The following is a 144179-nucleotide window of genomic DNA, read 5'->3' on the forward strand; positions in this document are numbered from 1 at the left end:
CATAGAAGTTTTATTGTGGCTACGTGAAAAAAATAAAAAAATAAAAAAATAAAATATAAATAAATAATATATATATATATATATATATATATATAATATAAAATAAATATATAAATAAATAAATAAAATAAAATAAAATAATAGTTCCTATAGAAGGCAAGCTTTTGAATGCTTCACGGGTTGGATTATGCAAGGTTGTTGGGAAATCTTGTGAAAGGCAATTGTTTTATTTCTTTGTAGTTTGTAATTGAGCTACAAGATATTGGAAAAGGTCACCGAGCTCCCCCATTATATATTATAGCATTAATATACATAATAATAAGGGTGCTAGGCACTTGGATTGGGTGCCACTAGTCCACATGTGTTGTGTAATCTGGATGCTCTATGTATTTGAATGTTACCATTCCTTGCATGTTTTTGTATTAGATAAGTATTGCATTGTAAAATACTTTGTGATTGTGGTTGGATGCATGCCTAATATTGCTTGTTGGATGAACTAAATGAATTAGACTTGGAAAAGCATCTAACTTGTTCTAGCCTAAGGTGAAGTTATGGAAAAACCTTAGGTGAAGAGGCACAACCTAGTTGTAGTAAGTGCAAGTTGGCCAAACCACTATAGCCAAGCCAAGGGAATGTTACATAGTCGTATTTTTTAAATTATTTGGCCAGTCATAGAAAAAAATCTCGATGGACTACAAGCCCATGACAATGGTATCAAAGCACATTCGTATCTATAGGATTGACTTCATAATATATTGGATTCTTCATTGAGCAAGTAAAGCACTTAGAATAATCCAGTAGGTCCCTAGGTGAGTTTCTAGGAACTTAAGTGAGTGACAATGTCTAGTTTTCATGTAAAAAGAAATCATGGTGAACATGATTCAAAGACACTTACGATGATGAATTGGCTTGCAAAATTGCAAAAGGTTATCAAGAAGATAATAACCTGTATTTGCAAGCAGAATGAGAAGGATGAATATTTGGAAGCAAGAATGGCATGAAAGCACTAAACCTTTAATATTTCTATGAATGAATGTCAAAAGACTACATACTTGATAAATGCTTTCATGATGGCAGATATTGTAGACCAGTTGAAGGTAGTAGAGGATGTGTTGAAATTTGTCCTAGAATGAGTCGAAGATCAAGAGAAAACCATAAACATATTGAGACAAGCCATTTCCAATGTGAAAAAATCATCCACGATGCCCATATGGATAAATATCAAATAAATAGAATCGTATGATGACACTCATAACGTTAAGCTACTTGGTAACTTATGTTGGGTCATTGAGTAGTATGATAGAAGTTCAAGTAAAGTCAAGGTGAAATTTATTGCAATGTTCTTAGCAGGTGCCATGAAGCTTAGGTGGAGAAATAAAGCAAAGAACTCAGATGTTGTTCAGTCTACATGGAATATTAAAACTAGGTGTAAATGAAGGTTGCCTTGAAGGCTCAACTTGGGCCAGGGAACCAGTCTTAAATCACACAAAATCAATTGTTAGCTCTTAAGCACATGGAATGGGTTCAAGCATATATCAAGGATTTTTCAATCCTTACTTTGGAAATCAAAGACATGTCAACAAAAGAAAAACGTTTCATTTTTTTAACATGATGAAACTTTTGATGTAGATTGACCTACAATGCCAAAACATATAGACCCTTTTGACAATCATCACCATAGAAAACAAGTTGTTGGACTACAAACCAAAGGTAAAAGGTGGTCCAAAGAATATCGAGGATGCTAAGCTTGAGAAGTAGAATAATAAGAATAATAATAAAGATAAGGGAAAGTAAAAGTCATTCAGGAAGATAGACGAGAACAAGGCCATGCATATAGACACTCCTAAGGAAAAAGGTGAGCCCATCTCATGTTGGATTTTAAGAAGGACCATTATTCAAAGAAGTGTCTAATGAAATAGTAGTTTCCTGCCATGGAGTAGGTCTACAAGTCATTCCTTGTTGTTTTACAAAATTTTGGTGCTATTCTATAACAGAATAGATAGCCAAGTGCAATATGTTACAAGGCTTTGCTCTGTTTTGGTAGTTCTAAATGGAATATTAGAAATTATGATGATTGATAGTTGGAACCCCACAATTTCATGAAGGAAGATGTTGCACTTGGGTTGCAATTTGAGGTATCAGAGACTTCTGATGAGCCCCAAAAATGTACAATTATTTGGGCTCATTCAACCTCCTAATTTGACTTAATCCACCATTCTCATTAGTTTATTGCATGTTTTTTATTATATTTATGTTAATAGAGTGAATTTGGTTAGTCATTATGCCAACAAGTCTAATGGGTGCTTTGTGTAGCCTTTTTGGTCAACTTGGAGACAAAATTGAAGGTCTTAATGAGCACTTGGCAGCCAAATTCGTGGGAGAACAAGCTAGAGGATTTGTAGGAAGGTGTTCCCTTCATTTATGGGCCCTTACCTCGAATTCTCCACCATCAGCTCGGAGTTCAAGGGCCACCAAATCAATCAACACAAGGGCAGCCAAGCAAGTCAAGTAGGACTGCTGTTAACTCCAAGTTTTGGGCAGCCGAGTCCCTAAATTCTAGGAGGACTGTTGGGTCCTCAAATTGTATAAATAAGAGGGCTTAAGACCTCATTTCAGTTAGTCAATTTGGGTTTTTGCTCTTTGTAAGCCAGTTTTGGCATGATGTTAGACTCATGATTATTTAATAAAGGCAGGCAGCTTTGGATTCAATTCTGAGTTTTTAAGGGAGCTATAGCTCTCAGGTTAGGGCCCAACCTGAGAGCAATAGACCTCCTCTTCCTTGTATTGTTATTTAACTTTCCTTTCAGCACTTTATTCCTCTGTTTTGACATGCATTTAGAATTTACAGTCTGCTGATTTGATTTCTTTTATGTGATTGAGTAGGATTAGTTTACAGTTCAAGTGCTTTTAGTTGCTTAGATTAGAGTAGGAGGATTGTAATCCATTAGAGCTCCAAAAAAGGTTGATAGTGCACTCGCTGCCATCTCTGTTTAGAGATTGGGGGTGTGGGCTGTACCAACCACCAAAAAACGCAGTCTTATGCTTTCATGCAAGCTGCCACATAGTCATTTCAATTGTAGATCCGTCCATGCATTCTGCTCTTGAGCACTACTGCTTCGTTCCAACACCATGCACGATTTTTCTCCACACTTTACATTGCTGTTCATTGGTTTAATAACACAGTTAGAATAGGTTGATGGAATTCTCGGTTTTGTGAAAGATATAGAGGATTTGTTTCTTTTACACTGCATAGCATCACTTTATCATGTTCTTTTTCTTCTCCACCACACCTGAAGCCACTTGCTCGACCTCTGTTCAGCTCATTAGCCTTCCAACCCATCTACTTCTCACGTAGCTCCATCTTTTCAACTTTTCCTTGCTTCCACCCTTCTATTCACCAACCAATTGTACCTACTCTTTCCTCATCTCATATCTCTGTCCCTGAGCCACCACAAACTCCTCCTTCACCTTACCCATCCACCCATACCACTCCATCACTTCACCATCACCCAAAACTCCCACGGTAGAACATCCTGTAGAAGTTAGCAGACTTCCTGTAGAATTCCTGAGTTTCATGTAGGATCCCCTGCAGACATCCTGTAGAAGCCTGCAAACTCGGTTGCCGAGCACCTGAACGTTGTGGACTTCTGTGGACTGATGCTAGGGATCCCCTGGGACCTCTCCTAGCCCTCCTAACCTTTCCCAAGCTTTCTCCCCCTTCGCACCACCTCTGCACAGCCAAACCCTAATAAGAAACAAAATCATAATCACTCCAATCACTCAAGCAAAAATACAAAAACAATGTTCTTTTCAATGGAAGTAGTTTAATTTCATGCATTTCATATCACTAGCAGTAATGGCATCATTCTTAGACATTTGCACTCCCACCATTGCATCGTAGAGATTAAGCTAGTCAGATTAGGGTTTACTAGGGTTTCCATGTTTTGGTTGTCTTTCAGTTCATTTTTGCAAAGTAGATTAATTTCCTTTGAGATAGCCTTCGTTCATCATTTAGAAAGCTTCTTCTGAGAGCATATAGAAGTTGGCTTGAGCCCTAGCGGACTTGTGCCAGCTGACCAAGTGACAGCTGCGACAAGAGCTAGTACTTGTGCATACAGCACCGTCGCTTCCAAGTTTGTACGAACTACCGGGTTGATAAAATTAGAGATAGGAAGCCCCAAGAGTTGTAGCATTATTGCTACAATACTGGAGCCCACCATCTTCCTTCAAAGTAGTAAACTTAGATGTGGAAAAAGCGATTGATGTGGCAAGTGAAGTCACCTTGAAGCTTAGAGATTGGAGTGGAAGTGAAACTTACACCATTGTGCCTATGAAATATTTTTTGAGGAGGTTGAAGGAAATGTCCATGCCTACTTAGAGTGTTTGGTCATATTTTTATTCCAAGACCCATGTGTTGTCCCCACTAAAAGAATAAGTTTGGAGAAGTTGGTTGAATGACCTCGTTTAACATCATTGTTACAACTATTCAAGGACCCAAGTAGTCTTGTCATAGAAAACATGGATGAGATGGTCTTAATGAATGGAGAGATGAGACTTTGGAAGGGGATCTTGTATGTATGGTGAAGATATTGGAGTAAGGGCTCACTAAAATTGAAGCCATAATGGACACCATGGTGACAATAATAGAGACATTGATAGATGTCTATGTGAGTAGGAGAGTTTGGATTTAAATGAATAATTGAAGATAATGAAGATTCAATCAAGGAAGTTTGTTATATATTCAACCTGGATGGATCGAGCCTAATTGCTAACCAAGAAAACAAGGTGGAGAAGCAAAAATTTTGGTATGAAAGAACAAAGTAACATATTGAACTATCTTGGGCACATTTAGATGAGTTGTGTACCTAGATGACTTAAAAAATGAATGGTTGTTGTAAAAAGGGGACAACAATATGGTTCAAGCATGCCTCTATTGACGTTTTTGACATGAAAGTATGGTGACCTTCTAGGCAATTTGTAGGACTTGGCAATTTTTGAGTGTATTATTGACATTGGTGTTCGCTTCGGTAGCCACTTTCTATTTATTTTTCATTGAGTAGTAGCAGGTTGGCTCACTACCTACAAGTATGAAATGGATCCAAACTTGCCTTTAAGAAGGTGCCTTAAGAAAATATTGTATTTAAAGTTGACTTGATAAAACAATACGAATGCAAGATTTGTGACCTTTTGTTGATTTGTAAAGAGTTTTGTAGAGTTACTAAATTGTAGAAGGAAAATATTATTTAAACATGAGGAAGTGCTTCCTCATGAATTGGACATGATTGTTGTAATAACCAACCAACCAATTCAACGATTGAATGGATATAGTGTATAGAATCATGACAAATGGGTTGAAATATAAATGCATAAGGAGGTCCCGGGGGCACAAAACTTGTGTATTTTTTACAATATTCTTAATAAGGGTTGATTTGTGTAATTACATAATGCAGTAGAATGAGTGATGGATTGGATTTCATTCTCTACAACATGGGTGTTGATTGTGGATGGGTGCATGGATTTAGTTGGAATTTAGGATAGGAGGTTCTTGAAGAAGTTTCCAAGGATGACACGCATTTTTAAAATGGAAAGATGTAAGACCCTCGACTAGAGTGGAATCAGGCACCTCCACTAGACCAATGTAAATTGACATGTTGGAAATATCATATGGTTAAGCTATGTTAGGGTCCCACCCTAACCCCCTTATTTATGTAATGGGATCACGTCATAGTCAAGAGTCAATAAAACCCATATTAATAATTATAAGTGGTTAATCCGCAATTAATGACGGAACCACAATTAGTTGCAAATGGGCCGTAGTATTAGATAGATGGTATTAATAAAACCCACGGTATTGGCCCGTGGTATTGCATGTATGAGTCATATATAAAGGATAGAGACTCCCTGAGAGGAGCATCGTGTCTTATTTTGTAATCGAGCTCTGCTCTATTGGAGGTTGCCCCCTCGAAGAGGCAAGTGAACATTACTCTCTGAATAATAAAATCATTGTTATTCTGTGTTCTGGGTATCTTTTCTTCGCATATTCTGTATTTGGGTATCATTTTGCAGGTTAAGAGCATAACAAGTGGTATCAGAGCACTTTCTAGGGCCGTTGGGATCTCCATTTCTTAACAAAATTTTTTTTTGGCTAGAGACGTGTTCTGGCGTCTTTAAACCACGGGATCTGTCATTGAGCGCATAAACCTGTGGATTTGGGGAGGCATGCACGCAGGAAATACAAGAGGTGGTCACGTCTGTTGGACTCCCTTGCAACCCCTGTGGGTACCCCTTCGAGTAGTAGCACATTAGACAGAACCGTGCACGGACTGTCTTCCACGTACCCTCTGGGTATATCGGAAGCCCCCTAGGCTCCCTTGAAACCTCGCCATAGATAAACCGTCGGCCATCTTGTGGCTACAGTACACCGAGAATAACACTCGGAGAGATTACTCGCCCGTACGATAAGGTAGTTGGGTTGTACGGCTAAGGGTACGGTCGATCCTCCTTAGTTAGAGCCCTGAAACATTGGGCCGAGTACTACTGCCAAACCCTTATGTATATTGTGATCTATAGCACCTGACACTCCTCAAGACCATAGTTCCCTTTTCTATCGAGGGATCACACATCATCTCTTCCAGATCCGCTTGTGCAAAGGGGTGCAGCAACAGCAGACATCAGTCCCGCAGTCTCAAGTTCGCAGATCCATCAGATCCGCAGAAGCAGTCCGTTCTGCCGCCCAGAGCTATCAGATCCGTCATTCAGATCTCTCAGATCCACCAGATCGGAGTCATTGTGAAGGGTTCCTATACCGGTGTATAATTTTCGCAGGACTTTTGGCCGCATTGACATTTTGAGGATTTGGCCACTGCAGTATTGATAAGGAAGGAGTAAAACTCCGTTCGGAGTTTTCAGGAAAAAAAAAGGTCTGAGATCTTTCGGGGCGCTTATTGGTGATCTAGCCCATCAGAATCAAGATGACGAGCTGAGCACGGTGGTACCATTCACTTCTTAGTGAATTTTTTTTTAGGCGGTCCCAATTTTCACAAAAAAAAAATCAGGTTGGTGTATGGTAGAAACTAGAGCTCAAGCGATGGCCAATGAAAGGATGGACAAACTTGAAGAATCAATGCAATCCCTCCACATTCAGCTTAGCGGACTATGTAGCATGGTCGAGAAAATAGTCCCGAAGGGCAAGGAGCAAGCCCACGAGGAGGCGTATAATGGCAATGAACACAATGAGGGTGAGTCTAGCCACTCTCCTCACGTCTGGCACACCCACCAACAACCCAGTCAGCGACCTCCCAAGTTGGATATGCATAAATTTGACGGTTCTCACCCGTCGGAATGGATAGCACAAATGGAGCAGTATTTCAAACTGAATCACATCTTCGATGATGAGACTCAGCTTATGTTGGGGAGCATGTAGTTGGACAATGAAAGGTGGCAATGGTGGGAATGGCATCAACGTTGCACTGGACCCTTTAGGACTTGGACCAAATTCACCAAAGCTCTTCAAGACCACTTTGACCAGGAATCATCTTTTTTGGGTCGTCTTACTAAGCTCCGACAGACTGGTACAGTGGATGAATATATTACAGCTTTTGAAGCCTTAGCCTTCCGCACTTGGGGTCTCTCAGATGTGTTCTACACAGAATGTTTTATCAGCGGTCTTAAAGAAGCTATCAAAGCCCAAGTCCTACTGCACCACCCTCCCACATGGACGGAGGCTTGCAAGGTAGCTCGTAACGTGGAACGTGCATTAGCAGCCCAATACAGTCGCCCAAATTTCTCCGCTAAAGGTCGCCCCCCACAGGCTCACAACACGACTCAAACACTTAAGGTCCAAAAGGTGTCACTTGTGGAAATGGCCGAAAGAAGAAAGAAAGGCTTATGTTGCTACTGTGATGAAAAATACTCCCCATGTCATAAATGCAAGGAGCCCAAATTTTTTCAAATTGATGCCACTGACTACAGCTCAACAGAGGAAGATCCACCACTAGAGGAACATGAGTCGATAGAAGAAGACAACCAAAAGGACAATGTCGCTGACGAACCAGTTATTTCGTTGCATGCTTTGGCAGGAATTTCTTCCCCTCAAACTCTCAAAATCATAGGTTTTATTAAACATCGCCCAGTAGTAGTCTTGATTGATAGTGGAAGTACACATAATTTCATCCATCAAAAAGTCGCAGAAGCAGTGCATTGTTTTGTACAAGCAGTTTCTAACTTCCAAGTTCAAATTGCGGATGGAGGCACAATGAAATGTGAAGGCCGCTGTGAAAATGTCAAACTTCAAAGGGGGGATTATCAGTTGAAAACCCACATGTTTGCCATACACATGGGGGGTTGCGACATTGTCCTCGGCGCTGATGGCTCCGCACTCTTGGGCCAATCACAATGGATTTCCAGGAGTTATATATGAGTTTTAAGCAGAACAACTACACACATACCCTCCGTGGACTCCAGGCAGGATCCCCCTCTATCATCAGCTCGCATAGGATGGACAAATTGTTAAAAAAGGGCAATCATGGAGTTGTAGCTCAATTTAATGCCATCCAGGCAGTCGAAACCAAGCCTCTGCCAATTCATCCTAAGATGCAACAGATTTTAAATAACCATCTGCCGGTCTTTGACAAGCCTCATGAGCTTCCACCCTCGCGAGGGGAACATGATCATAGCATCACCTTGGTTCCAGGGGCCCAACCCCCAAATGTGTGCCCGTACAGATATCTGTTCACCCAAAAGAATGAAATAGAAAAAATCATCAAGGAACTTTTGGAAGCAGGTGTCATTCGTCCCAGCATTAGTCCTTATTCATCCCCAGTGGTCATGGTGCTCAAGAAATATGGGGAGTGGCGGATGTGTCCCGACTTTAGGGCCCTCAATAAGTTGACAGTCAAAGATAAATTTCCCATCCCGGTGGTTGATGATTTGCTAGATGAACTCAATGGGGCTCAATTCTTCACTAAGCTGGATCTTCGCTCAGGCTACCACCAAATTCGCATGAAGGAAGTCGACATTCCCAAGACTGCTTTTAGAACTCATGAAAGCCATTATGAATTCCTGGTCATGCCATTTGGTCTTTGTAATGCCCCCTCTACTTTTCAGAGCCTTATGAACCACATTCTCATACCATATCTCAGGAAATTTGTCCTTGTCTTCTTCGATGACATCCTCATCTATAGTTGCACTTGGGCCGCACATCTTCAACATGTAGATCTACTCTTGCAATTGCTCCGCAAGCATAAATTATTTGTCAAGATGTCCAAGTGTTCATTTGGCATGGCATAAGTAGAGTATTTGGGCCACATTGTGGGGCGTGAAGGTGTCAAGGTGGACCCCAAAAATATCCAGGCAATGCAGGAATGGCCTCAACCTAAGACCTTGAAGAGCTTGAGAGGATTTTTGGGTCTCACAGGCTATTATCGTAAATTTGTCCGCAACTATGGTCGCATAGCGAAACCCCTCACCCAACTCCTAAAGAAAAATTCATTCTTCTGGAATGAGGAAGCACAACAGGCCTTTACAGCTCTAAAAAATGCCATGTGTTCCACTCTAGTCCTAGCACTACCTGACTTCACCAAATATTTTTTCATTGCATGTGATGCTTTGGGTACAGGTATTGGGGCGGTCTTAATGCAGGAAGGGCGACCGTTGGCCTTCACAAGCCAACAACTCAGTGGGAGGAATCTGGGCCAATCTACCTACGAGAAGGAAATGATGGCCATCTTACATGCCGTCGAGACCTGGCGACCTTACTTATTGGGGCGACGTTTCCAAATCTGCACAGATCATCACAGTCTTAAATATTTTTTGGAGCAACGCCTATCCTCCCCACAACAAAATAAATGGCTCGCCAAAATGTTGGGATATGATTATGAGATCATTTACAAGAAAGGGAAAGACAATAGTGTAGCAGATGCATTATCTCGCCAATTTGAGGAGGAAACTACTCTGCTAGCAATTTCCCTCCCCATTCCAGAATGGATTGAAGAGGCTCGCAGGGAATGGTTTTCACACCCCGGGCTCTCCCAACTCATTTCTCAATTGCAGGTAGATCCAAATTCCACCAAGGGCTACTTGTGGCAGGATGATATTCTTCGCTACAAGGACAGAGTCGTAATATCACCAACATCCACCCTCAAAAGTCGCATTTTGGCAAAATTGCACTCATCTCCCATTGCAGGACATTCGGGCTTTCAGAAGATGTATGCTCGCACTAGAAGATCATTTTTTTGGACAGGCATGAAAAAGGACATCCTTACTTTCATAGCAGAATGCGATGTCTGTCAACGCCACAAAGGGGAAACCGTCAACACACCAGGCACATTACAACCATTGCCCATTCCAGCATCAATTTGGACAGAGGTTTCTATGGATTTCATTACAGGTCTTCCAAAGTCAGGGAACAAGTCAGTCATCATGGTGGTCGTGGACCGACTGTCGAAGTATGCTCATTTCTGCGCCCTACCCCACCTGTCTACACCAACTTTGGTTGCTCAATCTTTCATGGATCAGATCTTCAAATTGCATGGCATGCCCACTTCTATTGTGTCCGACCGCGACCCGATCTTCACCAATAATTTTTGGCATGAACTCTTCAGAATACAAGGCACTCAACTAAAACTCAGTACTTCCTATCATCCACAAACAAATGGTCAAACCGAAGCCGTCAAAAAATGTCTAGAAACCTACCTTAGGTGTTTCACTTCAGAAAAGCAACACCTTTGGGTACAGTGGTTACCTCTGGCTGAATGGTGGTATAACACCAACTATCATGTCACCACCAAAATGACTCCCTATGAAGCAGTATATGGTCAACTCCCGCCTTCACCTACTTCGTATCTCAAGGGATGCTCAAAAGTACAAGAAGTGGATCAACTCCTACAACACCGCGCAACCATGCTCGCCCATCTTCGAGAGAATCTTCATCAAGCTCAGAACCGCATGAAGCAACAGGTAGACTAGCATTGCTCAGAGCGCCAATTTCAAGAAGGGGATCAGGTCTTTTTACGGCTACAACCATATAAGCAAACATCACTCAAAGACAAGGGGTGTCAGAAACTCTCTCCCAAATTCTACGGACCATATCAAGTACTTCAACGCATTGGAGAAGTGGCCTACAAGTTGGCCTTGCCACCTACTGCAAAAATCCATCCAGTTTTCCATGTCTCATGCCTCAAGAAAGTGATTGGGAACAATTGCAGAATTCAGACCAGTCTACCTGAATTGGACGAAGAAGGGTCCATCTGGCTTCAACCCGAACAGGTCCTAGACACATGAGACAAGAAACTGCGTGGCCGCATGATTAAGGAAGTCCTCGTCAAATGGAAAGACACCTCTCCGGAAGATGCAACTTGGGAACCAACCACTATTCTTCAGCAGTTTCCGCAGCTTCAGCCTTAAGGATAAGGCTAGTCTTAAGGGGGAGGGCATGTTAGGGTCCCACCCTAACCCCCTTATTTATGTAATGGGATCACGTCATAGTCAAGAGTCAATAAAGCCCATATTAATAATTGTAAGTGGTTAATCCGCAATTAATGACGGAACCACATTTAGTTGCAAATGGGCCGTAGTATTAGATAGATGGTATTAATAAAACCCACGGTATTGGCCCGTGGTATTGCATGTATGAGTCATATATAAAGGATAGAAACTCCCTGCGAGGAGCATCGTGTCTTATTTTGTAATTGAGCTCTGCTCTATTGGAGGTTGCCCCCTCGAAGAGGCAAGTGAACATTACTCTCTGAATAATAAAATCATTGCTATTATGTGTTCTAGGTATCTTTTCTTCGCATATTCTGTATTTGGGTATCATTTTGCAGGTTAAGAGCATAACAAGCTATATTAGTTGATTAGGAAGGTGAACTTTGGATAATCAACTTGTCCCATGGAAATGTACATTTCATATAGATAGATGTATTGTTCCATTAGCAATACAAATTATAGATGGAACTGAGTGCACTTATGGATATATTGGGAACATCGTAGAACTTGGGTATGGAAACTGTAATGATCAAATGACTTGAGCATGAAATGAGATATCTTAGAGGTTATGATTACCTAGGTGAATGGAAAACTAGGGGGGAACATGAGGACTTAGGAAAACCTAACATTATATGGAATAATTTGGTGGAATGAGTTGGACTTGGTCCCCTTGATAGGATATTACTTACTAAGTGCATGGTGAGGCTTGTATAAGCATGCAAACATCTCATTCTATTAAAGTAATCAATCAAAGAAGAGGATGTAAGAAGACCAATGTTTTAATATCTTGTGCCAAGTTCAAGGTTTGGGAACCCTAGAAGTCTTATTGTGACTAAGTGACAAGGAGACAGAAATAGGACCAATAGAAGGTAGGCCTATAAATACTTCATGCATTGGCTTGCACACGATTATTGGATAAGTTTATGAGAGGAAATTGAATTAGTTCTTTGTAATATGTTATTGAGCTATATGTTATTGGTTGAGCTACCATATTGTATCTTGTAACATTCTTATACACAATAATAAGGGTGTTACTTGGCTTTGGTGTCATCCATCCACATATGTTGTGCACTACACTTTTCCTATACGTTTGAATGTTAATGTTCCTTAGATGTTTTTGTATTGGCTATGCAATATTGGCTAAGCGTTGTATTTGGGAATGCTTTAGGGTTGTGGTTGGACATATGCTTAATTTTACTTTTTGGATGAACTAAGAAAGTTAGACTTAACTAAGCATATAACTTGTTGTAGCCTAAGCTAAAGTTAAAGGGAAAACTAAGGTGAAGAGGTGTAGTCTAGTTGTAGTGAACACAGGTTGGCCAAGCCATTGTGGCTTAGTAAAATAGTGTGGCATGACTGTAAATGTTGGAATGACTTCGGTGCATCGAAGCCATAGAAGAAAAATCTAGGGAGATTGCAAGTTCATGACAATATATCTCTTGAATTAGTTGGGAATACTTACCTTTAGGTTTATTCAACTATGATTTATTGGGTCAAACAAAAATACTTTTATATCACTCAAGATAATTGTTGGTATCATATCTTATATTTTTGTATGAAATTTATAAGAATATTTACTTTGTTCATATGAAATGACCTATGTATATAACATGGAATGGGTGCATGTTTATGGGAACCTAATATCTGAAGAAATAGCTCTAAATTTGTAGCCGCTGATGAATTCAGACTAGAAAAAATAGACACAAATTTCTTCTACTCAATCTGCAGAAGGGAAAACATATAATAGAAACACATGCAATAACATGCAACCATTCAATCACAATGAACACAATATTTTTACTAGATAACTCAACTGGGAAAAACCCCTCCGTTTATTTTGCATTAAACTAGATGAGAATATGGATCTATTACAATGACAACTTCAATCCTTGAAGCACCACTTACACTGCAACACTGATCTCTTACTCTCTGACCTGCTCTGGCCAACACTTAGCCAAAATAGGCCTTAACCTTCCTCCTATTTCCTTATGTAATCCTTGAGGAAATTAGCCCCTAAAAATAGGATAATTCCCTATTTCCTTGTGCAAATATTGAAGGAATTGATCACCTTATCTAATGCAAAACTTGTACACTCAACTAGTATAAAATTGACAATTACAATGTGCCTTTTCCTCCACCTCAGCTAGGTAATTCAAATTCCATGCATGACTAGGGCTATTTTTAGTAAATTGATGAGTTAACTGAGAGATCAGTGAGTCAACAATTGTTACTACTACTCAACTGAACTCTTATTGACTCTATTCTAGACTAGAGCTCATATAATTGAGTTTAACTAACTATAAATCCATTATATTGCTATATTTTAGCAATAAACTCACGCATAAATCTACTTCTATCCTAAAAACTTGAATTGACTAATTTAACTGAGTGATTTGGCCATGTCACTCGTGCTAATTGCAACTCAAGTCATTTTGTTGATGTGGAAAATCAAATTTCTCCATTTGACTAAGGCACAAGTCAAATGAAGCTTTTTCTTGCTACAATTTAACAAGATCCTCCTACAAATCCTCCTCCTAAAGGACCACCCCAAATCCTTTCATAAAGAGCCATGTATACAATTCATTTACTTGTAGTTAACAAGAAATTGTTTATTCATGTTATGTTTGATTATGTTATTTATTAATTCCAAATTATATAATAACACAATGACATAAAATTTGATAATATTGCCTTTCATTTGTGAAATGTTGTAGCAACTAAAGGTCCCATTATATTTATTGGTACATGAGAGCATATAATGAGTTTGAGGGTTTTAATGATGTGAATCCACGTGCTAGAGAACCCATTCCTTTTTATTTTTGTTTAATATCCCACTTTTTTAGTGTTAGTTCTATTTCCCCAAAATATTACACTTTTGATGGTGTCTTAACATGTGTTTTATTGATAATGTTGCTGGAAAAAATACACATCCTTTGCTATCTAGACTTAATCTTTATACTAAATCATAGCCAATTGGTCGAGTTTTACGGAAAAAAAATTCATGAAATTGTTCTTATGCTTACTACAAGACTTGATATTATTGAGTTTATGGTATCTAGTTTTATGTATAGTGCTAACCTTAATAAATATCAATTTTCTTATTAGTCAATTTTATGTTTGGGGTACATGATTGGTGGAGGGGAACCTAAGATAGATCTCACAAAGGTGGAGGGTATCATTAAGTGGCTAGTTCCTACAATTGTCACTATAGGAATTTTTTTTTTATGCAATGCAATACATATAGAAGTTGATAGCATCCTTTACTCCATGTCATACAACCAATAGTTGAGCTTCTAATGGGGAAATAATTAGTAGAAATATTTCAACATGTTGAATGAAAGATTCATCGAGAACTAAGCCTTACATTTCTTAACTTGTATAATCCTTTCAAATTGGAGATATATGCAAGTGGATATGATATGGGAATGGTTTTAATGCGAGTAGGTAAGATGACAGGCTATCATTTTGACATGTTTCATGGTGGGAGTCCTAAACTACCCTACATATGATAAGGAACTCTATGCTCTAGTTCAAGCTATTAATAAGTACAAGCACTATTTAATAGGCAAGGAAACCATTATCCATGTCGATCAACAACCACTACAATATTTGCAAGCCCGTAGTAGGCTTCCATAAACTAGACACTATAAGTGGATGGGGTTTTGCGGCTATTCATCTAGTCATTTGATGTAAGAATGGAAACACTAATAATTTGGAAAACATGCTTTCAAGGCCATCCATATTCAATATTACAACTTTGGAAACTCTTATGCACATGAAGCAATTTACCCATGATGCATACAAAGACGTATGCATAGAACATGGACTTTAAAGAGGTGTTTCAATAGCTACAATGTCAAATTCATGTAAAAGAAGGTAGCGATAAGGTTGAATATCATACCTATAATGGGGTGATGTACAAGTTAGGAAAGCTTTGTGTTCTTAAAGGTGAAATATTGTAGCTTATCAAAGAGGCTCACACCTCTAAGGTTTCAAGACCTTTGGTGTTGGGAAGATAGTTGCCAACTTACAAAGGTATGTGTATTGGCCCAAAATGCAACAAGTTGTAGCTTGATATATTAAAGGATGCATACATTGTTGTACTAGCGAGCCCAATAATGAAATGCAAGGTTTGTACCATTAATTACATATACCCACTTGAACTTGGGAAAACATTTTGATGGAATCTATGGGTGGTTTTCCAACAACAAGGAAGGGACACAACTATCTATTTGTGGTAGTTGACATGAATTCCTTGTAGAAAGTTCACCAAAGGATAAGAAGAACCAAAATGTTCTTTGAACAGGTTTGGGTGCACTTGAGGATAGAAAGGAGCATCATCTAAGATAAGGATACAAAATTTCTTAGTGCCTTTTGGACTATGCTTTTGGAAAATATGGACACCAAGTTGAATAGATCTACAACTTTTGATCCATAGACATACGGGTAGATAGAAGTAGTCAATATGACTTCAGTTAAGTTTTGAGAGTCTAAAATTAGAAGTATTTGAAGAATTAGGATGAAAATGTGTTCTAGATTTAACAGTCTTATAATAGAGTGATCCACACATCTTCTGGTAAGTCCCCTTTTGAAATTTGCTTTGGGTATTTGCTACCTTTTCCCTTGTATGTTTTCTGTAGAAAACAAGAAGGATGAGGAAAGACATTACAAGAGAAGTCTTGAAATTTAAGAAATTTGTTAAAAATATTAGGTAGATCCCTTTGCAATTATAGGAGATACTGAAGAAGTCATGGGAAAAGTATAAGGCCTAACATGAACAACACAAAACTAAGAAAACATTATAGGTGGGGGATAGAGTTTGATTACATCTGAACAAGGAAAGACTACAAGGTCTTGGTAAGAATATTAATGCTCTACAATATGGTCCTTTTGAAGTATAGAAGAAGGCAGATGATGATGCCCATAGACTTATCCTACACCCATATATGTGAATTTAATGAGTAGTGAGTGTGGAAATCTAAAACTATATGAGCCTTCCATGTTGGATTAGGAAACTGAGGAGCAATTCCTATCTACCATAAAGGATATATCACCAAAAACTTAGTTATAGTTGGTAGAAGATACCATTTTGTAGAAGAATTGCTTCACTATATTCAAGGGTAGCATGACTTCTACAAGATTAGTTTGAAAGGACAACTTCTAGGAAAAGGAAAATGTACTCCAATGAGAATGTAGGGGAATATTTGTCTCACTTCATTTATCAAAAGATTTTAGGGACCAAAAGCCTCCCTAAATGGAGAGGTATGATCAAGAATGGATCATTATCTAATTTTTCTTATGTCTTGGTACTTACTACTTTCTAGGTGGGAAATTCAAGAAACTTGGCTTATAGGGCCCAATTTGCAGGTCCCAATTTGAAAAATTGTGGCCTAGAACCTTCCAGGGGTAGTTTGAGGTACCAAATGACACTTTTTGGTGTCAAAAATTTGTGAGCATAGCTCAACATCACATCAAAAGCTTTACAATGGTTTGAAAATCACCTCAATTAAAGTTCATACATATATAGAAGTTATGACTACCACAAGTTAGCATACATGACTAACCACCATGGTATTAAGTGGATGTTACATTACCCCCCATTATTCACAAATGTGGGGCTAGTCATATTGAATTCAAGAAAATTATAGAGGGTCTAAAACTCTAACATTAATCGAGGGTTGAGACATGGAAAAACCCTTAACTTAGATGACTATTAAGCTATGTTAAATATGGGGTTGTTAGAAAAAATAAGGGTTCCATTCTTTTAGCATTTTACTTGTTCCATGGTTGTGCAGAGCATATAGAGGTGGTATTTGAGAGCAGGACAAAGGTGGAAGAATATTTTGTGCAATCCATTCAAGCCACAATGTCAAAGGGAACTCCATAGAGGGTTCCCCTTTATTTGTACTTACATTTTATCACTGAATAAAGGAGAGTAGAGCATATGTCTCAATTTTAATTAGGTTTTCTTCCATATAAGTTTTTCTAGGTGAGATCTTATGTTTATTTGCTCGTTCTTTCATTTTAAATTTCAATTGTTTCCAAAAATTTGAGCAATAAGTTAGCATTAATAAATCTAAGATCCAAGGAAATAAATTGCTTAATAAAACATTCTAGAATATTGCAAAGTCTATTGTGATGAACTATTCTAGCGTAATATCCACAAAAATTAATAGATCATATTGACATTAGAAAAAATTTCTTTAGGGTTTTTGTGGGAAGTTGTAGGATCCAACTATTGGCTTGAGAAGGAATTCACTTGATCATAATTATACACTACATAAAAAAAACATAAATAATATTAAATTACTGTTCTTATGTATTTTTTACAATGTTAAAAATTAACCAACTCGTTGATAGTTGGAAATATTCCTCCATCAACAACAAGGGAAATTGCCCAATGGTAAGTCCTAATTAGACCTACTCTCATTTGGTATAGCGGTATCTACGAGTATGGTTGCCGCCCAAAGTTTTGGAATTGATTTAATATTAATCCACTTTGAAAAATAAATGTTAAAACTTTTAAAATCTAACCATCTATATGTGTTCTTTCTAAGAAATATTATTTCTAATTATTTATCCTAGCTAGAAGTGTGTTTGTTGACACTATACATAAGAAAAATCTTTAATTATTGAATTAATGAAAGAATCAACAGGTATTAAGTGTAATACATATACAAATATTTTTCAAGTAACAAATTATTTGGAAATCACAAGCGTACTTTTATATCCAATATAGCATATTAATTAAAGTGTAGATTTTTACTTGTAGATTCAACAACTCATGTGCTATACTAAAACACAATACAATAATCTACTCTGCTCTTTAGCGGAAACCAAAATTTATCAATGAAAACAATAAGCAGAAAGAGGAAGAATATCAATCACACATAACATAATATTTCTCTGGGGAAATCTGTTGCTCAAAACCCAAACTATCTGTATTGCATTGACTAGAAGTTCTAAGAAGAAAATACAGTGCCTATTCACACTAGAATAATACGTGCCCCAAGTATGATCTAAATCTTTGCCTCTCGAGCCAGCTCAAGCCAACACTTAGCCAATTTTTCTGCCTGTCAAGCCCCTACTTCCTTGCGCAATTCCTGAGAGAATCAACCCATATTTAATTGGGAAATCCTTCCTCCATAATTGCACAATCCAAACATAGGTCCTCAACTGATTGCATGCACCATCTGTACAACTTGGAAAATTAAATAGCTGATAGTACAATGTCCCTGCACTCTAATCTCAACTAGGTCTTCCTCTGAACTGACATGCATGAGTTATTTATGAGTGACTCTTCAGTTAATTGGTGTGGTACCGGTGATGCACTGGTGCACTACTCCACTACTAGACCTCTACTAGTTCCTCCAACAGTTAGAACTAGTTTAACTCACTATAACTCAGTTAGAATGAGTTACCTAATCGCAGATCAAAAGAACTCAACCTGGGCCCCTAAAATGTAGGGATTACTCTGCATGACTCTAGATAGACTTCCAACTTGAATTTTCTAAGTCGATTAAGTCAATTTAACTTAATTAACTATTACAAGTTGCTATGAGAATAGAATTACAATTTAATTCACAATTTAATTCAAGGACAAAATAAATTGGAATTTCTAGTTGCTAATTTTAAGATTTCTTGTTTCGATTTTCATCACCCCCTCTCAACAAGAAAGGAATTCAAGTCTATCCCAATCCGATACCTTTGGAATGTTCTGCATGCAACACTTCTCTCTAGTGTTGTTGCTGCTGCAACTTATGAAACTAAAAAGCATCCAAACTGAATCAGTATGATGCATCTGTCACCAGAGTCTTTGACTGCTACTAGCTCTTGCACTGTCTACTAAAAACTTTGTGCTTTTGCTAACTCTGCCTCTATGCCATCTGCACTGTTGTCAACTCTGCTTTGCACTCTCCAGTATCTGATTGTTGCTAGCCTTTGCCTCTGTCACTCTGATATCTGACTGCATCAACCGCCACTGATCCATCCTGCTACTGTGTATTGTGGGCTCTCGTAGCAAGGTAATGATCCATGAGACAAAACCTCTCAATGGACCCTACCCAAATTTTTGCACTCTTGGGACTAATACTTCACATTGCCCCACCTCTCACTTGGAGGTATGGCTGCATGTGCTCCCTCTGCCCACTTGGCTCAAAATTTCCCCCTACTAGAGGTCTCTGCTTGAGTGGATGTCTCCACTCAGTCTCCTCTCTACTTCTCCAATTGTGGTTGCTCCACAACTTTCTGAGGCTTCTGCTGGGGCTGCATGTTGAGAGGTAATTTAAGCTCCCTCTCAACCACCAAGTCTCTAACCTTTGCCTTGCTCCTCAAGGCTTTTCATGCATCTTGTACCTCAAGTGCATACAAGTTCTTGACTCGTACATCTGCCGACACAAAATTTTCTAAAAAAAGAGCTGATTTTAAATTGGTGATATCTCCACCATCCGAACTCCAATTCAGCCGATTGTTTTTTTGGGTATTTTTCGCAAGAAATCCAAATCTGCTATTTGTTTTTGAAAAATTTCAACAAAATTTTTCATATCTTCTCTACAAAATCGCCGCCCAACAAATTCCTGCTCCTTAATCTGCCAATATCAATTATCACAACTCCTTTTGTGTCACTAAACATTGGCTCATTGATCTGCCCACTAGCAATCTTCTAGTGCCATTAAGAAGTTTGCACATAGGGTCTTATGGATCTGCCCCAGACAAGAGCTCCATAATTCTTCTCTTCTATAATGTCTTCAGCTCCGATACCATTTAGATTTTTACTTGTAGATTCAACAGCTTATGTGATATACTAAAACATAAGACAAGAATCTACTCTACTTTCAGCGAAAACCAAAATTGATCAATGAAAACAATAAGCAGAAAAAGGAAGAATATCAATTGCACATAACACAATATTTCTCTGGGGAAAGCCACTGCTCAAAACCCCAACTATCTATATTGCATTAACCATAAAACTTGAGAAGAAAATACAATGTTTTTTCACACAAAACAATCCATGCACAAGTATGATCTAACTCTCTGCCTCACAAGTCAACTCAATCCAACACTTAGCCAATTCTAATGCCTGCCAAGCCCATACTTCCTTGCGTAATTCTTGAGAGAATCAACCCATATTTAATTAGGAAATCCTTCCTCCATAACTACGCAATCCAAACATAGGTCCTCAACTGATTGCATGCACCATTTGTACAACTCAGAAAATTACACAACTGATAGTACATTGTCCCTGCACTCTAATCTCAACTAGGTCTTCCTCTAAACTGACATGCATGAGTTATTTATGAGTGAATCTTCAATTAACTGGTGTGGTACTGGTGACACACTAGTGCACTACTCCACTACTAGACCTCTACTAGTTCCTCCAATAGTTAGAACTAGTTTAACTAACTATAACTCAGTTAGGCTGAGTTATCTAATTACAACTCAAAAGAACTCAACCTGGGCCCCTAATATTTAGGGATCACTCTACATGACTCTAGATAGACTTCCAACTTGAATTTCCTAAGTCAATTAAGTCAATTTAACTTAATTAACTATCACAAGTTGCCACGAGAATATAATTACAATTTAATTCGCAATTTAATTCAAGGACAAATTAAATTGGAATTTCTAGATGCTATTTTTTACATTTTTTGTTGCTATTTTCAACAAAAGAAAATCATGAAATATAAAATTTGCACAACTTATAGGAATGTAGACTATGCAGCAATACATTCATACAAAAGACTTTTCCAACAATGTCAACCTTCAATTTTTCATTAAAAGATTGATAAAAATATACAAACTTCAGAAGTCTAAATCTCCCATCCCTTTCTTTATAAAAGAACTTCCTTTTAAACCTTTCAATGATCACAATGCATTCAATATCCTCTTCCTTTTATTATGTCAATTTTTCTTTTCCAATTCATATTTAGATGTTACTTATGAAAAATCATTGGATAAAATAATGTGATTATTCCTTTCAAGCAATGATGTTGATATACGTTTTCTATCTTCCAATTCAAGGAATTCTCATTGTATAAAAATGTAATTTGTTATACGTGTGACTTTGTTTAATTTATGATCTTGAATGTGCATTATATTTATTTGTTTGCAAGTACATTTTTTAATCCTTGTTTGTCCATTCTTTCCTTTATTCTCTCATTTTCCTCACTCTCATGGTCATTAGGATTATTCTTCTTTCTTGAAGATATGTGAAATGTACAGAAAATGATAATTAGTATACTTATAGATAAACAAATTTACACAACAATCATAAACAACAAATGTCTTTCAATTGTTTATCTATTTTAATTTTTGTTTCATTTCCTTGAAACTTAGGATCAATTCAACGGAAATATGGGAAATATGACTTTCAATTCATTTTACTATTTAATAGAATGAAATATTAATCCTACATTCACCAGATGAAATCGTTAAGAGGGGTCTATAAGTTAACCTTTACTTAATGTAACTTTTGTGCTCAAAAGCATATAGTTTGAACTATGGAGTATTCTTGTATTCACATTTATATATTAATATGATATACAAAAATTTAAAATCTAGATATTACAAGGAATATAAAAATTTGAAGAATCTAGACCAAGATTACACAACATATAGATCACATCAACGTTGAGCAGATGCCACATAGGATCATCCTTAACAACCCAAAGGTTGATCCTTGAATTGATGAGTCGTTTGATATGACATGAAGAGGAACTCACAACAATTTAGATATGAAAAATAGAGTCAAATATCTAGATATTCAGAAGGCTGGGATAAGACCTATTAAAATTAACTTGGATCCACATTATCAGTGTCTAGATACAAATATGAAACCCTTGATCTGGATACTTGAGTGAGAAATGAAATAATCAAGAGTTGGGAAGAATGAGGTGAGGTAGAAGTAATCTAAATTTGGATACCATGTTAAAGAAAATTCAGAAGAAAAATGCTCAAGACATGAAAGAAAATATAGAATCCAGAACACTACGATAATTTCCATCAAATCATTGCCCAGATCTGGATACAATGAAGACAAGATATTTGATATTTAGGAGCATATATGAAAATTTTCACATTGGTATACACATAATCATACCAAGTCAACTGCCACATAAACCATCACTTCTATATGGTTAATAAGTTAAATAACCAACGACCACATGGCATGACATGTAATATGACATATTAACATGACATGTCATATTACATGTCATCGTAAACACACTCCTAAATTTGTTAAATTCATCCCGTTATCAATCAAGTGTGATTTCAAAGCCACGAAGGATTACGTGAAAGAAAGCTTCATATCCAGATATATGGAATCCAAGATCTAGAAGTTTTCAACAATGATATATTAAGTTTCATCTAGAACTGGATATCCATAATCTAGAATTAGAAAGCTTTGTATAAAATAACTTATCTTGATCCAGTTTGGATACAAACAAGCTACAAATGACTTCCTCTAAATCTAGAATTCATAATGATATGTATACATGATTTAGAACTAGATTAATTACATTTGAATATCTATAATTTTGAAAAACACACATATGGTTAATCACTTTGAATTCTTTGATCCAAATTTTCATGACTAAGACCTTTTCTATGAATTTTTAACATTATGTAAAACAAAAAGAAAACAAATTAGATCAAAAGATATCAAAACTCATTCATAGTGAAATAGTGGAAATCTAATTGATTGAAAACTATTCAAAATTGTAACATCCCCTGGTTGAATTTCCATGTAAAAAAATAAGACCAAGGTCATGGGACACGTATTCCAAGCTGAATGGTGGGAAAAGCATCCTAGTAGGTTTCACTTTTAGATTATTAATGACTATGGAAATTGGCAAAGGCAAAGAGGCATTAATTGACATTTTATGTATGAAAATAATGGAAATGGGAGAAAAGGAAGGTGAAAGGTCACAGGTTCGCATGAGAAGGAAATTGAAGGAAAAATTAAGGAAAATGAAGAAAATAGAGGTCTTAATAATAAAAAGGCTTCCGAGGATCAGTTCAAGGCCTTTTGATATTTTTTGGGTGGAGCTATCTTCTATTCACTCTCTCTCATACTCCTGCACACTTAGAGTATTCTTGGAGCACTTTGGCATACATTGGATTTGGAGAAAGAAGGAAAATGAAAGGTAGGAGAGCGCAAGGGAATAGGTGAATCAATGACTACAACTAGATTTCTTTGTAGGTATCAAGTTGCATGTATGGTTTCCTTGCTAGTTTTGGCATGCATGGTACATGCATGCGATTATTTGGTTATGATCTATCATTGGTATGGAGGATTGCTTGGATTGACAACGGTTTTGCATAGCCTTGACATTTCCTGGATAGCCATGGTGTTGTGGGTTTTCCCATTTGTTTTCTGATTGGTGGTCATTTTCCTTATGGTTGTGGGTTGAGTTACTAGTTCCTAGAGCCCTGGTTGGAAAAATGATCTGGAATTCCTGGAGCAACTTGGGTTGAGTTACTAGTTTTGGAAACCTTGGTTGGACAAAGACTCTAGAGCTCTTGGTGTGTTGAGTTACCATTCATGGATCCTTGGTTGGGAAAATGTTCTGGAGCCCTATGGTAGTTGTGGGTTGAGTTACTAGTCCTGGAGCTGGGTTGGAACAAACGGTCTAGAGCCCTAGACAGGTTGATTAGAGGTTGATATGTTGATGGTTAGTGATGTTTGACTGTGAGGTGGAATCATTGGTTGAGGGTTGAGGTGGTTTGGCCTCTAGAAGGTTTGGTTTGGTTTTGGTTTGTTAATTCCATGATATCTCACATTCATGCTTGGAATATGGCATCGAGGTGATTGGATGAAAGAGAGATTTGGTTCATCCCAATCTATGGTCAGGTGGTACGTTGAAGTCCCTAACTTGGTTGGATTTTGCATATGTTAATAAGAGCTCATTTTCCCTTGTATTTCATGAGTAAATGTATTTGTTTGATGTGGCTTTGATGGTTGTTCTATCATTGTTATGATTATGGTTATATGTTGGTTATAAGCATGGGTTTATGACATACTCGAGTTATGGCTCTCATCATGTTTTGGTTAGTAAATGAAATGTTAATGAATGCATGACCTAATAGATGATATTGCAACTATTGTGAGAGCGCATCAAACCTTCTTGATAATTCTCAGATAAGTATAAGACACCTATGTTTAGATGTGTAATTATGCCTTGTAGATTACATGTTCATGATGTGTTTGACGAAATGTATGTCATGGTTGGGATGGGTCAGGTTAAGTCCTTGTTCAAGTTTTGCATTAGAGGCATTTCCTATTTATTATTTATCAATTTTTAGAGTTTCATTAAGTTATGGGTAGAGGCCTGGGTCCTAGCCTTGAAAAGTGGCTCAGATATGGGGCTTGTTGGCACATAACTAAGTGAAAAAATCTATAGTTGCTAGGATGCAGGCTCATGAGAGTGATAGAAGGGTCTCAACCACTGGATTTCCTTGTCATGGGAGTGACTGAGAGCCCAAGTCAGTGAAAAGATAAGTTAACTCAATGGTTGGGCACCTAGAGTGGTTGGTTAGCTCCTGGGGGTCCTGTAGCACTTAAGAGAGGTCAGTAAAGTTTTGGTTCATTAGTTCCACTTCCTTAATTATACTTAGGGAGTTGAGTCATATCATAATAACTCTTCATCACATATTTACCCTAATGGACTGGTAAGCTTGGGTAAGTGTGGAAGGAGGGTGTTACAAAGTGGTATCGAAGCCAAGTTCAACACTTGGACTAGATGGGCATATTGTGTTTGTCATGCATGCATGTTAGTAGTCTATGTGATTGTAGGCATTCGTTTTGATAGTCATTATTGCATTTTGTGTCATCATGATGCTAATGTGTTGGTTGAGATAGAGAAGGAGAAACATGTTATTAGAGAGAGGTTGCAGCATTGGACTGAAGGGTGAGAGTAGATTGTCATATAGGTTTGTATGTTGGGCATGCAGGTATGTTGGTTAATGGTTGTTATAACATTATGGTTATGTATATGCATGTCATTCCATTGTTGTTGTGGTTACATGCATGATAGATGCTAGTTGATTAGTGTGGTCATGTACACGTGTGTCATCTTGTCATGCATTGTAGTTGATTTATTGTTATATGCATCGCAGTCATACACATGATGATTATGTTCATTGTAGTTAAGATATTGATGTTATATGTATTGTGTTAATCTATATTGGCCTATGCAGATGGTTATGGTTATGATACTCAGGTTTGAGCCGATATATTTATGATATTGTGTCGTACTAATTTGGATTGACTTGTGCAGATGTGATAGCGTCCCCTAAGATACATTGAGGTATGCATTGATTATTTTGTCTATTTAGTTTATCTAACATGGTATGTTTACAAGTTGTTTGAATGTTTGATTAATTGCATGATATGCGTATGTGTTTTTAATTTTGTATGAAGGAATGATCTTTTTTTAAGATGGTTGTACTAACAGAATATGTATTGAGACAACTATTATGTACTTGAGTGCAAGTAGGTGCTAGTTGTAGTATTATGACTACTGACTGTGAGTTGATTATGACATGGTTGTTAGTCTTTGTAAAAGTTGATTTCAAATTTATAGACATGATTTTTGATCTTTGGAACATGTGGCTGACATGTGTGAATAGTTGTAGCGAAACATGCTTGGTATTAGCTTGAAAAGGTAGCAATTAATTTGTTTACATAACTAAAAATTGGGTGATGTGATAACACATAGTAAGACTCAATTGCAACAAGGTAAAAGGTAAAAGAAAATAATTGGGTGAGAATTACTTTGGTGGCATTTGGAAATGACAATTCTAAACAAATGAGTGTTTTGCATAAATACATGATGTCTTCTTAACCTTGACTTTGTCTGACATTATGTAGATATGTGCTATATTCATGAACATCTATTTGACATATATATTATCTAGTTTCTAGTTATAGCTAGATCCGTCAAGGGAATTCTTAAGAGATGGTGTGGATTTGTTTCGTTGCAAGCAACGTGCTTGACAAAACAAGGTAAGGTAACCAATATGTTGTTATATTTATCTATGCACTAAAAATTATCAATCCACTCATGACATGTTGTTGGACATTGGATAAACCAACGCTCCCCATGTGTTTCATGACATGGACTAACCGCCTCTTATGGTCCTTATCTCTAGTGATGCGATCATTGACTAACACCTACAGGTTTTGGTTTAACGACAATCGTGATTCTCAACAAGTGGTATCAGAGCATAGGTCACAAGTTCGATACACATCTGGCTTGCGTTGGGGGGGAGAGTTTTGGACATTGGATAAACCAATGCTCCCTGTGTGTTTCGCAACATGGACTAACCGCCTCTCGTGGATCCTTATCTCTGGCGATGCGATCATTGACTAACACCTACAATTTTTGGTCTAACGACAATCGTGATTCCCAACACATGATACATACTCCATAAGTCCCATCATTGTCAAATGTACACTAGCCATCAACTCAAATCATTATAAAATCATTTAGCACTTTGCAAAGAGGGTGGTGATTAGGGGACATGCACATGCTACATGACATTAGAGGATCAAATCAAAATTCTACGAGACAATTCATAGAAGAGGAAGAAAGTGGGAATGATGGTGTACAAAATTCACAGGATAATTCATCAAAATGTACTTAGTAGGATGACACTTAGAGTCCACAATGAATAGACTCAGCATATGATGATTGTGCCACAAAACAGGAACAAACATTAATGACTAATTTTCCATGAAATAATCCATCAGTCACTTAGCTTACTTCGACTGGTACAATGTCATCTAAGCTGACTTCAACAAATACACTGGGAACTCAAGTTAAAAAAGAGCTTATTGACATTCGTAGCAAGTATGTTGACTTGAATCTTGCTAGTGATAAGCAATTTTTTGAAGTTTTAGAGCATTTTGTACAAGCAGACAAATTGTAGATGAAAAAGAGGAAAAAAGGCACCAACAAGCTTCAATACAGATAGGAATGAGAAAGGGATATTAGGCTTGATTGTCAACACTGGGCAACATAAAAACTTAATTTCGACATTCCAGCCGAAGTTGGTGAAAATCTCGTTGCCTTCTAATAGTTGGTGTACCAATTGATTGACAAGAATGAGCAACTTAGTGCATAAATAATAGAGTTATAGTCCATACCAACAGTGGCAGGAAGTGAACAACTAACAAAAATATTCCAAAAGGCTCATCATGAATTTCAGGTAGTCAAACAAACATTGGAGCACACACTTGATAGAGGAGTTGCATTAACGACCATGCTTAATAATTTGCCCATTTATTTGGCATCAACCCATAGTCACATCAGAGCACAATACATGGTTATTCATGACCTATCCTCGAGGGAAGTTGAAAATCAAAGAGCTAAACAGGCATTGGGCAATAAGCTAGAATGGGGGGGGGAATCTATGCGCAATTGATGCAAAATGAGTGCCAATGGCTCAGAGAAGGAAACAAAGCACAGTTGGATGCTAATAATGCTTCAGAATTTCGACAGGGAATACTTGATTAGGTCCAGTAACTAGAACAAACCAAGCCTTTCAACCAAAGGGTATTAGAGGAGACCTTTTTGGAAGAAAGAGCTCAATCTTCGATGAACACCTTCAAATTTTCACACCAGTCATTTATCAGAATGCTTTTCTGAACATGCCACCACCACCGCTAGTTCATTCTTCATTGCCATAGCCGCCATGACCCACTCGTCAGTTTTATGCACCTAGTGTTTCAACATGTGTTGCAACCTTAAGAACAACAATCACATGAAGTCGAAGTGGATGAAGTAATACATTAGTCGAGAAAACCAGTTCATCAAGCTCTGACAGAGCCTTCAAAAGGACCAGAAGTTATGTCTTAATTTACCTTTGATTTCTCACTGTAATTTATTTTGTATTAAAATTTTTGTAAAATTTTCAGCTCTCAAAGAGCTAGCGAAACAATTGTATAATTCATAATGACTTTGCTACACCAAACTCTGTAATTTTTTTATCACTCAAAATCTCCCCTTCTTCGGTTAAAAGAAGGCTTTGAGGGTGGGGAAGATGTTAGAGGGGCTAGTCGATTTAGTTGACTAGCCTAGTCGAGTTAGAAAGAATACATATAAAGATGATTGTTAAGCTTGTTAACATGATAACTAAAGTCGAATTAAGTTAGAGTCTGGTTAGACAATTAGATTGTCGTAATTATCCCAACGTGATATAAATATATGTCTATGCATCAATGTATCAATTATGATTGGCTTTTAAGAGATATAATATAAAGTATGCTTCCGCTAGTTCTCCACTACTTGTATCTCTTCTCTTTCTCTTTACTTATGTGCTTTGCTATGTGAATGCTTGATGTCCTTGCTATTGGCAACCGTGTATACTTTTCCCTAGATTACAACATATCTATTGAAATAACGGGTTTTCCAAGAAGTACGTACTAAATGATCAAGAGGATAGATGATGTGCTTAGGTACTAATCCAATACTAAACACCAACGCCATAACCATGATATATTGATCACACATCAAATCACAATATTACCAATAGAACAAAATAGCTATGGATCGACATGCTAGATATATTTAGATAGATTGAATAGTGAACACGGAGAAAGAGAAATAACACTTTTGCTTTAGGTTTGCTTGATGTTTGTTGTCTTCCCTTTAAAATTGTTGTTCAACCACCTATTTGTAGTAAAATTTGCTAATAAATTTCCAAATCCATTACAATTTACACTTGTAGGAATAACTAATTGTTTCGGGGTTTCATGTCTATCCAACACGTTAAGTATGGACAATAAAGGAGAGATTATGGCAAAGTGAGGGAGCTCTAACACATTAAGTATGGACAATGAATCATATTCCAATCATCAAATAAAAAAGTATTAACACCACTTATAACATATGAATTCAAGAAGTGACTTTGGAAAAAATATTTAAGCTTCCCTAGGAAGCATTCATAAAGTGACATTTAAAATGGTGGATACACTAATACAATGGTAGCATAATGTGGGCATGAGCTATGTGATACATTTCATGCTATGAAATAACACATCTTATAAATGAAAATATAAGAGCCAACATAAATATAGATGAATTTAGTAATTAGATGCTATATGCAAGTAATGAGTGTTGAATAATGATTCACATATATCTTTATTTAATGATGTTGACGATGATCATTATAGTTTACTGATATCGACTTTGGTTAGTATGACCTTAATAAAAATGATAAGGAATTAATTAGTTTACTTGAGAGTTTTATTTCTAAGAGTAAAAAGTTTGGAGATGAGTTTATTTAACTCTCCGTAATTATGTTGAGTTAAGAACTTAGGAATGTTGGTTTTGTTATAAATATTTTAAAATTGAGATATAATGTGGGTATACCCATGATATTTTAAAAGAAAGTGCTTTTCATTTTCCACCACCTTATCCTTAGTAACACAAAGATAACAAACTTTTTCAAGCCGCGATGTTCTAGGAATTCATACATGTTTATTCTTATATTAAATCAATGTTCAATGAGGGCTACCTATAATAAAATGATACTTTTGATATTTAGATTTAGGTTAATGGCTTATTTTTAGTATCTTAATTTTCTCTTATTATCTATTTCTTTCTCACAACACAATTTATCCTTTAATTTAGATGTGATAGTGTTTTTAATGATATTAATATTTTGTAAAGTGAGATCGTCCTCTATTCTAGCTATAGTCTAAGTATGCTAAGTTTGGTCTTTTTCCAAGCACTTTTTCTAGTCAATTTTACTTGAAAATCTGAGAGATTTGTTGGAATGACAAGTTTGAGCTGTGAAATTTGCATAATCCAAGTGCATCAAGAGTTTTCATGACATTAAATGCATTTATGCATTCAAAACACATTTTAAATAATATAAAAAAACAATTTGGCCAAAAATTATATTACCAAATTTTAACACCAATTACCAAAATATAAACTAGTTAAATTACACTTTCCATAATAATTCAACAAAGTTTAAACTCTTCATGACAACTTTTCTTAAATTACATATCACTTTCATTAAAATTTAAAATAATCTTCCAATTTATTTATTTTTCCTTAATTAATTAAGCATGAGATCTATACCATTATTATATATATTAAATATACAATATACTTAAACATAATCTCTATAATTATAATTATGAAAATAAAACCACCATTACAAATTTTATCATATTTATTATACTTTGATAATGACTAATGAATTAAGAATTCCATTATTCTGAAAATTGAATTTTAAATGTGAGGGCAAGCATAAGTTTGGATCCCTAGGGGACAATAAAAAGAGTTCAATGCAAATCATTGAAAATTGGAAACGTAATCATGGCAACCTATCATGACCACCACCACACGACTAAATTAAAATAAAATAGCTCTAAACCATAAGATTGAAAGGGATTGAATTACAGTTTTGGATGCGTTTAAACTCCTCACAAAGACCAAATAGAGTTAGTTCACAGATTCTGAGCATGACCATGAGCATGACCATGGCCATGGCCATAAGCCTAAAATGGATGTGAATCCCAAGTTTGAAGAGGATGATGGACTTCACATGACACAGTAAAACGAATTCACGTAGGACAATATGATAATAATATGTAGATTAATTTGATAATTTATAAATGTAATGAAATTTTGTATAAAGAAAAGAAGAGAGTTTTAAGGTGGGGAGAGAAAATGCTCTAATTTAATATGAATGCCAATTGTTATTACGGGAGTGAAGGGTTGTCCCGGTGTGTGTGGGGCCTGTGGAAAGTATTGCAATCAAGAAAACGAATACGAATATATTAATTTAGAGAAGTGAATGCTGTTCTCATTAATGAGTGCCTCTCAACGGCTAGCCTGATTGATAAATAGGAGCCAAAAATTTGCCGGTTCAACAAAGATTTCGAGGAGCTTGGGCTGTTGTGCTGTATATTGCGAACAAATACCCTACATTGATCCCTGCTCTCAGACTTCATCAATAATGGCATATTTCAATCTCAAGCTCCTGCTTTTGGGTATCTACATTTGTTCTTGGATCTTCACTCCAACAATGTCTGATGGTAAGTATATCTTCCTTCCTGCATTATATTCTGCTTTTGGATATATGCATTTGTTCTTGGGTATTGACTTCAACAATGGCTAATGGTAAGTATCTCTTCCTTCCTCCAATTTATTCTGTGGATTTTGCATACAACGCTGGTACATTGATATATCTATTTATGAATTAAGACTGTTGCATGATCTTTGAATGTTATTGTTGAACATGCTGGCGCTGAATACGGTAGAGAGCAGATAGATCCCATCTAATTTCTTATTGGAATTTCTTTATGCAAGAGATTTGGGTACGTTTCAGTGCCTTGGCTAAATCAAATGTTGTTCGCTGGAGCAGCTCTTGGGTTTGATTTGATTGGCTAGAGCTTTAGGCGAGGCCGTTCTTACAGATTCTTTGCTGACATTCCGGATCCCTGTTATTTGTAACTAAAAATAGGTTATTACAATGAATCCCTGCACATGGAGCGAATCGTAAGGGTGGAATACCTGGTCTTACGTTATGCTAGTTACAAACGGCAACCGTTTCAATTATGAATTTTCTGTAGAAGAATCGTCTGAATCTATTTAAAGTAACAAAGATCAGTGGCTCTAACGTTGTCTCTTGTCAGAGAACCTAGATCTATTTGAGGTTTTAAATTTATAATTATCGGTTCTGGTTCGAGGGGCTGTTCAAACCAGAAGTTGTTTTTTTTTTCGTGGGATACAATCTGCCTGATTTTGATTTTGAGCTGGCCAAGCTCAGGTTAAAATGCAATTCCATGCGATTAGGCACCCACATTCTCACGGGTGCTTAGGAGGCTAGGCTTTTCAACTTAGGAATTTCCAATTATCACGGTCTATCTGTTTATGATTTCGCCTATAGTGGTTGCTGTTACCCAGAGCACGCTTCGAATCACCCTTTTCAACAGGATCAAACAAAATTGCTCGAAGTCGGGGGAAGTTGGGTGGTGGATGGGCGGGGGGGTTAATGACTCCTGTAAAGAAGGTGTGGAACGAACTGTGTAGTTTGCTCTGAGACATCAAACCTGTCACCATGAGCTCTCGGCTATGCTGTGTGAAATGATCCAAGTTCCAAGATTGAACCTACTGGGAATACCTGGGACGGCCAAGGTCTCCGAAATTTTATCCGCGCAAGACTAATTAGTTTTGTGGCTTATTTTATGCCTAAGTGGGCCTTTATAAATTTTCATTGCCAATGTACGCCTATTGCAGAGCTGGGCCCCTGTTTTATAATTATCACATAGACTAATTATGAGTACCATGTTTGAAGGCCACGCCTTAAAACTTTTGCTGATCACCTAATTGCTTCTTTGTAGATATAGCACGTGCCTTAACACTCCTTGGTTAATTTCCATTACTGGCTCCTATATTTTGGTCTTAATGAATGCATCATTTCCACATTACTGGAAATTGCTTTTAAGTCCATGACATTGTGGGTTTAGAACTGGTATTGCATCATAGGGGCATGGTTACTTTGGGTTATGAATGTCTCCACTGGTTTTCTACCACGAAAACAACTCGTTGTTTTCATTAAAATTTGAGATTATAGTACTCCTCATATGTCTATCTTCATGTGCCCATCGGACAAAGCCAATATGAGTTCTATAGCTAAGGATTCTAGTCTCGCAAAGGCATTCAGACCATACTCTTGATGAAGACCTTTACACAAATGTGCTTGGGAATGGTGTGAATCTTGACACAGATTTCATTCCGATGTTGATATAGAAAGGGTGATCTATACATGATGACAGTTGAATATCTTTAGTCTTTCAAATAATCTTTAGTTTCTGATTATGTTGAAGTTGGGATTATTTAACAAATAGATCGCGTTGGACCTCTAACATGGAAATTAGTTTCCTTGCAAATTCATTGCTCTTTTCCAAAGTTCATATCCCATGATTTTATCATTTTTGCTGTGCCGATGTCTCATAAAACTTTGAATCCAAATTCAATAAAGTTTCCCTATAAGATGTCAACATTTGTACTCTCCAGCCTTCTGAAAATTCAGCTCCTATTATGTTTTGTATGAATAAGAAGTTCATAAGCCATGATTTTTTCAGTGCCTATATCTCATAAACTCTAAACGCAAATTTAATAAAGTTTTCGTATTGGAAGTCAACATCTGTACTCTCCACTCCAAAAATTTACCTCCTACTATATTTTGTATGAGATTGAGCTATGTTGCGGAGCATAGCTATTTTATGCAATTTCTTGAGACCTATGCATGTATAAATTTTCTGCAACTTGTACTTTGGAAAGATGACAAATTAAGCCTTCTGTATATGCTTTAAATTTAAATTTCAAGCATTCTTAACCGTAGAGTGTACAGTGGATCTCATTTTCAACTTGTTTCCTGACTGTGTCTCTAATAGATCCCCATACCTTCCTTAAACTTATCCATTTTCTGTTGGCATGTCTGTTTTATATTAAACTGCAACAGTCACCCTAGTTGCTAGAGGGTAATTGCCATCAACATTCTGTGGCGTGCCCCAACTAAGTAGCTGGTCATTGTGTTCTAACTTCTGAGACCTCAATTTCCCACCTAAGTTACTCCTATGGCAGCTGTCTAACACTTTATATATATATATATATGTATGTATTGTGGAAATCATCTTCTCTCTCAGCACGAGGGCGAGAGTGAGGGTCAATATAACAAAATTCAGAGGCTCAAATCCATTGCATCAATATTTCTCATCATCATGTCACTCATAGGGAATTGAACATGGATGGGGGAGATAACATCCATTTTGCCTAATCACTAGAGGTAACTCCAATTGACACACACGCTCGCGCGCACACAAACACACACACATATATGGTGACACACTTTGCCACATCCCCATGCCTTTGATTAAAAAGTGGCATCACTTTATGTCCATCCACATTCACACCCATACCTGTACTCATATTCACAACAACACTTATGACCACGAACCCTAGCAGCCTTGCTAGAACGGTCAAGGAAGTTCACAAGGGCTAGATTTGATTAGCTTAAAGTGAAAATAATCTCGTGGATATATTTCAAGCCTTTGTGGAAAACAAAGACCACAGGGCATATCTCAGCCTTCAAGGGGTTCCAGGGATCAATTATATCATAATAAACGTTGTTAAAGATTTCACTTGTTTAATAAATTTTAAGATCCTTTAATATCTATTACTGATCAAATCAACACTGTTGCTAAGGTCTTGGCAACTTACTGGATGGGAACACATAGAGCAGGGTCCCACTATCACCTCGACCGGAGCCCTTGCTATTTAAGCCGAAAACCCCCCTAAATGGCCAAGGGAGGAGTCCTTAATATAACCCCAAGTAATTCCAAAATAAGAACAATGCCTTATATGGAGTCCCTAGAGTGGAGACGTTCGCTTATATGAGCTGGCTAGTTGTAAAATGTGTCACTGCAACAATTGAAAACTAAACAACAAATATTAGTAGCCAAAAATCATTGAAAGTATGTCATGCAACCTATAATTTTTGGTCTACACTAGAAATCCTAACCAGAAATGTGATTATCTTATGATTTGGGCCACTGATTAAGGAAATATGACTCATAACAACTTGCTATCCTATGTAGCAGACTGCTAAATCTGTGAAAAACTGAGGGACAACAATCTGACTTGTTTATAACTTATGACAACCCCTACAGGTGCCTTAGTACGTCTAGATGATTAGTCTAGGTGTGAAGAAGGTATGAGGGCCCCTCCCCTCAACCAAAAATACGATTGAAAGGTGAATTACTTTTCAAAAATATGGATGAAAACCTTCTTGGTTTATACACCCAAAATTTCTAGATTTGATTTTAACCCTTAAGTATGGCTGGAAACGATAAAAGTTTACTCGAAATATAGAAAACAATGATTATTGAGTACTATAGCGTAAATGGAGAAGTTTTATGATGGATGTACTCACTTGAAGGGTTGAAGTTACAGATCTTGCTGGAAACCCTGGAAACTTTGGATCTGCAGTGCCAAAGAACTAGATACAAGTGTCAAAATAATTTGAAATAAACCTTATACCTTTTTCTGGTTAGATCTAGCTATTAACTCTATTTTTCCCAAGATATAAGCTTGCTAATAAGATAAATAAGTAGAAATCAGCAAGCAAAAAAACCTAAACTAATTGCAGAAATTTAAAAAAAAAGTGTTTTTTATTGAAATAAGAATGGTACAGCCTTGGAAAGTTCGGATTTGCAGTGCCAAACAACTAGATACAAGTGTCAAAATAACTTGAAATAAACCTTGTACCTTTTCTTGGTTAGATCGACCAATTAACTCTATTGTCCTCAAAATATAAGCTTCCTAATAAGATAAATAAATAAAAAACAGCAAGCAAAAAAACCTAAACTAATTGCAGAAAATAAAAAAAAGTTGTATTTTTTTTTTTGAAATAATAGTGATTGTATGCCTCACCTTTGCTAGAATGCAAAGTCAATATCCCTTAGGTCAATATAGCTGGTTTATTTCAAGGGAGTGAGTTTGGTCCAAGATAGATATTGCTTCCTGTAAAGTTTTGTAGATGTTCTATGCTAAGAGCAATTTCACTTTTCTCACAACAATCATACAAGTAGATAAGCAAAATGCAGATAGAACATATAAGCAGATCTTACAGAAGACAAATCAGAAACAAGAAAAATGAATGTGTTCGTTTCGGCGGTCAACAGGATGCTTCAACCAGCAAAGTTTCCTTTGGTCAGCCAGCCCAGCATGTGTCACAACAACCCTCCTGGTAGCTCGTACTTTTAGGATGAGAGAGGAAGATGTGAGTTGAGTTGTGTTCAAATTCTCTCCAACTTTTCCTGTATATATATCCATCAATGAGGGTGTGTGACACATCTGTTGGGCATGTGAGCCTACATTACAAAACAGGCTGACCTTGCACATATAATTTATTAAAAATAATAAATTCAAAATATAAGTTCTGCTCATCGGATTAAGACTATTTTTATATGGATTTTACACCTCTCAGAAAGAGGAATCCAACAAAAATATTAGCCTCTTAATCTGAGCATCAGAACATGGAGTTTGGACCTAGTTGTCCAATTTTAACACTCCCTCTCAACTAGGGAGAACTCCATCTATTAGTGCAATTAACATCGTGAGTCATCCCGCTGAAACTTGCTTTGCTGGCTTCTTTACTTCAGAACAGAAGTGGGTCAGTCACAAAGACATCATTCCCCGACTGACATAATCAGTCCAGAGGTCCCAGACCTCACAAACCTTGATCCCAGATCAAGTGGTTGGACCATGCCATCCTAGATAGAGAGTACGGCAATCTCTGATGCGTCCATCAGTCTTTGCTAATAGTCTCTAGCTTTTCCACACCTCATTGGCCAAATGAGAGGTACTTCCCATGAGCCCTGAACTCAATGGGTAGGATGCATACGGGGCACAGATTAAATGAGTGGCGAACCAGCTCAATAATCACAAGGGTGGGGCAGAAGCATTATGAGTGCTTATAGCTCCGAGAAGCTATCCCCAAAGCCCCCCAGAGCTCCCAGAGCTCATCGTCCAACAGGACCCATATCATAGGGTCTTTCCACGACACCAAGACTCTCACGGAAGGTTAGGAACTTGACCTTCCCCAGGGGCTTAGTGAGAATATCCGCGACCTGCTCATCAGTTCCTCTATGATCGAGCCTTACGGCGCCTCGCTGTACCATATCCCGAATAAAGTGGTACCTGATATCAATATGCTTGGATCGGTCGTGGAACACAGGATTCTCAGTCATACGAATCCCACTCTGATTATCACAGAGTATTACAGTGGTATCTAGCACATGTTGGAACAGCTCACTAAAGAGCTTCCTCAACCAAACTGCTTCACAACAGGCCATACTAGCAGCAATGTATTCGGCCTCCGCGGTGCTCAAAGCCACCGACTTCTGCGTCCTGCTCATCCATGAGATCGAAGCAGAACCAAGATTGAAACAGCATCCAGATGTGCTCTTACGATCCACCACACTGCCAGCCCAATCGGCATCAATATATCCCCGGAGTATCACACTCCCGGCAGTGTATCTCAGCCCATGGTTTATCGTGCCCCGAAGATATCTCAAAAGATTCTTGGCACCAACCCAGTGAAAATGATGAGGCTCAACCATCTGTTGACTCAAAGTATTCACTGCAAAACATATGTCCGGACGGGTGTTCACTAAGAACATCAAAGCTCCTATGAGTTGACGATACTCAGTAGGATTGGCCAAGATAGGCCCTGCAGCGCTGCCACTCAACTTCTTAAAGTTGAGTTCCATTGGTGTCGACACGGACTTACAGTCCACCATCCCAAATTTTTCCAGAAGCTTCACAATATACTTTCCTTGAGAAAGGAGAATCTCTCCAGGTCTCTGTCAGACCTCCAGGCCTAGGAAATAGTGCATTAGTCCTAGGTCTTTCATCTCGAACTCAGCAGCAAGCTCCCTCTTACATTGATGAATGAGAGGGTCATCACCTGTCAGGAAGAGGTCGTCCACATACAGCACTAGAATGAGAGGCTTTCCTTCCTCAACCTTAAAGTAAAGGTTTGGATCAGCATTGCTTCGAGTGAAGCCCAGCTTCATCAAGTAACTATCCATCCTCTCATACCAAGCTCTGGGTGCTTGCTTTAACCCATAGAGGGCTTTCTTCATGGTTTTCTTCAGATCTAGGAAGATCTACTACTTTCTTCAGGGAAGCATCTTCGTCAAAAGTGACATCATGGCTTATCTCTACTTCCCTTTGACCAGGTACATAGACTCTATATGCCTTAGAAGTCTCACTGTAGCCCACAAACATTCCTTTCTTCCCAGTAGCATCCAGCTTACTTCTGTTTTCTTTCGGCACATGAAAATAGACAGGACATCCAAAAATTCTAAAATGTGAGACATCAGGTTTCTTACCAGAGAAAACCTCTTCGGGAGTTTTGGAGTCCAAAGCGGAATGAGGGCATCGGTTTTGAATGTACACAGCAGTATTTGCAGCTTCTCCCCACAGAAACTTTGGAAGACCCTGGACACATAGCATGGCACGGGCAGCTTCCACAATAGTCCTATTCTTGCGTTCAGCAACACCATTCTGCTCAGGAGTATATGCAGTGGTAGTTTCCTTCTTAATGCCAGCTTCTCTGCAAAAGTCTTTGAACTCATTTGACTCATATTCAGTGCCATTGTCAGTCCTCAAAATCTTGATTTTCTTTCCGGTCATATTTTCCACCAAGGCTTTGAAGGTACGAAACCACATGAAAGCCTCATCCTTCTTCTTCAAGAAGTATATCCAGGTTTTGCGAGAGAAGTCATCAATAAATGTCATATAGTAAGAACATCCCCCCCAGGGATGTTACAGGCAACATACCGGAAAGATCAGAATGGACCAGTTGCAATATCTCAGATGTCTTTGTGACACTTGAGGGGAAAGGTCCCCTTGTATGTTTTCCTTCAGCACAACCCTTACATACACCTTTATGATTATTTCCAAAATCAGGCATCCCTGTCACCACCTTCCTTGCTTCGGGAAGGAAGGTGACTCCTTCACCTATCATCGTGCTGCATATGAATGGCAAGTGTTCACAAGTCATAGCTCGGTTTGACGGATAGTATCACAAGTCATAGCTCCCAACGGACTCCTTCCAACCTGGTAGAGTGTACCAACTCTAAAACCAATTGAGATAGCTTCCTTGAAGCTCTTCTTCCACATGAGTACCTTTCCATCAGAAAAAGTTACATTGAATCCTTTGTCTTCCATGGCAGATACAGACGCAAGGTTCTTCTTCAATTTGGGTACATAGAGTACATCTTGTAGATGGAGGACTTGTCCTTGAGACAAGTGGAGGGTCACAGTCCCGGTCCCTTTCACAGGATAAGTGGCATTATCCCCAAGGATAATTTCTAGATTAGTATCCCTTTCAACCATGTCAGAAAGTGCTTCAGAAAGATTAGTATCTAAGGTGACTCCTTCACTGTGGCTAACTTTGCGTGGTATATTATATATAACTGCGTTCCAATATATATATATATATGACAGCATAGCATATACATAATTTCCTGCATGATGTATCATGAAGTGCGTATATACTTCCTGCGTGACTGTATGCTGTGCATAATTAAGGTGTCGTATATATCGTGAATGTTGTGCTTCCTCTATGACTGTATCATACGTAATGACCTCTTCATAATTGCAGCTTGATCACTGTGGCACCCAAGACTGCGTATGAGTCTTCATGACCAGCGTATAGGGTTTCATATTGCTGTGGCTACCCTTCATAGTACTGTAGATACTTAACTCAATGCGGATACTCGAGTTATGCTTGGACTGTGCCTTACGTTTAGACTGCGGCTAGAAACCTTTGTCATGTTCTACCATACCAGCGTATAGGGTTTCATATTGCTGAGATTTAGAGCTAGGGCATCATGGGCCAGCATCTTATTCTTGATGTCTCACTCCTTCTCCAAAAACCCAAGACGTGGAGAGGAGGAGATTACCTCAAGAATGTGTTTTCTTCGATGATGATTGCTATAGATAGAGTTTGTCTTCACCTCAGCTCTGATACCATGTAAAGTTTTGTAGATGTTCTATGCTAAGAGCAATTTCACTTTTCTCACAGCAATCATACAAGTAGATAAGCAAAATGCAGATAGAACATATAAGCAGATCTTACAGAAGACAAATCAGAAACAAGAAAAATGAATGTGTTCGTTTCGGCGGTCAACAGGATGCTTCAACCAGCAAAGTCTCCTTTGGTCAGCCAGCCCAGCATGTGTCACAACAACCCTCCTGGTAGCTCGTACTTTTAGGATGAGAGAGGAAGATGTGAGTTGAGTTGTGTTCAAATTCTCTCCAACTTTTCCTGTATATATATCCATCAATGAGGGTGTGTGACACATCTGTTGGGCATGTGAGCCTACATTACAAAACAGGCTGACCTTGCACATATAATTTATTAAAAATAATAAATTCAAAATATAAGTTCTGCTCATCGGATTAAGACTATTTTTATATGGATTTTACACCTCTCAGAAAGAGGAATCCAACAAAAATATTAGCCTCTTAATCTGAGCATCAGAACATGGAGTTTGGACCTAGTTGTCCAATTTTAACACTTCCACTATTACTTAACCCTCTTGATGACTTTCAAACCCACTTAGCAGTGGCCTTTCTGCAAAGTGGCATCTCCAACCTTCGATCTTTGTGTGTGAAAATACAAAATCTGGAAAGAAGTTGAAGCTCCCTCAAGAGATGGTTCAAATGCTTGGATCGATTTACTTGCAAAACCAAGAAAATTCAAGTGGGGTTGCCCTCTAATTGGCTCTCTCCAAGTGAGTAAGTAGTCCTTCAATGGAATTAATAGTTAGTCTTACCATAACTTTATTTATCATCATGAAATATTATATTTAATTAGCCCTAAAACAATATATCAAGAAAGGAAGTAAGGACAATAATCATTCCACATAATGCACAAATAGCAATTTACAAGAATTTGCAAAATGTGAGCTCTTTGTTATGATAACACTTTCAATTGACAACAACAACATTACGAATGAGGGGAGGCTAGCTTTCATAGGAAAAATTATAATGGCTAGTTGACGGCTAGTTCGACTCTCCCTTAATAAAATATTTACTAGTCATCTATAAGTTAGACTTAGTAATTTAATTCATAAAATATTACAAAAACAATTTTAATTTGCACATAAGGGGGTCGACTTGGACAAAATTCCACAATTTGGTCAAGAATTACCCTTTGTTAATTGTCACCAATGGTCAAGAGTCAAAATAGTAGCTTCTTCTTGTCCAACATTCCACTCCTCCAGCCCATGAATAATTTTACTTGCACTAAAAGGTGGTATGACTTCATTGAGAACTTGACTTGATCATTTTGATGAAGAATTATGGTTGTAATTACTATTTCCTTGGTCCATTCCTTAACTTCTCTCAATGGCTAGTTGGCTCATCCCCAACAACTAGTTTGACCTCCAACAACTAGTTCGACTTGACTTTCACTTGACTTTATCTTTACTAACTCCACTTGGTGACCTTGCTATTAGATCTCCAATTCCCTTACTTACTTGTCAATTCCTAAACCTAGGTTTTACTTTGGTGGTCTTGACCTATACTAAGCATCCCTTAGATTTTCCACATCACCTAGGACATTGATACATCATCACCCTCTATGCCACGCCATCACTTCTCGAATTATGGTTGTAATTACTATTTCCTTGGTCCATTCCTTAACTTCTCTCAATGGCTAGTTGATTCATCCCTAACAACTAGTTTGACCTCCAACGACTAGTTCGACTTGACTTTCACTTGACTTTTTCTTTACGAACTCCACTGTTGACCTTGCTTACTTGTCAAATCCTGAACCTAGGATTTACTTTGGCAGTCTTGATCAATACTAAGCATCCCTCAGATTTTCCACATCGCCTAGGACATTGCTACATCATCACCCTCTATGCCACGCCATCACTTCCTTATGTTGGTTCTATAATGCCTTAACTAATATATGAAACATGGGTTTTGTTCGTATCTTCATGTTGATCACGTTTGATGTAATGCATGTTTAATTTTGCCCAACACTCTGCCTATTTTACCCCCTTGAAACTTTCTATGACTTGTTGACCAACTTGTAACTAGCCACTGGATGCTTGGATCTGAAAAATTTCATGTGGCATGAATCCTCTCATCAAACTCTACAGTTTGAGATGGGTTGGCTTTTTGATCATCGAGATGAATTTGCATTGGGAATCATGAATTTCCTTAACAAATGTGAAATGTTGTCAAGAGAGACTGCTATGCTTTGTCATGAGGAATACTGCACCAAGGCCAAGGTCACCTACATTCTTGATAGACTCTAACCATGTGGAATGACATAGGTGCACCTTGTGCGGGCTGGACTTGCCCAAACATTGATAATCACCCCTACAAATGCAAGCTCCCATAAAACCGAGTCCACAAGAATGTTTACCTGAGGCTCTCCAATCCTATATATGACAAGAGTAACCTAAAGTGAAACTGAATACAAACTCAATGACAAATTGTTAATTTTAGGTATGTTCTATGCTTAGAGCAATTTATTTTAATTTTCACAGGGAGCTCAATATCTTTTCCAGATTAGCAATCACATCAACGTTAAAGTGAACTGTAGATAGAACATAAACATAAATCGCAGAAGACAAGCCAAGACAAAAGGACACAAGATGTGGCGCTAGCCAGGGACAAACCCCAATGTGGGGAAACCCTTGATCAATTCTTCTTATATGTTCTTCAATAGTTCAGCAGAGAGAGAGAGAGATAGTACGTTTACAACATAAGTCACCACTTTGACTAATCTAGATAAGAGCATAGATCATCTCTAAGAAGATGATACATGAGATCAGTTGAAGACATGCTGCTTCAATTGATTCTCCAAGGTGACTCCTTCACCTATCGTTGTGCTGCATTTTGTCATCACACTGCACCTCATCGCGCTGCACCATGCTGCGCCCGTCATCACTATGCTGCATTTCATCACGCTTCATTAATCATGACTGTATGCATCACTATAGTGCATTATGTGCCATTGCTACACCATGTTGCCGTACTGACCTATGCTCTGGCTGCACCTTGCTTGCTTGTTGTCCCTAGCATGCTTGTTGTCCTTAGCATGCTAGCTGTCCCTTGCATGCTAGCTATAACATTGCATGCTTGGTGTATTTACTGCTAAGTACCATACAACTGTCCCAATGTTAGTTAGCTGTCCCTTGCGTGCTGCTCTCCTTTGGAGACAGATGTTCCGACAGTTCCGACTGTTCCGGGTAGTTCCGACAGTTTCCAGCAGCTCCGACTGTTCCGGCAGTTTCGGCAGTTCCGACAGTTCCGACAGTTTCGGTAGTTCCGGCAGTTCTCGCTAGTTCCAACAGCTCCGACAGTTCTCGATAGTTCCAACGTCTGCGCTCTAGATTAGGGCAGCATTATCCCTTAGGATCTCTCCTCCTACTAAAACCCAAAGACAGGTGGAGAGGAAGAGATCCCAAGTGTGTTGAAAATGACTTGAAGGCCACCTATATTTATACTAAAATGTTGAGCACAAGTGGGGTTTATTTGGTTGCTGGCCGACCTTGACGAATTGTCCCATAACACAAATAAATTCATATCACCATCTGACTCATAGACCTCCGGTGCTGTGTGTCAATGGATGTGGTCACCAGTGGACTTCCTGCAACTTGATACAACCTTGAACTCAAAAACATCTTTGAAAATTCTATTTTTTTAACACGTACCTTTCCATTGATGAATGCCACCCTGAAACCTTTGACTTCCATTTTCGAGATGGACACCAGGTTCTTCTTGCGATTAGGTACATAAAAGAGATTCTTGTAAATGAATAGAGTTACCCTGATTCAATTGAGGGGTAACATTCCCTACACCCTTTCCGGGATAGGTGGCATCGACTCCAAGTATAATCCCATGGTTGTTTCCGTCTCTACCAAATTCGAGAGAGCACCCTTCTGTCCGACGAGGTGCCTTGAAGCACGACGATCAATAAGCCAGATTCCCAAAGAATCTGAAGGAGAGGGCCAATACAAGATAACACTTCTTTATCTTATTAGAAACAACATTTGATTCTTCATACCTGGGGTTCCTTGCTTTCTCTGAAGAGTCGATCGTTTCCTTGATGACCTGCATTACCTATCATTCCTCTGATCATTGAAGATGTCCCTAGAATGATTGTTATCATCATCAAGTGATGTGTCCCTACCTCAGACACTCCTTCGCATAATGGCCGAACTTATTACAACCAAGGCATTTGCCTTTCCTTCCACCCTTAGATCCGGACTTCCCATTGAAGTGATCTTTAGGTAGGCCATCAAAAACTTTTGTTGCGCCATTTTGATAATATCCTCTGCTTCAACTTCACCCTTGGTGAATTTGAAGAGGGATGAGGAATCCATTGATCCTTTTTTTCCTTTCCCAACGGTCTTCGGTGATTGCTTTTTCACTCTTGCTTGGGCATTGCCTTCACCTTAGCTCCGATACCATGTTAATTTTAGGTATGTTCTATGCTTAGAGCAAAATTTCAATTTTCACAGTTAGCTCAATATCTTTTCCAGATTAGCAATCACATCAGTATTAAAGTAAACTGCAGATAGAACATAAACATAAATTGCAAAAGACAAGCCAAGACAAGAGGACACAAGATGTGGCGCTAGCTAGGGACAAACCCCAATGTGGGGAAACCCTTGATCAATTCTTCTTATATGTTCTTCAATAGTTCAAGAGAGAGAGAGAGATAGTACGTTTACAACAGAAGTAAACACTTTGACTTATCTAGATAAGAGCATAGATCATCTCTAAGAAGATGATACATGAGATCCGTTGAAGACATGCTGCACCTCACCGTGCTGCACCATGCTGCGTCCATCATTAGTATGCTACATCTCATCACGCTTCATTAATCATGACTGTACGCATCACTGTAGTGCATTATGTGCCATTGCTACACCATGTTGCCGTACTGACCTATTCTCTCTCTGCACCTTGCTTGCTTGTTGTCCCTTGTTTGCTTGTTGTCCCTTAGCATGCTTGATGTTGCATGCTAGCTGTCCCTTGCATGCTAGCTGTAACATTGCATGCTAGCTGTCCCTTGCATGCTAGCTGTAACATTGCATGCTTGGTGTATTTACTGCGAAGTACCATACAACTGTCCCAATGTTAGTTAGCTGTCCCTTGCATGCTGCTCTCCTTCGGAGACAGATGTTCTGGCAGTTCCCGGTAGTTTCGGCAGTTTCGGGTAGTTCGGACAGTTCCTGGCAGTTCCAACAGTTTTGGCAGTTCCTGGCAGTTTCGTCTGTTCTGGCAGTTTCGACAATTCCGACAGTTCCCAGCAGTTTTGGCTTCTGCCCTCTAGATTAGGGTAGCGTTATCCTTTAGGATCTCTCCTCCTACTAAAGCCTAAAGACAAGTAGAGAGGAAGAGATCCCAAGTGTGTTGAAAATGACTTGAAGGCCACCTCTATTTATACTAAAACATTGAGCACAAGTGGGGTTTATTTGGTTGCTGGCCGATCTTGACGAATGGTCCCATAACACAAATAAATTCATATCTCCATGAATAGTTATCGGAATCGGATGATCTTTTTTAGATCAATCCTACACCTCTCAATGAGAGGGATCCAAGAAAAATATCAGTTTCCATTAATAAGATGACCCACATGGAGTTTGGCCCTAGTTGCCAATTTTAACACAAACATAGGTCTAGGATGCCTAATATAGGGCCTCACATGGTTTTTGCATGGCTTTTAACTTGTGACCTTGGGCTTACAATGGTGGTGGATGCTACATTGATAAGTATATGTAGCCTTGTTGACATGTGGGGTAATAATGTCAAGGGAATTCATATCTCACTACATGGCCGTAATTTTGTAAAGTTGTGGTACGATGTGAAGTTGAAAATTGAAAAAGTGAAAGCTTGTCATGCATCTGTATTGGGCCAGGAAAATTATCCTTACACGAAATCGTTAACGAAAATTTCTAGCCTTCATTGTTTTTGGTGTGGAAATCGAAGGAGTTTAATAGTGTTCTAGACTTGATTAGTTTAAAGTAAGAATAAATAGAATGGGTATTTCTACCCTTGTGGTAAAAACTAATCGTTGGCTTGGCCTTATGTAAATTTTAGCTAACAATGGTATGTTCTATGCTTAGCACAATTACTTCAATGTTCCTTTAGCAGTCCAATGGCAATATCAATTTAATTTTCTAATAGCAATCTCATTAACCATAAATCACATTGATAGTAACTGTCGATAGAACATAAAATAAAATGCAGAAGACAAGCCAAGACAAGAGGACACCAGATTTGGCGGATGCCAGGGAAAATCCCCAATGTGGGGGAAACCCTTTGATCAATTCTTCTTATTATTATATCAAAATGTTCAGTAGAAAGAGAGAGTACAAAAGGTCAAAGTTGACTTGCCAAATCTGTTAATTTTGGTATGTTCTATGCTTAAGAGCAATTTACTTCAAATTTGTTATTAGCCCAATCTCAATTTCCAGATTATCAATCACATTAGCATGATAATAAAATGCATAAACATAAACATCAGAAGACAAGCTAGGACAAGAGGACACAAGATGTGGCACCAACCAGGGACAAACCCCAATGTGGGGAAACCCTTGATCAATTCTTCTTATAATCTTCAATAGTTCAACAGAGAGAGAGAGATAGTACAAATATACAAAACTGATATTTTATGATAGCAACAACAAACCCTAACCAGCAAAGTCAAAGCTGGTCAAACAGGTCAGATTTGACCTCCAATCAGCTCGGTCAATAGCCCAGTCAACTCGGCCTCCAACAGCAAGAAGCAGCCCAAAACAGTCCGAAAATCCCAGTCAAACTTTGGTCAACAACAGTCAAGCCTGCAGCCAGCCCTAGCACAGTCAACGCTGGTCAACGCAGGGTCAAAGAGAGGTCAAAGAGGTTGTCCAGAACTGCGGCCTGCCAAGGAGAGGCAGCCTAACCCAATCCGCACTCAAGAAGAGTCAATGCTGGTCAAAACGTTGTCAAATAACCTTCCTGCAACTTCGGTCAAACTCAGTCAACGCTGCCCTAAACAGAAAACAGACTTCCTTCTTCGCACGTGTGAGAGATTCTGCTCCAGCTATGCGTACCCAAACAAGAGAGGAGAGAGAAGGATGAGAGGATGAGATGGTGAAATAATGCCATGAGGTCTCCTCCTTTTATATGCAACGTTGAGGTTAAGTTGGGGGTAAAAATGACTGTTTTGCTTGCTGGCCGACCTTGACAAATTGTCAATAATATAAATAAATTCATATCTCCATAAATACAAGTCAGAATCGGATGATCTTTAAATCGATCCTACACCTCTCAGAGAGATGAATCCAAGAAAAATATCAGCTGCCATAAATAAGGTGACCCATATGGATTTTGGCCCTAGTTGCCAATTTTAACACTCCCTCTCAACTAGGGAGAACTCCATCTGCTAATCCATCTGTCAGTGGGTACTATCTCTGCCATCAATGCACTGCTCTGCATTGCTCTATTGAACTATGAAGAAGAAGAAGTGATCGAGAATGTATCATACCATTCTCTACTAACTCGAAGTCAGTCCCAGATAAAAGAGAGTGTCTCATACCACTCTTACTGACCCGAAGTCAGTTCCAATAAAGAGAGTGTGTCATACCACTCTTACTGACCCGAAGTCAGTTCCAATTGATCCCAGATCAATATCATCCTAGCATAGGGAGTACGGTAGTACACGATGCGTCTATTGGTAGTACTATGCTCCCTTTCCTCATTTCCCTACTCATTGGCCAAATGAGAAGTACTTCCCATGAGTCCCAGACTGCATGGGTAGGATGTCTTAACAGGAGAAGGATGAACCACTCATCCTGCCTACATGTCGCCATGGGGTATCACAGGGGAAGGCTGAACCACTCACCCTGTACACAGCAAACCACTAGGGGAAGGCTGAACCACTCACCCTATGGTTTCTCATCGCTCCAAGAAGTACCCCAAGCCCCCCAGAGCTCCCAAAGCTCAATGTCCATATCATACAGGACCCTCATAAGAGGGTCTCTCCACGATTCCTATTTGTTCTCGAAAAGTCAAGAATTTGACCTTTCCCAGGGGCTTCGTCAGAATGTCGGCGACCTGCTCATCAGTCCCAATGTGATGGAGCCTTATTGCTCCTCGTTGTACCATATCCCGGATAAAGTGGTACCTAATATCGATGTGCTTGGAGCGATCATGAAATACAGGATTCTCTGATAATCGAATCCCACTTTGGTTGTCGTAGAGGATCACAGTGGTATCTAGCACATGTCCAAACAAATCATTGAAGAGCTTCCTCAACTAGACAGCTTCACAGGAGGCCATACTCGCATTTATGTATTCAGCCTCAGTGGTGCTTAAAGCAACCGATTTCTGCTTCTTTCTCATCCAGGATATCGAAGCAGAACCGAAAGAGAAGCAACACCCAAAAGTGCTCTTGCGATCCACAATCCACCACACTGCCTGTCCAATCAACATTAGAATAACCACGCAGCCTCACATCTCCGGTAGTGTATCTCAGTCCATGAGTGATTGTGCCTCGAAGATATCTCAGAAGATTCTTGGCACGTGTGATGAGGCTCAACCATATATTGGCTCAATGTGTTAACTGCAAAACATATATCCGGATGGGAGTTCACCAAGAACTTTAGTGTTCCTATGAGTTGATGACACTCAGAAGCATTTCCCAATTCAGGTCCGGCAGCACTACCGCATAACTTCTTAAAGCTAAGTGCCATCGAGGTAGTCACGGGCTTGCAGTCCACCATCCCAAATCTTTCCAATATCTTCACAACATATTTTCCTTGAGGTAGGAAAATTTCTCCTGGCTTTTGCTAGACCTCCAACCCTAGGAAGTAGTGCATCAGTACTAGGTCCTTCATCTCAAATTTGGAAGCTAACTCCCTCTTACATTTGTGAATGAGAGGGTCCGCACCTGTCAGAAAGAGGTCATCCACATAAAGCACCAGTATGAGAGGTCTATCATCTTCAACCTTAAATTAAAGGTTTGGATCGATTTCACTCCTAGTGAATCCCAACTTCATCAAATAGCTATCGATCCTTTCATACCAAGCTCGGGGTGCTTGCTTCAACCCATAGAAAGCTTTCTTCAATCTGCATACATGAGATTCCCGATCGTGAATCTCAAACCCCTCGGGTTGTTCCACATAGAATTCCTCTTTAATCGAACCATGCAAGAAGGCAGTCTTGACATCCATGTGATGTAGGTTCCATCCTTGTGAAGCGGCAAGGGCTATGATCGAGCGGATGGTGGTGTATCAGGCAACAAGTGCAAATATCTCATCGTAATCTACACTTTCCTTTGAGAGAAGCCTCGAGCAATAAAGTGAGCGTTGTACTTTTCTGCACTCCCATCAGCTCCATGCTTGATTTTGTAAAGCCATTTAGAGGTGACAACCGATTTGTCCTAGGGTTTAGGGACCACATCCCAGACATCATTCTTCATATTGGACTCGTATTCTTCATTCATAACATCCTTACATACTTGATGCTTCATGAATTCTTCGAATGATGTAGGCTCGTTTTGAATGATAGTGCTCATAATGGTCAGGTATCCCTGATACCTGGTTGACTTCTTGCTTTCATGGAAAGTCCCCCTTGGTGCAATATGTCTCTCGGCATCTTCGAGAGTCTCCCTAAGTCATGAGGGCCTCTTCTTGGAGGAGAGGGCTCTTGAGGAGGAGGATCAATAGGATCCATAGGTTCATCAACATCTGACATCGTTTCATCTTCTTTTTCATCCTGCTTTCCAGTGTCAGCTTCTTTATCCTTCCTTGGTATAGGAAGGTTGTCAACCTTGCTAAGAGCCATATCTTTGTCAAAGGTGACATCATGACTTATCTCAACTTCCCTTTGACCAGCCACATAAATTCTATAGCCCTTAGAATTTTCGCTATAGCCCACAAAGATTCCTTTCTTTCTAGATGCACCCAATTTGCTTCTTTTCTCTTTTGGCACATGAAAGTATACGGGACTTCCAAAAATTCTAAAATGAGAGACATCGGGTTTCTTACCAGTGAACATTTCTTCAGGAGTCTTGGAGTCCAATGCTTGATGAGGGCATTGGTTTTGAACATACACGACGGTATTCACAGCTTCGACCCATAGAAACTTTGGAAGCCTTTGATCATGAAGCATGGCACAAACAACTTCCATAATAGTATGGTTCTTCCTTTCAACCACACCATTCTGCTCAGGAGTGTATGGTATAGTGGTCTCCCTCTTAATGCTAGCTTCTCTGCAATAGTCATGGAATTCATTGGATTCATATCCGGTCCCATTATTAGTACTCAATATCTTGATTCTCTTCTCGGATTGATTTTCGATCATGGCTTTGAAGTGACGGAACCAGGTGAACACTTCATCCTTATTTTTCAAGAAGTAGATCCAAGTCTTGCGAGAATAATCATCTGTAAAAGTGAGATAATATAAATATCATCCCAAAGAGTTTACGGCCATCATACCAGATATGTTAGAGTGGACCAACTGCAATACATCTATGGTCTTGCTATTAGTTGAGGGGAATGGTCCCCTTTTAAGTTTTCCTTCGGCACATCTCGGACATACACCTTCATGCTCTACTTTGAACTCAGGCATCCCTGTCATCATCTGTCTCACATCGGGTAGGGAAACCTCTGGTGCCATAGTTCAGATTGTAGAGATGTGTCGCAAGACATGGCCCCCAATGGACTTCCTCTAACTTGATACAAAGAGTCAACCTGAAACCCAAGAGTAAAAGCATCTTTAAAATTCCTTTTCCAAACATGTACCTTTCCATTGATGAATGCCACCTTGTAGCCTTTGTCTTCCATTTCTGAAATGGACACCAGGTTCTTCTTGAGATCAGGTACATATAAAACTTCTTGTAAATGGTTCGTGTTACCCTGATTCAATTGAAGGGTGACATTCCCTACACCCTTTACAGGATAGGTGGCATTGTCTCCAATCATATCTCCAAGTTTGTCTCCTTCTCTATCAAATTAGAGAGAGCTTCCTTGTATCCAGTGAAGTGCCTTGAGGCACCACTATCAATAAGCCAATTCCCCAAAGTGTCCGGAGGAGAGGTAGTGGAGAGGGCCGATATAAGATAATACTCATTTTGCTTATTGTTAACAACATTTGATTCTTCATACCTGGAGTTCCTTGCTTTCTTGGAGGGTTGACCATTTCCATGATTTCCCACATTCCTTTTTCCTTTGCCATTGAACCTGCCATTCCTTTGATTGTTGTTGTTGAAGTTGCCCTTGGAGTGATTGTGATCATCATCATGTGATGTGTCCTTTCTATTTGGACACTCCCTCGCATAGTGGCCAAACTTATTGCAAACAAAGCATCTGCCCTTCCTTCCACCCTTAGATCCGAGCTTACCTTTGAAATGTCCTTTAGACCCAGAATTATTTCTCCTTTTGGCATGAGCGGAGAAAGCAGTGGGGTTGCCTCTATTTGAAGGCATTTCTTGCTCCACCATTCTTGTCTCTTCTTGAATGCATCTTGACATCAATTCTTCAAACCCCGGAATTCGATCATTATTGAGAATAGTGGTTCTAAATATATACCACTCGAGTGGGAGCCCTCCAAGGGTAGTGATAGTAAGTTCCCTATCAGGAATGACTTCTCCAATCGATAGAAGATCATTCTTGATCTCAGTGATCCTTAAGAAGTAGGATTGAATATCCTCGTCCTTGCCCTTCTTAATATCCTTCAACTTATTTTTGAGGAACAAAACTTGATTTGCATCACTAACCTTGAACATGCTTACCAATCTGTCGTAGATCTCCTTGGAGGTGTTCAAGTCGGAGATGTAGGCCACCAGATGCTTGTCAATGGAATCTCTGATAATCTTCTTCGCTTTGACTTCACCCTTAGTGTACTTGTTCTTTGTAGCAACCAGTGCATTTGATGGAGGCTCAGGGATTTTACCCTTCACATAGTCCAACACTTCTTGTTCTTCCAATGTCAGATCAAGAGACATCTTCCATTCGTGATAGTCAGACTTTTCACGGAGCTTGTCTTCAGTCGGAAGTGGGATGAGGAACCCATGGAACTTTTTGTCCTTTCCAATTGTCTTCGGTGATTGCTCTTTCACTCTTGCTTGGGCTTTGTCTTCACCTCAGCTTTGATACCATGTTAATTTGGTATGTTCTATGCTTAAGAGAAATTTACTTCAAATTTCTTATTAGCCCAATATCAATTTCCATATTAGCAATCACATCAGCATGATAGTAAAATGTAGATAGAACATAAACATAAACAGTAGAAGACAAGCCAAGACAAGAGGACACAAGATGTGGCACCAGCCAGGGACAAACCCCAATGTGGGGAAACCCCTTGATCAATTCTTCTTGTAATCTTCAATAGTTCAACAGAGAGAGAGAGAGAGAGAGAGAGAGAGAGATAGTACAAATATACAAAACTGATATTTTATGACAGCAACAACAAACCCTAACCATCAAAGTCAAAGCTGGTCAAACAGGTCAGATTTGACCTCCAATCAGCTCGGTCAATAGCCCAGTCAACTCGACCTCCAACAACAAGAAGAAGCAGCCCAAAATAGTGCGAAAATCCCAGTCAAACTTCAGTCAACAACACTCAAGCCTGTGGCCAGGCCTAGCATTGTCAACGCTGGTCAACGCAGGGTCAAAGAGAGGTCAAAGAGGCTGTCTAGAACTACGACCTGCCAAGGAGAGGCAACGAATTTTAACAAAATCCAAGTCAAAACAACCCTGTCAAATTTGCAGTCAACTGCAGTCAAATTCAACCCTAACCAGAAAGTCAAAGATGTTCAACGCAACAACAAATCTTCGTCTTTGGAGCTTGGTCATACCCAGTCAAAGTCAGCCTGATAAGGTGATCAAAGTCAGCCCAAAACAATCCTAAAAACTGCGGTCATACTTGGTCAACTTTGTGGTCATGTCTACGGTCAACCCTGCGGTCAAAGCGTATAGAAATTCTCGGTTCTTGTGCCAAACCATTCGACTTGCCAAAAAACGAAAATTTCCCACAAAAATCACAGTCAAAGGATGAGTCAAAGTGCTTGGTCAACGTTGGTCAAACTCTTGCAACAATCTTGAAATTCGGCCCTGTAATTTGCCCAAAAAATTCGTTCTTCTACCACATAAGTGAGAGAGAGAAGATCTGCCCAATAGCTATACGAACCAATGAGAGGAGAGAGAAGAAATGTGTGTGATGATGATGCCAAATGAGGTGAGAGGGAACTTGTATTTATACAAGTCGTTGAGGGTGAAGAGTCACATCCATTGGGCTTCATGAGCCTACATGATGATGTGGTCAACTTGAACAATTTGCACATGTGTGGGCATAAATCTAAAAACACACTTCTGCTTGTCCAAATTGGATGGTATTTATATCAATTTTGGTCCTCTTGAAAAGAGGAATTTAATGCAATCATCATTTCCATCAAATACGCTGTCCCAAGGTGGAATTTGCCCTAGTTGCCAATTTTAACACTCCCTCTCAACTAGGGAGAATTCCACTTGCTAAACCATCCATCATCATCGATCATCATGCCACCCTGTCATCATGTACCATCTCTAAATCTTATTTCATCTCTGCTCTATTGAACATTGATATGAATAATGAAGAAGAATCGATCGAGAGTGAGTCACAAGACCTTACCACTTTCCATTGACAAAAGTCATTCCAGAGGTAGAACCTTAATTAGACTTGATCCCAGATCAAGTCGTTGAACACCATGCATTCTAGATATAGGGAGTACGACAGTACACAATGCGTCCATCAGTAGTGCTATGGTCCCTATTAACTTTTCCCAACTCATTGGCCATATGAGAGGTACTTCCCATGAGTCCCAGACTACATGGGTAGGATGTATGCTGGGGCATCAGCAGGAGAAGGTGAACCACTCATCCTGCTCATATGACATAAGAGAAGGTGAACCACTCATTCTATGCATATGTCAATCACAGGGGAAGGTGAACCACCCACCCCACACACGTGTCATCAATTGTAGGGGAAGGTGAACCACTCACCCTGTACATAGCGCACCAATAGGGGAAGGTGAACCGCTCACCCTACACACATGTCAACCATCATGGGGTACACAGGGGAAGGTGAACCACTCACCCTGTACATCGTGCACCAATAGGGGAAGGTGAACCACTCACCCTGTGGTTGCGCATAGCTCCAAGAAGTACCCCAAGCCCCCAGAGCTTCCAGAGTTCAATGTCCAACTCAATTGGGACCCTCATGGGAGGGTCTTTCCAGGACTCCAAGTCTCTCTCTGAATGCTAAGAATTTGACCTTCCTTAAGGGCTTTGTGAGGATTTCTGCGACCTGCTCATCAGTCCTGATGTGTTGGTGGCTTATTGTTCCCTATTGTACCATATCCCAGATAAAGTGGTACCTGATATCAATATGCTTGGAGCGGTTATGGAACACGAGATTCTCTGAAAGGCGAATCCCATTCTGGTTGTCATAGTAGATCACGGCGGTATCCAACACATGTTCAAATAGATCACTAAAGAGCTTCCTCAACCAAACAACTTCACAACAGGCCATACTAGCAACAATGTATTCGGCCTCGACGTTGCTTAAAGTGACCGATTTTTGTCCGGCTCATCCAAGAAATTGACGTAAACTCTAATGAGAAGCAACATCCATACGTGCTTTTACGATCCACTACACTGCCAGTCCAGTCAGCATCAGTATATCCATGTAGCCTCAAATTCCCGGCAGTGTATCCTAGTCCATACTTGATTGTGCCACACAAATATCTCAAGAGATTCTTAGCAGCAATCCAATGTATTTGATGAGGCTCAACAATAAATTGACTCAATGTATTTACAGCGAAGCATATGTCTGGACGAGAGTTTATCAAGAACATCAGGGCCCTCACAAGTTGTTGATACTTAGAAGGGTTTGCCAATTTGTGCCCAACAACACTTCCACATAGCTTCTTGAAGTTGATTTCCATTGGAGTAGACACAGACTTGCAATCCACCATCCCACATCTCTTGAGCAACTTCACAATGTATTTTCCTTGAGAAAGGAAAATCTCACCTGGCTTTTGCCAGACCTCCAGGCCTAGGAAGTAATGCATCAAACCTAGGTCCTTCATTTCGAATTCGGAAGCCAACTCCCTCTTGCATTGATAAATGAGAGGGTTTGCACCTGTTAGAAAGAGATCATCTACATAAAGGACCAAAATGAGAGGCATGTCCTTTTCAACCTTGAAGTATAGGTTAGGATCAACATCGCTCCTTGTAAATCCCAGCTTCATAAGATAGCTATTAATCCTCTCATACCAAGACCTAGGGGTTTTCTTTAACCCATAGAGGGCTTTCTTCAACCTGCATACGTGTGTCCTTCGATCTTGTACTTTGAACCCTCGAGGTTGTTGCAAGTAGACTTCCTCCTTAAGTGAGCCATGCAAGAAAGCATTCTTAACATCCATTTGATGTAGGCTCCATCCTTGAGAGGTAGCAAGAGCAATGATCGATCAGATATTGGTATATCGGGCAACTGGTGCAAATATCTCGTCATAGTAGCCTCGAGCAACAAACTTGGCCTTATATTTTCAACACTCCCATCAACTTGTGTTTAATTTTGTACAGCCATTTTGAGGTGACTATGGACTTGTCCTTTGGTCTAGGCACCACATCCCAGACATCGTTTTTGATGATAGATTCATATTCCTCATTCATCGACTACTTCGAATGTACATGGCTAAGATTGAACAATACTACTCATAGCAACTAAGTACCCCTGATACATGTTCGGCTTCTTACTTTCACAGAATGTCCCTCTTGGAGCAATATGTCTTTTAGCATCTTCAAGAGTATATTTGAGCCACAAAGGTCTTTTTCTTGAGGTAGAGGGATCACTAGGAGGTGGATCATTGGGATCCATCGGGCCTTCAACATCGGCCATAGGCTCATATGTCGGAGGTTCATCTTGCTTTTTTGCAACATCATCATTATCCTTTCGTAGAATGGGGAGATCTCAGGCCTTCCCAAGGGCAGTGTCTTCATCTAAGGTGACATCATGGCTAACTTCTACATCTCTTTCTGTAGACACATAGATTCTATACGCCTTTGAATTTTCACTTTAGCCCGCAAATATACCTTTCTTCCCAGATGCTTCTAACTTGTTTCTTTTCTCTTTAGGCACATGAAAACACACGAGACAACCAAATATTCTAAAATGAGAAACATTAGGTTTCTTACCGGTGAAAACTTCTTTCGGTGTCTTGAAATCCAGTGCTTGATGCAGGCTCCTATTTTGAACATACACGACAATGTTGGCAACTTCTCCCCATAAGAACTTCGGTAGACCTTGATCATGGAGCATGGCGCGAGTGGCTTCCATGTTTGTTCGATTCTTTTCAGCAACTCCATTTTGCTCAGAAATGTATGGAACGATTGTCTCCATCTTAATGCCAACCTCTTTGCAAAAGTCATTGAATTCATTTGATTCATATTCGGTTCCATTGTCGTTCCTCAATATTTTGATCTTCTTCCCTGTTTGATTTTCCACCAAGGCTTTGAAAGAACAGAACTATTTGAACACTTCATCCTTCTTCTTCAAGAAATAGATCCATGTTTTGCGAGAGAAGTCATCGACAAAAAATGCATAGTATAAGTGTTGGTGCATTAAGATGACTATTTAAAAGCAACCTTAATACCTACATTAGTTATCAAACCAGGGCAAGTTTGTTTATTTCAAGAGCATTCAACATTGTCTATGCAAGTGAATTCAAAGGCTAATTCATAATGAAATGATTTAGAATCGTTGCAATGGTTAATATCTAATTCTCGAAGTTCAATTCAAAACAATCCTGAAAGAAATCTTTAAAGCATTTTCAAATCTACTTTAATCTATTATGCAGAGAACTGAATTGGAATGCAAGTAAAATGAATCACTCTTAGCAAATCTAATTGGTATAGACAATAATTCGTTCAACATGTAGGAAAGCTACAACAAATTAACAAGTAACTATTCAAACATCTCACGGAAAGCAATCAACTGTAAGCTTAAGATCTCTGGTAACACTACTTCAGAATGAACAACAATCAAATACTTAAACTAACTTGATCAATTCAGTAAAGATTAACACATAGATGTAAAACACAACAAGATCTAGAATCTAGTTTGAACAACAAAAGCAAATTGTAATAATCAATACTCACAACAATCAGAATAATTCTAATTTCATGAACTAACAGTAATAAACAATTGTAAGAATAAGCAGAAATAAATATGACAATTAAAGCAGTAAATCTCCTATCGACCGGGCCCAAAGTCTCCAGAAGTCACTGCCGAAAGACACTCAGAATGCGATTATAGGTAAAACACAGTATTCTTCATTAAACTTGATAATAGAGTTACAACATCACAGTAATGAAAGTACTCTGTGTCAAAAATGAATAATTACAATCTTGAATTTTCTAACTAGCTGTTCATTTCGCCTGGTGGCTTCATATAAGCTAGGAAAGGCAAACAGATAAAAAGCGAATCCTCAGGATCTATTTCTTGAAGAAGAAGGATGAATTGGTTCTCTTAGTCTATCGTTGTCCTTCGTAATCGAGACATTGTCCTTTTCCTTTCTTGGTCGCCGCTGTTCTGTCATTTGAACATCAATCATTCAATTCATGTTCCTGCATATAAAGATAGCGAAAGTTAGTTTTTTATGCCCAGATTTACCCAATTCGTTAATGATCGATTTTATCCAGCTTTTGTAATTGTTTCTCCTATATTTATTCCTAAAACGAAGATAAACACATAAAGACAAATGATTAATTAAGCTAATACGAGGATAAACCATACATTTTCCACGACTCAACAATAAGTATCCTCCCAATGATGTTGCGGGCAACATTCTAGATCATAATGGACCAATTGAAGAATATTAGTAGTTTGGCTTTCACTTGAAGGGAATGGTCCCCTAGTTGCACAACCTTGACAAACTCCTTCATGATTCATGTTTGGGCATACCTGTGACCATTTTCCTTACCCCAAGTAAGGCTTGGTAATGAAGGTGAGCAAATCTCCAGTGCCATAATTCAGATTGAAGAGAAGTATCGCAAGTCAAGGTTCCCAAAGGACTTCCTCCAACTTGATAGAGACCTTCAACCCTAAATCCAAGTGTAAATGCATCTTTAGGGTTTCTTTGCCAAATACGCATCAATGAATGCTACCTTGAAGCCTTTATCTTCCATCGCAAAAATAGACACCGGGGTCTTCTTCAAATCGGGTACATGCAATACTTCTTGTAGATGAATGGTTTGACCTTAATTTAAGTGAAGAGTGACAATAGCTATCCCTTTCATGGTGTAGGTGGCATTGTCTCCAAGTATGATCTCCAAATTAGTCTTCTTTTCAACCAAATTTGAGAGGGCCTCCTTGTACCTAGTGAAGTGCCTTTAGGCTCCACTATCAGTGAACCAATGATCCAAAGTATTTGGAGGAGAGGCAGTAGATAGAGCAGAAATAAGATAAAATTCCTTTTGTTTTTCTACAACATTAATTTCTTCATACCTGGAATTTCTCGTTCTTTTGGGAGGTTGACCATTTCCATATAGAGCAGCGGGAGCATTCCTCTTTCCTTTATTGTTGAACCTATTGTTCCTTTGATTGCCCATTGCCTTCAAAATTGTTGTGGTTGTTGTCACCATCCCTTGGAGAATTCTTCTTGTGAGGACACTCTCTAGCATAGTGGCTGAACTTGTTACAATTGTAGCACCTTCCTTTTCTTCCTTATTTGAATCCCTGCTTGAACCCTTGACCCTGTCTCCTTGGACCAACATTATTCTTCCTCTTAGCATAAGCATAGAAAGCAGTAGGTCCATTTCCATTTGAAGGCTTGTCTCTCTCCATCATCCTCGTCTCTTCTTGAGTGCATCTAGCCAATAATTCATCGAAACTAGGAATCTTGTCATTATTGAGGATGGTTGTGTTAAATACATCCCATGCTCTTGAAAGACCTGCAAGTGCAATGAGAGTGAGTCTTTGTCAAGAATAACTTCTCCAATAGATAGAAGGTCATTCTTGATTTGTGTGATACTCATGAAGCAGGATTGGATAGACTCCCCCTTATCCATCTTGATGCCCTTCAACTTGTTCTTGAGAAAGAGGATTTGACTTGCATTGTTTACTTTGAACATCCCAATCAGCTTATCATACATCTCCTTAGATGTTCCCAAATCAGAAATATAGGCAACCAAATGCTTTTGAATGGAGTCTATGGTAATTCTCTTAGCTTTGACCTCATCTTTCTTATACTTGGTCTTTGCAGCAACAAATGAGGCTCCACCACTCTTCCCTGCACATAGTCCATGGCATCATGCTCTTCCAAAGTTAAATCCAAAGTCATCTTCCATGCATGATAGTCAGATTTATCCTTGAGCTTATCCTCAAATTTGAAGTAAGATGTAGTAGCCATTGAAGCTAGTCCAATAGTCTTGTCTAACAACTCTCCCTTAGTGATTGCTTTTCTCTCTCTTGCTTGGGCTTTGTCTTCACCTGAGCTCTGATACCATGTTAATTTTAGTTAACAATGGTATGTTCTATGCTTAGCACAATTACTTCAATGTTCCTTTAGCAACCCAATGAAAATTTCAATTTAGTTTTCCAATAGCAATCATATTAACCATAAATCACATTGACAGTAATTGTAGATAGAACATAAAATAAAATGCAAAAGACAAGCCAAGACAAGAGGACACCAGATTTGGCGGATGCCAAGGAAAAACCCCAATGTGGGGAAAACCCTTTGATCAATTCTTTTTATTATTATATCAAAATGTTCAGCGTATAGAGAGAGTACAAAAGGTCAAAGTTGACTTGTCAAATCCAAGTCAAAACAACCTTGTCAAATCTACAGTCAAATTCAGCCCTAACCAAAAAGTCAAAGATGGTCAACACAACAAAAAATCTTCCTCTTTGGAGCTCGGTCATACCCAGCTTGAGAAGGTGGTCAAAATCAGCCCAAAACAATCATGAAAACTGCAATCAAATTTGGTCAACTTTGTGATCAACCTTGTGTAGTTAGCCCTGCAGTCAAAGTACCCATAAATTCTCAGTTCCTGTGCCAATCTATGACCTGCAAATTTTTATTTTCCCACAAAAATCACAGTCAAAGGATGAGTCAATGTGCTCAGTGAACGCTAGTCAAACTCTTGCAACAATCTTGAAATTCAGCCCTACAATTTGCCCAGAAAATTCATCCTTCTGCCACACGTGTGAGAGAAAGAAGTTCTTCCCAATAGTTGTACGAACCAATGAGAAAAGGAGGAGAGAGAAGAAATGTGTGTGATGATGATGCCTAATGAGGTGAGAGGGCACTTGTATTTATACAAGTTGTTGAGGGTGAATAGTCACGCCCATTGGGCTTCATGAGCCTACATAATGATGTGGCCGACCTAAACAATTTGCGCATGTGTGGGCATAAATTCAAAAATACACTTTTGCTTGTCCAAATTGGATGAGCTTTATATCAATTTTGGTCCTCTCAAAAGGAGGAATTTAATGCAATCATCATCTCCATCAAATGAGCTATCCCAAGTTGGAATTTGGCCCTACTTGCCAATTTTAACACCTTAAGCAGGGATTTAGAAAAATAATAAAATATTAATTGCACACACATATAAAGTCACTTGACTTGATCCAATGGGTTAGCTCAATTAGTTTGAGTGGACTGTTTTAAGGCAAAGTTGATGTGAAGTCTTCCTTTCTAGTCCAACTAAGTCCAACTAGATTTCTAGTTGTAAATTATCATTGTATTCTCAGCATTGTGACATGGAATGATACAATTCATGTCCACTTAATCAATAAAATAATTAGCACAAACATGTATAGATATATATATATAAACCAACTCAGATCTATCTTAACCCTAGATCTATCAACTACTAGGAGGGATCAAATACTTCAAGACACAAGCCTTTCCTCAAGTTTTTGCATTGTTGTAGTGTTATGAACATAAATTATGTAAAATTAAATAAAAATAGATAATAAATAATAATCATAATAATATAAATATAATAATAAATAATAAGTAAATTAACTAATGGTTAGTTAGTTAATAATGAAAAGGCATGTCTTAGAGACATGCTTGTTCGTGAAAGGGTACTTACCTGGCAATATATAAGACCCTCATTCTCATTTGTAATCATCCTATATCAATTTTTTTATACAATATACAATTTACAATTACTATCTTACGATGGATGTCTTTGTTTACGGAGTGTTTTAAATATTTCCGATGCGTATACGACTTGTGGTCGTTACATTGGTATCAGAGTAGTTCGATCCTCTGGCCGCTCCACTGCTGCACAGAGTCATGCTCTCCGATCCAGGCCTTTGGCCATCCAGGGTTCATCAACATTGTTGTTGTCGAGATTGAAGCGTTTCACTACACTTTTGGGAGTTTCTCCGTCGCCAATTCGTCAGAGGCCTTTGGCCATTAAACAAAAAAAAAGAATATAGTCAAAGTAAAGAAAAAAAGTACATATAAAGATTTAAAAAAAAATAAAGAAAAAAATCATATAAAAATATACTATTAAAAAGAAGATACATATAGTCTGGTGTAAAATTTGAAGGAGAACATTCATATATATAAAAGGGTTCTACATTATTGATAAAAAGTGCATGATAAAGTTACTTAAAACTATACATAAGAGAAGGAAGAGTATATATTATTATCTTGATTCTTCATTAAGTGGTTTACAAGCTCGTGGTTTGAGCAATCCATGGTAATTGCCCATGGTATTTTCAAGGTAAAAGAAAAAAAAAGGAATACAAACTCTATATGTGAATGGTAAGTTTTACTTTTATGTGGAAAAAATTAACCGAGTCAAAGGAACATAAGTGGACATATATTTTATATTATAACCCAAAGAGATAAATAGTCGCGTTTCACAAGGGTTGTAACTTTTCAAAAAGAAAAAGAAAAGATTATAATTAAAAGATATATAAAGAGTAGTTTTATATTATAAAAGGGGTATTTTAAAGAAAAGTTCAAGTCAAAAACAGAAGGGGGAGAGAATATAAAGTTAAAAAAGATGTATATTTCAAAATTAAGAAGGTTACGTGAAAGCATATCTTTTTATATAAGTATAAAGAGACATTCAAATATATATAAGTGAATATAAGAAAATGGTAGTATTAAATTTTATTCCTTAGTGGATTAAGGGGAAGATATATATTATTAAAAAACATAAAAATGTGAATTTGGAGAATATTCCAATTGATAGTTAAATTTTATATATTTAGATTACATAATACCTTAAGTCATATCGAAAAAACAAATGGGATAAGTCATTGAAAAAAAATGATGGAGCTCAATTCTAAAATGACGAAAGAAGAAAGGTTTTCCAATAATGGTCTTTCAGTTATAGATCACAAAGTAATTACATTAAAAGGAAGTATCCAAGGAAGAGAAGTTAATGTCGCTATCAACCCAAGCAACGATAAAAAATATATCAACATCAACTATTAATCCCAAATCTAAGCATTGGTGTAAAGAAAAATATTTTTGACCAAAAAGAGCATAAAATTAGTGATCTACAAGTGACAATAGGTCATTATGAGTACATATCTCAATTTCATGTTGTAAGGACGGATAAAAAGACAAACATCATACTCGGTCAACCCTGGTTTAAGGATTTGGGTACATTCATGTTAAACATAGAGAAACAAGTTTTGATGTTTACTTATAAAAGGAAGATAGTCACGTTTCAAGACATAACAAGTAAATCAAAATCAATAAAATCTTCATTAGAAGACCTTAAGGATATCTCAGACTTGATGTTTCAAGATAACGAAAAAACTATATCAAAGAAGCAAAAAGAGCTTGAAGAAATCATATGCAACAAAGACAGAAATTTCGTGCCTCAGAGATCACCAAGAAAAACTACTCGAACAAGTCAAGAAAGCTAAAGCATCAAAGAAGGAACTCAAGGAGTGTTTATTAGAACAAGAAGAAGAAAATTTACGTCTAAATAGCCTTAACCAAACATTAGTAGAACAAATCAAGTGTTTAAAAGACGAGAAGCATCTTAACCAAACATTAGTAGAACAAATCAAGTGTTTAAAAGACGAAAAGCACGAAGGCCAAAATAAAGTTGACTCAGAGAATGAGGAATGCTTACGTCTCAAAAATCATAATCAAAATCTGCTCAAACAGATTAAAAAGCTTAAGGACGAAAATAAGTCATTGATGAATAGGTTCAAAGAACTTGTCGCAAAGGAAGCATCAAGATGTCCAGATGTAGCAGTCCAAACCGAAGAAACAAAGATCAAACCACTAATCTTGCAGTTCAGGCAGATCCAAACCCTATTGAAGTAAAAACGTACTTAGAGGTTGTCGTTCAAATAGAGGACACCCCAAATAAAGATTCAGAAGTTAAGTCAACAACAACAATGCCTGATGCAAATAAGGGCGCTGTCATAAAAACGTTAAAGGAAGTTCAAACAAGAAAAACTCCTTATCTACATCCGAATCACAAGAGTAGACACCTTAATCAATCTACAAATCTGTATCACTCAGAACATAAACAACAAACTTATGTTACGAAGAATACGGAAGTGGGCTCAATTCAGTCTACTGATAACAATTCATTACAAAGTTCCAGTGATCAGAAGATTCCACAAAAGGTTAATCTAGGATGGTCTGATCTATTCTCAGGAGGACAATTTTATATATCACTCCAAGGATCATATCAACTTGTATCGATAAAGATGACTGTTTTTGAAACGAGAAGACATTCGTAGTAGAAAAAGAGATCAAGCAGAAGACATTTGTAGCAGAACAAGAGTTCAAGTCCTTTCATCAACAAGCTTTGAGGACAAAGATTTTTGAAGGACAAGTCGTATACGCAGTAGAACCCTTAACCTACAATTTTTTTTAATGGTGAGTTACTTGTAGCAAACATTTTTAAAACATAATAATAATAATAATAATAAAATAATAGTAAAACAACAAGGGTTACACCTCTTTGCCTTGTGACCAATCAACGTATATTTATACACTCATCTTCATTCATTTATTCAATATTTTACTTTGTTGCCAGGAAACACGGGGACGAGGATGTCACTTTTTGAAACAAGGTACGTGGGTTCGTCAGGTATATATATATATATATATATATATTATTTTATAAATTATAATATATATGAATTTGTATATGTTCCAACTTTAAACAAGAAAAATAAAATATTTATGATTTAAACTTTAAAGATTTAAACATGCACATCATTGAACATTCACATTAAAATTTCAAATTTCTAGTTTGATATCAAGTGGCCTTACTATTTTCAATTTTGTAACTAAGTCAGTGAGCACTGAGTACCTATCACATATTGTCTCAGAAATCAAGAAATCAAGAGTGCTTTTCAAGTTCTGGACTACATCTACCTTTCATTTTTTTGGAAACTTGGCTCTGCCATTGCTTCTAAGTTTATATGCAGTGTTGTCCAAGGACCAAAACAACAAAATTTTATGTTTAATTCTGAGTATTCCTACAACCCATTTGCAAAATGATAAATCTTTGTGCTTCATTGTTGGGAAAATGGGTAAACCGTAATAGTAGTTTTGTATGCCTGTCCAAACATCAAAATGATATGTTTAATTTTAAATTTTTAAGTATTCTTACTGCCCATGTTCAAAATCTATGTGCACTGTGCAGTGGTTATGGTGGGTTTTGTATGCACTGTGCAGTCACAATGGTATCCAAAACAACAAAACAATGGTATCCATGTTGCGATATTCCAATGGCAAATGCTGCGAACAATGAAAGAAATGACATACAGGTGGGGTTTTGACTTAAAAGTGGGTTTTTATTTAATAAAAAAATTAATTTTTATCACCCCGCCTACCCGCCAAGCACCCATTTTCAGGGTTCGGCACACCCACTACATGGAACGAACCCGTTTAATGTTTATGTAGTACCAGGTTCTTACAAGCTACACTGGGTTCTTTTGGGTTCATTTGAGAGGTACCCGTTCCGACACCCGGTTCGAGAACCGCACCCCCGGGTTCGCGAACCTGTGCAACACAGATATTTTATTAGATATTTGCAGATTATATTTTTCATAAATAGGTACTCTTTATTACATTGATACGAGGGTGTAATGGTTGGGCATGGGGTTGCTGCAGTAGTATGCCAATTCGTCCATTGTATGTCATTTTCCATAGCCTTTTGTACTTTCACAAATTGTTGTACTAGTTGTCATCTGTACGTTTTTTCTTTTCCATGTGTGCCATACTCTTGCATTCCACTACGTTTCGTTGTACTGTCTGCCTTTTCCATGGTCACCATGCCTCTGCTTTTAGCGATAAGTTGCTATACCAACCTTCATTCTTAGCCCATTAACTCATGCATCTTGCCCTCCTAATGTTTTCCTTTACCATGTTCATGTTGTGTGTAGCCACCATTTCCACCAGTCATCAATCAAGTGTGGAACACTCTGTCCCTAATGCTACAAAGACAATCACAATAGGGATTATGGCATGAAATGGCGAAGAAGTTGACTTGAGAAGTCATCTGAGTTAAAATTTTTCCTATTCAAGTTTTGGAGATACATTAAGTCACGACCTTCAATTTCATCCTATTCAACTTTTGAGAGATATATAAAATTTGATTCTTTCAAAATCAATTGCGAAAAAGATCTACATATTAAAACTTTATATACATAATATTTAAAATAAAGTTAAGATGAAGTTTGCAAGAAAGAAGACCAATGCCAAAATGGTTAATAATGATGAGTTAAAAGTTATTGTGAATTGTAGTGGAGATGAAGTCAACAACATAAGGAACCACCTTGATAACGTTGAGAGGGATGAAAAGAATTGGGGGTCAAAATTGACAAATTAATAGAAGACAAAAAATATGGGGCACAAAATAATAACTAAATAAAAGATTTCAAAAGATGATGTTTAGACTTAATAGGAATGAAAAGTGATGATAAGGAAGTGTTGAAGATAACTAAATGATCATATAGAAATGATGGACCAACTAATCAAAAGGTTAGGTGAGTTAATGGTGCAGCCCTTAACCTACAAAAAATTTCAAACAAGCCCAAGCTTGTGAAAACAAATCACCAACTAAATCACCGGGATAAGAATAATAAAAGATTAAAATAAATAATAAATTAATTAAGTAAACCACAAATTCGGGATTTCGACATTCGAGAGAAAAAAAAAATTGAATTTGACTGTGTTTCACCTTGATCCTCTGATTGCCACGTAAACAATCCAAGTCATTACCGCGTTAGTGGAGATTTTAGGCATGTATAACAAGAAGGTTTTCCATGTGGCATCAATGACATGTCATACACCACATAGGATGACATGGCCTGTCATTATGCCAGTAGTCTGCCACATGTCATGCCACCTCATTGAACTTGTAAAAAATGCAAATCTTCAAACTGGCATAACTTTTTATCAAGGGGTTGAAATGAGCCAAACTTTATACCATTGGAAAGGTTTCGACAAGATGGAGACGTTGGGGATATAAAAAATGGAAAATTAAACAAATCAAAAACCACTCAAAATAAGAAACCAAATGCAAACCAAGGTGATATTTCCAAAATTTTGCATGGGGGATGCTTTATTTCTTAGAAAATTAAAGGGAGGTTGTTGGGGCGACAACAAAGGGCAAGTTGAGAAAAATATAAAAACAATGCCATGTTGCAGGGATGAAGATCTCACAAATCAATAACATGGGAAATTGAAGCTTGTAGGTTGTACCAATATATAGGCCCATGAGACTTGATAATAGAAGATGAATATCCACAATGCAAAGGAAAAGCCAATGACTTGTTAGCTACTTAGCACATAATGATCACAACAACCAATGAGGTAGATGAGCTAAACCACCATTAGAAACTTAGCTAACATTTTTATAGTGGGTATAATTGACATCATTCTAACTATTAATCTACATGTATATAATTGACATCTTTCTAGCAATTAATCTACATGTATAACAGTTAGCTATATAGGCTAGAAAGCTGGAAATTAAGCAGACTACAAAAGCTTGGTCTTAATTTATGTAATTATAGTAGAATCTATATTGGGTTACTATTACCGCAAAATCACAAGGCCTAGTGCAAAGCCTCACTAGGCGACCTAGGTCTTATGGCAACCACCATTATCACCTCAGTGGCCTCTCTCCTGGTATTTAGTGGTGGATGTTATCCCCAAAAAGGAATCTTCTTGGACAAGGCTTAGAGGTTAGATGAATAGGGTTCCAAGCCAAATGACTCTCTAAGGGACTTGCAAATAAAATCACCTAAACAAATGTTCAACAAATGAGGGTTCATAGGTGATAAGAGTCCAATGGTTATGGGAGAAGGGAGAAGGTACTGGAAAAACCTTGAAGGCTAAGTTAAGAGTTAAGTGTTCAAATACACTTTCCACCAACCTTGATAGACTAGAAGAAGGCTGTTACAACAAAGAAATAATCTCTAATGATAAAATCAACAAAGGGTTTAAGGCTATAAGAGAGGTAAGCAAAGGGATAGGTTAAATTTAGGGTTTTAATTGCTACGAATGCATATAATTGACATCTTTCTAGCAATTAATCTACATGTATAACAGTTAGCTATATAGGCTAGAAAGTTGGAAATTAAGCAGACTACAAAAGCTTGGTCTTAATTTATGTAATTATAGTAGAATCTATATTAGGTTACTATTACCGCAAAATCACAAGGCCTAGTGCAAAGCCTCACTAGGCGACCTAGGTCTTATGGCAACCATCATTATCACCTCAGTGGCCTCTCTCCTGCTATTTAGTGGTAGATGTTATCCCCAAAAAGAATCTTCTTGGACAAGGCTTAGAGGTTAGATGACTAGGGTTCCAAGCCAAATGACTCTCTAAGGGACTTGCAAATAAAATCACCTAAACAAATGTTCAACAAATGAGGGTTCATAGGTGATAAGAGTCCAATGGTTATGGGAGAAGGTATTGGAAAAACCTTGAAGGCTAAGTTAAGAGTTATAAGTGTTCAAATACACTTTCCACCAACCTTGATAGACTAGAAGAAGGTTGTTATAAGCATATAACGACAAAGAGATAACCTCTAATGATAAAATCAACAAAGGGTTTAAGGCTATAAGAGAGGTAAGCAAAGGGATAGGTTAAATTTAGGGTTTTAATGGCTACGAATGCATATAACAGCAATAAATATCAAGACGTCAACCCTATTTTTAAGGGGTAAAACATGCAATTAATGCTAGATTTTGCCTTTTCAAATTTATTAAATGAAATTCTAACTAATAGAATAATAACATACACACACATATATATAGTCTACTCGTGGGATCACCTTGTAAATTTATGTGCTATAAAATGTAGATTTAGACCAAATCCTAACCCTAGTTACCAAGAAATAAGGAAATTAGGTAAATTTACAAGGTGATCCCACAAGTAGACTAGTGCCTCTATTCAATTGTGCTATAGAGTTAAAGAGGACGAGGTCAATGATAGAAAGACTTGGATGAAGAGGGTGGAAGTCTAAGTATTTTTTCTTAGAAACCATAGCGACTTCTTATGGTAGGAGACTTAAGGTTAAGGGATGCATGCATCAAGTTCCTTTGATGGATTCTTGAATGAAAAATTTTGCATAACATATAGAAACACGATTACATGAAAGATTTTGCACTTTTTAATATGGCACAATAGAAACCCTAAACTTAGAAAAATGTATTAATATGGAAGAAAAATGACAATAAATGTACACCATTCAATCAAGAATCACTTCATTAATCAAAAGATAGAAAAACGAAGGAACGGGAGCGGGAGCTTGGTGCAGCCTTCGAGGCCGGTAGGAGGAAGCCTGGGGAGCGCGTAAAGGGACAGCCATCCACGAGTCTGCGCGAAGCTCCAGAGCCATGGCCCCAGGAGGGGGCTGCGAAAAGGAAACTCCCTTGCCACTTGAGCTAGCTGCATTCCGGAATCTGGTTGCAGCATGCAATAAATGGCCAGCAACCGAAAACCAGCAGAAGTTTGTAAAAAAAATGGAATCCATCCCCACAGTTGCTCTGCCGACTGAAGAACCCTGCAAAGCGGCATTAAACCTAGCAGAACGAGGGCTTATTGGCCAGTTCACAGGCTTATGGCCCTCACCTAAAGCGGTAGAAGCTTGGGTGCAAAGGAACTGGCGTTCACTGGTCAAAGAAGGAATAAAAAGCCATTTCGTCAGCAAAGGCTTCTTTGTATTCATATTTGAAGTAGCAGAAGACAAGAACCTCATATTCAGAAATGACCCATATTTCATGGGGCCTCAGGGTCTCTATCTGAATCAATGGACTCCAGACTTCGACCTGACTCAGGATGTGCCCTTGGCCGTTCCGGTCTAGGTGTGATTGCCCCACCTACCTCTGCACTGCTGGAACCCTAAATCCTTAGAAACCATAGGCAACAAGCTAGGCAAATACATCGACCGAGCAGAAAGAAGAGACCAGTACTCCTGTGCGAGAATTTGTGTAGAAGTAGACCTGGAGGAAGGTCTCCTTGAAGCCATTAAACTCACGGTGGCTGACTGGACACACATACAAGTCCTAGACTACGAGCAACTCCCATTTAAATGCCGACACTACCATGGCTATGGGCATTTTGCCAAGCATTGCAAAAAGAAATCAGAGGATGGAGTTGAGAAGGAGAAAGGAGATCAATGGACTCAGGTTCAGAAATCAGGGCCAACTAAGCAGAGCAACATGAATAAAGGGAAAGCCGTATCCACTGGGAGGGTTGCTCCTCCTGAAACCCAAGCAGAAGGAAGCTCAGTCCCTCCAATAGCAGACATATCAACAAACCCCTTTGATATACTCAACACACCAGAAAAACTCCAAGACCCAGCAGATAAAGAGGATGAACAACAGGCAAATAACATGGAAGAAAACAAAAGGCAAGAGGAATCAGTCCAAATCGCATCCCCAAAAGGTGCCTCTAGTTCCCCAACCTATGCATATATGACAAGAAAGAAGACCCCTGAGATTATTGGGATCCTCGAAGATGAAACATCTGAGAGGCCCTTGAAAAGAGTGGGGAGGAAATCTCAAAGAGAGGCTAGAGAAGAAGCAGAGAGTCAAAAATTGCAAGGCAGCCAGGCCATTATAGAGATGTCGATTGGCATAAATACTAGAACCAGGTCTCCCAAGGGAGGTGTTGCCCAAATCCCTACTAGTAAATAATGCGATTAGTCTCTTGGAATTGCAGAGGATTGGGGAACCCATCAAAAGCTGAAGCAGTCAAGAGCCTATTAAAATCAAAACTTCTCAAGATCCTCATGCTCCAAGAGACTGAAATAGAAGGCGAAGCCCTTCTGGAACTCAGCAAAGCAAAATGGAAAACAAAAGCTGGAAAAGCGGTAAGTGCTAGAGGTACATGCGGCAGGTTAGCCACTCTCTGGGAGTCTGACAAATTCCTACTTGAGAGCTCCTTTCAGACGCAACATTGGATTTACACCGAACTCCGACACCTATCAAGTAAGATAAACATTGCTCTCTTTAATCTCTATGTACCTGTCCTTTATGCAGAAAAGGAACAATGTTGGCAAACTCTGACTGATTTTTTGGAAGCATACTCCCTCAATAATATAATTATTGCTGGAGACTTCAATCTAATCCTAGACCCAAAGGAAAAAAGAGGAGGAACCAATAACAGGGATCACTTCCTTCCCTTAGTGGAAAACCTGATTCAACAATGGGATTTAATGGATTTCAAGCCAAAAAAAGGACTATACACATGGACTAATAACAGAATAAGGGAGGAGCATATCTTAGCCAGGCTGGATAGATTCCTTCTTCAGAGTTCCTTCCTCTCCGAGAAGATGATCATCTCCACAAAAATTAGGCCAAAGTGGAAATCAGACCATAAACCCATCCTCCTTCCGTTGGAAGAAGAAGAAAACCTGGGACCAATCCCCTTTCGGTTCTGCCCTCTATGGGCAAACAGGGAAGGGTTTTTGGATACAGTGAATAAGGCATGGTCCATCCATGTTCTTGGATCACCCAGCTATGTTTGGGAGCAAAAGATAAAAGCCACCAAAACAACCTTGAAGCAATGGATAAAAAGGCCCACAGTCTCTCCCACTACCCAACGAAAACAGAGCACAAAGCAACTGCTGGATCTCCAAATGGGCCTGGAGACTCAAGACATAACCAGAGGAGAAATTCATAGTGAACAAGAGCACCAAATCAACACCCTCTGAACATTTAGAGAAGAGGAAGAATATTTGAGGCTCAAGTCACGCAAGCTCTGGCTTGCGTCTGGAGACTAAAATACAACCTTCTTCCACAAGCAAATTCGAACCCGCCTCTCGAGAAACCACATTGCTGAGATCACCTTGCCAGAAGGAACTGTTCTTAAAGGCACAACTCTGATAAAAGAGGCGACAACCTCTCATTTTAAGCAGCTGTTCAAAGAAGAAGGAGCGGAGGATGATGAGGAAGCTCACGACTTCCTCAAGCATGTTCCAAGGATGGTTAACGAGGAGGACAATGCAACCCTCCTGAAGCCATTCATTGAAGAAGAAATTAGCAATGTCATATGGAAGATGGAACCAGACAAAGCCCCAGGACCAGATGGATTCTCAATACACTTCTATAGAATCTATTGGGACATCATCAAAGCTGATTTGTATCGAATGATCAAAGGATTCCTACAAAAAGCCAAAGTGGGAGGAAGCACAAACTCCACCTTCCTAGCCCTAATTCCCAAAGAAGCCAACCCAGAGACATTCGACAGATTCAGACCAATCTCGCTTTGCAATGCGTCCTACAAAATACTCACCAAGTTACTTGCTAATAGAATAAAGCCTCTGTTGGACAAACTCATCTCTCAATCAATGAGGGTTTGTCAAATGCAGCCATATCTTAGGCAATGTGATACTGGTGCAGGAAATCATCCATTCTAGCCATCAACGCAAAGAGCAAGGTATGCTCATCAAACTGGACATGGTGAACGCCTTCGATAGAGTAAGACACTCATTCCTCCTCCAAGTTCTTTCTGCATTTGGTTTCAGCTCTGAATTTGTAAAAATGATTAAAGCATGCATTGGAGAACCTTGGATAGCCCCTCTAGTAAATGGTAGGCCGACAAACTACTTCAAAGCTTCAAGGGGAATCAGGCAAGGTTGCCCTTTGTCCCCCTTCCTGTATATTCTGATGGCAGACTCTCTAAGCCGAAAGCTCACAGATGAGAAGCTCAACAGGACTCTTCCTGGCATTAGGGTGATACCCGGAACAAACCCAATCAATCATGCCTTGTTCGCCGATGACTCTATCCTTATGGGAGGAGCCTCCATTAAAATAGCAAGAGCCTTCAATGGAGTAATCCAAAGCTTCTGCAGAGTCTCCAGAGCTATGGTCAACAAGAGAAAAAGTGCAATGTATGGCTGGGCAGTAGACCAACAATCTATACTCAGGATTGCTCAAGCCTGGGCTTCACCAGATATGCCTCTTGGGAAAATTCAAGTATCTTGGCCTGCCTTTAACCTTGGGTTCCACTAAGGCCCCTCATTGGATGGAAATTATCAGCGAAATTAAGGCTAAAATCACTGCTTGGGACGGACAGTTGCTTACCTTAGCGGGGAAGCTCACTCTGGTCAAGTCAATTCTCTCATCCCTTCCTATCTAGCAGGCTTCTTTCCTTTTGGCTCCAAAAATGATCATCGGACAATTAGCAAAGTTGATTTGAAATTTTCTATGGCAAGGAGGAAAGGGGAACCAAAAAAAATTCCATATAGTAAGCTGGGACATAGTGAAAAGGACAATATCTGAAGGTGGACTTCAGGTAAGAGATCCTGTGTTGGCCAATCTGGCGATGGGAGGGAAGATACTCTAGAAAATCTTCTCAAACCAAAGAAACCCTGTAAGTCAAGTTCTAATCAAAAAATATCTGCACAGACTCTTAATAAAGAATATGGAAGGAGGAGCTTCCCACAAAGGAACCATGCTGTGGAAGTTGTGCAGCCAAGGTTGGAAATTCTTCAAAGAACAGCTCTACAGAATTCCAGGAAATGGGAAAAGAATTAGACCGTGGGATGACAAGATCATGGGACTCCATACCCTAAATCTTGCTCCGAAAATAACAGATTTGCGTAACTGGCTCATCCAAAACGGAATCCACAAACTTGCCAAGGTTGGAAATTCTTCAAAGAACAGCTCTACAGAATTCCAGGAAATGGGAAAAGAATTAGACTGTGGGATGACAAGATCATGGGACTCCATCCCCTAAATCTTGCTCCGAAAATAACAGATTTGCGTAACTGGCTCATCCAAAAAGGTATCCACAAACTTGCTGACATATGCACATGGGATTCAATAGGGAACTGGAGTAACTGGGCCCTCCATCGCCCCCCTGATTGGATGCTCCCTCAACTCCATCAATTATTAGCTAAACTCACTGGTCTGGCTCCTGTGCATCTCCATTCGAGGGACAAGTGGGGTTGGGGGAAGTCTGGAGCTTACTCAGCTCGACTGGGTTTTGCAGCCCTACAAGAACAACAACATCAGATCCATACTACAAAGCTTTGGCAGCATGTTTGGGACCCATTTGGTCTCCCAAAAATCAACTTCTTCTGTTGGATTCTCATGCACAAAAGGACCCTCACTGGGGACAACTTAGAGAAAAGAGGAATCATGGGTCCACATAGATGCCCTCTCTGCTGCAAGGATCAGGAAACTATCGATCACCTGTTCATAGACTACCCCTTTTCTCAAGAGATCTGGTTGCAAGCAATTATGGGGCTCAACGCCCAAATCCCTCAACAGTCTTCAGTTGTTAGTCTTTTCGCAACTTGGAAAGAACGCTATCCTCACTCTTTGAATAGCAACTCAACATGGACTAAAATCTGGAATGCAATACCAAAATATATCTGTTGGGGAATCTGGTTGGCTAGGAATGAAGCCATCTTCAACAACAAACTTCAATCCACCAACACAGTGGTTGCCAAGTCCAAAGCTTTGCTATTGGAAAATTTTGAAAATAGACCTCATAAGCCAGACAACTGCCGTCTCCTTGAAGAGCTCAGCTGGCTAGGTGAATCCCTGAGACGGGCCAGCACCAAGTAGAATTCCTTCTTGTCTAGACATAATCGAGAGTGGTGTCTCCAGATCTCTGAGGCGGAATTTAAAAAATGGTGGAAATATTAGGGCAAAGTCACAATATTCTTTGACGGAGCCTCCAAAGGAAACCAGGGGATATCAGGGGCAGGAGGAACAATTTACTCCACAAATGGACGAAAACAATACAGCTTTAGTTGGGGCCTAGGTCAGAGCACCAACAACTAGGCCGAGATCCTCGGACTGCTCAAAGCGTGTCAGCTGGCTCAGAGGAAGAGGAGAAAACCTTCAAATCTTCGGGGATTCTGAAATCTTGATTAAAATCCTTAGCACGGGCGACCAACTCAATAGCTCTGCTCTAAACAAGACACTTGAAAGAATAAGAAAGATGGCTCAAAACCTCACATCCTGCTCATTCCACCATGTCTTGCAAGCTCTGAACAAGGAAGCTGATATTATGGCTAACAAAGGATGTCTTCTAGCTCAAGGTATGCTGGTAAAGAATGATGAAGAACCTGAAAGGCATCCAATTCCTGAACAGACAAGGAGAGCTGATCAAGGACAAAATTACGCAGAACAAAGGTCGGCACATACAGACTTTCATTGTTGAGAAAGGGTGGGCCGCTCCTCGATAGGCTATAGGTTTTCACATGGGCCTTCAGTTTTTGGGTGCTTTAACAGGACGCAGAATTGTATTCAATTAGAGGACGGTTTTGAAGGAAGAAATGCGTAGGATCTGGGTGGGGGATGATCTGACAGTCATCGCGCGATGGAAAAGGTGGGGTGTTAAAGTCGCGGGGAGTGGTAAGCGGTTTACATCGCACTGCTTCTGGTTGCTAGGCAATATTTCATGAATCAGACGCAATGTACCTTAGGGTCTGACACATGGCTGGTCAAAACCACCCATATCGTGCGCTCTTGTGGTGTTAAGGGTCAGACAGCGAGGGACGTGATAAGCGTCATATCTGGGCGGGGGAAGATTTGACGGTTATCGTGCGTTGTACATGGCGGGGTATTATCCTTGTTGTGGGGTCAAGTACGAAGGTGGGATCAGGTTAAGGATCAAACAGCGAGGGACGCGACAAGCGTCGGATCTGGGCGGGGTTGATCTGACAGTCATCGCGCATTGCAAAAGGAGGGGTGTTAACTACGCTGGGAGTGGTAAGCGGTTTTCATCGCACCGCTCTTGGCTGCTGGGCAGTTTTCTACGAAACGGATGTGATGCCACTTAGTGGCTGATGCGTGGCAGGACAAAACCGCCCATATCGCGCGCTCCTGAGGTGTTAAGGGCCGGACAGAGAGGGACGCGATAAGCGTCGGATCTGGACGGAGGAAGATTTGACAGTAATCATGAGTTGAACTTGGTTGGGTTTTAACCTTGAAGTGGGGTTGGGTACGGATGAGAGCCTTGGTATATCGGAGGTGGGGATAGGTTATATATTAATACAGTTTAATATATGTTGGACTAAAGTTTATTTTGGATTAAGCTTAACCCAGGAAAGTACCAAAGCAACAAAAGAAAGAGGAAAAGCATAGCACGGATCTCTCAGCCATGCTAAATGTGTAAAAGCAACAACTATTCTCTGATACAAAAGCCAGAATATGAGGACTCTATAGAACCAAATTTCTCTCAATTGACTGTAATCGAGGTTGTTTGGCATGCCCAACTTCTTCTTATAAATAAAATTCAACCGTTTCTGTTAAAAAAAAGAAAGATACTCTCCATGCAAAAATATCCCTCCCAAGATAATTCTCTCCATCATTCATCCATAGCGACCAAGAGAAAAAGACGAGGGATAGTGCGCACTCGCTAATGAGAGAAGAGAGGAGTGTGTGTGATGATGAGTGAGTGAAAGTGACTTCCCTCTATTTATATGAGGGAAACCAAGTCATTTTTCACAAATTTACAACAAAAAGCCCTAAAAGTTTGTCTGGAGCATTCAAGTAGGCCTAAGGTCACAAACCATCCTTAAGATAGCTTTACAAAATGATAAAACATAAGAAACACATCATAAATCCTCCACACTTGGGAGGAAAGGCTCTCCAACATGACGTCATCCTCCAAAAATGGACATCTCCATCAAGTAAGTGATAAAGTGGGTCCAAGAGTGCTCCTCACTCCAAGGGACATCACCAAAGTGCATGGGTACATCTCCAAGTAACATCTCCTCCACCATGATGTCATCATCAAGAAGGCTCACGCCACCCTTCTAAGGCATGCATGGGTGACATGGCAGCCCTAGGAGCAAGCGTTGGCATCAAAATAAGGTGTGTTAGGCATCTCAAATGATCTCAAGTGGTCTCCATCATCATCTAGGCCATGAAACAAGGAAACATCCATCAAACAAGGTGAAGGCTAATGTGGGGCGTACTAGGTCCATTTGCGTACTCCATCAATCAAGCCAACACCTTGGCTTCTTGGCTCAACATCGTGGCGTCTAGAGGTGTAGCATGGGGCATAAAGCCATGTGGAGGATCCTCAAAGCCCAATGCTCATCTCAGAAGGGCAACGTTTGGGTTGTAGAGTTATATGTGCTCTCAAAACAGGGCTAGACATCCTCTTCATGGTGCTATAAAGGTGTTTAAGACATCCCTTAAGGGGCCCTTAAGGGATCTCTGTGTGATGAACCACCTGAAACATACCGTCAAGATCAAGTGAGCTAAACATAATTGGGGACAAAAACCATGAAAGTATTTTAGTGGACCATATTCAATGGGTCACAAAAGTACTTCACATAGACCTTGCCTTCAAATGTCTTTCTAGCTTAGGATTTGCTAGCAAGTTACTACACTTGTGTTAGGGATAATTATGCAATTAACCCTATTAGGTGCTTCCATCCCCTAAGGGAAAGGACATTTCAGTAGACCCATCAATCCATAGATACATGTGATAAAGGTGGTCATGGAATGGGAAAGACTTCAAAGAATATGGCCATAGCCATGGTAACAATTGAAGGAGGTCCAACATCTCTAAGTATAATGGAGCAATCATGGAGACATGAGGTACCCCTTTCCTCGACTTGCTTTTTTCACACCTCTGGTGTGCCTTTTACTTTAGTGATTTATCTTTCTTTATTGCATAGCTTAGGAGACCAAACTTACTTCATGCTTTTTCCATACCCCTCAAAGATGTGGCATTTTATCCCTCATTGAGGTTGGGACATTCATAAGTTCCTTTGTTTTAGATAGAGCATGAAATGCTTAGAAATTGGGTGATGGCTAATGAGGGGGTAGAGCCTCATGCTAGGCTTTTTCCAATGTGCTTATTATGTCTCAAAATTTCTTCGCATTTTTATTTTCTTTATTGGTGGTTTCATATGCTTTTATCTTGCTTTCAGTTGCATCAATCTCGTAGGGCTAATTTCCAAGCCTTGACTCAGAGATGAGGATATAGGGTGCTAGTCCCAACGACAAATGACAATCAATTGAAATAATGGAGGTTGACATTAAGCGAAACATGGAAGGTGACAACTATGGATTACCTTGGGCATGCTATATCAATTAATGTCTCCTATTAGTGCCCATCCTGAAGGAAGACCTCAAAGAAGGTCACACTTAACTAAGGGCAAAGGATAATTTCCCAGGTGAAGCACGGAACAAGGGTACAATCAAAAGTGGTTAGTCGTCCAGCTTGGCATGTGACACATATTTATGCCCCCAAATATTAAATGAAAGCACATGATTACAGAAATGGTTAGTGTACCTTCTGATAGATGACCCACCTTCAAGAAGTATGCCAAATGGGATAGAGCATTGACTAGAACGTAAGTGGAGAGCTTTGAAGTAAAGCTATATGTGGATCATCATAGGGCTACTGGCTTGTTGGATGACTAATGGGGAGAAATTTTTTCTCCTAGGGGTTACCCACTTATGGTGGATAACAATTATTGCACATTGAATAAAATGTTGAGATCCACGACTATGAAGACTTAAGGTGAGCTTTTGGTACCATAGGGCTATGGATGAGAAGATTCTAAAACAGGAAAATAGCTGTGCATAACTTTGTTTAGGAAGATCACAGGACATTTAGAGATCAAATTATTGTCCTTAGACTTGTGCCAACAACTACTACTACAAAAGTACAGTGCATTTCTTGCCATAAAGCAACATAATTATGGAAGGCTTTCGCTGTGAGTGGGTTTAGTGGGTTGTTAGTGACCTTAGTTTGGCATTTTTGAAGCATCTAACATTCTGATGTAATAGGGGTCTTTTCAGAGATTTCTTCCCCTTATAAGCAACTCAGCCTCATGTGGAGCAATTTAACTTCTCCAAATTGTTTTATTGTTGCTAGTGAGCATGGAAAAGTCAGTTGGTAGTTAGAGTAATTTTTGTGCCTATTTGGTTGAACTTTTAGATTTGAAACTTGGTAGTTGTGCCATGGTTTTGCTATGATGTGATAGGGAAATCTGCCCTATGGTTTTATTGTAGCAAAAACCCTTCCTTTCCAATTATAGTAGTAATATTTAATACAATTTAGAAATAATTTAATTGTTTGCTCAAAAACCGCGTAATACACATTGACAAAAATGACAATACAGAGTTCAATCCACATCAATCAAAGTTCGAATCTAGCAATACACAGATTTTTCAATAATTGAAACACGGGACCCAATTTACCACAGTACCATGACTTTTCATCGAAGTACATCAATGTACCAACAAAACATATACGATCCAATAATTTATAGATTTGCAACCAATCAACAAATTTCAATGACTCAACAACAAAAAGACCTAACTTGAAAACGGCCAACTACGTTGCTTCTCGAACTAGATGCATGCTTAAGAAAAACTCGTGTTTACACAATTTGTCACAGAATTTCTAATTTAATTTTCCAAGTCTGCTGTCAATAGAGAAGTGACGCGAACTACAACAACGATGGGAAAATATAGTCTACGATATGCACTCAATATCTACGATGGCTTCTACGATTGAGTTAGAATTATATTTAGAGTTCCTGTGTCTTCAACTGTCGTCAATAAAGTGCAGATGTCGTCTTTTTGTCTTTAGCAGAAAATTCTAAATTCTGTTCAACTCTGTTGTTGCTCACTTAATACCATAATTCGCTTTAAACCACAATAGTCTGTCCTGCTTATGTGTATCACATGGACTTTCAAAATATGCCCCAGTCCACTTGCATGACCCAAAATGGAACATTGCTTCCAACAAAACCTTCGTTGGTTAGTCAATTCCTTACTCGGCTCTGACAAAAAAACGCACCCTCAGCTACAGGACACTCAACAAGGGTTCTTAGTATGCGATTTGTTCCAAATCCAGAGAAAACATCTACTGATTTCCGTACAGTGCCTTAAAGAGTTTCGCTGCCTTTAATATGGGATGACGTCTTGTAGCGGGAACAAAGATCAAACAAGAGAGACTTTTTTGTCTTTCTAGGGAGCGTCCTGTGCCCAAAACCAAAATCCACCAAAATCCAGATTCACAAGAATTTTCGTTGTTTCTCCTAGATGAATTTTTCGGTGCCAGAACAAGATCAACACCACTGCCTCAGATAGAATTCTTTTTCCAAAAAATAGAGAGAAGAAAATAAGAAAATGCCAACTAAGGTGGAATCTTTCTCCACTGAAATTGGCAAGAGAAAATGGGGTCTTAAAACCCTCAGAGCTATTGCTCAAAACATAATGAATTGATTCCCAATTGATGCCTCCCATTGAATCCAAGCCTCCTTAATTTATAGACTTCTACGAGGGGTCTCACTTCCTTAAGTGGTTGAGTGTGTCACACTCAAAGCCCCAACTTTGGGTTTTTTCACCCAACTTACCCAAAACTCACCCAACAATGTAAGTTTTGGGTTTTTTTCCCATATTTAATTGACTATAGCCTACGGGGACAAATAGGCTACTAAGTCCCCTCTGTTATTAATTTGTTGAGGACATTACACCCCCCCCGCCCGAAATTGCTTGCCCTCAAGCAATTGCAAATTCAGGTGCTGCAGAATTCATTCTCCGTCCCACGTTGCAACCTCTTTTGGTAATTTTTTCCATTTGATGAGTTATTCTGGATTACTCTTCCCCGTAATTTCTTTTCCCGAATGACCATGATTGTTTCCGGAACCAATTCCAACTGTCCTTCATCTAATGGTGGCAGCTCAACAAAATTGGTGACCTGTTGGCCTACAACCTTCTTGAGGCATGATACATGAAATACATTGTAGATTCTGCTATCACTTGGTAGCTTTAATTCATATGCTATTTCACCCACTCTCCTAAGAATTTTGTAAGGTACATAAAATCCAGGTTTTAGCTTTTCTACCCCACTTTTAAAGAAAACAAGGTCTCCTACCTCAAAACTACGCTCTGTCCGATGTTGATCTGCATACATCTTTTGTCGATTCTGAGCTACCTGAATATTCTCCTTGAGTATCTCTTTAGAATGTCCCGACTCTCATGAATCCAATCTTTGGCAAGAGGTTCCCTAATGTCTCCGAAGATCTTGTCGATGAAGGGGATTGTAGAAATGCTCCCCGAGGTAAAACCACTTGACCCATGCCTTTTGCTGACCTGTCACATAGTTGCGCAGATATCCTTCAATACATTTGTTCACAATTTTTGTTTGGCCATCCATTTGTGGGTGATAGATGGTGTTAGGGGTCAATTCAGTGCCAACGAGTCTGAAGAGTTCCTGCCAAAATGCACCCATGAAACTACTATCTCGATCGCTGACTATGTTCTTCGACAACCCATGTAGTTTGAAAACTTCTCGGAAGAAGAGTTCTGCCACTTGCTTGGCCAAGTAGTCAGCTGATATCGTAAAGAAATGTGCGAATTTAGTCAAACGATCCACCACAGTTTATATACAATCCTTCCCCTGCGCCTTGGGTAATTGTAATATCCCTATGGAAAATTTACATTAATAAACAAAGCATGCATAGACATAAACACACAGAAGATTTGCTCAAAAATTAGAACACACAATAGACTCTAGAGCCAAAAACTGTGCTGGTGAGCCATTTTATTGATGGAGCATGAGGCTACAATGGGTGCTTGGAAAGTATTCACTTGGGCTTGCCCAAGGCAAGCTAGCTAAGCCCAAGTGATGAATATGAAGTCCCCCAAGCATACTCGCTGATCTTCTTTTGGCTCTGCGCTGAAATGTCCAGAAAATGAGTTGCTAGCTGTGTAGAATAGCTGCTAGGGCCTCCTCCAATGCTCAGAAAATTTTGGGAAATTAACTCCGGGCTCTCCACCAAATACCCAAAATAACACACGAAGGAATTTATCGATTGTTGACTTTGGAATTTCGACCCAATTTCCCTCAATGGCACTACTGCTGGGTAATTCGACCCACCTGACAATCTTGCTGCTAAAAGCCCCCAAAATTGCTGCAATCACCAACAAACCTCTTCCCCAGACTCCTACTCAAGTTTCACCCCCAACCTCCTCTCCTCAACCCCCAAGTGTGACACCTCCAAGGACTGTGCAATCCCTGTGTTGCCGCTGCTGAAACCTCCCACAAACTCGCACTCACTGCTCCTAGATCGAACTGGAATGGATGAGACTCCCTCCTTGGGCTGGCACTCGAATTCCACCGAAGCAAGGGTTGAGATTTCCGCTTGGAAACACTCTTGTGCTAAACAACACTTGCAAACTTGGCTTCAGCTCAAGCATGCTAGTCTAAGACAAATTCTCAAATAATCATGAATGACCAAATGAGTGCCTCTTCCTCTTTTTGTCAAAGAGCCTCCAAAATGCCCATGTGGGCCCAACTCGACTTTCCCCCACCAAACTCGCTCCAATGAGTGTGTGTTTCCTTTGTGGGCCGCATTTCTCTATGGGTGGCCCCCATGTACCACTAGTGGCTCGATTTTCCTCCTCTGTCCTCTAATGTTTGGGCTTCACTTTACTCAAAAATGCATGTGGGGCCTCTAAACCCACATTTCCTAAGTGCAAGTGCGAATTTATCCAAAATTGGGCAAAATTGATATTTCCCCTTAGCAATGTTGCTAAGTGGGAATATCACAGTCCTCCCCGCCAAAATGTTGCTTTTCCTCAAGCAACTGTAATGAAGGATGCTGAAGTATATGCTCCCCCTCCCAAGTGGCATTCTTATCCAGTAGGATCTTCCATTTGATCAAAAAATCCTTGATAACCCTGTTCCGCAAGTGCGTCTCACAGGTGTCCAAAATAGCCTTTGGCTCCAGAACTAAGTGCCCCTTATCATCCATAGGTGGTAGCTCTATAGTCGTTGTCACCCGCTGTCCCAGTGCCTTTTTCAGACAAGACACATGAAAAATATTGTGTACTCGGCTCCTCGGGGGTAGCTCCAACTCATATGCTACCTCCTTGACTCTCCTAGTGACTCGGTACGACCCATAGAAGTGAGGCTTGAGCTTCTCGATTCCCTTCTACTTGAGTGATGACTGCCTGTATGGCTGGAACCTCAAGAAGACTAAGTTCCCAACCTCAAATTGCCTCTCCACTTGACCCTTGTCTGTATAGAGCTTGTGTTGGTTCTGCGCAGTCTGCAAGTTATCTTTGAGAGCCCTCAAGATATCTTGGCTGTCCTGTAGCCAATCCTTGGCCCTAGGGGCCTTGCTATCTCCAAACATCATGTCAGCAAAAGATAATGCATCGTAACCATATAGGGCTCTGAATGGGGACATACCTATGGACATGTGGTACGTGGTGTTATAGTAGTACTTGCCCAAGTGCAACCACCGTATCCATGCACACTGCTGGCCCGTCATGTAGTTATGCAGGTAACCCTCAAGCAATTTGTTGACAAGCTCCGTTTGCCCATTCGTCTGGGGGTGATCACTGGTGCTCAGAGTGAGCTCTGTCCCCACTAGTCGAAACAACTCCTGCCAAAATCCTCCTATGAACCTGCTGTCTTGACCACTGACTATGGTCTTCGGGAGACCATGAAGTCGAAATATCTCTCTGAAAAACAATTCGGCCACCTGTGAAGCCAAGGATTGGTTGGGCTGGGACGGCAAAAAAGTGTGCAAACTTAGCCAATCGGTCCACCACCACGTATACACAGTCCTTGCCCTGCGCTGTAGGCAACCCAATCATAAAATCCAGTAAATCACCTCGTTCATCACTTGGTACGAGTCATCCACCACTGCACCGTCAAGGACCTCACATGCAAAAGGTCCTTGGAATACTCCACCAGCAAATGTGCCCGCCAATCTAGTGCAATGCTCATCAATGAAAGAGTAGTTGACCTCCAGGAAAACGCATCAACTACCACGTTGTGCTTCCCTTTAACATACTCAATGTCAAAGTCGTATGCCTAGAGTTTAATCACCCACTTTTGTTGCCTCTCCTGCAACTGCTTCTGCTCCAAGAAGAATCTGAGATTGTTGTGATCTGTTTTGACCCTGAACCTGTTTCCCACAAAATACTGCTTGAACTTGGCTAGCGCATGCATGATGGCTAGCATCTCCTTATTGTAATGGAATACAGTCTCTCGTGGGGCAGTAGTTTTCGACTCTTGAAAGCTATCGGGTGCCCCCCCTGCATCAAAACTGCTCCTACACTCTCCCCTGATGCATCAAACTCAAGCACAAAGGGTTGTGTTAAATCAGGGAGTGCCAACACCGGGTAGTTGCTCATGACCTGTTTGAGGCGCTCAAAAGCCTCCTGTGCCCCATCTGTCCACTCAAACGTCCCCTTCTTCGTCAAATCAGTGAGAGGAGCTGCTAAATGCGAGAAGCCCTTCACGAATTTCCGATAGTAGGTGAAAATGCCCACAAAATCCCTCAACTCCGTCACATTTCGGGGCTCTAGCCAATCCTGGATGGCCCTGATCTTCTCCTCATGGACTCTCACACCATCCTCCCCAATAATGTGCCCTAGATAGAGCATCTCTGTCAAATTGAACTCACACTTGGACAACTTAGCGTAAAACTACTGCTCCTCCAGAATATGCAAAACTGTCTCTAAATGGTGCAAGTGCTCCTCCCAGGTCTGACTGTAGATCACTATGTCATTGAAGAACACCAACACGAACTTCTGCAACTTCCCACGAAATATGTGGTTCATGCAAGATTGGAAAGTGGCTGGTGCATTGGTTAGCCCAAGAACTCGAAGTGCCCATAGTGGCACCTGAAAGCTGTCTTAGGGACATCCTGGTCCCTCACCCTGATTTGGTGGTATCCCGAGCGCAAGTCAACCTTAGAGAAGAACTTAGACCCTCAGCTCATCCATGAACACATCTATGCGTTGGATGGGGTAACGGTTCTTCATGGTCTTCTTGTTTAGGGCCCGATAATCTATGCACATGCGTAAGGACCCATCGTTCTTCTTCACGAGGACAACTGATGAAGCAAAAGGGTTGGAGCCAGGCCTGATGTGCCCAAGTGCCAACAACTCATGGATGGCCCTCCCAATCTCATCCCTGTATGCCTTGGGATGTCTGTAAGGTGTAGTGATTATGGCCTGTACCCCTCGGCTGTAGATCAGTATGTCATTGAAGAACACCAACACGAACTTCTGCAACTGCCCATGAAGTACGTGGTTCATGCAAGATTGGAAGATGGCTAGTGCACTGGTCAGCCCGAAGGGCATAACCAAGAACTCGAAGTGCCCATAGTGGCAGCTGAAAGTTGTCTTAGGGACATCTTGGTCCCTCACCCTGATCTAGTGGTACCTCGAGTGCAAGTCAATCTTAGAGAAGAACTTAGCCCCCTTAGCTCATCCATCAGCTCATTTATGTGTGGGATGGGGTAACTGTTCTTCATGGTCTTCTTGTTGAGGGCCCAGTGTTCTATGCACATGGGTAAGGACCCATCCTTCTTGTTCACCAGGACAACTGATGAAGCAAAAGGGTTGGAGCTAGGCCTGATGTGCCCAAGTGCCAACAACTCATGGATGGCCCTCTCAATCTCATCCCTGTATGCCTTGGGATGTCTGTAAGGTGTAGTGATCACAACCTGTACCCCCAACTCCAATTCAATAGTATGCTTAAAACCCCGATCAGGAGGTTGCCTGGGTGGTATGTCTCCAAACACCACTGGGTACCTGTCCAAAATAGCCTGTATGTTTGGGTGTGGTGGCTTGGGTTGACCCCTAGCCTCAGAAATCCTCAACTCCATGACCCACTCAATATCGCCATGCCTCAGATCAACCTCCATCCTATGGGCCAAAACAGTCTGTGGAGGGTAAGAGTGCATACCCCTCAGCAAAACCATTTTTCCATCTGACCCCGTGAACTCCATCTCCATCTTCCTCCAATTTGTAGTGACTCGGCCAAGTGAATAGAGCCACTGGACACGCATCATCACGTTGATGTTTGGTACATCTACCACAAAAAAATGGTCTGTCACTGAATAGTTCCCCATGGTGATTGTTAAGGCGGGAACACAGCGAGTGCACTGCATGGTTCTATCTCCTGGCACAAGAATCGAAAATCCCTCAAACTCCTCGGTTGTGATGCCCCTCCTCTGAACCATTTGTGCATCGATGAAGTTGTGGGTAGCCCCACTGTCCACCAAAACTGAAACACGTTGCCCTTGCACTGTGCCTTTGATCCTCAAGGTCAAAAACTTGGGTACCCCTTGCAAGGATGCAAGGACCCCCTCTTGCTGGTGCGAAAGGAGCTCCCTCTGTTGGTGGTATCCTCTCCACATGTGTTGCGCTGTCATCTCCACCCACTTCCTACATCGTCCTCCATGACATTGTCGGAAAAGACCTCAATGTAATGGGCCTTGCCTGCTGTGCATCTATGGCCTAGTGCCCTTGGTTCATGACAGGTGAAACACAACTTCCTCCTCTGGAGGTCCCTCTTGGTCTCCTCATCCAGCTACCCTCGCCCTTGGTTGGCTCTTTGTGGTGGAGCCCTCGTCCCTCTTCCCCTTTGTTGGAATCCATATCTAGGTGGTAATGGTGCTCTAGCCCTGCGTAGGGCACCCTACAAATCTTGGGCCCTCCCTAATGCGTCCTATAAGGTAGTGGGCCTGTTGGACCTCACCAATCCCTTCAATGGCTCTGGTAGCCCATTGATGAAGTTGTGGGTAGCCCCACTGTCCACCAAAACTGAAACATGTTGCCCTTGCGCCGTGCCCTTGATCCTCGAGGTCAAAAAATTGGGCACCCCTTGCAAGGATGCAAGGACCCCTCCTGTTGGTGCGAAAGGAGCTCCCCCTGGTGGTGGTCCCCTCTCCACATGTGTTGCACTGTCATCTCCACCTACTTCCAGCTCTACATCATCCTCCATGTCGCTGTCGGAAAATACCTCAATGTAATGGGCCTTGCCTGTTGTGCATCTATGGCTTGGTGCCCATGGTTCATGACAGGTGAAACACAACTTCCTCCTCCGAAGGTCCCTCTTGATCTCCTCATCCAGCTGCCCTCGCCCTTGGTTGGCTCTTAGTGGTGGAGCCCTCGTGTCTCTTCCCCTTTGCTGGAATCCCTGTCTAGGTGGTAACAGTGCTCTAGCCCTGGGTAGGGCATCCTGCAAATCTTGGGCCCTCCCTACTGTGTCCTGCAAGGTAGTGGGCCTGTTGGACCTCACCAATCCCTTCAATGGCTCTGCTAGCCCCTCTACAAACATGAAGACCCTCCTAGCCTCTGATAGATCAGGCACCATCATTGACAACCTTAGAAACTCTGAAATGTAGGCCTCAGTACTTCTCGTCTGTTTGAGCCTTGTCAGCTCCCCAAAGTGCTACTCCTGGTCTCTCCTCTTGAAACGCTCAAACACCCTCCTAGTGAACTCCTCATCGGTTGCCACTTCGGCATGCCCCATCATGGTTAGCCCATCGAACCACCAGTCATGGGCTTCTCCCTCTAAATGCAAAGTGGCAATTTTAATTGCCTCTCCTTTCGTCATTTGATTAAGCTAGAAATAGACATCCAACTTCTCCACCCACACTTTCCTGAGCTCTTGGATGACCCAACGAAAGTTGGGAGGAACAATCTCCCCATGGTGCACTGTAAATCTGTGCCATGAGTGTAGCTTCCTCCACCTTGTCCCTTTCCCCTGTTATTACCTTTTAGCTAACAAAAGTCCTTGAAGGTAATGGCCTCTCTAAAGTCAGACCCATATGACTGATACTCTACAAAATATTTCCCCACGGGCATCTCCTCTTGCCCTCACGACCCTCCAACGTCAGATGCTATGAATGTAGGAATGGTGGACCTAGGTGGTGTGCTAGGAATGAGGGGTACGTTGGGGCCATGACTCCCTTTGGTGATACGAAGTACTTGAGCCCTTACCAATTTGGAATTCCCCTTGAATCCCTTTGCCCTTGTTGTTACTGAAATTTTGTTGCCTCAGCTCCTCAATACCTTTGGACAAATCCTGCACGACTTTGAGAAGATGTTGGGCAAACTCCTCTTTACCCCCTCTCTCTCCCACGTTATTCCGCATGTTTGGCCTTTCGACCTTTGGTTCAACAACCTCTGGATCTAGAGTGGTTTGCAGCTTTTGTACTTGTGCCCCCTGTAAGTTATGTTTTGGTGGTCTTTTGGTGTCATACACTGATGCTGCTCCCCACAGGTTGAGCCAAGACCGATGTTTTAAAACTCCGACTCTGACTCCGACTCGGTATCGACTCAGTCGGCTCGATTTCAATGACTCGGTCGTTGTAAAAAATAAACTAAATATTTTTTTTTAATAAAAAAACATAATTTTAAAGATTTTCATTCATGTTTCCAAACACACAGCATTAGAATATAGATAGAAGACAACATATGATCAAAGTAGGCTCATGAATATATCCATTATATCAAAATGGTACCTAGTGCACTGTCCAATACATACATGATGATGATACAAAGATCAAAACAAAAACACATAACCAAGGAGGCTAGAAATGGCCTCTACAACAAAAGTAAACTGTGACCAGTACTACTGGCTACTGCTAGAGGAGCCAAGATCATCTGGATCAACCTCTGGATCAGAGTCAGACAGGGGGCCCCATGGCTCCTCATCATCATCTCCAACTGCAACTGTAGAAGTGGTAGCACTAGCAGGTTGTGCAACAGCTGCAAGCTGAGATAGACGAGATATGCGCTTCTATCGTGGCTGAGCAGAGGAAGCGCCTGCAACTAGAGGACTTGCTGGCCCTAAGGCTAAGGCTGGTACAAGTGGATCAGGATCTGCATTCAACTGAACATTATGTTCGAGTGATGCCTCCACCTGTAAATCCAAATCAAGATCCTCATCAGAATCAAACTCTGCTGGATGACTCTCCACTACCCAATCTGATGTTGGATCAATGTCTTCCAACACAATGGGATCTGAATCAGGTCTTTTGTTCAGCAATTGGTTGCGTTAAGCCAGAGGTTGTATTGGACATAGACTAGATCATTTAACTGTTTTTGATCCAAACGGTTTCTCTTCTTCGTGTGAATCCTCTCAAAGACAGACCAATTGCGCTCACACCCAGTAGCACTGCAAGTTTGACTCAAAATACAAATTGCAAACTTCTACAATTCAGGACAATGGCTACCAAAAGCCTCCCACCATTGTGTAGCAAAAAACATAGGAGTGTAATGAGTTAGCTCAACAAAATTACAAATTATATCCAACTTTCAGATTATAAACGATTTAACAAAATAAGTATTAAGAATTTGAAAATTGAAATTTCTGTTTACTTGGCTCATCTGCTTCCCTTGCAATCTTTGCTAGGTTCTTCCCAAATGTACCTGAGGCATTGCTGAAGGTTGTGCCCTGACGGTGTATCTCCAGCTGATCACACTCCAATGGGATCATGCGATCAATGTAGTCAATCAATCCATCTCTAACCTCCCCCTTCAAAGCTTCTGTCTCCTTAGCTTTATAATGATACTGTGGGTTCAAAAAATACCCAGCTTCATGTATAGGGTGATGGAGTTGATTGTTCCATTTTTCATCAATGATTGCCCAAATGGGCCCATACTTAGCCACTTTATCCTTGTATGCCCTCTTTATTTGCTCCTTTGCTTGATCCATAGCCTCATAAATGAAGCCCATAGCCAATCTTTCCCCATCCACCAACCACAACACCTTAACCAGTGGCTCAGCATGCTTCACAATCTCTGCTGCCTTTCTCCAAAATATTTCTTCATTAACTTTCTTTTTCAATTCTTTGCCTTCTTGTTTGTGAGACCACTGGCTTTGATTCCATTCTTCATGGGAAAATATCTTTTGCAAGTTTCTATGTTGTGAAAGCATAGATTGCAATGCCAAAAAATGACTAGCAAATCTAGTGATGGTAGGCCTAATAATATCCTTGCCCCTCGTGTGTTTCTTCATCAGGCTCAAAATCCATGAATGGTTGTAGATAAATTTTGTTATGCTTTTGGCATGATCTACAGTGTTTTTGACCCAATCTAATTTGCCAATATCCTCAAGCATGAGGTCTATGCAATGCGCAACATATGGGGTCCAAAAGATGGTTCTGTGTTTTTCCTCTAACAGTTTACTTGAACAACATTAGCCACCCCCACCTCCTCAACAACCTCATCCAATAGCTGAAACAACAATTGTCCATCTTTTACCTTATTAGATGCATCAACTGATTTTAGAAACATGGTTCCCTGTGGGCAGAAGATAAGAAAGTTTATGATGGTAGGATTTCTTTGATCAGTCCATCCATCTGACATAATGGTACATCCTGTTCTTGCCCATGAGTTTTTGAAATATTTCAAATACTCATTAATGGAGGCAATTTCCTTCTGCAAACGATACCCCCTTATCTCATGCATAGTAGGGCCTTTGAAGCCTTTTCTAGCAGCATGTATGGCATCAAACATAGGCTCATAATATGGTGAATGGGAAGCATTGAAGGGGATATCAGCATCATACCACCATCTACATATGTAATCACAAGCAGTCTCCCTCAATTCTTTCTTCCAATGGTCATCTAAAGTGGGCTGCAAAGTTCTACTAGCTTGAGGACCATGTGCATTGATGGAGAGGAGGGTGTGACGGTGAAATAACTTTTGATATTCATATCACCCTTCTTTTTCATTTTACCCTTACCCTTTTCTTGAATAGACTCCAAAGAGGGAGAAACATATCGGAAGGGGTTGGATGCATCAATACAAGGGGTAGAGGAAGAACCCTCAAAATCAAAATGGGGGTTGGTGGTAGCCAACATTTTTTGTATATTCCTCTTCCTCCCAATTCAACCTCTAACTCTTTTTGCCTTGCCTTTTCTTCTTTAAACTTCTCAAAATTGGGTAACAATTCCTTCTTAATCTCCCCAATTTCCTCTGATTCACATGGAGTAATTTGGCCTCTAATCCCCGCCAAGTGTTGTTTCACCCTATTAATGCCCCCAGGACCTTCCTTAATTTTTCTATGGCAAAATTTGCAATGCATTTGACTATCAACCATTTCAACATATGCCCAAGCAACATCTCTCACTCTAGGTGCCATTTTTTGACTTGAAAATGAAAGCAAAAAATCTGAAAATGAAAACAAAAAAAAATAACATTGCTTCAATGTTAATTTCTTTCACAAAAAACTCTTTTCAATTTCCAGATTTGCACATAAAAATTAATAAGCAAAAACAGAGTTTTACAAGTGAAAAAAAATACCTCCAAGCACAAACTGCCTCCTCAATGTTGCTCCAACAAACCAACTCCTCAATGCTGCTCCAAAGGGCTGCCCAAGAAGCTCCTCACTCCTGCTACAATGCTTGCTCAAGACTCCTCACTGCTGCTCCAAAAACAAACTCCACAACTCCTCATAAACTCTCACTCAAATGCCATGAGATGGATGTGAGGAAATGAGAGGGGTTGGGTGGGTTTTATTGGGTTTAGGAGAGGGGAATGGACTTCAAATAAAAGAAAAAACAAAAAAAAATTCGTTGTTTTTTGAGTTTACGGGCTGCTGTCACCATGCTAGCCGAGTTATTACCGAGCCGGCCAAGTTGTTAGACAACTCGGCTAGCTCAGTAATAACTTGGCTGGCCGAACCGGTTAGATGGCTGAGTCGACCCAATGAGGCCTTGACTCGGACCAACTTGGTCGAGTTGGTTCCTAGCCGACAGATTCTTAAAATAGTGGCCAAGACTATGAACTCTGATACCACTGTAATATCTCAAGGAAAATTTACAATAATAAACAAAGCATGCATAGATATAAACACAAAAAATTTGTCCAAACATCAAAATACACAATAGAGCCAAAAACTGCGTTGCTGAGCCATTTTATTGATTAAGCATGAGGTTACAATGGGTGCTTGGAAAGTATGCACCTGGGCTTGCCCAAGTGATGAATATGAAGTCCCCTAAGCGTACTAGCTGATCTTCCTTTGGCTCTGCATTGAAATACCTAGAAAATGAGTTGCTGGCCGTGTAGAATAGCTACTAGGGCCTCCTCCTCCAATGCTCAAAAAATTCTGGGAAATTAACCCCGAGCTCTCCACCAAATACCTAGAATAACCTACGAAGGAATTTGCCGATTGTTGACTTTGGAATTTCGGCCCAATTTCCCTCAATGGCATTGCTGTTGGGTAATTCAACCCACCTGACAATCCTGCTGCTAAAAGCCCCCAAAATGGCTGCAATCACCAACAAATCTCTTCCCCGAACTCCTCCTCAAGTTTCAACCCCAAACTCCCTTCTCTCCTCAACCCCCAAGTGTGACACCTCTAAGGACTGCACAATACTTGCGCTACTGCTGTTGGAACCTCCCTCAAACTCGCACTCGTTGCTCCTGGATTTAATTGGAATGGATGAGACTCCCTCCTTGGGCTGGCACTTGAAGGCCACCGAAGCAAGGGTTGAGATTTCTGGTCGGAAACACTCTTGTGCTAAACAACACTGGTAGACTTGGCTTCAACTCAAGCGTGCTAGTCTAAGACAATTCTCAAATAATGATGAATGACCAAAATGAGTGCCTCGTCCTTTTTTCGTCAAAGAGCCTCCAAAATGCCTATGTGGGCCCAACTCGACTTTCCCCCACCAAACTCGCTCCAATGAGTGTGTGTTTCCTTTGTGGGCCGCATTTCTCAATGGGTGGCCCCCACGTACCACTAGTGGCTCGATTTTCCTCTTTCGACCTCTAATGTTTGGGCTTCACTTTACTCAAAAATGCATTTGGGGCCTCTAGACCCACATTTCCTAACTGCAAGTGCGAATTTATCCAAAATTGGGCAAAATTGATATTTCCCCTTAGCAATGTTGCTAAGTGGGAATATCACAGTAATCTTGTAATAAAATCCATCAATATGCTTTTCCATTTCTGTTTTGGAATGGGCAGAGGTTGGAGAAGCCTTGCGGGAGGTGTTTGCTCAACCTTATTTTGCTGACATGTCAGGCATTCTCTAACATACTTTATCATGTCTTCCTTAAGTCCCTTCCACGAGAATCGCTCTTGGGTTTGTCGGTATGTCTTAAAGAACCCCTGGTGTCCGGCTGAAGGAATATCATGCATAACCTTCATAATTTTTTCCTTAAGTGTAGATTCAGGGACCAAATATATTTTGTCTTTATAGTAGATGATGTCATCCACTATTTTGTACCTGTCATCCTGGATAATTCTGTCGAAAAGTGTGCAAGCAAACTGGTTCTTAGCATATTCAACGGATAGATGTGCCTTCCAATCTTCTGTGAGCTTCATGAGGGTACAAGTCACTGGTTTCCTAGAAAGAGCATCAACTACCACATTCTTTTTCCCTTTCACATATTCAATGTCGAAATCATAGGCTTGAATTTTACTTACTCATTTCTGTTGACGATCATTCAAGTCTTTTTGCCCCAAAAAATGTCACAGGCTATTGTGGTCAGTCCTGACTACGAATTTGTTACCTACAAGATATTGTATGAACTTTGCCAATGCATGCATGATGGCCAACATTTATTTGTCATATATGGAGTAAAGTCTTTCTGTATTTTCTAGCTTCTGACTTTCGAATGTGATCAGATGACCTTTCTGCATTAGGACGACTCCTATTCCTTCTCTGGATGCATCACACTCTAATAGAAATGGTTGGCTGAAATCAGGAAGGGCTTGTAACACGCTCATTATCTCCTTGAGTTTGTTGAATGTCTGGTTAGCTGCTTCTGTCCACCTGAATGCCCCCCTTTTTGTCAAATCTGTCAGAGGTGCACTTAATTGAGAGAACCCTTTAACGAAATCTGCACTAGGACGACTCCTATTCCTTCTCTGGATGCATCACACTCTAATAGAAATGGTTGGCCGAAATCAGGAAGGGCTTGTAACACGCTCATTATCTCCTTGAGTTTGTTGAATGTCTGGTTAGCTGCTTCTGTCCACCTGAATGCCCCCCTTTTTGTCAAATCTGTCAGAGGTGCACTTAATTGAGAGAACCCTTTAACAAAAACGCCTATAATAGCTGCAGATCCCAAGAAACCCTCTCAATTCTGTTAGTGTCTTTGGTGTAGGCCAATCTACTATGGCTTGAATCTTCCCCTGGTGGACCTGTACTCCATGTGCACTCATCATATGCCCTAAATAAAGAATCTCTGTCAACCCAAATTTGCATTTTGATGCCTTAGCGAAAAGTGACTGCTCCTACATGATGCTCAAGATATGATCCAAATGTCTCAAGTGATCTTCCCATGTCTTACTGTAAATAAGGAGGTCATCAAAGAACACCAATAAAAACTTCCTCAGCTGCTGGTTGAAAATGCTATTCATACATGAATGGCATAACCAGAAATTCAAAGTGTCCATAGTGGCAGCGGAATGCTGTTTTGTGCACGTCTTCCTCCTGAACTCGAATTTGGTGATATTCGGATCGTAGATCGATCTAAATACGCTGCTCCATGTAGCTCATCCAATAATTCATCGAATCGAAGAATAGGGTAACTGTTTTTGATGGTCTTCTTATTAAGTGCTTGGTAGTCAATGCACATCCTCCATGTGCCATCCTTCTTCTTTACCAAAACCACAGATGATGCGAATGGGCTTGAGCTGGGTCGGATATGTCCCATGGCCAACAACTCTTGGATTGTTTTTTCTATTTCGTCCTTGAACTTTTTCGGATGTCCATACGTTGTAGTTATCATAGGTTTCGCTCCTTCCTCCAATTCAATAGTATGCTCAAACCCGTTTTTAGGTGGCAATCCTGGGGGATACATTGAACACTTCACTGTCTGTCCAACACTTGTTGAATGTTGGTTGCATACTGTGGCTTGACCTTACTAGAGGGCTTTTGATTTATGATCTTGTAGTTTGCTGACACAACTTGTGGCCCGCCATTTGCCATGCCCCTCAAAACCACCTTGCTTGCCATTAGGAGCTTTAAACTTCATTTCCAAAGCTTGGTAATTCATAGTGTCTTCCCAAAGAACATAGCCATTGAATCCCCAAAACCATATTGAGATCAGACGAGTCAATCACATAAAAATCACTAACAAAAGTATAATTACCAATAGTCACACTCAAATATGGAACTAGTCGAGTGCAGTCCAAGTTATATCCGTCTGCAACTATCACATCAAGACCTTCAAATTCTTCGGTAGGGAGTCCCCCTTGTTACGAGCACTGCATTGATAAAATTGTGCATGGCTCCTCCGTCTATTAGGGCGGTGATATGTTGTCCCTTGACGACTCCTCTTACCTTGAATGTGTAATACTTGGGGGTGCTGATAGGGTTGCGATCTTGACTTGGGTTCGGGGCTTCTTTCCTTCGCACTGTACTTCTGCTTGCGTTTCCTCCTGAGGGGGCTCTTCCTTGGGTGTTTTGGTTCCCACTGCTTTGGTTTCTACTTGTGGTGGGTCTTCATCATTGGATACGACTTCTATATAGTAAATTTTCCCTTTTCCCATACAACGATGCCCTGGTTCCCACGGATCTTTACATGTGAAGCATAGCTTCTTACGCTTGAGCTCGTTTCGAGTTGCATCGTCTAACCTGTTCCTTCGATTTCCTTCTCGTTGGGGAGGCTTCTTCTCCTTATCTCTTGGGGGAATATAAGGTTTAGCCGGAGCTTGGGATGAAGAGGCTTTGCTCATATCTTGAGCCTTCTTAGCTGCTTCCTGGAAGGTGGATGGGTTGAATTCTCAAACCCATCCCTGCAATGATTCAGCCAAGGCTTCTATGAAAAGCATGACTAATCTTTCTTCTGATATGTCTGTCACCATTACAGCAATTCGCTCAAATTCTGTAATGAAGTCATCTGGTGACCCTGTTTGTTTTAGCATTGCTAATTCCCTGAAATGGATGTTGGGTTGCTTCCGGTCAAATTTGTCTATCAAGCGTTGCGTAAACTCCTCATGGTACCAAACCATGGTACCACCATTCATGGGCTTCTCCTTTAAGGTGTAGAATGACAAATGGGATGACATCGGTTTCTGCCATGGGGTTGAGCCTGAAGTAGGTGTCCAATTTCTGTACCCAAGCCCTTGTCGAACTTTTTGACGATCCATCAAAGGAAGGTAAAGGGAGTTTACTTACCTTGCGAGCTAGCTCTCCATTTGGCTGTCCTTGAGGTCTATTCCTATATCGGAAGTTACTGTATTCGTTGAAGGACATAGCTGCTCAAGTGGCCTCCTCTAATCGTGCGTAGTCTTGAACATAATTGTTTAGGAGTTGATTTGGCTCAACTGCCTCTTGGCCTGCTGGCACTTGGTTGTTTGTAAATTGAGGTAGAAGTGGCTGGCTACTTCTTTTGCTGTGGGTTGGGTTGTTAGGTGGGACATGATTGTAATTCCCACTTCTTTCAGTTGTCGTCCTATTGGTAGCAGCAACATTTGGTTGGCCAGTGAGGTGAGTGATCAACATAGGAATTTGTTGCTGTCCTTGGGTCAAAGCTTGAGCTATCTGCTGCTGTCCTTGTGTCAAAACTTGAGCTATCTGCTGCTGTCCTTGAAGCATTTGTTGTCCTTGCTGGTGCAATAGTTGATTCATCTGTTGTTGCCCCATTATCAATTCCTGGAATAAGATACCAGGGTCATGTTCTACTCTGTCTCCCATAGAGGAATGGTGGGTATTCCTCCTTTCTTACAGTGACGTTGCTAGTAACCTCAGAAGGCATAAACTAGCATACACCACAAGCTGGCAGGATGCTTGTGCTCTGATACCACTGATATGTGATAGGGCAATCTGCCCTAGGTTTCACTGTAGCAGTAACCCTTCCTTTCCAATTATAGTAGTAATATTTAATACAATCTAGAAATAATGTAATTGTTTGCTCAAAAACCGTGTAATACACATTGACAAAAATGACAATACGGAGTTCAGTCCACCACAATCGAGTTCGAATCTAGCAATACACAGGTTTTTCAATATTGAAACGCGGAACCCAATTTACCACAGTACCATGACTTTTCATTTAAGTCTATCAACGTACCCACAGAACATATACGATCCAATAGTTTATAGATTTGCAACCAATCAGCAAATTACAATGACTCAACAACAGAAAAACATAATTTAATCTTGATCAGTGTTGATAATATCGGTATCGGGAAAATATCGGCGAGGGTCCAGAAAATATCTTATCGGCAATATCAGCAAAATATCGGCAAATATCAGCAAGCATAATAAAAAATGCAACATATATTCATTTTTTTTTTCAGATTTTTAAACATATAAAGCAATAACAACATGAAATAAACACATTGGCACATAAATATGAAGAAAACACTGATATATATGATGTCAAATAGAAATGATACATCAAAGGCAATACCAATTCCTGCTGATCCCTGATAATTGTCCATTCAAGGACTCAAATGTGGAGAACCAATACAAAATAACATCAGATATATAAAAGTATCTCATCATCATGAGTTATATGTAGCATAACAAATAAAACTAGCAGCTATCTATCTGAAATCACTGCCCTCTCCCCCTTTTACGGGAAAACATGATGGGTTGTTTGCCAGGGCTGCCCCTAGTAGTAGGAGGCCCTGACCCTGCCTCTACACCTAATGTCAAATAATGAGTGCTAGGTATGGGGCTATGCTCTCCTATATTTATAGCAGATGGTGTTGATGCTGATCCTCCCGCAGTGTCCTCCTCCTCCTGCTCCTCCTCTGAGTGCTGCTGCTCCTCTGACTCCGAGTCCTCCTCTTGCTGCCCCTGCTCTAATGGATCATCTGCCACTGGCTCTAACCATGAATGTGACTCCTCCAAGAGGGGCTCCTCAGACTCCACCCTTCACGGAGACAATACATCAATATTGTCTAAGCTAAGTCACATGACACGAGGACACGAGACACGGAGGACATGTAAATACGAGTATTCAATATGAAACGCAACGACCTGGAAACAAGACACGGGGGACACGTTATATATATATATATATATATATACCGAAATATAGTTTTTTATCCATATTAAATTGCAGGTTGCAGCTTATCTAATCAAATTAAAATATAATTACTTCTCAAAATTCATAGTTCACTTTAAAAAAATAAATAGAATCAAAATTTACTATTTAGAAATTAAAATGTGATATGCTTGGTCTTGATTCTTGAATATTCAATGTTCATTGTTCATGTACAACTTACAAGCACATAAGAAAATAACTAAAGTCTAATCCTATTGATTTCCTCTGCCCCTCTTGCGAGAAAATGCCACAGCTTTCCCTTTCCCTCTAGATGTAGACGCTGGTGCTATTGGAGTTGGCAGTGGAGTTTGCTATGCTCTAGAAGCTGAAGAACTAGAAGTAGGAACTATAGGAGGTAGACCACGTCCTCTACTGGTGGCAGGGGTAGCCTGGGCAGGTGGTGTCACCTGGAAACATTACAATCTCCCAATCCTGAAATCCTAAAAAACTGATAAGTCTGCTGCATTTTGAATGAAATCTAAAATTCTACTTTCTCCATATGAAATCCAATGAGGCCGGAAGGCCCGAAACCACTCTCAAACATCCTGAGTCATTTCATGGTAATGTTAAAAATTTAAGTAAAAGGATGAAAATGAAGATTAAGGAGAATGTCACTTTTACTTTAAGAATTTAACATTACCATGAATAGCATATCAATACTAGGGCCTAGAACGCTCAAACCCTCCTTGGCAGCAACCACATAGCTCTCCCCTTCCTTCTCCAGCAATCAAAAATGAAAATGATATGAAAAAAACCAAAATCGGATTTTTATAGGCCATGTGGAAATTTTTTACAGTCATCGGGCGATATTTTCGATCGTCGCATGATATTTTCGGAAATATCGGCGATATTTATTATCAACACTGATTCTTGATGGTGAATTTGTGGAGAACGGCCAACTGCGTTGCTTCCCGAACTAATGCATGCTTCAAAAAAACTAGTCTTTACACAATTCGTCACAGAATTTCTAATTTCATTTCCCAAGTCTGCAGTCAACAGAGAAGTGACGAGAACTACAACAACAATGGGAAAATACAGTCTACGATATGCACTCAAGATCTACGCTGGCTTCTACGGCTGAGTTAGAATTATATTTAGAATTCCCGCGTCTTCAGCTATTGTCGATAAAGTCCAGATGTCGTCTTTTTGTCTTTAGTGGAAAATTCTGATTTCTGTTCAACTCTGCCGCTGCTCACTTAATACCACAGTTCGCTTTAAACCACAATAGTCCGTCCCGCTTATGCGTATCGCATGGACTTTCAAAATATACCCCAGTCCTCTTGCATGACCCAAAACGGAATCTTGCTTCCAACAAAACCTTCGTCGGTTAGCCAATTCCTCACTCGGCTCTCACGGAAAAACGCACCCTCATCTACAGGACACTCAGCAAGGGTTCTTAGTATGCGATTTGTTCCAATTCCAAAGAAAACATCCACCGATTTCCTGTACAGTGCCTTTAATCTAGGATGACATCCTGTAGCGAGAACAGAGATGAAACAAGAGAGACTTTTCGGTCTTTCCAGGCAGCGTCCTGTGCCCAAAACCAAAATCCACCAAAATCCAGATTCACAAGAATTTTCGTTGTTTCTCCTGGATGAATTTCTTGGTGCCAGAACAAGATCAACACCACTGCCTCAGATAGAATTCTCGTTCCAAAAAACAGAGAGAAGAAAATAGGAAAATGCCAACTAGGGTGGAATCTTTCACCACCAAAATTGGCAAGAGAAAATGTGGTCTTAAAACCCTCAGAGCTATTGCTCAAAACAGAATGAATTGATCTCCAATTGATGCCTCCCATTGAATCCAAGCCTCCTTAATTTATAGGCTTCCTTAAGTGGTTGAGAGTGTCACACTCAAAGCCTTGAACTTAGGGTTTTTTTACCCAACTTACCCAAAACTCGCCCAACAATGTAAGTTTTGGGCTTTTATCCCCTATTTAACGGACTATAGCCTACAGGGACAAATACGCTACTAAGTCCCTTTGGTCATTAATTCGTTGAGGACATTACATTTGCCTTATAAGTCGAGCATATTTTTATATGGTAGAAGAATCAATTTACTGTTATTCTTCATGTATAATGATGAACATGGTTAAATTACAATTATGAAGGACCTTTTTAAAGTTGATTAGGTTGATCATGAAAAACCTTATCTTGGAATGCATGTTGACTTCAGGTGCCACTTGGCATGTTGTACTTGGCATGCAGGTGCAATAGATACTCTTGGGAAACCTACGACTTTTTGTTGTTTGCACCTAACGCTGGTTAACTAGCCATGCTGTTTTGTATATGGATGCAGTCATTTCTTATAGGTGGATAGCAACTTTTGCCCACAGTATATGTATTATGGCATTATCATATGGGCCTGAGGGTGGTTATCTATTCTCCATCGATATTCTTTTAAAGATTGGGGGGTCTTCATCGCTTCCTGGAGTTGTAACCTTTGTCTGAACTTGTATATACGGTTCAGGAGGCTTTGGCTAAGGCTAGTTGCAGCTGTGCAATCATATGGGGTCCATGTTAATGCAACCGTTCCAATGGATAGAAATGTAAACATTAGAAATTGAAAACCATAGTGGGGAGATGCTCCGAATATTGAGGGAATCTAAGCCAGTATTGATTGTTCTCACATGCCTACAACATGCATCAAATCCTTGTCATGATCAATAGTCAAAAAGTCTTGATATGATCTTTAGACGTAACCCTGAACTAATGCTTTTAACAGGTGCTTGTTTGAGCAACATTACTTGAAGACATGTCATTTGGCCACAATTTCCCACATGTTGTATTATTGCACAGACATACTTGATATAGGTGGATCTAAGATGAATTCCATAATCTTCGATATGTTCCATTACCTAGCCATGAACTTTTTCTTTAACAAATTATATTACCTGACCATAACTTTTGTTGATTTTGATTGACCTAGTAATCAATTTATGAACTCAACTTCTACAGGAACTTTCCTAGAAAAATAAGACGAGACAAAAACCAATATCTTAAACAAGTCTTTGTTTTCTTCACCAAATATTTATTAAACAAATGGGTATAGATCTACTACTTCCAACTTGGTTGGCATCTCTGTTATCTCCTTCCTGTTGGGGCCCTCTGACCGACTGCTCAGTAAATTATTTTTGTTTCTTCATTGTGCTCAATCATCTCTTGTGTTTTTATACTTAGTAAAGTTCAAAAGGTATTTCAACTTTGATGGGAAAGAGATTCTTCTTATCTATTTTCTGAGAATCTTTAGTCTGACCAATTCCTTGAAGGGCCTCGCTATTTGCTGCTTGTCCAACTTAGACACATATTTCTGATAATGTAGCTTGTTTTGAGAGAGAAGCACACCCCTTTCCTTGCTATCATGCTGTTAAAAGTTCAGTCTTAGTTGCAAATACAATATTTGGTGAAAACAGACGGGAAAATAATGTGAGTGAGGTAATTGTGTAGGAGATCCTTTCGTGACTGTTGCCTGTTTTTTATTCAAACCAAATTAAAACAAATTAGACAAGCCTCCAGATCCATCTTCCTTCCAAAATAATCCACACTATATAAAGAGTTGGTGGTCACAACATCAATTAATTCTTTATTCTTAAAAACTTGACGATCATCATTCTTCAGAATGAAATTGGCAATTATCTCAATTCTGTGAGATCCTAGAACGATGCTTGCCTCTTTCTCTTTTAGCTTACCCTTGTAGATGGGACTGTTCTCCTGCCTCCTCTGATGTCTGGGTTACATGGAGGGTGGTCCAGCAGTCAACTGTTTGAACAATTATTCACTGCAGATCAAGTGGTCACAAACCCAACTCTAGTTTGGTCTTGTTTTCCAATATATCTTGAAAGGGAAATTTATTATACCCGTAATACTAAGATGAATTCTACCTAAAAATTGAAAATACGGATTCTATCTTAAAACTATAGTTATTGCAACAAACATAACTGAAATTCACTAACTTGTAAAGTGAAATTTAACCTCAGAATCTCAAACAAGAAAGTATATGCACTCAACTCTTGAACATTACTTCATAGCATTCAAGTAGATTAACATGTATTTGCGTTCTAATTAAATGCAAAAATAAAATCATTACCAAACATAGAGATTGAGATTGTGTTTGCAGACAGGCAGTTTTTTAAGCGAGGAACCTCGTGCCATATCTAGGATATATAAAGATGAAGGCAAGGATTTGAGGCAGCTATAGCCTCCAAATAAAATAATGATATGATACTTTGGACCATCCGAGTCTAGCTGTCAGCCTCAGTAGTGGGCACAGGTTTGTGGACAGTAGTAAACCTATTTTACAGGTTATAACACAGATACCTACGTGTATGTCGACAAACAATATTACTGAATGCGTGCACATTAGAATTTGTGAATTCAATTTCTAACCACTTGTCCACATGGTACATTTTTTAGTGCCTTACTTGCAGCTTCATTTCTCCAACCCCGTTCCTTGTTATGAAGAGGCATCCCTCTCCCGTTTTACGAATAATCCATATTAGTTTGGATGAGACAAAAGTTATGATATAAATAGGTGATGTGACTATATTGATTTTATGAGACAAAAAGGACAACTCCAGATATAGAGAATGGGATATTATTATTAATAAAGCATCATACTTACATTCGGCTAAGATACTATGACAGGTTATTTGTTTGGTCAAAATTATTACCCATGACTGGGGCATGGCCCAATCGATGCCAGTTGGAGTGGGAGACCTCCCTTAGATTAAAATCACGGTGGATGGCCTAACAGGCAATCAACCTCATAGGCAAATCCGACATCCCATTGGCTACTAAAGTCATTTACTTTTGGGCACTTTTGAAGCCTCGTGATCGTCCTTGTAAACACAGTTAGAATAAGATGGTAGTTTCTTTCCTCCATTTTGAATTTCCACATAGATAATGGACAAATCCGGATTATTTTCATTCACTATCTCCTATAATGCTTTATGTTTGTGAACTGCAATTGTGATGGTCTAATGGTCACCATAAAGATCAGGTTCTCCAGTCTATCCACTCCCGAGACAAATAGCATTGTGCATTTTTTGGACCTATGAGCTTCAGTTAGTCAATTCCATTTTCAAGCCAGTGAGATCTAAAGAATTGAATGTGAAGTGACTTCGTGGTTAATGAATGTTGGATGGTGTCTACTATTGTCTATTTTCTATTTTTTGTTGTAGCAGGAACCTAATGCATCTCCAGTGGAATCAAATATTTTAGTCAGTGCAGTATGATTGCATATGAATGTTTATTGACTTTGATATAATCTGAACTGCAGTCGCTGTAAACACACTACTGGAAGATATTAACAAATTTAGGCAAGAAAGGAAGCTGCCAGTTCTCACAGAAAATGAAAATGCTGCTTGTTTGGCTGAGCAGATTGCAGAACAGTTCAAAGGTCAATCTTGTAATAATGCTACTGGTGAAGATACTGTTCCTGGCAATGAACCTCAATTTTCAAACTATCCGCAGTTACTGGATAGCTGCCATCTTAACATATCTAATACCAAGGATGGAGTTATCCTTCCTGATTGTGTTCCTGATTCAAATCCGGCGATAGCATACAACAATTACACGGTTGTAACGTCGCAATATTTCCAATACGTGAATGATACCAAATTTGTATCAGCAGGTGTAGCTTTAGAAGACAGTTGGTTTGTGTTGGTTCTTGCTACAAATACAACTGGTGGCAGTTTCCAAACATACAACGGAGGGACAGCTGATGAAACAGGTAACAGAGGCACAGTTGATTGTACAAACATTTCATTGTTAGTATTATCGCTTTTGGGAGCATTGCTTCTAGCAGCCTGAAGACCATTTGTTTCTTCTAATAATCCAGATTCCAAATTTTTTGGGACTTTCAAATACCAAACATTTTTTTTCATCATATCATTTATCATTGTCATCTACAGAGGATGCACTTTCTGGTGAATTGGTGAATAGTTGCCCTCTTCAAATATGAATATTATCAATTTGATGGATGTTGAAGTGACATTTATTATGGCTTCTGTGTACAACCACACGTATATAGGCAGGTTATATCGAGATGCTGGATAGTGACTAGCAGAACATTATGTCGGGATGATTGTGATGGAATAGATGCGACACACCTACACATTTTTTGCATCCTCGGTAAAGAAGAGAAATTCTGCAAATTGCTAGAATTAAAAGGTTATGCTGCAAATACAAGCAACTAATTAGAATTAATGTTCATAAATTAGGAAACAACAGGGTCCACGCTTGATCATACTTTTTTATTATTGTAAGGGTCTCTCAGATTGTTGTGATGCGTTGATCATCGCTTTATTTTCTATGCTTGTTTTCTCTTTTAAGTATATGCACCAATTTTAGGCATTGCAATCAAGATGTCTAATTTAAATAAATAAGGTAGAAGTTCTTTCTGAAGCATTATTTATATCAAAAGTTGTGTTAATCTGAAAATTGATTTTGGAGTGCTAGTCTTTGATTTGATATTATAGGTTCCTCGGTTATGATTTGATATCATATTATTTTCCATCACTCCGTTAAAAATACTGCTAATGATTTTGTCATATCTCTGGACTTTCTTTTAACTTATGGTTATCTATGTGATCACATGGTTATCTATGTGATCACATGATATTTATAAATACAAACTCTCTTAATATATTTACATATCCCTGTGATGACATTTATTCTACTTCATTACTCTCCTAGCCACTTATATTTATATATCTTTTAATTTACAGACTCTCCATGCAATCCACCATATTCCCTTTAGTCCCTTAAGTTAGTATCAGTAACTAACGAACCCACATGTATTTCACTTTTAATAACTCACTCACTTTTAATAACTGAAGAATAAAATCTTGATAGCTTAACAATAACATCGATGCTAGTAATCGTGTACATATTAAAGTGACACTAATGATTTACCTTTAGAATTCATGAGCGGTCCTAAATGACATCCATCCATAGGTACCCTTGCTCTTTATTGGAGAATGGGTGAAGATTATATAGGTACCCTTGCTCTTCATTGGAGAATGGGCGAAGATTATATTAATGTTGTAATATTTTTCAAATTATATTTATAATATTTATTTAATTATTATTATTATTATATTTTTCAAATTAAATTTATAACATTTATTTATAGGTACCCTTGCTCTTCATTGGAGAATGGGCGAAGATTATATTAATGTTGTAATATTTTTCAAATTATATTTATAATATTTATTTAATTATTATTATTATTATATTTTTCAAATTAAATTTATAACATTTATTTAACTATTTTTTATAACTATAAAAACAAGAGTCATGTGGTGGCAATGTTATTTTTTTACCTGCACATTATCACCATATGACTTTTATTTATTATGCAAGAATGATATAGGCTTATATGTAAACATAATATCTTTAATATAAAATTGATTTATAATATGTATATATTAAAAATGAAATGAAATTTATATTAATTTTGTGTTTATTATAAATATTTAAAGATTAAAATTTTTAAAGAGAAATTTGTATTTGAAAGATTTTTTCTACAAGTTAAAATGAATATATATTATTGATAATAATAATAATCTCAATTTAAGAAAAGAAAACTTGATATATGAGGCTTATTTGCAGTATGAAGTACTTACCTTTGAATCTATGACTTATTATAAGAAAGGACATTGTCTTCACCATTCAAACATTTCAATGGTGTATTTTGTCTAGGAAGAACTATGACCTATTATAGGAAAGGACACCGTCTTAACCATTCAAACATTTCAATGCAATGGTGCACTGTGTCTAGGAAGAAAAAGACACTGAGAAAGATTTGAACTTTTTAATATATAATAAAATTTAAATTAGGATAAATTTAAATTAATCTAATTTTAAAGATATTGTTGTTACGAAACTAAGGTGGGAGAACATGGTGCAAGAAGATCCAAATAGTAAGATATTGATTAAAAAGGCTTGTTAATTTATCATATACTATCACAAAAGTGGTTGTCACTTGCACATGGATGGACACACTTATATTGCTATTTTATTTGAATTCTAAGCTGCCATATGAGATTTGAATTGCTAGTCCATTAGAAATTAAGCTCTTGATTGTATCATTTTATTTTTATTGCCTTAAATTTCCATCTATTTTATGATTATATCCTCGGTTTGAATATCACATTTGAAACTATAAGTATATATTTTATATAAATTTAAATGCATCAACCATTTCACTTAATTTTTGTTGGGACCTTTAGTACTAATCACCGTTAACTAAACTAATTTCAAATATATATAATATGTCCACTGTTCACTTAATTTTCAGTAAGGCCGTTAGTACTCCATTTCACTAGGACTTTTAGTACTCCATTATTCACTAAATTTTCTCGGGGACGATGCATGTTCATAGGTTAAGATGAAGTCTAAAAAAGTACTTTAATGCCAAGCATAAAAACTTTTGCATTAATAATTAAATAACATTTAAAATTAAAGTATTAGGGGTTTACGCAGTGCATTATATTAGATATCATTTTGGGATTCAACTGCGTTAAGTAAGTCATTAACGTATGACCATTTCCATGAGAGGTAGTCGTAACTGACTAATTTCTCATGATTTTTGAATTGTTCATCTAGCACTCATTGCATTGGGTGATGCTCATAGGGGTGAAGAAGTGGGATTGAAACTAGCGAAATGAATCACATAGTGTCAATCATCACTTCCGTGGCTTGCACCCGGTAACCAGGACTTCCGGGGAGGTCACCCATCCCAGATCTCCTCTGGCTCAAGCGCGCTTAACTGTGGAATTTTCCCCACAATCAAGCCCACTTAGCTTGCTACCCCATTTGCAAAACCTTAGCAAGTATTGTGCCTCATGAACCATTCAAGTAGAGATCCCTTCATTCTTTTTGAATTAAAGTATTAGGGGTTTACACAGTGCATTATATTAGATATCATTTTGGGATTCAACTACGTTAAGTAAGTCATTAACGTATGACCATTTCCATGAGAGGTAGTCGTAACTGACTAATTTCTCATGATTTTTGAATTGTTCATCTAGCACTCATTGCATCGGGTGATGCTCACAGGGGTGAAGAAGTGGGATTGAAACTAGCGAAATGAATCACATAGTGTCAATCATCACTTCTGGGGCTTGCACCTGGTAACCAGGACTTCCCGGGAGGTCACCCATCCCAGATCTCCTCTGGCTCAAGCGCGCTTAACTGTGGAGTTTTCCCCACAATCAAGCCCATAACGCAAAATTAATGTATGATGATAGAAAAATAAAATGAAAATTGATATAATATAATAATTCATTTTAAAGTAACCACGGTACTCAACACTGAATGTATTTATTGTAAAAGAATATTTTCCATTTCCCTTCGTAACGCCATGTTTGAAGAGTTAAAGTATCATGATATTTTGTTTTGTGTGTAGGAATTTGAGTGTATATGACAATGGACTTTTAGTCGAATATAAATTTTCGACTTGTGCCTAGATCTCAGTTTTAGAGGACTTGTAAGTTTTGACTATTTGGGAAAATATTTTAGAGTCCCTACAAATAAAAGACCTCAGCAACTTTTGGTGGGTGAGATGATCTTATCTATGGTTTCGAAGGAAGGGTTTTTAAGGTAAGCGTCTCAACTTTGAAGTCTTCACTTAGTGAGAGCACATTGCAGGCAGCAACTTTCGTTGCACCACTAGAGGAACAATAAATGGAACACATACAAAAATTAATATACATGCAAATCAATGGCGATCGCTATACGTTTCGAACAGTCGAACAAAAGAACAAAGGGTGAGTACGGCAGTGCCTATTTCCACCTCCATAGCAAAGTTAATGCTATGTCCTTACACCCTCTGACAGCGGCAGACAGCCTCCTTGATGTCATGGTGCCCTTACATGCTCGACCATGGATCATGGCATGCATCCCTCTCCGGCGATTACAGGTCACGCAGCTCCGGCGACTCTGCGGTCTGCCGTCCTCCTGCCCATCGACCTTGCCCGCCTCCACTTTGGCCTCCACTCTCTCCTTTACCATTTCAAACCTCCTCTGTTTTCGATTTCAAACTGGCATTAGCGCGCATATTACCATTTCAAGCCTCCTTGTTTTCGATTTCAAACTGGCATGGGCGCGCATATTTTATTTTCAAATGAATTGAGATCTTAAACAATTTCAATTTTGGCAATAGCACTCAATTTTTTTGTTATGCCCCGCTATTGTACCCACTCTTGGAGAACAACCACTGACGAAGCAGAAACAACCTCAGCAAAACCGGCACCCTGAGGGAATAACAAAGGGGACATCTTCATCACGGGGAGGAGATGCCAAGAGTTGCCAATCCTGTGCACTCTGTGGATTGCAAGACCATGATCAAGCAATATACCATCTCTCTTTTATCATAGAGCACAGCTCCTACAAGGTGCTGATGCTTGAAAAGCTTCTGATGCTGAGACTGAAATATAGTTTCAGCAACAATAATGTTAATTCTAAATTAGCAGATAATGAGTTGGCCATTGATGCACTACTTACAATGGGCATTAGTTTGTTCTGCTCCAAACGACTTTGCTTCTGGTTTGGCGATTTGTTTGCGACATCATTCTGCAGAAAAACCTTGATCATGAAAAAACCGCCGAAATTAGAGTGGGGCTGGAAAATCGAGTGAAACTAGAGGTTATTGAAGTTATTACTAAAGGTGTGGGAGGAAGAGGGCACTGGTATCAATGTCCCAATGGCCATTACTACGTGGTGGGGGAATGCGGAGGACCAACGCAGACATCTCAATGCCCAGATTGCACGGTCACAGTGGGAGGACTGTCTCACCGTCCAGCAGATGGAAATCGCCATGCAGACATTGATGGCAGTTCTCATCCTGCCTGGAGCAACAACACAGGTCTTGGAGCTCTTGCCTGACAGATGATGTTGAAATTATGAGTATGTTTGGGAGTTTTACAGTTGCAGCAAGAGGAAAAGGTGTATAAGTACAGTGCAGTAACCATCAAAGTGGAATAGTTGTCTAGTTTGAAGAGTCTGATCATTTTTGAAATTTTGGCCGAAATGCATTACTATGTTATAAAATATGTGAAAAAATACTCTGGTATCAAATCCATGTCTTTTATCAATTGGTTTTATGATTTATCGTTTCTCAGTTGATATTATCAAGGAATGTGTGTTTGTATTAGCATTTTTAAATTTATAGTAAAAAGAGTAATAGAATATATATTTTCATTGCCCATTGAATATTTCGAGTAAATTTTTATGGCCCGTTTAAATGTTAAAATTACTATTTTTTAAGGTCAAAATTATCATTTATAGATGGTGAGAAATTATTTAAATTCTGCTCGTATAATGATGATTGGATGTGTTTTAAAACCATTTTTCATATCTTTTCAAATGCCAAAATTGTTAATTTTCAACTCTGAGAATGTGCTTTCGTTTCATGTGTTTGTGTTATTGATCAATGTACATAACTCCTAGAGTATGTACTATGCTTTTTCTTGGTGTGGTCATGTATGGTCGTGTATGCCATCAATAATCAATATTAAAGGAATAACTTTCCCCGCTAAAAAAAATCTATCACTTCAATCTGAATTATCACTTCAAGCTATAATTTTGACAAAATGTTATGATGTTTGAAAGGTAATTGTTTCTTATATTTTAGGCAATTAAGTGGTAGTGTAGTAATAGTTATTATGGGTACCAAGACTATAGTTTAAATAAAAGATGATACCAGATGAAACCACAAAAAAAAAATGACATATGAGAGCAACTTTAATAGATGATAAAAGTAGATGACAGAGAGATGAGAGCAACTCTAGTTGTAGTAAATTCTTAACTAAGTTATATGGAAGCTGGTGCTCTGTTTAACATTATTATTAGTTATATGGAAGTTGGTGATACGTTTAACATTATTAATAGTGGATGGTGAATGTGTTAGTAGATTGTTTAACATTGTTGAGATAAGAGATTATTATTAGTTAATTATAAATAAATTGAAAATAGATTAAAAATAATATTGTAAATGTTATATATTTATTTGAGATCATTTTGTATTGTGCTGGAAAGTGTATTTTGTGTGGGAAAAGTTTTAGACAATTATTAGAAAGGTTTTAGACAATTATGCAATTAGTGTTAATATAGAAATCATAAAAAATTTGTAAAACTCTAAAAATTGGAAAAACTTGAAGAGATATAGCACTCTCCATTTTTCTTGACCATAAACAAATTAAAAAAAAACAATATATAAATGTGGTATATCTGTTTAAGATTTTTGTTTTGTGTTATCACTTTTCTCAATTATAAACCAATAAAAAAACACACATACACAATATACAAATGTGGTATATTGGTTTAAGATATTTGTTTTTTTGTTATTATGAGATGGTGTTCTTTAAGTCATGAGAGGTTTATTTTATTTTATTTTGAACTAATCAAAATGTTAAACAATACATCTCTGCCATACTTGACTAGATATTACTTTTGATACATCTCTACCATACTTGACTTGATAGTACTTTTGACACAAAAAATCATAAAAAACAACTAAATTATTTCTTTATTATTATTATTATTAAATTGATATATAAGTTAAAAATATATACACTTAAAGAAAAACATTTACCAATATTCTTAATTATAGAAATTCACTCCACTTCATCATGGATATTTTTAATTTGTAAATGAATTTTGTTAGAATACCACGGCATATCAATACTACATGCCCAAAAAACATAATTCATTTCACATTATCTTTTTAATTAATTAATTTAATTAAAAGGAAAAAGAGATATAACTACTTTAGAGCTTATACGACACAGAAATTATATATTAAATTGCCTTATCAACCAATATTACACTAAAATTATATATTGAATTGCTTTATCAACCATAGCAATAAGATTTCTATGATTCAAAACATTTTACTTATAAACTCCACAAAGATAAATTAGCACAACCACATTTACTAATGTGGTTGATATAAGCCTATAGGCATTTATCAACCACATTAATAATTATTAGATATATATTGTAAAAATTGCTATTAAATATTAACCATTTGTAATTATTAATAGTTATATAAATTATAACACACACACACACACATCCGATATTCGGTGGAACGGTGTGAGCATGGTGGCTAGGGTTTGAAGAAGACTTGCTCAAGCTGCAGCCATAATACCAACTCTGGAGGAGAACAGTGCCAGAGCAGCAGAGCTTCATAGAAGAGGGCAGGTTCTGACCCTCCAGATGAAAAACGCGCGGTCGAGCGGGACCCCATCTTATAAACAGGTAATGATGCGCAAGGAAAGAATTGCACTAGACGGGGTGCAAATATCAGGCTCTGTGAAGTCAGGAAAGAAGGATATGACCAACAAAGGAGAGCTAAACAGTGAGGGCAAAGATACCCCAAAACAAAAAGAAATCATTGGCAACAACAATACTGAGAACAGAGACAGGAAAAACCCTTCCCCTGCGGATGTAAGAGCACACAAAACGGGCTTGAGAATGAACGATCAAGAGACAAGGAGGATCTAAACCAAACCAAGGCAGGACAAGAAGGAACAATGACGAGAGGCAAAAAGAAAGAAACCCAGGGACCGTGCAAGCCCAAAGCAACTGACACCCTACGGGTAATAATCTCTGACCCAAAACTACAGGCGTACCGCTACCACATGGCAGAACATGCAGTGCTCTACAAGTTTATGGGTTTATGGCCAACAGAACGAGCCTTGTGCATGTGGATAAAGTAGCAATGGAAACCCAGAGGGGATGTAAGACTCCACTTAGGAGCCAAAGGGTTATTCACAGTGGTTTTTACCAATCTGGATGACAAGGATCGAATCTTTGATGGAGGCCCGTATTTCTTTGCCTCAGCAGGTCTTTACATGAGACCATGGAGACCCAACTTTGCACCGGAACAAGAAACCTTCAAACAGGTATCGGTCTGGATTCGCTTGTTCTCTCTACCAATTGACTACTGGGGACATGCAGCACTTGACCATATAGGCAACAAGTTAGGCACCTTCATCAAAGCTTCAGAGGCAACATTACAGAAAAGATACACCTCTTGTGCAATATTTGTGTCAAGATGGATGTTTCGGGAGCTCTTCATGAGGGCCTATGGTTGGAATACAGAGATGAAGTGTATTTTCATGCTACAGACTATGAGAAGATCCCATTTTGTTGCAGAAAATGTCATGAACATGGACATTTGATCTATAATGCCCAATGAACAGAACGACGGAGAAACCCAAGGATAATAGAGGAGATAAGAATAAGGAGGCCTTTGTTCGACCTAATGCTAGACAGAGAGCAAACAAAAGACGACAAAATAAAGCAAATACCTCCTTCAGAAACACAAGCCATGCTTTTGAGGTGTTGGAATCAGAGACGGATTCAGAGGACAACAATCCAGAGCGGGAGACATTGCGAGGAAGCCAGACCACAACCACACCAGGAACAAAAGAACCAATTTCTATTCCATCCAACAACATCCCACATGCTCAGGGACCAACAGAAGTATTAGAAGAAGACTCAGAGATGATGACTAACGAAATAGGGCTAGAGGATATGGAACTAAGCGACATTATTGAACAAGAAGGTATGTATTTACCAAACATGGTAGAAAATTGGAAGAAGAAATGCATGGAACACATATCGGAAGAGGAGATGAACAAAATCAACAACTTATTCATAGCAAGACAACAAGCAGAACTGGATTTGCAAAGAAGGAGCTTGGAAACAGAAAAAGGGCTAGGGGTAAGAGCTCAAGGACTGCATCAAACCACTACCAACTCAAAACACCAGAAAAAAACAAGGAAGCATTACAAAAACTTGGTCAGATGCTCCTAAACTCAGGTAAGATGAAAGCCCTTGAGGCATTCACACTCACCTCCTAAAATTTGTTAATTATGAAAGTACTTTCATGGAATGCTAGAGGGCTTAATAGCCTAAAGAAGCAGCGGTTACTAAAGAAAAAAGTCAAAAAGGAACAACCAGATATAATTTTTTTGCAAGAAACTAAATGCTCCAGCAAAACAATGGAAAATATCAGTAAAAAATTGGGTAAATGAATGGAATACCTAGAAACAGCAAGCAGTGGATGGGAAGGGGGCCTGGCCATTCTTTGGAATCCTCAGGTTCTCTAGCTTATATCCTCTGAAGCTGCCAGATCTCATATCTCTATAGAAGTCCAAATGGTAGGAAATCCAGCCACCTATCTCTGCACAAATGTCTATGGTCCTCAGAAACTAGAGGTCAAATTGTTATGGCTCAGAGCTCTATCCAACTTGCAGCAGAGATATCCCCAAGCAAAAGCCATTTTCAAAGGTGATTTTAATATGATTACTTCGCTCACGGAAAAAAAGGAGGCATCAAATCACTCAACAAGGATTCTGAAGCTTTCAAAGACTTTATTAAATCAACCGGGCTGGTAGACATCTTCCCCAAGAGTGGAACTTTCACATGGAATAATAAAAGAGGGGGTGATAGGCAAATCACCTCTAGACTGGACAGGTTCTTAGTGACAGAAACCATTCTTCTGGAAGGGATTACTATGGATTCGGACATTCTACCAAGTGGAGGTTCAGACCACTGGCCCATAATAATGAATGCGGCTATCCTAGGCACACCAAGGAATAAGCCCTTCAGATTTGAAAAGTTTTGGCTTAGTCATCCAGAGTTCACAACGAAAATAGAGGCACCGTTAGGCATAAGAAGCACTAAAATGTTCATTCTCCAGGCTAAACTTAAACATATCAAAACCAGGTTAAAATCCTGGAATCAAGAAGTCTTCGGCAACATTTCAAGGAAAAAAAGAAGCTAGAGGAGAAATTGGAACAAATTCACAAGGAATGGATCCAGGGAAATATGAATCAAGAAATAATGAATACAGAACAAAAACTCATGCAGGATTGGCAGATCAGATGCCAACAGGAGGAAACTCTATGGAAGCAAAAATCTAGAATTCAATGGCTTAAGGAAGGTGAAAAGAACACTAAATTTTTTCACAGATCTGCCATTGATCACAGAGGTGCTAATAAAATATTAAGAATAAAGGATGATCAGGGAACCTCGGTGCAAACTCATCATGAAATCTCGAGCCTTCTCATAAATCATTTCAGCCAAATTGCATTGGAACCTAATATTGACAGAGAGGTAGCTATTAGGGACCTAGTGACTTCTATTCCCAAGCTCATCTCAGAGGATCAAAACAAGGCTTTAAATCAAGAAATTACCTTGGAAGAAGTGGAAGAAGCGGTGAAATATATGCCAAATGGTAAGGCTCCAGGACCGGATGGCTTCACCATCGACTTTTACAAAGCCTGTTGGGAAATAATCAAAACAGAGGTATGGGAAGTGGTGGAGGATTCCCGACGCTCCTCTTCCATCCTAAAATCCCTCAACTCTACATTCATAACCCTTATTCCAAAGGAGGAGGAAGAAAACACTCCGTTGAAGTTCCGGCCAATCGCATTGTGCAATGTGGTGTACAAGATCATATCTAAAGTCATAACTAACAGACTAAAACCAATTCTTCTAGGTATCATTTCGGAAGAACAATCTGGTTATGTAGAAGGGAGACAGATTATGGACAACATACTACTAGATCAAGAGATGATTCATACTCTCCAAACTCAGAAAAAAGCGGGCATGCTAATGCAATTGGACTTATCAAAAGCTTATTGTAAAGTGAGTTGGAACTATTTGGAGGCTATTTTGGATGCCTTTGGCTTTGTGAAGCAATGGATAATTCGGATCCAAGCATTGATTAAGTCTACCAAATTTTCCATTCTGGTTAACGAAGCTCCCACAACCCAGTTTAGACCCTCTCGAGGTCCCCTATCCCCCTTTCTTTTTGTAATTCTAATGGATGGTCTTAGCCGGCTTATCAGAAGAGAAAAATAGGATGGCATAATTTAGGGTCTCCAACCCTTGCCCTCAAGCCCTGCAATAACTCATCAGCAGTTTGTCGATGACACAATGCTGCATGGTACACCCTCTGTCAAAGAAGCTCTTGGTTTCAAAAACATTCTCAATCGCTTCAGCCTAGCCTCAGGTATGGAACTTAATCTAGCTAAATCTTCCATTTTCTTTTTCAATGCGCACCTAGCAGTCCAGAAAAATCTATCTACGGTCCTCGGTTTCAAGAGGTGTAACCTCCCTTCAAGGTACCTAGGCATTCTGCTGACTGATAAACCTTGGAAAAAAATCCATTGGGAAAAAATGATTGCCAATCTAGAGAAACAGTGTCAACATTGGACTCATAGGACCCTCAACTTTGCAGGCCGCCTAGTCCTCACCAAATCCGTCCTCCAGGCTATTCCTCATTTCATGCTTTCTATTCTCTCTGCACCTAAAGGTGTGCTTCAGAAAATCTGACTCATTTAGAAGGATTTTCTTTGGTCGGGCAACTCAGTGAAACTGAAGTGGTCTTTAATGGCATGGGATTAAATTTGCAAACCCAAACACCTGGGTGGGTTAAATCTTCAGGACCATTATACCGTCAACTGAGCATGTGGAGCCAAGTTATGGTGGAGATGGGTAAAGGAACCGAATATACCCTGGGCCAAACACTGGAAATCAAAGTATGCTAATCACTATAGCTTAAAGAATTTGATCAGGATACAAGAACCCCCAGACGGATCTCCAATATGGAACCTTGCAAGAACTAATCAGAGCATAATTCAGGAACAGATTTTTTGGTAAGTACGTGATGGAGGGACTGCCCTGTTATGGGAAGACGCTTGGCAGTAGTTGCCTAAGCTCGAAAGCCCTGATTTCCTAACCATTCAGAGAAGAAACCAGGAACTAGGGAGGACAATAGTAAGTCATTATTGGAAACCTAACGATAATAATCAAGCATGGAATCAGTGGATATTCAACGATACAGAGCAGCCGGTAGAGGAAGATAACATTATAAGAGCACTACAAACAGAGCTGGCCAAAAGGAAAATAAGGAATGATCGTGATGCAGATCAACTGCGTTGGGGCAAGCTTGAGGGGGGTAATTTCTCCCTCAAAGAAGCAAGAATCTATATTGAAGAAAACGAACAAAGGGAAAAAGTCAATTGGTATAGTAAATTTTGGGATGCTGATCTTTGGCCGAAGATTAAAACTTTCCTCTAGCTCTTGATGCACCGAAGAACTCTTACCTGGGAGAACCTAAGGAAAAAAGGGTTCATAGGCCCCTCACGATGCCCCCTTTGTGAAATTGAGGAGGAATCCATGAATCACCTCCTCAATACCTGTAAATGGACAGAGAGATTATGGAACTGGATGGAAGCCATATTTAAGAGAACAGACAGGGATAGAAACTCAATACAGGAACGCATAGGGAATTGGCGAAGTAATTTTTCCAAAACCCAATGGTCAATACATTATGGAAATTAATCCCGGGGTTTATAGTGTGGATGGTATGGAAAGAACGAAACAGAAGGGTGTTTCAAAATGAAGCTAAAACCATAGAGTTTATTAAAGCCACCATTTTGCAAAACATGAGGGAAACGTCTCTTACTAGAGGGAAAGCAGAACAGAACAAGGATTTCTTAGTCACTGACTTACAAATTCTGCAGGCATTTAGAATTGAGACAGGATCCATCATTGTCTCCTCTAAACTGCGACAACAACAAAGCCCCTCCATGAATGTTTGGTCGCCACCACCAACAGGCTTTCACAAACTCAACTTTGACGGGGCTTCTCGTGGGAATCCTGGTCTGGCAGGTATAGGAGGTGTCCTTCAGGATTACAAAGGAGAGATACAACATATTTTCCGTCAATCATTGGGTGAAGGAACCAACAATGAAATGGAATTTGCGGCTTTAGAGCAAGGGTTACGAATTCTAATACGCCTGGAAACAGGAGCTACAGTGGTGGAAGGGGATTCTCTTTTGGCTATCAATGCAGCAAGGAGAATGAAAATGGGGGCGAAACAGAGTAAGGTAACAAAGCATTGGAGGTTGGCCAAGGTCACAGAGCTCATAGCAGAGCACCTCACAAGACTTGACAGAATCATCCTGCAAGCAGTGAGAAGAACAGCAAACGCAGTGGCTGATTGTCTGGCCAACTATGGGATCGATCATCACTTCACATACCCGGACACCTGTTGGCATGATGTCACATGCACAAAACTTCGGGATAAGTGTTTACTTCTCTCGAGACAAGACATTCGTTAAAGGGAGGAGTGATGCAGAAGTACGATGGATCACGCCTTAATAGCGAATGAAGATAGCCAACCGAAGGAACAACGGGTGACAGGCCCATGAAGTACATGAGGAAGAGTGGGAAATCATAAACAAGGACAAAGTGTAGTGAACGAGGAGGATGATCAACAAAAAATATGATCGGCGCCGTCAGCAAAACACAGGGGAGGACACATGGCGTTCAACCAATAGCCCCAAGCGTCGCAGAGTTAAGGCTCTGGATACGCATCATGAACAGGAATTGGGAATTCGTAATGACAGTTATTATGGCAGGAACAACGCCTATCCGACGATGAAGTGGGAGATCTCAATCCAGACCTTCCCACCCTAAACTATATCTAAAACATCCAACCAGAGGATAAGAACACTGCTCTCTCCCGGCTCGCCTCTTAACATTCGTAGTGCTGCTAGAATTTTCAGTGATTCCGCGACCTACAATAACATTATGGTGCGTGAGGGAAGTCGAAATGTTTCCGCTAACCGGGATCTGCAGAAGGCCCGGGAGGCTTATGAAACCCGAACAACCCAGAAAGAAAAATGCAAAATCGAAGAGCTCGAAGCTACAGTAACAGAGGAGGAAGAACGTTTGGACGCGGAAGCTTTGGAGAAGGAAGTGGAATGGCTATCTGATCTAGGCACAACGACTACAAGAGCTACTCAATTTGTTCGAACCCAGGGAGAAATGTGGAGGATGAAAACCATGCTGGCCAAGGCGCTCAACATGCAGGCTGAAGACATCACAAAAGCTCACCAGGCCATCTCTCTCGTTTCAGCTGAGAATTTGGCTAAGCTTAATGCCATGGAATTCAATTTCAGTACTCAGGAAGTCAGAGTCCTTTCGCAAAAACTAAGTGTCCTCATCAGTCTCCTCAGGCTCTCCATGCATCAGGGATCCACGGCTGCGTTGGAGGCCACGGAGGAGGCAACCGACACCAGTCAGGTGAAGCGCCCCACTCCTCAGAGGATTCTGCAGCCTGAGAAAACGATTGCAACGACCGGCCCAAGTGCTCCCAGTACAGACTATGTGATCTTAAAGTTGTAATGGCTTCTCTGTTCCTGATTTCTCTTTTGGTTTTGGTTTGTCATGTTCTTGGCTACTATGTTCTTGGTATCCCGTAGCTGTAGAGGTCCTCCTGGCCTTTGTCTTTCTTTTTGGCACTATTGTCTAGCAGCCCAGGGTGAAGATCTATTTTTCTGTTTTTTACCCCTCTTTAGGCAGCCCTGCGTGGTTAGCCTCGGGTTCAGTAGATGAAGTTTCAGTTGCTTATAGTCATTTCGAGCATGCGTTGAGGTTTTGGCTTTGTCTGTGCATGCAGACCCTTTTGTATCTTATGTATTTTATGAATTAATATAAAACTGCTGATTTACAAAAAAAAATAACACACACACATTTATATATAATTAATTTTATTATAAAATAATATATTAATATGATAATTTTTATATTTCTAACTATAACATAATATATTAATATTAAGATTGCTTGAGCATCTTAATATTAATATTAATACTTAAACAAATATATTAATATAAATTACTAAGTCACTAAGCCAATCATTGGCCAATGACTCGTTGTTAAGATTTGTCATTAACAGACATGCCCATTCATGATTTGTTTTCCAACGATTCCATAGCCCCGACTGCAACAGGCTCCACAGCTGCTCCGGAAGTTAGCTGTTGTGATGTACTTAATGCAACTGGTGCATGTAGTTAATGCGAAGGGTTGATAAGATGTGCAGCTACAGACATTCAATGAAACCTTCGCCGTCAAGATTTCAAATTCGACAATCCTGCGCAAAAATTTGAAAGGTTACAAGGAGGGAGTATAATGCTATCGCTAATGCTTCTCAAACACCATTTCGATAAAATGAGTAGATACTATTCGACGATTTGTGCGGCTTCACAACGTTTTAATGGAAGACAATGATTTGAAAACCCTGAAATTCCTAGAGCAGGCGCAGGAGATGACAAATTAGCTGCTGGAACGCTTGTTTGAGGTAGTGGAAAATATACTAGGTGTCACAAGAGAGCGGAACGACTTGGAAGAAAAGGAAAGGAGCCTTCATCTGCCACTGGTGGACAAAATATATGAAAAGTTGCAAAGTAAAATGAAGGATTCCCGACTGCCATAGAGTCTGAGCTAACTATCTTGAATATCAGTTTGGGAAAGGTGCAGGTAGATTACAGTATGTGGGCAAAAGGAAATCAGGATGAAGTCCATCCGAAGTAGGAAGCATGGTTGTGGGGTTAGTCCAACATTGTGCAAGAGTCGGTGGAAGCAGGACTAGTGATGGAACTATTTGCCTATCATCGCAAACCCAATCTCTCCCAGAATTTGAATGAATGGAGGAGCTTGTTGTTGCAGAGAAGGCGGCTCCTTGGTTAGTTCTTGTTGTACACGAGCCTAAACAGTCGTACAGAATTTAGAGGCACTATTTACATTGATTCATAGTAAGGCCTCTCCAACATTGCGCCAGAGAATAAACCCCATAATCACTTAGTGTACTGAAACTCACATTACTCGACCCAGCATTCAGCTTAACACTGGTCAATAAAGAGGCAATATTCCAATCTTTGGAACCCCCAATGTTTCCAGCTGCGCCCTTTCTTGAAGTGTTATCGCAAACTGTAAAGGTGTCCGCTGATGCATTCTGCAAATTTGTTGGATAAAATTTATCAATGGCATATCTCAAAAAGAATCTGCTAAGATGAGCGGTTCCAGAAATACATTTGGTAAACAAATCAATGCAAAGCTTCGCAAAGTTTGAAACGCATGCCCGACAAGCAGAGACATTGAGGTCTCCCCTACACTGAGCAAGACCGTACATCACATCTCCATTCTCTCCATGAGATGAAATACTGTAGCACGTCTTATTAACATTCTCCACCAACGAATTCAGAACCACCATCAAATTCCTTTCCAAATAACTTGAGCTTCCACCCATGTTATTACCGTCATCACAAAGGGTTCCGTATATGCGCAATTTCCGTATATGCGCACATCTTCTGTATATGCACAGTTTCCGTATATGCGCAATTCCTGTATATAGAAATTGTACATATCTTCGTTTATGTATCTGCGCATATACGAAAACTGTGCATATACGAAAGATGTGCGCATATACGGAAATTGGGCATATACGGAAGATATGCGCATGTCTTTTGTATATCCCTAACTTTCCTCTATGTGCATATCTTCCGTATATGCACGTAGTTCATGTATCTGCATCGCAGATGCGCAGATTCCATATACAGGAATTGCGCATATACGGAAGATATGCGCATATACGAAAATTCGGCATATACGGAAGATATGCGCATGTCTTCCGTACATCCCTAACTTTCCTGTATGTGCATATCTTCCATATATGCACGTCGTTCATGTATCTGCATCGCAGATGCGCAGATTCCATATACAGAAACTGTGCATTTACGGAAGATATGCGCATATACGGAAATTGGGCATATACGGAAGATATGCACATTTCTTTCGTATATCCCTAACTTTCTTGTATGTGCATATCTTCCGTATATGCACGTCGTTCATGTATCTGCATCGCAGATGCGCAGATTCCATATACAGAAATTGCGCATATATGGAAACAGTGCAAATACGGAAGATGTGCGCATATACAGAAATTGGGCATATACGGAAGATATGCGCATGTCTTCCGTATATCCCTAACTTTCCTGTATGTGCATATCTTCCGTATATGCACGCCCTTCATGTATCTGCATTGTAGATGCGCAAATTCCATAGACAGGAATTGCGCATATACGGAAACTGTGCATATAAGGAAGATATGCGCATATACAGAAATTGAGCATATACAGAAAGACATGCGCATATCTTCCGTATATCCCTAACTTTCCTGTATGTGCATATCTTCCGTATATGCACGTCGTTCATGTATCTGCATCGCAGATGCGCAGATTCCATATACAGAAATTGCGTATACACGGAAATTGGGCATATATGGAAGACATGCACATATCTTCCGTATATGCCCAATTTCCGTATATGCGCAATTTCTGTATATGGAATCTGCGCATCTGCGATATACGGAAGATATGCGCAGATTCCATATACAGAAATTGTGCATATACGGAAACTGGGCATATACGGAAGATATGCGCATATCTTCCGTATATGCGTATATGCGCATATCTTCCGTATATGCACAATTTCTGTATATGCCCAATTTCCGTATACAGGAAGTGCGCATATACGGAAATTGTGCATATACGGAAGATGTGCGCATATACGGAAATTGGGCATATACGGAAGATATGCGCTTCCGTATACAGGAAGTGCGCATATACGGAAATTTGGCATATACGGAAGATATGCGCATGTCTTCTGTATATGCCTAACTTTCCTGTATATGCATATCTTCCGTACATGCACGTCGTTCATGTATCTCCATCGCAGATGTGCAGATTCCATATACAGGAATTGCGCATATACGGAAACTGTGCATATATGGAAGATGTGCGGATATACGGAAAGACATGCACATATCTTCCGTATATCCCTAACTTTCCTATATGTGCATATCTTCCGTATATGCACGTCGTTCATGTATCTGCATCGCAGATGCGCAGATTCCATATACAGAAATTGCGCATATATGGAAATTGGGCATATACGGAAGATATACGCATATCTTCCGTATATGCCGAATTTCCGTATATGCGCAATTTCTGTATATGGAATCTGCGCATCTGTGATTCAGATACATGAACCACGTGCATATACGGAAGATATGCATATACAGGAAAGTTAGGGATATACGGAAGACATGCGCATATCTTCCGTATATGCCCAATTTCCGTATATGCGCACATCTTCCGTATATGCACAGTTTCCGTATATGCGCAATTCCTGTATATGGAATCTGCGCATCTGCGATGCAGATACATGAATGACGTGGATATACGGAAGATATGCACATACAGGAAAGTTAGGCAGATACAGAAGACATGCGCATATTTTCCGTATATGCCCAATTTCCGTATATGCACAGTTTCCGTATATGCGCAATTCCTGTATAGCATATACCGAAATTGGGCATATACGGAAGATATGCGCATATCTTCTGTATATGCCCAGTTTCCGTATATGCACAGTTTCTGTATATGGAATCTGCGCATATACGATGCAGATACATGAACGACGTGCATATACGGAAGATATGCATATACAAGAAAGTTAGGGATATACACAATATATGCGCATATCTTCCGTATATGCGCAATTTCCGTATATGTGCATATCTTTCGTATATGCCCAATTTCCGTATATGCACAGTTTCCGTATATGCACAATTTTTGTATATGGAAATTGTACATATCTTCGTTTATGTATGGAAATTGTACATATCTTCGTTTATGTATCTGCGCATATACGGAAACTGTGCATATACGGAAGATGTGCGCATATACGGAAATTGGGCATATACGGAAGATATGCGCATGTCTTCCGTATATTCCTAACTTTCCTGTATGTGCATATCTTCCGTATATGCACGTCGTTCATGTATCTGCATCGCAGATGCGCAGATTCCATATACAGGAATTGCGCATATACGGAAACTGTGCATATACGGAAGATATGCGCATATATGGAAATTGGGCATATACGGAAGATATGTGCATATCTTTCGTATTTTCCTTACTTTCCTGTATGTGGATATCTTCCGTATATGCACGTCGTTCATGTATCTGCATCGCAGATGCGCAGATTCCATATACAAAAATTGCGCATATACGGAAATTGGGCATATACGGAAGATATGCGCATATCTTCCGTATATGCCCAATTTCCGTATATGCGCAATTTTTGTATATGGAATCTGCGCATCTGCGATACAGATACATGAACGACGTGTATATACGGAAGATATGCACATACATGAAAGTTAGGGATATACGAAAGACATGCACATATCTTCCGTATATGCCCAATTTCCATATATGCGCATATCTTCCGTATATGCACAGTTTCCGTATATGCGCAATTCCTGTATACGGAATCTGCGCATCTGCGATGCAGATACATGAACGACGTGCATATACGGAAGATATGCACATACAGGAAAGTTAGGGATATACGGAAGACATGCGCATATCTTCCGTATATGCCCAATTTCCGTATATGCGCACATCTTCCGTATATGCACAGTTTTCGTATATGCGCAATTCCTGTATATGGAATCTGCACATCTGCAATGCAGATACATGAACGACGTGCATATACGGAAGATATGCACATACAAGAAAGTTAGGGATATACAGAAGACATGCACATATCTTCCGTATATGCCCAATTTTCGTATATGCGCACATCTTCCATATATGCACAGTTTCCGTATATGCGCAATTCCTGTATACGGAAATTGTGCATATACGGAAGATATGCGCATATACGGAAATTGGACATATACGGAAGATATGTGCATATCTTTCGTATATGCCAGTTTCCGTAAATGCACAATTTCTGTATATGGAATCTGCGCATATACGATGCAGATACATGAATGAGGTGCATATACGAAAGATATGCACATACAAGAAAGTTAGGGATATACAGAAGATATGCGCATATCTTCCAGATATGCGCAATTTCCGTATATGCGCATATCTTTCATATATGCGCAATTTCCGTATATGCGCACATCTTCCGTATATGCACAGTTTCCGTATATGCGCACATCTTCCGTATATGCACAGTTTCCGTATATGCGCAATTTATGTATATGGAAATTGTACATATCTTCGTTTATGTATCTGCGCATATACGAAAACTGTGCATATACGGAAGATGTGCGCATATACGGAAATTGGGCATATACGGAAGATATGCGCATGTCTTCCGTATATCCCTAACTTTCCTGTATGTACATATCTTCCGTATATGCACGTCGTTCATGTATCTGCATCGCAGATGCGCAAATTCCATATACAGGAATTGCGCATATACGAAAATTGTGCATATACGGAAGATATGCGCATATACGGAAATTGGGCATATACGAAAGATATGCACATATATTCGGTATATCTTCTGTATATGTGCATATCTTCCGTATATGCACGTCGTTCATGTATCTGCATCGCAGATACGCAGATTCCATATACAGGAATTGCGCATATACGGAAATTGTGCATATACGGAAGATATGCGCATATACGGAAATTGGGCATATACGGAAAGACATGCGCATATCTTCCGTATATCCCTAACTTTCCTGTATGTGCATATCTTCCGTATATGCACGTCGTTCATGTATCTGCATCGCAGATGCGCAGATTCCATATACAGAAATTGCACATATACAGAAATTGGGCATATACGAAAGATATGAGCATATCTTTCGTATATGCCCAATTTCCGTATATGTGAAACTTGTGTATATGGAATCTGCGCATCTGCGATGCAGATACATGAACGACGTGCATATATGGAAGATATGCACATACAGGAAAGTTAGGAATATACGGAAGATATGCGCATGCCTTTACGTATATGCGCATATTTTCCGTATATGCGTAATTCCTGTATATGGAATCTGCGTATCTGCGATGCAGATACATGAACGACGTGCATATACGAAAGATATGCACGTAATGTAAAGTTAGGGATATACCGAAGACATGCGCATATCTTCCGTATATGCCCAATTTCCGTATATGCGCACATCTTCCGTATATGCACAATTTTCGTATATGCGCAATTCCTGTATACGGAATCTGCGCATCTGCGATGCAGATACATGAACGACGTGCATATACAGAAGATATGCACATACAAGAAAGTTAGGGATATATGGAAGACATGCGCATATCTTCCGTATATGTCCAATTTCCATAAATGCACAGTTTCCGTATATGCGCAATTCCTGTATACGAAAATTGTGCATATATGGAAATTGTGCATATACGGAAGATATGCACATATACGGAAGATATGCAGGCATATACGGAAGACATGCGCATATTTTCCGTATATGCCCAGTTTCCGTATATGCACAATTTCTGTATATGGAATCTGTGCATATACGATGCAGATACATGAACGACTTGCATATATGGAAGATATGCACATACAGAAAAGTCAGGGATATACAGAAGATATGCGCATATCTTCTGTATATGCGCAATTTCCGTATATGCGCATATCTTCCGTATATGCGCAATTTTCGTATATGCATAATTTCCGTATATCTGCACATCTTCCGTATATGCACAGTTTCTGTATATGCGCAATTTTTGTATATGGAAATTGTACATATCTTCGTTTATGTATCTACGCATATACGGAAACTGTGCGCATATACGGAAATTGGCATATACGGAAGATATGCGCATGTCTTCCGTATATCCCTAAATTTCCTATATGTGCATATCTTCCATATATGCACATCATTCATGTATTTGCATCACAGATGCGCAGATTCCATATACAAGAATTGCGCATATACGGAAACTATGCATATATGGAAGATATGCGCATATACGGAAATTCTACAAGATTACAAGTTTTGAATTCAGCTTGCATCTGTACTAATAAAGCCCTTTTCTGTCATTATACTTACAGTGGCTCTCCAGAACAAATAAAAAGGCTCTATATGAAGCGCTTGAAAAATTGAAAGCAGGTAATGGATACTCGAAACCACTCATATTCACCATGTTGCTTCTTGTAGTTTATCCCCCTAATACTCTGAAACTAATTTGAACCACAAATTTTAGATAGAACCTCCTTCTAAAATGGTTACATGGGTTGAACTTGACAATATCTGTTTTATGTATTTAACTGATTTGCTTAGATTGCATTAATAGCTTGTTTTGGATTTTCTAAATTGAATTTCAGCCTTTAATTTCAGGAAACTACACTGATTTCTTTTAGCACCTGCTGGCTAGAATTTCTGAATATGTCCTCTGAGCAAATATTTTTGAAAATTGTCTTTTTGGGTTGCAAAGTTGATGCTTCTGGGTTTCATATCGCTTCTACTGACAGTTGGACAAAAGCCCATTTCCATGATTTGTATACCCAAAAAAATAGCTTATATTATGCTTCCATGTAAGAAGGAAATTGATTCTAGCGATATAAAGGTGGAAGGGGATAATGACCAAGAAAAGGAGCGCATGCAAAAAATTCTATGGGAATCAATGTCTACTGAACAGGAGGTCCCATGGAGACGCGTCTTAGCTGCTTCTAAGGGTAGCCAACATTGTAGCTCCACACATGTAAAGGCCAAACCCTTCTCTTAGTCTTAATGCGCATGGTTTATTTATCTAGGTCCTATGATTCTTTGATTGATTTTCCTGCCGAGATCGAGTTGATTTAGACCATCTTGAAATTAGCTTCCCATACAAATTTCAAATATTTATTTTATGTTGGATTTTACTTGATAACTCTGCTGCTTTGTATTTAGGGTAAGTATCCTCTGGTTTCCCAAAGCGGCATGCATCAACTCCACATCTTCATCTTTATGCTGGCAGTTCTCCATGTGTTATATAGTATCTTAACTGTGGCACTGGCAAGAGCAAAGGTAGGTAGAAGGGGAGATCAATTATTTTGTCCAATAATGTTCAATTAAATTCTGCCTTGGGTTTTATGTTTTGACCTCTGCATGCATTTATATCCTCTGTTAATACTGAGATCTACAAGTCCTCTTGATGCCTATACGGAAATTGTGCATATACGGAAATTGCGCATATACGGAAGATATGCGCGTATCTTCCGTATATCCCTAACTTTCCTATATGTGTATATCTTTCGTATATGCACGTCTTTTATGAATCTTCATCGTATATGCGCAAATTCCATATACGGAAATTGCGCATATACGGAAATTGTGCATTTACGGAAGGTACGCCTGTATCTTCCGTATATGCACAATTTCCGTATATGCGCAATTTCCTTATATGGAATTTTCGCATATACGATGCAGATTCATAAACGACGTGCATATACGGAAGATATGAACATATAGGAAAGTTACGGATATATGGAAGATATGCGCATATCTTCCGTATATGTGCAATTTCCGTATATGTGTATATCTTCCCTATATGCACAATTTCCGTATATGTGCAATTTCTGTATATGGAATTTGTACATATCTTCGTTCATGTATCTACATCGTATATATGCAAATTCCATATACAGAAATTCCGCATATACGGAAATTGTGCATATACGGAAGATATGCGCATATATGAAAATTGCGCATATACGGAAGATATGTGCATATCTTCCGTATATCTCTAACTCTCCTATATGTGCATATCTTTCGTATATGCACATCGTTTATGTATCTGCATCGTATATGCGCAAATTCCATATACAGAACTTGCGCATATACGAAAATTGTGCATATACGGAAGATATGCGCATATCTTCCGTATATGCACAATTTCCGTATATGCGCAAGTTCTGTATATGGAATTTGTGCATATACGATGTAGATACATGAACGAAGATATGTACAAATTCCATATATAGAAATTGCGCATGTACGGAAAATGTGCATATACGGAAGATATGCGCATATATGGAAGATATGCGCATATATTGAAATTGCACATATACGGAAAATATGCGCATATCTTCCGTATATCCCTAACTTTCCTATATGTGCATATCTTCCATGCATTGTGTGACCGATTTGAGTTCACGACCCTTGTGGTCGCAAGGTCACAAGGTTGAAAAGGTTTGGAGACCAAACAAGGGCGACCTATGAAACCACACGACTTTGTGAACCCTTGAGGTTGCGAGGTCTTAAGGGTTGCAAACACATGAAATCATACTTGTGCGACCCCTGCAACCCCCACATATGAAACCAAACTTATAAATATTTGGCCTCGCCAGTCATTTGGGCAATTCAGCTTGGTCACACGAAAGACAAAGACGCTCGATGACTTGGAGGAGGTGCGTAACCATGTCAGGTAGGTGACTCTTCCCCTCCCCTGCTAATCATTTCCTTTTGTCATTTGTCTCCCTCTTCCACCCTGACCCTGCTCATTCCAGACTAGGGGTTTTTTGTCCAATTTTGGGTTCATTTTAAACCAGAAACCCTTAGCTCCTAATTAATTTGTTCCTTACTAACCCCTATGAGCATTTTCTTTAGCCATCCTCATCCCTGACTTTCTTATATGTGCATATCTTCCGTATATGCACATCGTTTATCTATCTACATCGTATATGCGCAAATTCCATATATAGAAATTGTGCATATACGGAAAATATGCGTGATAGCGAAGGTAACCATCTCCTTCACATAACCTTCACCGCTGCTTCCACCTCCACTAGTTAGTGATATTTCCCATGGAAGAATTCTTCAAGCATCGTATACAACATATTTTTGCCGCAGCATCGTATATGGAAAGGTAAGATCAATGACTGAGATGAGCAGGGGGGATATGAGTGTACTGGTTTCTTAATCCCAGCTGAAGTCCCGCACTCCATCACAGCTGTTGATCTCATAGTCAAATTTTGGAATCACAGTCAACTACGGGGTTAGGACTACCATTAACCTGTGCGCGAGTTGAAGTCCACAGACCGTAGGATCTAAGGCCTTTGTCATCCAATGGATATTGGGTTGGAATAAGCGCAGAAGTCAATCTAGAAAGCCGGACCCGAAAAATTATAAACCGCAACATAGAATGCTATCAGTTCGAAGGGTGGTAACGTCGCGCAAGTTCTCGTGCGATGATGCGACAACCGTCGGATTGAGAACCAAATCGACGGTCATGATTATATTGCTAATCGCATTTCGCAGAAGTCAAGGGCTGAAGGGTGTGGAAAGCAGAACTGTAACTCAACTTTGTATCCATTTTCTTCCACAGGGTCTGCCAAAAGTGTCCTGTAAACTTCACATCCCTGTCCGACAGAATAGACCTAGGCAACCCATGTAACCTGACAATCTCTGTGAAAAACAAGTCGGCCACGTGAGTGGCATCACTGGTTTTCCTGCAAGGGATGAAATGCGCCATTTTCGAGAATCTTTCCACTACCACCATCATCGAGTCATAACCTCTCTATGTCTTAGGTAGACCTAAGATGAAGTCCAAGCTGACTGAATCCCACGGTCTGCCTGGAACAGATAACGGTGTGTACAGTCCCATGTTTTGACTGTGACCATTTGCCAACTGGCACACTTTACATCTGGCCACAAATCGCTGCACATCCCTCCGCATCTTTGGCCAAAAGTAGAAATGACTAAGCTACTCGAGTGTCTTGTCCATGACGAAATGTCCGACCAGACCTCCACTATGCTTCTCCCGAATAATATTCTCTCTCATCAAGCAGTCAGGTATGCATAGTTGTCCTCCCTTAAACAACAGTTTCTCCTGTAGGTTGTAGTCCAACCATGGACTGTTATCTCTCACCAAGGGATTCTAACATGCCTCGTAGGCCTCCTTAAAATCTGTATCAGTATGGTATAAGTCTTTTAAGTGCTCAAAACCCAGCACTTGCACAGTGCTTTCCTGCAGAAGTAGAGCTCTCCTACTTAGTGCATCCACCACCTTGTTGGCCTGCTCACTAATATGCTTCAATACGAAATTGAAACTCTACAAATACTCCACCCATTTGGTGTGTTTGTGGTTCAACTTGTGCTATTGCATTACATGCTGTAGTGTAGAATTATCTGAGAACAGCACAAATTCGTTTCCCAACAAATAATGCCTCCAGTGTTTTAATGCCTGTATAACAACATAGAACTCCTTATCATACGATGAATATTTCTGTCGACTTTCATTCAGCTTCTTGCTGAAAAATGCTACAGGCTTATCTTCCCAGCTGAGTACAGCTCCAATAGCCGTACCGCTAGCATCACAGTGAACCTGAAAAAGCTTCTTGAAATCTGGAAATCTCAGGATCGGCCTCTCATTGATCTTTCTCTTTAACAACTGGAAACTTCTCTCCGCTGCATCTGTCCATCGAAAAGGCTAACTGGCCTTTTTAATGGTGTCCAACATAGGTGCACAAATTTCACTAAAATTCCTTATGAATTTCCGGTAAAAACTCGCTAGTCTATGAAAGCTACGTACCTCGAATAAATTTGTTGGAGATGGCCAATTCACTATCGCCGCCACCTTCTCCGGATCCATCTTCAGTTCATTTTCTGCTATTACAAAGCCCAAATAAATCAATTCCTTCTACAGAAAGGTATATTTCTTCAAGTTTATCAGCAGTTTATTCTGCTGTAATTTTTCCAGCACCTTCCGTACATGTTGAAGGTGTTCTTCCCTTGTCCTGATGAAAACTAGTATGTCATCCAGGTATACGATCACAAATTTCCTGATGTACTCCTTCAACATCTCATTCATCAACCTCATAAATGTACTGAGCGCGTTGCTCAGTCCGAATGGCATGACCAACCATTCGTACAACCCCTCATTCGTCTTAAAGGCTGTCTACCATTCGTCCCCCTCTCGTATCTGAATCTAATGGCACCCGCTCTTCAAGTCTATCTTAGATAAATATGTTGCTCCGCTTAAACAATCCATCATGTGATCCATCTGTGGTAACGAAAACCTGTACCAGATGGTGATTTTGTTGATGGCCCTTGAGTCTGTGCACATCTGCCACCATCCTCCCTTCTTGGGGGTGAGAACTGTTGGGACTGCATAAGGGCTTAAAATTTCCCTTATCAATCCCTTGTCTAACAATTCTTGCACCTGATTTCTAATCTCTTCATTGTCCTTGGGACTCATTTGGTATGCCGCTTTGTTCAGAAAACTAGCTCCGGGTATGAAGTTGATATGATGACTTATGCTTCTTTTGGGGGGTAATTTGTTTGGCAAGTCATCCACCACTATATCTGTAAACTCCTACAACATCTGCTGGATTTATATAGGTAAATCTGATACCTCCATATGCAACAACACTGTCCTTGTTTTCTTTACAACTGCGTAACCCATCTCACTGTCCTCAACTTGTTTCAGAAAATGTTTTCCACTAACCAACAATGCTTTTGGTTCACTTGTCCTTGTTGTCCCTTCTTCTTTGATGGGAAAAAGCGTATGCTTGATTCCATCCTTAACAAACTTATAACAGTTCGTCAATCCATCGTGTACCACTTTCCTGTTGTACTGCCAAGGCCTGCCTAGCAGTATGTGACATACATCCATTGGCATGATGTCACAAATGAATTTATCCTTATATCTGCCTATTTGAAACTCCACCTCGCACTGCTCATCCACCAACAACTGATGGCCTTTTTGTAGCCATGAGACTCTGTAAGGGTTGGGATGTTTCAAGCACTTCAACTCCAACTTTTCTACCATCTCTATAAACACTAAGTTATCAATACTACCGCTGTCAATAATTAACTTACAACACTTACCTCGTGACTTACAAACTGTTCTAAACAAAGCCTTCCGTTGTGTCTGTTCGGTGACCTCCTTGATTGGTTTTAACAATACCTTGTGCAGCACCAGGGCTTCCCCTGTCTCTGGAGCATTTTCTGCTTCTTGGGGAGGTGCTGCTGCTTCTTCTGGTTGTGCAACATATGCACCCCACTGTCTAGCTTGTTCTGCCTCTAGAAATTCAAATGATCTATGTCCCCATTTATGACCCCTGTAACATTTGTAACCAGCCCCTCTTCCTCGGCCATTTCCCCTGCCTCGTTGGGATGACCTACCGCCTCTCGCATTATCACCTCTATCCTCTGATCCAGAAGCTTTGGAACTGCTACCTTCCTCATTATTACTAGCAGTCCGCCCTCTGCCATATGACTGGCCTCTTCCCCAGCCGGCTCCTCGTCCTCTCCGAGCATTCTGCCTTCTAGTAATTTTCTCTTCAGCTTTCATCGCACTTTGATACGCTTCTTCAGTGTTCTTTGGAGATAAAATACTGATTTTGGTGGGAAGCAATGCTGCGAGTCTTGGGCGTGCCTCTGGTTGTTCTTTGCTATGAGTGTGTTTGCCTTTAATCCTTGGTTCGTTGACAATTGTGGTTCATCCTGTAGCTGCCTGGGTAAGTGACCTATGTTGTGTTTTCGTTTTCCTTGTACCGTGGGTTCAACAGGCCGCCGTATTTCAACTCATGCACTGGTATTGCTCATTCTGGTTGGCAACTCAATGTTTGCTTATTTCCAGGTTTAGCTCGATGGCTTTCTTTCATTCTCGGCTTAATACACAGGTAATTTCTCTTTCTCTATTTCAATTTATGGGTCTTTTTCCACAGTCTCTGACCTGGTCTGCTCCTTCGTCTCCACAGTCAGTCGGCGCTATTGGTTGAATGCCGATCTTGGGTCTCACTGCAAACTCTCAGGTAAGACGAATGCAACTTTCATTGTTTTGTTTCCCTTTCCAGCTTTGTATTTCACTTCTGTTACAATTTATGCTCTGACACCTGTGTATCATGATTGTGCAAGTGTTAAGGGTTTGTAGTTGGAGGGTTTGGCCATATACGTCTCGGTCTTGTCCGGTAGGCTCTGACTCTTCGAATTTCTTGTAGTGTTTGTTCTGGTCTTTAACTTATGCCTTCGGGTTGTATGCGTTTGTCACCCACGTTGCTTTTTGAATGATTCACACTGTGAGCTTTGCTCTACTACTTGGAATTCTGGGCTTCCACTATGTCTTGACTGCAATTTTCTGTCGAAACCCTCACCTAGGGTTTGTCGTTCAAGGGTGTACGTGTCTATGCTGTGTATGAATATGTGGTTGAAACCCTCACCTAGGGTTTATCATTCATGGTTTGAGCGTTCACAACTTTATTCTTACATCACTGTTATGTAATTATTATACGCTGGACTTTGCAATTTTTTTGAAAGGAAAATTCTTTAGGGAGATATGATAAGACTTAGTTTGGTATACCTGAATAACGTTCGCTATTTTTTTGCTCTGAATTCGTAGCCGGAACTGCTGTTATGCTTCTTCAGTTTGCTTGAGATATGATGTATAAATGTGCATGAACCCTATAGTTATGTTGGCAATGTTATATGGCTGTCAATTTAATTGTATGGTGGAAACTTTCGTCCGGCCTGTGGGTATTTGGCCTGTACCAAATTCTCGTTGTATCACTCTTGGTTTATTTTCGCTGTTTGTTTCAAACGAATTACAAACCCTCATATTGTATCTGCTCTTCGATCTCGCTATGAGAATCGGTTCTTTCTCTCAGGAAACAAAAGGAATTTATTTTCAAGAATCTGTGTAGAGTTAGTTGTATGCTTAGATAGTCATCAATTGGAAAACATAATAAAGTACAGTAGACATACAGATGGACAGAACTTAATTTCTCTATTCTTGCTATTGTTTGAGTGCGAAAGGTACTGAACTGAACCCCTTACATGATTTGTACTGTTACATTTATAGGTTCCTTGTTCCAGTTAATGAAACTATATAGTTGTTTTTCAGTTACAAACTTTTACAGTTACTTGGTTATTAGTCATTCGTTCTATCTTATGACAAGATTTTCCCTTAAGATACACTTGTCTTTTTCCTTTTAAAATAAAAGGACAATCATTAATCCATGACTTGTTAACAACAGAAAAACAAATAACCCTAACTGATCAACTACCCTTAACTAATTTAGAAATTAAGACAAGAATAAAAGTTCTACTTACTATTTTGTTAACTAACATAAAGACAACTAAAAGTAAACTCAACTCTTTGACCTCACAGAGACCGACACCCGGTCATGGTGCCTGAGTTGGATGCTCCTGCATCATAGCACTTATGTGCATATGGAGAGGACTTGAATCTTTTGTATGGAGTGATATATTAACAATAGGTGAACCACAAAAGGATTTGAAATTGACCAGAATCCATTACCTTTGCATATTTTGTATTTGCTTACCAAGTGACTGTATTGTTATAATGGTTTCTCAAGAATGCCTTTAAAAGATAACAAAGATGCATATTACAAGACAAAACAAAATGGGACGGGCATATGATAGTAGAATAAAGACCAAAATATGATTAAGCCACAGATTATGAAAGCATATCAATAGAGATCCATGCGGACACGCCGAATAGAATGGATATCCCTAAAGTCACATAGTCATCTCGAGGAATAAATTCTTGGAAGTGTGTTGAAATTATAATTAAGAATACATCCAAGCTTTCTAACACCATGATAACATAGAAGTCAGTGTAATGGTATAGAGATAATAAAAGAGAACTCCATGTATGCATAGTGATAGGTTAGACTATCTGAATGAGTTGACCAAAAGCCTATGAGATCGTATTAAATCATTTAAAATAGTCGGGATGGTAAAACCACGTGAAATGTGCCATGTAAGATATCAGGATAGAGATATCGGATAGAGTTTAAATTAACTTACGAGATTGCAAAAATAGGATATGTTGAGGTTCCGAGATGGAAAGAGGTAAAAATGAAATATCGAGAAGAAATTTAAATTGATTTGTGATAACAGCTTGATATCTCGAGGTTACGAGATAAGAGGAGGATTCATAAAAGAATTCTTGTAAAGTATTTAAATAAGAGTTAAGAGAAAAAGGAAGCCCGAGATTATTATTAAAATGCCCAAATGTTGGACTTCACTAAAGCGATCAAAAGCAAGTACCCCGGAGGGGATTCCAACGAGGGACATTATGAAAAGAAGCCACCAGGCTAGGAGGTCAGTGAGCACCATAAGAGCTAGGGTAGGGGACGATCAAAATTATGGCTAGTATATGGGTGGAAAATGTTGACTCATGAATTTACAGAAGTAAATACACTGAGCCAAACTGGTAAGAGTAATTATGTTAGAATTCCAATCCCCTCTTCACACCCTTGTTGATAAACCTGAGACTCACAGAGGCCAAATACAAGGCATGAGATTTGTTATTGGATTCAGCTATGGTAGGTTGATGATGTCGGGAGGCATGCACACCTTCCCATCTTCCAGAGCAACAGCCTGTCATGTGATACATAAACCCAGAATCCCAATATCCCAATGGCAACGCTAAAATGAGTTTCTCACCAACAGAGGCAACGATAACCAGAACCACCGCAATCGCCATCAGCATCGACCTCGTCCGGAAGCTCATGCTGAGCAAAGAAACTAGGCCTTCCCATCTTCCAGAGCAACAACCTGTCATGTGATACATAAACCCAGAATCCCAATATCCCAATGGCAACGCTAAAATGAGTTTTCTCCCCAGCAGAGACAACGATAGCCAGAATCACCGCAATCGTGATTAGCACCAAACTCGTCCGGAAGCTCATGCTGAGCAAAGAAACTATAACCGACCAAAGCTTCTTTCAATTACAACAAAATATGGCAGCGCGGGTTTTGAGATTCAAAATTCCAATTTGGAGCGCCATTATACAATTCAAAATTTGGTGGCAATTAATATCAGATGGTAGATAGCATATGATACATGACATGCCATGATACACATGTCGCTCATTTCAATGCGCATCAATACAAACAACGACATGGATGATGGCATCATGCATATCTCCATTACTATGGAATCAGAATCTGTTAGCCGAAGAATGGAGGGGATGTCAGAACCCGTGTCCCAATACTGTCCTTAGAATCTCTTAAGAGAGAATTAATGTTTCTATAGAGGTGGAAATAGCTCTCGCCTTTCCATACTATGGTGAACATTAATCACGATGTAATCATGTTTTTCATTGAAATAGAGTTTGATAATGACATCTTCCAAAGAAATTACCAAACGTAATATAATTTCGTTCAAATAGAGTTTGATAATGACATCTTACAAAGAAATTACCAAAATTAATATAGCCCTTAAATATAAGGTGAGGAAAACTCCGCCAATTAAATAATTATTTAAAAATTATAGAGTTGTTAAAACAACAACAAGCTCTTTGTTCCAAGATGAATGGATTTGGGAGATGTATTCCTCTTTTTAACCCACAGAAAATTGATAATAATAAATAAATTTTATGTGAAATATTATATCTATATATATATATATATATATATATATATATATATATATATATATATATAACTTGTATAATTTAAATTTTTAAATTGAATTATGTATATTTTGTTAAATTAGTAGTATAATAAAAGAATGTGTTTATTTAGTTTTGGATAAAAAAAATTGATGTAAAGTCACTATTTCATTATGGTGATAATCACTTCTTGATGTGAAGTCACTACTCTATTGTAGTAATATATTGAATATGATGATGATGTAGTCTTATCCAAATTAAATATATATATAAAATAAAATAAAATATTATTAGATTTTCATTAATATTGCAAAAAACTTATGAAATTTGTAAATAAAATGTTCACATGTTAGAGAAACTACATTTTGATTATACTATAAATATTTTTTATTAATTAATTATGCTAATAAGCTTGTTTATTTTAGAATAGTTTTTTTATAATTTTAATTTAATTATCAATAATTAATAGGTGTATGGTATAGATTTAATTTCCACGGAATATGCCCATAAATGATTATTAGGTGGATGATAGAGATTTAACTTCCATAGAATATGCTGAAATATTTATAATAGTAATCACACATCAAATGTTAAGACTTATCTAAGAGTTAGTTATGATATTTTAATTAATTTGTCTCAAATTAATTAATTAAAAAAATGTTATATTAACACGTCATATTGAGCATGTAGTATTGATAACCCATGGCATTGTTAAGAATCTCCATGGTTAAGAATATTGTTATATGTTTTTCAAAATATTTGTATATATTGAAGTCATATATTAATTCTTTTAATAATAATAATAATTTAAAATAAAGTTATAATTTAGTTGATTTTTTATTTTGGACAATGTGGGATGTCTAATGGAATAAATATTTTGACATTTATCATGTCTACTAACCAAGTAAGAGTCATGGTTTATGTGTACTGTTGTTGTGTAGGATTTTTATCATTATTTCTTCCATTTTGTTTTTATTTATAATAAGTAATTTCAAGTTAAAAGCAATGATGATTATTAAGATGGTTTTCGGCAGTAATCACATCGTACATGCAGATTCTTAGATTTTCTAAAAAAGAAAGAGAAATGTTGCAAATGAAATGCGGAGAGAAGTGATGAAAAAAACACTTCATGTGAGATGGTGTGCAAATGTGAACATTAACAAAGAAAAACTACTTCATTTTTAAAGATGAAAAATTTGTACATGTGAATAGAAATATTAATATTGTATAATTTTATTATAATACAAATATTATTGAATTTAGGCTTCTGTGATCCATATCAAGTTTTTTGAGAAGAGTTTAACATGGAAAACACCAACAAGTGTGGTTTAACGTCAGGAAAAGTTGAAGAACCAGATCATGGCTGTAGTATAAATAGAGAGAGTAGGTTACATTTGACCAGGAAATAGCTACATTAGATCATGGCTACAATATAAATAGAGAGAAATGACTACATTAGATTGGGTAACCAGACAGGACCAAGAGATATGGAGAGGGACATATAATTAGTTAATTAAATAATTAGATAGTTAGTTTTATTTCTATTTACGATTAAATGTAAATTGCTTGCATTTAGCCAAATTAACCAATAGACTTTTTTAATCATCAAAGACTAGAAAGACATATAATAATATTATTATATTAAATACTAAGACTAAATGAGTAATAATTATATAGCCTAATTAATTAGTTAGTTTTATAATTTAATTTAATTATATTAGAAATGAAGTAATTTCTATTTAGAATACAAATAAAAGTTAATAGAAAAATTATATCTATTTTCAATTAGTTAGTTAATTCAATTTATAATTTTATTTATTTTAATCAAAGATTAACCAGATTAATTGATATAAAACCTTATAATCCTATAATCTAAGTGTCATAAAGAACAGGATTTTATCCATTTACATAAGGATTAAGACGTAACAATTAAAACATAAATTATTAAATGAAAAAACCCAAAGGAAAAAAAACTAGAAAAACAATCCAAAGTTATATGAAATTTGGCATTTATTAATTCCAAAAATCTTATGAAATAAAAAAGGTTATCGACATTATAAAATTAAAAAATTCAAATATGAAAAACAATGTGTTTTAACAATTTAATTTTATTAAAATTATGATAATTTTGAAATACTTCTATGATCATTTTGAAATACTTTTAATTTTATGTTACAAATATAAAAATAAAGTTTTTTTTTTTTTCTCAATAATTTCTTATTAGTCCTCATCCTCAACCTATATTTATACAATAATTTTATTTCTTTAACATATAATAATTTTAAAAATTTCTAATAAAAATCCATTTATATAATAGTTTTATTTGTTTAAAATTTAAAATTTTAAAAATTAACAAAATTCAAATAAGGGAAAAAAATAAATGAATTAACCTTTTCATTTCAATGGATGCATTCGATTTGAATTAAACTTTTCTGGACGGATTTAAAGCTTATGACAAACAGACGTCAATGAATTCATCATTTCCGCTAATATATGTCAAGTAAAGAATCCCTGAAAATTTTCCCAGAGTGCTTTCTACTGAATGCTGTGGAAGAGTGTATGTAAATAATGACCGAATGAATTTTTTGCAGAGCGTTTTCGACCGAATGCTGTGGAGGAACATTTCTTAAGTTACCAACTTTTAACCCTCACCTCTGTGTTTTAATCCAAAGAAACAGTGAAAAATGAAAAAAAAACCAAGATTCAATTCAAGCGCAATATATTACTCCTTTTTTTTTGAAATAGTGCGCGTTGATCCTCAAGAGAGGGGAAATCCGGGAGACTGCTATTTCCTGATCCTGGCCTATGCAACATACCGAGTGTCTCAATAGAGTAAGAAAATCTTGGCAATTGTTGGAATCCACTGTAATTTCCAAGATAAGACCAGGCCACAGGAACCTAATAACAAGACTTGTCGAGAGGCTTTGGGAAAAGCCTGAGATTATTCAAGTAAGAATCGAACCTTTATTTAGCTGCGTTCCCTATCTCTACTGTCTGCCCGACGTCTATGTAACTAGCATCATTGATCCATGTTATATTGTTGTCGCCTCTGTGTTTTGCTTTCCCTCTGCAATTGATGTTCTAAAATCCACCTACAATGCCAGGAATGAAGAGGTTAATTTATTTATAAATGAAGGGAAAAATACAAAAAAATTGCTTCTTTACCTAGTTGAGTGGTAACATCGACCAATAAAAGCATCCCGAACAACAACAGGACAACAATCCAAACGGTCCATTTACCGGAGCCTATTTTGTCCATCACTGCCTGAAAAGTTCCTCCGAACAATAGATGTGACGCAGAGATGCCACTTACATATGAATGTGGATTCCGTGTGAAGCACTTCTATCCTTTTGGGTCGCCCTCTCGACGAGAGCTACAAACACAGGTTTCAGTTTCAGAAGAACACTAGTAGAGGGCAACCAATATTTCCGACCCCATTAATACATCGGCACAAGTTCAAATTTCGAATTTGGGCGGGGCGGGTCTTGTGTTTCGTATGAGGCCATTTCATGGCTATCAATATCACAGGAATGGATGGGCCTATCTTACGCATGCTTCCGCGTTTCATGACCATCAATACAAACAGCCAGATGGATGGATGATCATAGGCAGAGGTTGGTAAATGTGCCTCATCAATACGCCAGAGTGGAGGCCAAAGTGGAGGCGGGCAGGGTCGATGGGCAAGAGCACGGCAGATGGCAGAGTCGCCGGAGCTGCGTGACCTGTAATCGCCGGAGAGGGATGCATGCCATGATCCATGGTCGAGCATGTAAGGGCGCCATGACGTCAAGGAGGCTGTCTGCCGCTGTTAGAGGGTGTAAAGACATAGCATTAACTTTGCTATGGAGGTGGAAATAGGAACTGCCGGGTGAGGACAACATTTACGTCATGCCTTGGGCTTTGGAGCCCTGGTGGTGCCAGCCGACTGACGTCACTGCTCAGAGACTCAAAAACCTAATGTATACATTAGCAATCTATTAAAAAAAATTATGTACGGAGGAGGAGAATATTTACGTACAAGCAAACTAATGTCCGGGCATGACCACTACATATCACTGCCTAGCGACAGTGACATAATAATGACAACTAAAATTATAATATAGTAAAATAGTAAGTGATGTAGTTGAATCTTTTATCCATGATTAATATAAAGTATGCTCATTTTTAATTTTCATTTTTTATAAATATTAATATAGATCTATTTTAACTGTGGATTTTAGCAAGCATTGAAAGGAATTAAATTTCTTGAAATGGAAATCTCTCTTTCAAGTTTTTGCACTTTAAAAGAGGTTTACACCTCAAGAGATTTGATTCCTTTCAATAATTACTAAATTTGTGGTTAATATGGATCTATACTTGTTATGCATTCAAAAATACAATTTAAATAATGAAAAACTATACATGGTGTACTCACACACACCATCCGTACACCATCTGTAATTTTTCATTGTTTAAATTGCATTGTTGAAGGCATATATTGGTTCAAACACCTTGAAAATTTACCTTAGATGAGCCATCAACCCTAGGACCTTGAAGATGTGGTTGACCCAGTAAACGAGGAGGATTTCATTCTAGTCACTTCTAGTTGAGGAGCCAAAAACAACAACACGTGGGGCCATTAACTAGATTTCATTTTATTAGTCTTCTGATGCCCAATAAAGGAGAGGATGTGTAAGCATGGCTCGACCATCCGGAGAGGATGCCCTCGACAGGGCTCAACTGTTAAGGAGAGGGACAGAGTCACTCACTCATTCATATGGGTGAGGGTGCATTAACACGCTTGACTAAAAGGAGACAGATTTCTCGCTCGACTGATAAGGAGAGGGTGCGTTAGCACAACACTTTTTTACTGGATTTTAGAGAAAGTTGATCGAAAAATATACCGGAAAAAAAACAAAATGAAGAATATTGATGCTACTTGAAATGTTTTAATCATAAGAACTTATTTATTTTTTAAATGTTTTAATCAAAGAATTTATTTATTTTCAATTGCTTTATATAATATATACGTACTTGTTTTTGTTTAATCATATATAATATATAGATAGTTGACATTGAAATATTTTACTTATCGGCCTTGAAATATTTTATTCATAATATTTACTTATTATTATTATTTTTGAAATAGAACATTAATTTTATATTAAAAATTTGAATGAATTACATATTTTTTTAGCTAATTACTCTTATGGGAAAGTGATTGAATTTGTTTAGTTTCAATTGCTTTTAATGGTTATGCAATTGAATATATATACACACACTTTCTCTCTATATATGAAATCAATAACTGATTTTAAAAAAATATAAGAAATAATAATATTTTTTCCTACTTTTAGTTATTTTATCTCTCTTTAAAGTTAATATAAAATTATGTTATTTCACATGTTTATGGAAATATTTTATTTATGGATGAGATTGAAAGTGAAATAGTTTTACCATATCTCATTCATTGTGAGACACTCTCCAACCTAGTATGAAAGAGATGTTGTAATGTCCTATTCTTTCCTGTTAAACATTTTGACTCGAGAAAACTACAAAATATAAAAATATATTAAAAATAAAAATATAATAAACAATAAAATTAATAATAAAAATAAAAATATAATAAACAATAAAATTAATAATAAAAATAAAATTGAGATAAATTAGTCACTATAACTACAAAATATAAAAATATATTAAAAATAAAAATATAATAAACAATAAAATTAATAATAAAAATAAAATTGAGATAAATTAGTCACTATATTGTTCGAGGTCTTTTAGTCGAAGTTTTCACAACCTACGGTTTTTCCCATGGTATTCTTAACCCATAGTTTTTCCCATAGTATTATTTTGTAATGTAGCCTATTTGAAGGCATAAAATTCCATACGGTTTAGCTTTCTCTATGTAAGGTGAAGCATGAACTTTACTTCGACATGTGCTCATCTATCGTGTCATATGATACTTATGAATATATTTTTGGAAAAAAAAATGAAAATGAATTATTTTTAGAATTTCATGGTGGGTCAATTTCTCTTAAAAAAGTTGCACTTTATTTTAGTGTGCAGCCGCAAGCTTTGAGTATTGTAAAGAGTATCCAAAATTCTTTGGAAATTCTTCTTTCATTTGCATCCAGAAAGGAAGAAGGATGAATATGTGTTTTAATTGATGTTTTTTCCATTAGTATTGTAGAATATTGTATAGATTCAAAGTTTTATATAAACTTTGAAGGCTCTATAACTTTTTCCAAAATTTGACAAATCAAGTTGTGAAGTTTTATTTTATTGAGTGTATCTTTTATCATAAACAATTTGTTGAATGGTGTTGTCATTGATGTCAACCTTGGGGTTTGACTTTGACTAAACACTAGTCATTGATGACAAAAAATTAATGACCTCTTCTTATATTTGTATTGATTACATCAAGTTGGAAGCCCCACTGTTGGATGGTTGGAAATCCTAAGTTCTAGGCCTGGGTTCCCTGGTCAATGGATATACCCCGAACTTGTCGGAACTTTTTGAAGTAGCAAATGATTGATTTTACCCTGGAAATCATTCCTAATGAATTCTCCTCATTGAGCTGTTTTTGGTGTGGTATGTGGCATGCCCCGAGAAGCCTCATGATTTGTGAGATATTCAAGTTTGAACTTGGTGACCCCAGTTTATGGGCTAAAACCCCAAGGGGTGGTGACATGGCATACATTCATTGGTTGATGGTCATTAAATATCTAGCATAAGGGTTATTTAATATGGTTAGTGGAGATATCATCTTAAGTTAGGGTATTAAATTGTCTTTCACCCATAGGAAGTGTACTTCACCATATAGAGAGGAAGAAACCCACCTCAAGGCCAGTGCCCTTCCTTACTTAGACTACATGGCATATATACTTTAAATTAATAATTCCTACGTCCTCAAATGTCCAAATCCTCTCCTAACCCTTCAATGTTAATAATTTAAGCCCACCTTTTGTCTATAAAAGAGTCTATACCTCTTCTCTTGAGATATAACTCAATGAATGAACTTGTGAAGAAAAAAGGTGCTCTCTAAAAATTTTCGGCCACAACACAAATCATTAGGAGCATATGGTTTGGTTTATGATTTCTCTTTAGTGCTTGGTGGATTTGTTCTTTGTGACAAGGTGCTTTACAAAAGGACAACAAATTTATTGTGAGCAAGTTGCAAGCAACCAAGGTGGAAGTATTAACATAGACCTTTTGCCCTCATATAGGGGACAACCTTCACAACAAAAAATGTATAGGACGAATGTTTGTCTCTTATAATTGTTTGGAGGCTCGATTTTTTATTGCAGGTCACTCTTTAGATGAAGAGCGAAGGTTTTGTTGAATAGAGGAAGTACAATAAGGTATTGAGACATCTACCTGTAATGAGCGAATGTTTCAGATATGTGGTGGATAACAGAGTAGTCATTGAAGGGCTACAATTTTATCTTATAGTCTTCAATAGTAAGTCTGTTTTATGATCTTTTAGGGCTTCCATCTGCTTCAAATTACCCGTGGTTAGTGACTACTAACTCCAGACTTGGATAGTTGTAGTAAACAGGGTTTTGCATTGTAAACTTGTGTGTTTCTTATGTATTTTGGGATATGTTAGGCATAGGTATAGGTATTTTTCTTGCAAACCTACAACCATATTAGGGCATCAAATTTTTAGTCTAAAAGTGTGTCAAGGGCAACGAAAAATTAAAAGCATGCCAACCTTATTATACCTTGTTATCTTTAGATCTTATTGCAAAGAAAATAGAGGTGCCCTTGTCAATATATCACATTTATTCTGACCATAAGACAATGACAGTAATCTCATCGTACCAGTGAACAAATTTAAGGATTAAAATGCACTAAGATAATCATTGATTTTGAATCTTGTTGTAATTTGGTTCAAGGTTTGTTTTGGTATAGTAAACAAAGACTCATTTAAAGGACTTAAAGACTTTGCAAAAAACCATTAGCCCTTATTTGAGACATTAAATCAATATTTATTTGGAATTATGGACCAGACTTATAAGGATTCATATGTATAAATATAACATTTTCATTGTATATAACAACCTTAAGACAATGACATTGTGATTTTAGTAGCACCTACAGTGACATATTCAATCTTCAAGTTGATTGTGATACATTGTGAGCCCTTTGATACAAGCCTTAGAGTTGATGTTTGTGGATGGTGATTGACCTGACCTATAGATTCCATTGACAATGACTTGACATATTAACATATAAACATAACATATAGACTTGACATATAGGCATACAAGCTTGATAATGATTTGATATTGATACATGGCAAAGATCTAAGTGATCTTGCAACAATATTCATATGCATATATGACATGACATTGATATGACCCTTGACAGTGACAACAGTTTGGCACAGTGATTTGGACAGACTGTCTCACCAGCCTTCAAACACATATTCATTCGTGAGTAGTTTAGGATAGTGACATTGACCATTGTAGTTTGTGTGAATACACGACTAACTGATACAAAGATCAAATTGATTGTTTATTGCATGACAATGAGTATGTTGTGGTTTTGGTACAACTAGGGTTTACAACTGATGCAAAAGAAGATTCTCAATTTGATGTACAAATTGAGCAATGGTTTGATTTGGCATTGTGATTGAGCAAAGGTAGGTTTGGTGAACATTGTTTGTAGTACAATAGTGCAGTAGTTAGATTGAGCAGTATGACTGCCGGGAATTGACAATGATACACATACTGAGTAGAGAGGCATAATATTAATTACACATTTCTTTATATTGATTGATAGCATAGGGGGATCCAGTCT

The 144179-nt window shown here is 39.0% G+C and overlaps 2 protein-coding genes across 2 annotated transcripts; one reads left to right on the forward strand and one right to left on the reverse strand.

Moving 5' to 3' along the window:
* The first annotated feature begins 31224 nt into the window (after positions 1 to 31224).
* Positions 31225 to 103629, forward strand: LOC149250955 (putative GPI-anchored protein At3g06035). The gene is made up of 2 exons (XM_089456500.1): positions 31225 to 31540; positions 102597 to 103629. Exons 1-2 carry the CDS (start codon positions 31462 to 31464, stop codon positions 103127 to 103129), a joined length of 612 nt encoding a protein of 203 aa, XP_089312626.1. The 5' UTR covers positions 31225 to 31461; the 3' UTR covers positions 103130 to 103629.
* A 15299-nt stretch (positions 103630 to 118928) lies between these two features.
* Positions 118929 to 119441, reverse strand: LOC149250956 (plasmodesmata-located protein 5-like). Its single transcript, XM_089453798.1, has one exon. It carries the CDS (start codon positions 119439 to 119441, stop codon positions 118929 to 118931), a length of 513 nt encoding a protein of 170 aa, XP_089309924.1.
* Positions 119442 to 144179: the final 24738 nt, after the last annotated feature.

Source organism: Pinus tabuliformis, chromosome 7, assembly GCF_031772625.1.
Source record: "Pinus tabuliformis cultivar Carrire ecotype Pingquan chromosome 7, CPIR1, whole genome shotgun sequence".
Lineage (NCBI taxonomy): Eukaryota > Viridiplantae > Streptophyta > Pinopsida > Pinales > Pinaceae > Pinus > Pinus tabuliformis.

Excerpts from the sequence above, each read along its gene's own strand:
- LOC149250956 (XM_089453798.1), bottom strand. The coding sequence starts at position 119,441 with ATGGGTGGAAGCTCAAGTTATTTGGAAAGGAATTTGATGGTGGTTCTG.
- LOC149250955 (XM_089456500.1), top strand. The coding sequence starts at position 31,462 with ATGGCATATTTCAATCTCAAGCTCCTGCTTTTGGGTATCTACATTTGT. Across the intron at positions 31,541-102,596 it reads CACTCCAACAATGTCTGATG|TCGCTGTAAACACACTACTG; the intron begins GTAAGTATATCT and ends TCTGAACTGCAG.